Below are 110,997 nucleotides of genomic sequence, written 5' to 3'. Positions count from 1 at the left end.
GGTACGACCTCGGTCCGACTTGTTTAATTACTTCCGCTGCCACCCACCGAGATTGCCTCTCACGTGGTTGTACGTGAACTTGTCTACCTATGTTTATTCGTCCTAGGTCTTGTTTGCCCTTGTCGTATTGCTGTTTGATTTTCTGTTGTCTTTCCTTGATTAACTCTGGAATCCTCGGTTTAACCACGGGCATTAACAACTGATTTGTAACCGGAAGCAGTCCCTGCGTCCGCCGTGCATAAAATTTCTGTACTGGACTCACACCGTCTTGTTGTGGTGTATTTCTCCATTCTAATAATGCCAGTTCCAATTCCTGTTTGCAGTACACCGCCTTTTTTGACCAATCTTTTCGCTACCTTCACAGCCGCTTCAGCTTTCCCGTTCGACTGGCTGTGATATGGGGATGTGGTGATATGCACAAAACCCCATTGTCGAGCAAAGCGATCATACTCCTCACTAACAAAGTTGGGACCATTGTCCGTTATTACTACTTGGGGCACTCCATGCCGGGAAAAATGTTGTCGTGAGACTTGTATTAGCGCCGATGATGTTGTGGAGGTCAATCGATCAAGCTCCCAGTAGAAACTAAAATAGTCGACTGTCACAAGGTAGTTAATTCCATTGATGGTAAATACATCCTGTCCCACCATCTGCCACGGGCGCTGCGGAATTTCATACAGCTGTAAGGTCTCTGGTTTTTGTTTAGCCATGAAGGTGTTGCAGGCACTGCATTTACTGACATATCCTTTGATGTCCGCTGCCATTCCCGGCCAATAAATTACATCCTTGGCTTTCCTTATAGTAGCTTCTGCGCCAACATGACTGAAGTGTATTCGCGCCAATATCTCATGGCGAATTGAGTTTGGTATTATTATTCTTTGTCCTCGGTACAGTAGCCCTTCTTGGAACGTAATATCGCCCCTTTCTGACCAGTACTGCCTGACTTCTTGAGGTACTTCTTGTCTATTTATGGGCCAGCCCTTCAGCACTAACCGCGTCAGTGACTGACAGACTGGGTCTTCCTTTGTTGCTTGCCGCACATATTCTAGAGTTGCTGTGCTGACTGGCAAGTATTGAACTGGATTGATTTCTGATACTTCATTTAAAATCCGTTCGACTGCATAAACTATATCTTGATCTCGTGACTCTGGTGACTCCGGTAGGTAGGCTCTACTCAGCATATCCGCAACAAACAGAGTACTTCCCGGACGATACTGCAGTTCGAGGTGATAATTTTGGAGCTGTAAGATCATCCGTTGCAGTCGTTTTGGCGCACAGCGTAAAGGCTTCTGAAATATGGGTATCAGTGGTTTATGATCGGTGTGTATTGTGACTAATGGCCGTGCTCCGATATAGTGATCAAACCTTAAACACGCAAACAGAATTGCTAAGCACTCTTTTTCTATCTGCGCGTAATTGCGCTCAGTTGGTGTTAGTGCTCTCGAGGCATATGCAATAGGTTTGCCTTCCTGCAGTAACACTGCTCCGAGGCCTGATTCTGAAGCGTCGCATTGAACGGTTGCTTCCTTAGCGATATCGTAATACGCCAATATGGGTGCGCTGCTCAACTGCTCTTTAATGTGATTGAAGGCCGCGGCTTGTGCTTGTTCCCAAGTAAAAATTACGTCCTTTTCCATCAGAATTCTCAGCGGTTCCGTGATTGCAGACATAGATGGTACAAAACGTGCTAAATAGTTAACACTACCCAATAGTCTTTGTACGGCTTTCCGATCCGTCGGTGGTGGCATTTTCATTATCGCTTCCACCTTTGCTGGGTCTGGATAAATGCCTCTGGTGGTAATCACGTGTCCCATGTATTTAACTTCGGCCACGGCCAGTCGTAATTTCTCCTTGTTAAGTATAAGATGTTTTTCTCTGGCACGAACCAATAGCGCGTGAAGATTACGATTGTGATCTTCTATATATTCCTGCGGTGTTTCTCCTCGACCCATTATTAAAATATCATCCGCTATATCTTCTACACCGTCCAGTCCCTCCAGCAGTTCCAATAATCGACGTTGGAACTCTTCCGGAGCGGAGGATATCCCAAATGGTAGTCGACGGTATTTGAAGCGACCAAACGGGGTCCAGAATGCTGTCAGATCGGTACTCTCCTCTGCTAACTCAATTTGGTGGAACCCGTCTTTGGCGTCCACGACTGAAAAAATCTTGGCTCCTTGTAGTCGAGGTAAAATACTATCCAAAGTGGGCATTTGATATTTCGGGCGCCGAATGGCTTTATTCAGATCCTTCGGATCCAGACAGATGCGAATTTTTTCCTTTCGTCGTACAATCATTAGGCTACTGATCCATGCTGTTGGACGTGTGACTCTCTCTATGACCTTTCGCCGTTGTAAATCATCCAGTTTATCTTTCAGAGGCTGCAGGAGTGCTACCGGAACTCTCCTAGGTGCGTGTTGTACCGGTACTACCTGCGGATCCATGTCTATCTGGTACTTCCCCGGAAAACAGCCCAATCCTTCGAAAACGTCGGGAAATTCTTGAATTATCTTTACTGCTTCTGATTGCGCTCGTGCCAAAACTCTGGTTTCTTGGTCATCTTGTTTGATTTGAGGACAGGATGTATTCCATGTACTTGAGGTGCTTGAGACTTGATGAACGGTGAGATAACGTTTATCAAATGTTACGAGACCTAACTCTACTGAGGTTCGGGCTGACAGTAAGGGTGTGACATCTTGTTGCAGTATTTGAAATTGAACGTTGTATTTATTTTCTCCCAAGGAGCACTGCAGAACACACGTTCCTTCTGGCGTAATTATATGACCATCATAAAGACGTAACTGTGAGTACGATACATTTAACGGTGGACTGTCCTGATGTGTGATGGTGCAGTAATCCCTGTAGGAAATAATGTTGCAGGTGGCCCCTGTATCAATTTGACAAGTTAGTGATGCTGGTGGTTGTCTTGGCTGAGAAGAGACTGTTAATGTTACGAAATATTTTGCTGCCCTGTGACTGTGTCCGATGGACTCTAGTGCCTCTATCTGAGTTTCATCTTGTCCGATGGACGCGATTTCTTCAACTACGAAAAGATCTTCCGAATAGTTGCTGTATTCCTGGGTGTATTGCCCCATTCCAGAGGCTACGAAATAACTTGGTCTATATTCTTCACCTTCCACCTGACGAGCGTCATCTAACGTTTTTTGCTTCTTCTGTTTTCCGCACACTTTCTTGAAGTGATTGTAGGATTTACAGTAATCGCATTGCTTTCCCCAAGCTGGACATTCCCTTGGACCATTAATGTGGGCTGTACTGCTACCACAGTACCCACATCCACTGCCTTTATCTGCATAACTGTTCCGCCGAAAATTGCCCCGTGAGTTGCCCCGCTGCTGGACTGTGGAACCGCCTCTTCTTACCGCTGCTGCGCCTCTGCGTTGATACCGCTGTATTTGGTGAATGGTGTCTGTTTCTCCTTCTGTATTGGACGCTTGGTGTGTGGCGGGATCAAGTTTGTTTAGTTCGCTTAACTGTGCTTTGGCTCTTTCACTTATGCGTAGTGCATTCAATGCTTTGTCTATTGTGACAATATCCTCCTCTCGAAATAAAGATTCCTTGGCCTTAGTGTCTTTAGACCCCATCACTAATTTGTCACGGATACACTCTTCGACCACAGCTGCGCTGTAATTACAGTCCTTGGCGAGTTGTCGTAGCCTGATATAATACTGATCTACAGTTTCATTCACTAATTGGTGAGCGTGTAAAAATATGGACCGTTCGTATAGAACATTTGTCTTCGGTTTAAAATGGCTATTCAACGCTATTAAGATTCTGGTGTCATCCTGTAAATCTTCCGCAGAGAGTGGTAGGCTTTGCATTATTTTCTTACATTCGGCTCCCATTAACGATCGAAGCCAGGCCACTTTATACGTCGCTGGTTTTCGATTCAATTCCGTGAATATTAAATAATCTTCGTACGCCTCCTTAAAGTCCGCGAAATTCTGAGCTAAATTCCCGGTCATGCACATGGGTGAGGGCATAGGCCCATGAGCTTCCATGATTCTTGGCGCCGATGGCAAGGCAGAATTGTACTCAATATATTGCACACATCACTGACGAATTTTATCTTAAAAACCAGCCACTTCTGACATCATGTTTGTCGTTTATAATAAAGAGTCGTATTATAACTAACAAAATACTTTAATGATCTAAAAGCGTGTCTTACATGCATAGCGTTCGTCAATCGTCTGCCTGCGTTCTCCGTTGTGTCAGACGCCCCCCTTTGCTCTTTTGGTGGCGCCCTCTGTGGTGATCCCAGCAAACATAAAGATACCCATAAACACTTTTCAAATCTTAACTTGCTCAACAAAATCTCTAGTTTGTTTCTTGAAAACCAATGACTTTCGAGGGAGCATTTAGGAATGGTAAATTGAACTTAAGTCCATGGGTGGTTGGGTCAAGCCCAACCTAACACTCTGACAGGAGGTTAATTGTGCAGCCCCAGCCTTTTAGACGAAGCACAAGATTTTCTTTGCTGAAATATTGGAAAGATCGCTTGTTTCCAGCCTGTGCATACCAAGATACTCAAACCTAGGCTTTGAGCCGGCGTAAAAATCACAGACACGAAGGACATGAGAGGAAGTTTCCTCCTCTACAAGGCATGCCCTGCACATAGGACTCTCACTGATGCTTATCAAATGCAGATGTTTATTTAGCTGGCAGTGACCTAAAAGTATACGTAGGCCCGTAACCACCCTGATACTACTCTTAGAAGGACCAGGGATAAACTCTGGCCTGCCTCTGACCATCCGTCTCAAGCCAAAGCTTGACTGATGGCACATGGCTGTGACCCAGGCCATTTGATATTGGAATAGCAGGTTCAGAACCCTTGAACCTAGCCTCCGCACCCTCCTTGGCTAGAATGTCTGCCCTCTCAATACCATGATGCCCCCTATGACCAGGCACCCAATAGATATGAACCCTATTATGGGTGCCCAGTTCTGAAAGCAGATCCAAACAGCTAAGAACGAGCTTAGAAGTAATACTAAACTGATCAAGAGCCTTAAGCGCAGCCTAGCTGTCCAAGAAAATCTGAACAGTCTTCCCTTACCAAAATCGGAGTCTTACTTTAGTAATCGCCAATTAGTCTCAATGTACGATCAAGGATTTTTAAGTATTACATAAGCATAAAAAACTGAGACTAGAATTGTGGGTCCTAAATAAAATCTATTTTAATCTCACTAAAAGAGTTTTATTATATATTTAAATGAAACTCATTTGGAAGAACCATTTTTAGAGACTTGAAAGAAGCTTAATTGAGATTTGATTATGAGTTACAATATTAGATTAAAATAAGAGTTATTTAAGACCACTTTAGTCTCATATGGGGACTCTAATTTTTGTTGACTTGAAAGAAGCTTAATTGAAATTTTATTATGAGTTACAATTTCGGATTAAAATAAGAGTCATTTAAGTCTCATGGTGAAATTAATTTCTGTAGACTTGACACAGACTTAATTGAGAGTTGATTATGAGTTACAATATTAGAAAAAAATAAGAGTTATTTAAGACTTCACTTTAGTCTCATATGGGGATACTCATTTTTGGGGAATTGAAAGATACATAATTGAGAGTTGCTTAGAGGTTACAATTTCATGTTAAAATAAAAGTAATCGAAAATTTCTTGTTAAACTTTCGACTGGATCCTCTTATCTAGCTATTTTTGTAGTGTTATCTAAAATGAATCGCTCACGTGAGGCGCAAATTATATAAATATATGTAGTTGTGTCCAAACAATACACCAAATATTTCATCTGTTCTACTGTACTATACTTCTAAATTATACTCGTATAATCGTATAATTATATTGTAGTAAAGTCCAAACAACTGAATTCATCTTCATGAGTTCTACTATAATGGCCCCTTAAGATTGATATTAAACAGGTACTGGATTGCAACTTGAATCTAGAAGCTTGGTTACAAAATGGACATACGGGATTGGCTTAATAAAGCGCACTTGGGCTACTAAACACTGTTCGAATAGCAAAAACAGTTTTTTTTATAACTATTAACTTTGTTTACCGGAAATTTATAATACATTTTCATTTAGTGTTTGCTGTGGCATATACTGGGAATTCCATGAACATGTCTTCGACTCGGCCCCTCTCCTGCCGAGGCGGGCCCGCACAATGGAGCCCATCGTGTTCTCTGTGCTGGGTATCCGGAAGCTGCTTAGGGCGGTTAAGCCCTTCAAGGCCCCCGGCCCCGACGACATTCACTCAGTCCTACTATGAAACTGTGCAGACGCTCTTGCTGCTTCCCTGACTGACCTATTTCAAATGTCGTACGATGCGGGCGCTATACCCACCCACTGACTGGAGCACCACGTCACCCCAGTTCCGAAAGGAGGCGACAAGTCAGACCCGAATGAGCACCTATCGCCCTCTTGTCCCAAGTCCTCAAGTTAGACGAACGCGTCAACGCCTCCCAGATCACCACACACCTCATTGCACGCAATGTGCTCAAGCCCTACCAGCACGGGTTCCGTAGTGGGTTCAGCACCGAAACGCAACTTCTCTGTTGTATTGAGAACTGGTCCGCCGGCCTCGAGCTTGCTGGAAGAGTGGATATTATATTCCTAGATTTTCGGAAGGCTTTCGACTCGGTACCTCATGAACTTCTTAAGTCTAAACTTCACTCGTACGGGATCCGCGGTAAACCCCTCTCGGCCTATCTCAGTAACCGGAAATTTCGAGTTGTTCTGCCTGGCTACCTGCATCTTCGGGGGTCCCCCAAGGATCGGTTCTTGGGCCGCTCCTCTTCATAATATACGTAAATGCTATCGGAGACAATGTAGTCTCTACAATCTACATCTTCGCCGATGACGTAGCCCTCTTCCAGAAGTTCATAATAAACCCCTTCGGTGGAAGTATTCCATTTCGGTTTATTCATGATAGATCATTCCGCGGCACTCATGGGCTGTACTTAAACGCGTACTACTCGCGGATGGTAATAAGTGTTGTCCCAGCACTTCTTATGACAGAAGTCTACACAGAAGCAAATGGCAGAAACCTCTGCATGAAAAACAATTTTACCCTTGGTTCCAAAAACTTTGTTGCCAGTCCAGTCTAAGCGACTTGTAAAGTAAACACTAAACAGCTTTCAAATTGTAACTTTGCAGCCATGTTGTCAGAACACATCAATAATATCGGTAAATGACAAGAATATTGTCGAAGCAATTTGTTTTGGCTACATTCCCAATTAGCAGACCTCCATCAACCTTTATGTAGTAACCGATAGGCACTCATAATTTCAACCTCCTCTTCAAAAAGATGGAGCGGTAGAATATTCAGGAGCAACTCCAGAGAAGCGCTTGGGGCTGTTCTCTCTACATGTAGCACCTGTAATGCTGACACAGGCGTAATTCAGCCTGAACTGACTTAAGCACCACCGTCGACCAATAAACCACGGCTGCATATGTCAGCATGGGCCTTATTATCATAAACAACCTTTGGGCTAAGACCCCAAGACTTGCTTATGGTACCCCTTTCTCTCCAGAACAACATTTTAGCCTTCTTGATACAAAGATCAAGATGAGGCTTCGATGTTAGTTTACCTCAGTTGAATTGACCAAAATGGTCCCACTGGGAAATCTGGCTTTGTGTTTCGAGTCTCAGAGGTTGTAAACTGGATTCTGCGAGACATAGATAGCAGCATAAATTTTATCCACAATATCCAGGTCTACACACATCTATCCTAATTTTTCCAAGTCTCTTGGTGTGGCGAAATTTTTCTTGAAATAAAAAAAGATTCAACCATTTCATCAGAGGGACTTCCATATATGTACCTCCATCACATTGTTAAACTTTTAGCAATTTCTACTTGGAAGCCCTAAGAGCGTACCAAAATCGCTCACAAATTCATAGCTCTGGGAGTTTCCCAGTGAAAGACGACAACCCAAACGATTCCTGAGATAAAATTTCATAGTGGAGATCGCCACAAATGAATTTTAAAACCCGTTTCAGATCTGTTGATCGGCGAAATTTTTCAGATCAACTTTCATCTATTCCTTACTGGAGCAATTCCCCAGTGGAGTATTGCTAATCTCATCGTGAGCTGCTCTGAGATGGCCAGTGGAGTGTGAAAACTCATCACAAGCACTCGAGGTCACTCACTGGAATAAGGTATATAACAAGTCATAACATACAGGGTGTTTTGAATTGCTCTGACTGAGCATTTTTTTACAGAAACTGCAAGAGATAGAGTTGCGAAATTTTCAGTGTGGGGACGCTTTAAATCCTAAATTTCAGAAAAATCGGAAATAATTTCGGGTTTTTGTAAAAAATATTTTTTCACCGGTAGGTGCTAGAAAAAACGTTGCAATAAGAAAGTTGCTGAGTGCTGTCGAAATGGTTCATTGAAATTGGTTTCATTGGAAAATAACACTTTTTCAAGAAGATATAAGCTGATGAAAAAAACAAGCTGTCCATAGGGGCCAATAGCCTTCGCATTTTTGTACGTAAATGAAAGAAATGTCTGAAAGATTAAATTCCTTAAAAAAAGTACATGTAATTTACCAAAATGCCAATTCAGGCGTACAGTAGGCCAACTACGCACAAAGGTCAAGTTTTTCAAATAGTCTTTAATGTGAAATCTTTTTGTTTTCCACCATTCTCTAACGTTTATTGAGTCTAATCAACATGCCACTAAATTATTCTCGTGATCAGCGTGCTTTTATGGTCGAATTATATGGTGAAGCCAATTGTAACGCGCATAGGGTTAGTGAATTGTTCACCGTTCGATATCCAGATAGAAGAGCAAGCCAAAACACCGTTCTTAGAGCTGTTCGTGACTTTCAGACTTGTGGAAACGCCAATCCCTGATTTCGTGGATCAGGTCGTCAAAACATCAACATGGAAGACACCGTTCTAGCCTATTTTGTTGCGTATCCTCGAGCAAGCGTCAGAGGTCAAGCGACGATCTCAGATTATCGACGGAACTACGTGTGGACCACTCTTCACAATCACAACTTCCATCCGTATCAAGTGACCCTCCACTAAGCTCTGCACGAAGGAGATATGGAACGTAGATTTGATTTCTGCTACTGGCTAATAACCTTGTCTGATGAGAACGCAAATTTCATCAATCAAATGCTGGTGACCGACGAGTGTTCCTTTGGAAGAGATGGGCCTTTCAACCATCAAAACACCCACATGTGGTGTGACGAAAATCCTCACTGGGGTTTTCCTCACCATCATCAACAACAACTCCGACTGAATATTTTTACGGGTTTGCTCGTGGATCGAGTTATTTCCTCCCAGCTCGTCTTAACGGACAACGCTATACTTGGCGCTTTTGCAGAACGAAATAGCAGACGCTTTAGATATTCCGCTGGAAGCTTACAGACAGGTTTGGTACCAGCATGACACCCCACGTACCTAGATGTGTAGTGGAGCATCTTAATAACGAGTTCCCTCAGCGTTGAGTTGGCAGGAACGGTCACGTTCGATGGCCTCCGAGGTCTCCAGACCTAACTCCAATGGAATTTTTCTTGTGGGGGTTCATCAAAGCACAAGTTTACGTGACGCCTGTTGAGAACATCGAAGATTTGCGTCAACGAATCATGTCCAGCCTTCGAACTTGTCACTCCTGATATGATCAGACGCTCGTTTCAAAACATGCTTCATCGCACCTAAACATGTATCGCGGCAAACGGAGGTATCATAGAGCCTCACTTGTAAAATTATCATGTTTATTTGAATAAAATTTTCAATTAAATCTTTCGGACATTTCTTTCATTTACGAACAAAAATGCAAAGGCTATTGGCCGTTATAGACGGCTTGTTTTTTTTTTTCATCAGCTCATATCATCGTGAAAAAGTGTTATTTTCCAATGAAACCAATTTCATTGAACCATTTCGACAGAACTCTACAACTTTCTGAAATTTAGGATTTAAAGCGCTCCCACACTAGAAATAATACCCTGAAAATTTCGCAACTCTATCTCTTGCAGTTCCTGAAAAAATGCCCAGTCAGAGCAATTCAAACACCCTGTATAATTGATTCCTTATTAATTAGTCTAATTTCTTTATCTTTTTTACTGTAATGGGAAGGAATTTTGATGTTCCCACAGTTTCTCTTTTGATACGTTGAGATATAACTAACAATTGTAAGTACATGTAGTTTATTCTACCAATTTATTTGATTAAATTAAAATTGACCAAACGAAGTAACGGATCCCATTATCATTGGCTGTGGTTTACATCATCTTGTTTCTTTTTGTGGTCTATGAAGTTCGCGATGTTATGGTTAATTTATTATATTATGTTAAGGTCTTTTGCTTGGTAGCTCAATTTCAGCTGAAAAATCGATAATTATGGTGGTTATCTACTGATAGCTAAATTTTGTTTATCGAATTTCGTTTTTCTTTTTCTTTGCTATTTTACATTATGCAGTGGCGCACCCGGGGGGGGGGACCCCGGAAGATGAAAAAACAAATAATGACCGAATTCCTCCCAAAACGTTTTTCGGTTTTAATTACAAGTCTTAATTTCTTAATTATAAGCAAAAAACGTTGACTTAACCTCTATTTTTTCGACTGCAGCTTTAGATAGAGGTTAAGCCAGATCTAAAAAAGGGTAGGGAAAGCTTGTATAACATGTAGATTGGCTTAACCTCTCTAATAACATAATTCTGGCGAATATTTTACGATCGTGATTTGACTTCAACAAATCCATCAGTGTTGTACCTATAGGGGCAACAAACTCAAGGAGAACGCAGTTAGCCTTTAAACACGCGTTGTTGTGTACAAATTTCATTGGACGAACCTTGACGCTGAACGTTTTACGGGCGGGGGAAAGACAATTTCCCAATTTTTCCCTTCCGACGGCAGCAGGCGCTAAAGCATCTAACCTATGAAAAATGTACACCAAAAAAATGCATGACTATTGACGGGTTGCGTTCTCCTTGTGTGCGGTGCTGTGTTTGTTGCTCTAGGTTGCAAGTAGAGTTCAAATTGTGGCATACAAAAATTCGAAAACACTCGCAGTATCTCCTTCCAATAACGCAATAGACGCTTCAATAAAACATCTTCGAGGAAATTGCCCTGAAGTAATATTTCCGAGAGCCAGGACCTGCAAGTTACTGTTTATATAGTGCTTGTTGAAATAATGAAAACTTTTCCCTTGTACCAGAGAGTGTAAAGTCGCTTCGCTATTAGAGGCGTCTCTTCCTATTCCGGTCATGTTAAAATTTGTAAGAGATTTTTGAAGCACGCGCTTCATGGGAGATAGTTCTGGTCCTCAAAACGCGATGGCGCTAGTGAAAACATTTCATACTAGGAAGGATCTGGAAAATGTATTTATTTATTCACAAAGAGGGTACATAATACGCTTAAGCCAATAGAGGCTTCTGTGGCGCCCTCTAAAAATACACTGAAACAAAATTACACAAACAATAAATTATTATTTTGAAAAAAAAATGTATACAATGATAGGAAACATGAGGAATTAGTTAATTATCCTTAATCCAATCTCTTAGTTTGACACGAAAAGAACCCTTTGATTGACTGTTGAGGATATCTTGATTCAGTGAGTTCCAGTCGCTTAGAGCCCGAAATGTGAGGTGATTTTGTCGTACTGCGGAGTTCACACGCGGTTTGAATGACCGCTCATGCGGCTGGTATTATTCAGGGTAATTTTTTTTAAAGTGTAGGGAAACGTTGCCATTCAAAATTTCATTACCCTTATGACGGTCAACTGGGTCAAGAAGATTAAGTGAAGAGTTACGGTCAGTAGTATATAAATGAGAGAACGCTCTATGGGGCATCGGGCATCGTGCCCCATAGAAATAACATGGGGTATTATTTTGACGGTATCTCACCGGGCATCATGCCCCATAGAATTAACAAGGTGTATTATTTTGACGACATCTAGAAAAAAAGTACCGGCTCAACATCGATGCGTTCGCCGACCGTAAATGTACCCCACACAATTTACATGGTGTATTATTTTGACAGTTAGAATTAACATAAATAAAATGCTACATTTGAAACTTTTTTCGTCTATATTCAGATACGATTTCTCATAAGTTATTGATGGGGTATACGCGAAACCACTTACTAATAATCATATCAAATTTATCAACGTACCGGCTCAACATCGATGCGTTCGCCGACCGTAAATCTACCGCGAGCGGACACCGTACCCCGAGAACGCTCTATGGGGCACCGGGTAGTAGGGTACCGTACCCCACAGAATTTACACGAGGTATTATTTTGACGGTATCTCACCGGGCACCATGCCGCATAGAATTAACATGGGAATTATATTGACGGTATTTGATGCGTTCGCCGGTCGTTATTGTACTGCGAGAGAGCTGTGAGCACCGTGTCTCATAGAAAATACACGGAGACAGGGATTTGAATATTGCGCCGATATACCCTTAATTTCCAAAGCCTGCTTAATCTGCTGTTTCGAACGTGGTGGAATAATCCTAATTGATTAAGCCGTGGTACAAAGTACAACAAAGTTTACCATAAAAGCCGGAATTTTTCCTTTAAAATATCATTCGGAATTAGGATCCCCGAGTCCCTTGCTACTTGGAATTCTTATATGGATGTAGCTAGTTATATAAACGGCTTCTAAAAATTTGAAAACGTTTGAGGGAATCGTTTCTTATATTTTATAAATTAAAGGTCGGAAGGAAACTCATGCATTATTGAAGTCAACTTTATGAGGTCCAACGATGAGTACGTCGTTAAAGAACTAGCGTTCTTGGTTGTGGAAACTGGGGATAATGGGGTTTACTCCTTTAAACCACCTTTTCCTTACCACGAGCTAAACGTGAAAGACAAGACTGTGCGGTTGGAGAGGACCGGAGGGTATCGCAGGATATGACTTGGAGGGGTTACAGCAACATAAACGGGGTTTCTTTCTATTACGAATATAATGGGGTTTCGCTTATTGGATGATTAAAGCCAAATGAACGAGGTTTTCTTTCTATTACGAATATAATGGGATTTCGCTTATTGGATGATTAAAGCCAAATGAACGAGGTTTTCTTTCTATTACGAATATAATGGGGTTTCGCTTATTGGATGATTAAAGCCAAATGAACGAGGTTTTCTTTCTATTACGAATATAATGGGATTTCGCTTATTGGATGATTAAAGCCAAATGAACGAGGTTTTCTTTCTATTACGAATATAATGGGGTTTCGCTTATTGGATGATTAAAGCCAAATGAACGAGGTTTTCTTTCTATTACGAATATAATGGGGTTTCGCTTATTGGATGATTAAAGCCAAATGAACGAGGTTTTCTTTCTATTACGAATATAATGGGGTTTCGCTTATTGGATGATTAAAGCCAAATGAACGAGGTTTTCTTTCTATTACGAATATAATGGGATTTCGCTTATTGGATGATTAAAGCCAAATGAACGAGGTTTTCTTTCTATTACGAATATAATGGGGTTTCGCTTATTGGATGATTAAAGCCAAATGAACGAGGTTTTCTTTCTATGAAGAATATAATGGGATTTCGCTTAGTAATTCGAATGGGACCTTAAGTTTTGTAAAACTGAAGTATGATATGATTTCATAACATGTAAGATAATAAAATGTAGAGATGATTTAACAATATTTTTAGCGTGGAAAACCTACGTGGTTAATATATGAACGGGCTTTCGTAGCTTGTGAAATTAGGGTGGTTATGTATGAAATCTTGAGAGTGATAATAAATGACACGTGCAAAGTTCGAAATATACGTATAAAAAGAACGTGTTCCAAGCAACTAAGCCAGCAGTTGATTTTAGCCCTCCACTAGTCCTAAGAATACGTCGGAAAAATGTAAGTAAAACGTTATTTACATGTGACACTGAGTGTTTAAAATACACGAGTCGCGTCTTTTGAATAGGTCAAACGATTTTTTATGCATTATTGAATTTAATTTTCTCAGAGCAAATCAAAATTATATTATTAAAGAACTGGCGTATCTAGTTCTGGAAACTGGTGAAAGTGATGTATTTACGTTTAAACCACCGTATCCGAGTTGAGTGACCAGGATAAGAGGCTCTGCTCGTGGATGTCTCGGAATATTTGCGGTATAGAATGGAATGAAAGGGACTATGGACTCGAAGATTTGCGTAATATACTAGCCCGCATTTCACATAAGGCGGAAACCTTTTTGACCAAAGGACTAGAAAAATTTAAATATTTATCAAAAAGTCTCGGGAAAAATGTTATACACGTAGAAGACTTAGGGTGTCCAAAATTAAATATTATTCTATCTGTCCAGTGTCCATTGTCTTGCAAGTATCATAGCAACTGTGATACGAACTGCACCTTATTCAAAGCCCACAGAATTTTACTATGGAGAAATAATACTTGAATGTATTTATATCTAATATTTCTGTATTATATTGAGAAATAAAATCTATTATCAATAAGTGTTTTGTTTTCTTCAATAGACATTTATTTTATTGTTGAAATAAAATTTAGTGGCTTTAGTTCAAAGATCAATTGCACTTGTTTTTTTTAATTCGTTACAGCCTCAAGATAATCTAAGTATGACTTGTGGGGGGTTTTGCGTATTCTTTGCCATTCATCGATGTAGAGGCATTAAAATGTTTAATATAGTTTCAAGATTTTCGAAAAATCTAATGTTAATGATAAAATGATTAGGGAATTTATGTATTCAAAGTATTCCATAAACATTCAGTAACAATTGAACGATATTTTTTATTTGATTATAAATCATAACACTTGGAAATTATTTAAACTGTATTCAAATTTCATTGAACTACAGACCCTGCAAAACTACTCTATCAAGGGACCTCGTTTAACAGAAATCTGTTAAAACTGTTATTTTAAATAATATACAGTTATTTTATGCATCACAAATTTATTATTTAACAAAAATTACAAAATAAATCTAATTAAACAGAGTAATATATATATATATATATATATCGACTTGGAGCAAAGAGCGTTAGCGATTTGCCAAAAGGCACTTTTGACGTCAAGAACGGTAAAAAGTGCGGCGCCATGGACAGCTGAGAAGATTTCCTGGGCGGTGGGAGATGGTTAAAGGGCAACGCAAGTGACCATGCAGGGGGGTAAATTATCTTATAGATAAAAAGAACGACTGCGCATGCGCTATCTGCCATAGCCTTTCCCTCTGTAAAAAAAGCAGAACCATATTTGCCGAATTTATTTTGTATAAATGCGCCTCTCGCGGTTTTTACGCAAAATCCACGCATTCTTTAGTCGCGAAAATAGCCGAGGAAAGTGAAGTCTCCGTGCTTACCGACAAATCGGATCCTAAACTTCTACAAAATAAATGTAATAAAAAAAGATAAATATTCTGTCGGGGTATAATGATAGGGAAATTGTTAAGGGAGACGGGATATCGGAGTGTGTGTGGTGTTGAATTTTCTTAATCCAATGTGAGGCTAGCGGCAGAGATTTACCGCGTCCAAGGCCTAACGTTTCAACTTCCATTATTAAAAATATTCAATTCACAAATAATTTTATTCCAAAACATTGTTAAATCGAAAATATCAAAGTCCAACTCTCGGAAACTAACCCAGTTCTTTTCTCCATAATAAATAAATTAAGTTAAGCCTAAATTCCTGGGTTCGATGATTGCGAGCTAACTCAGCGAAGAAAATCGAAAAATTCGCGAATGAGAGCGAAATTGCGCCACGTGGCTACACCAAGGAGAATAAGGCTTTCGCGCTGTATAAAATCATCCTTGGAAAACCTACTTACGGCTTGTTGAAGAAAACATAGTTCCCCCCTGCATGACCACTTGCGTTGCCCTTTAAGTTTGGCGTCGAATTACCTTATTTAGTTCGCGCGGGTCGATGCAAAGTCGAACCGAACCGTCTGGTTTGATCCCGACGGGAGAGATGATGCCGTCAGAGACCATGGGTTGCAACTCGTCATGAACTCGGTTATGATAAGCCTGAGGAACGGTGCGTGCAGCTGTGGCGAAAGGTACCACGTTGGACTTGAGGGAGATATGGTGTTGTCCTGGGAGTTTACCAATGCTGTCAAAGCAGTCGTGGAACTCGTCGAATAGCTGCTTCGCAGATTCCCTCAGAAGTGCAGTGGTGTATAATGCGGTAGCGGTTGATGGAGTGGCCGGAAGAGCCATGGTGTGATTTAGTGAGACCTGGGTGAGCGTGTCAGATGGCAAGATTGGATGTAGGGCCGGTCGTTGTTGGGGAAGGAAACGAGCGATAAAGCCAAAGTCAACGGTTGCAGCAGCACTTACGTCGTTAGTATGGGAGTGGTAGTGTTTAGGGTTACGTAGAAACTGCAGGACTTTAAATACTGTTTAAGTTACCTTTTTACGCTGGTTACCTCGATTTGTTTACAAAGTCCTTTTTTACCTCTCACAAGAACTCAAACCCTGATATTCGCATTTCCTTGCTGCTTCGTGTTGTGCTTGTTGCAGCCTACTTCCAGGGGCTAGTAGGCCACACTTTGAAGCTCTCTGGCGCTCTTTGAACTCATCGTAGGAAAATTGAAAAAAAAACAGGCATAATTCTCTACTCACCCCCTACAACTCCTTAAAATTTTTGCATAATCTTTTGAATAATGTCCACCTCTATCGATTCAGTTAACATACTCTAGCGTTGCTGATACAGAGGTGGGCAAAAATAGTGAGCACTCGTTTTTGAAAATCCTGCAGTAATGAGCGAGCGCTTCAAATTCGAATTCCAGCTGCTCTTGTTCAGCGAGAGGGCTAAATTGAGCAGCCTCTGGGCGAGCGCCGAATAGTTCGCTCCGGCGTTGATGGCTGACGGCGCGCTGAGGGAGATTCCCCCCTCGACGGGTTAGTTCCCTTACTTTTAAGCGCTCACCGCGCGCTGAGCGAGATCTCCCGATCGTCGGAATAGCCCCCTCACTTTTAAGCGACGCGTTAGTACCCTCAGTAGAAAGCGCTGACGCAGCGTTGAGGGAAAATTACCGAGAGAAGGAATAGTTCGCTCAGATTTGAGCGCTAGCTACGCGTGGATTTTGATCACGGTGAGCGACGGTAAAGTTCGTTTACGCAAATCGCTCACAGCGCGGCGAGCAAAAATTTCAAAAATCAAACATTAAACTATTACTCGGCTATGGGTTTATTATTTACTTTTTTATTAATAAAATGAAGGGTACTCTAAACGTCGGGAGTTAATGATATCTCCGATTGAATAAAATTCAAAGGTTCTTCCGAATTTATCCAACGATAAACTAGACTGCAAATATTCCGTTTAGTGTTAAAAGAGCTTTATTAAATATTAAAAGCCACAAATTATAACAATAGGCGCTGGTATACATTCTTTTGGTCTTGACAAACTTGGCAGGTGAAATGGGCTACGCGGTACGCGTTTCTTCATTTTTAGGGGATTGTGGCTCGCGCTACTTTAAAGGAAAATATTAGCGCGCTCTCAACTTAAATTAATGATCGGTACCATAAAAACAAGTGGACATTTACTAACCCCTAATCCAACTCATTTGTAAATCTCCAGAATTTAATAGACAGTTTTAGCAACTACCTACAGGGGCGGTGCCAGAAGATTCTTAGGTGTAGGCTAATAATGTTTATCATTTGTGGGCCCCCTGTTCCTCAATATTGGACTTATAATTCAATTTTGCAAATTCAGGTAATTTATTTATTATTTGATATTAGTGCGGTTTTTAAAATTTTACAGTATTAACTATCATCACATATTTTATTTGAATTTAAAAATCGACTTGATGTGGCCCCGTCAGATCGATTTGTGGGCCCCTATTTGAACACAAAAGTAGGCTATAGCTCGTGTTGCCTACCCCTAACGCCGCTCCTGACTACCTACACCGGGATTTTATTCACAGTGAACGACGACAGAGTTCGTTTACGGTAAATCGCGAAGAGCAAACATTTCAAAAATTAAACTTCACATTTGACGGTATGAACAATTTAATAATAAGATTATTTTTAATGTATATGTAAAATATAATACAATATCTTTGCATATAACCATCTTCGATTTTGTCCATTGTTTATGACATCGACAAAAATAACCATATCATCAAATGATCAAGCTAATTGCGAAGATTCACGGTTTTTAAATAATAATTTTTTTCAGAAAAAAAGGGAGGGGTTGGAATTAATATAATGGCCAGCCTGTGCCAATATTAAAACTGTTTTAGTTCCAAATTGAGGTAACTCGATTTACGCGAATTTTCTTTTTTGCCGTTTTTCAAACTTCCTTTACACTAAAAATATAAATATTACAAATAGCGGCCAATGTATAGTTACAAAGTTATCGATTATTTTCCATTTTTAAAAAGCATTACGTTATAATTTTTTTTCCAATTTAAATAATATTTTTTAGATACCTGGTTTTGAAACTAATAGCGTTCTTTTCGTTTTTATTTCACACCGAATTTTAGTAATAATAAAAATGTTTGAATAATTCTAATGTCTAGTTTGTGCGGGTAACAAAAATCAACAGTGAAGAAGCTGTCAACGATCACCGTCAAGCTCAGCATGTGGGGAGTGGGGACCCGCTGGCTGCCGGTGAGTATGAACAAGGAGGAAGGGGGGTGGCATTACCAAGGTAACCTATTTAAAGTTACTATAGACAGTAGGCTATAATCACTGTGTCGCGCGAAAGCGATCCAAATGTAACGACTGACGATTACGATAAAAATTACATCATTCTTCCGAACTTCAAAAGGGCGTTATTTTATTTCTGGGGGGGGGGGGATTTCTATTTGAACTTGTAATAACTTACACACAAATATTTTCTTTACATTTTTCTGTTTTTATTGCTTACGATGTTACACTTTATATACAATATTGGAAGTATTTCAATATTTATTTAAATCTTCGCTCTTGCTTGATACCTACAAAGATTCTCAAAAAAAATTGTGTGGATCGTGTCATTTTCGCCTAATTTGGTTTGCACATGTTTCTTAACAATGAAACGAAACCAAAATTAGTTACAGACATACGCCAAACGAGGAGGCAATGAACACCGCTAATGCCCCACAATGGAACATTTTGAAAAAAAAAGGATCCACCGTGGAACTTCGTATGTCATTAGAAAGTGTTCATCTTGTAAAATACGGAACAATTAAAACAGCGAATATATTTTAGTTTCAATAGTTCAGCATTTTAGAATCACACAGTCTAATGGTCTTTAGACCAAACGAAGGTGGTCCTGAAAAGGACCGTTTTGGTTTTAGCCAATTATTTGGCTTCTTCTGGTTTTTGAATTTTTGAGACCTTTACGCAAGAACAACCAGCTACAGCCACTTAGGGGGCTTTGTTGGCATTGTCCAACTGCTCCTTATACAACTGGAGTTCAAATTCCATTGCCCCGTTCTTTAACTTGGCATTCATCAGCTCGTCTGGCCTTTGGGCGAGTTCTTGTTCGTTACAGAAAATATCAAAATATTTTTCTGTAAATCGTCCTAAGAAATAAAAAAACAAAAATTATCAAAAATTAGTAACAATAATAATAACTATATGTAAAACTAAGTTGCTGTATTTACGTTTTAGCGATCGGCTTTCAACTTGAAGCTTGAAAAGAGGGGAAGGGGGGTGGAACCTCAACCCCTTTCCAAACTATCCCAATCGTTTCAATTTTGGGACCCGCAGGTGGAGTCCAGACACAAAGGCGTCTCTTTCGGCATCTTAACGAAAAGGCAAAGGTTGACCACTCATAGGAAACGTCTCTTAGTCGCAGCGGGACATGACTAACCAAATATTTCCCCGAAATAGGCATTCACTCGCTAATTTAGGCTTGACTTATAATTTATAATATACATATATAAATATACTTTTCGCTAAACTGAACTCCCCCTAAAAATGAGTCGTATAGCTTCATAGATAGACTAGATCAAAACTAGCCCTTCTGAAACCGAAATAAGTATATAGGAAAACGGAGAAAACCATGTATATTCGGGCCGCGTCTACGGAACGTTAGCTCCAAAGTATATTTTTCTGGACTACGGATAGACTAACATGAAAACGTTAATCAATAAAAATAAAAATACTACGTAATATCATAAATCCATAATTTAATGGAAATAATTCACTAAAATCTATTTACAGAGTGACGTCATCACGGTAAAAAATCGCCCCTAGCGAGATGCTGATAAAGGGCACGTCATACACGAGAAGCCCTCTATATAGAGTGTCTCTTGTAGCTAGTTATCAGTAAACGTTTTGCATATAAAGAATAAGACGTGTCATACTTATGTAACAATATTATTAACTAATGGTATTATTAGCTATTTTTACTACATTTATTTACAATATTTGTTTATTCTGTGTTACTATTTACTAAGTTGCGACTAATCGGGCCGATTAGATATTATTGAACCTTGGAATCTATAGCCGACATATTCAGACATTAGAATAATATTAGTTAATTCAAAAGCATTGAATTGGCGGCTTGGCCCGATTCATAAAATCCTATTTGGCTCTGCAAACCTTTTTTCCCACCTTGGGCTTTTTTTTTTCAACACTGCCCATTCCAGACAGCAAGGGCGCCACTTACTCGTTACAGCACCTGACAAAAATATTAAAATAGGGGGACAGTCGATGGAGGGTTTTTTCTATTTAGCATCGAACCCATTTTCTTCATTCTCGCAGTTTTCAATTTCAACAATAGCGTGTACTTCTTAACGTCATATGACGGGGGGTCAACGCCAGAATTCCGAACTGACGCCAATGAGTCGCCCCTCCCTTGGGTCTTAGCCAATGCTAGGGCAATTTCGAAGTTTCCTATACTTATACCTCGCTTCGTAATCCTTTCTACAATAATAGTATAAATAGTAGGTTCCTTTCTCATTTCGTTACAGTTTCTTGTCGACTTTTCTCAAGTCTGCGTCTTTCGATTCGTATTTCGGTCCTTCCTTAGTTTAATTTTTTCGTGTTTTTTGCTTTAGCTGTTCATAATTTTTCTCGCCTTCGAAGTTTAATTTTTTCGAGTCCATAGTTTTGGAGTTATAGTACTTCGACTGTGGCTTGAGTTTTTTTATTCAGTTTCAGGCTTTAAGTTCGCTTCCGTATTTTACAAGATGAACACTTTCTAATGACATACGAAGTTCCACGGTGGATCCTTTTTTTTTCAAAATGTTCCATTGTGGGGCATTAGCGGTGTTCATTGCCTCCTCGTTTGGCGTATGTCTGTAACTAATTTTGGTTTCGTTTCATTGTTAAGAAACATGTGCATACCAAATTAGGCGAAAATGACACGATCCACACAATTTTTTTTGAGAATCTTTGTAGGTATCAAGCAAGAGCGAAGATTTAAATAATTATTGAAATACTTCCAATATTGTATATAAAGTGTAACATCGTAAGCAATAAAAACAGAAAAATGTAAAGAAAATATTTGTGTGTAAGTTATTACAAGTTCAAATAGAAATCCCCCCCCCCCCCCCAGAAATAAAATAACGCCCTTTTGAAGTTCGGAAGAATGATGTAATTGCGGGTCCCCACTCCCCACATGCTGAGCTTGACGGTGATCGTTGACAGCTTCTTCACTGTTGATTTTTGTTACCCGCACAAACTAGACATTAGAATTATTCAAACATTTTTATTATTTCTAAAATTCGGTGTGAAATAAAAACGAAAAGAACGCTATTAGTTTCAAAACAGGTATCTAAAAAATATTATTTAAATTGGAAAAAAAATTATAACGTAATGCTTTTTAAAAATGGAAAATAATCGATAACTTTGTAACTATACATTGGCCGCTATTTGTAATATTTATATTTTTAGTGTAAAGGAAGTTTGAAAAACGGCAAAAAAGAAAATTCGCGTAAATCGAGTTACCTCAATTTGGAACTAAAACAGTTTTAATATTGGCACAGGCTGGCCATTATATTAATTCCAACCCCTCCCTTTTTTTCTGAAAAAAATTATTATTTAAAAACCGTGAATCTTCGCAATTAGCTTGATCATTTGATGATATGGTTATTTTTGTCGATGTCATAAACAATGGACAAAATCGAAGATGGTTATATGCAAAGATATTGTATTATATTTTATATATACATTAAAAATAATCTTATTATTAACTTGTTCATACCGTCAAATGTGAAGTTTAATTTTTGAAATGTTTGCTCTTCGCGATTTACCGTAAACGAACTCTGTCGTCGTTCACTGTGAATAAAATCCCGGTGTAGGTAGTCAGGAGCGGCGTTAGGGGTAGGCAACACGAGCTATAGCCTACTTTTGTGTTCAAATAGGGGCCCACAAATCGATCTGATGGGGCCACATCAAGTCGATTTTTAAATTCAAATAAAATATGTGATGATAGTTAATACTGTAAAATTTTAAAAACCGCACTAATATCAAATAATAAATAAATTACCTGAATTTGCAAAATTTAATTTTAAGTCCAATATTGAGGAACAGGGGGCCCACAAATGATAAACATTATTAGCCTACACCTAAGAATCTTCTGGCACCGCCCCTGTAGGTAGTTGCTAAAACTGTCTATTAAATTCTGGAGATTTACAAATGAGTTGGATTAGGGGTTAGTAAATGTCCACTTGTTTTTATGGTACCGATCATTAATTTAAGTTGAGAGCGCGCTAATATTTTCCTTTAAAGTAGCGCGAGCCACAATCCCCTAAAAATGAAGAAACGCGTACCGCGTTGCCCATTTCACCTGCCAAGTTTGTCAAGACCAAAAGAATGTATACTAACGCCTATTGTTATAATTTGTGGCTTTTAATATTTAATAAAGCTCTTTTAACACTAAACGGAATATTTGCAGTCTAGTTTATCGTTGGATAAATTCGGAAGAACCTTTGAATTTTATTCAATCGGAGATATCATTAACTCCCGACGTTTAGAGTACCCTTCATTTTATTAATAAAAAAAGTAAATAATAAACCCATAGCCGAGTAATAGTTTAATGTTTGATTTTTGAAATTTTTGCTCGCCGCGCTGTGAGCGATTTGCGTAAACGAACTTTACCGTCGCTCACCGTGATCAAAATCCGCGCGTAGCTAGCGCTCAAATCTGAGCGAACTATTCCTTCTCTCGGTAATTTTCCCTCAACGCTGCGTCAGCGCTTTCTACTGTGAGGGGGCTATTCCGACGATCGGGAGATCTCGCTCAGCGCGCGGTGAGCGCTTAAAAGTGAGGGAACTAACCCGTCGAGGGGGGAATCTCCCTCAGCGCGCCGTCAGCCATCAACGCCGGAGCGAACTATTCGGCGCTCGCCCAGAGGCTTCTCAATTAGAGATAGAGAAAATAAACTCGTTTGCCTTGAGTACTCGCTCACTTGAGCAAGCCGTGTTTAAAACTCTATATGCTCATTTTTCCGAACGCTCGCAACTTTTTGCCCACCTCTGTTCTGATAGAAGATTAGTAGTGCAGGAAAGACGGGACCTGAATAGATCAGATAGAAAATTTGATTCCGTGAGAAAGTCTTCTGTCTGGGCTTTAGATATGCGCTCACATACACGACAAATATGGCTGGTTTTGATAATAGGCCTATAGTTTTCCTTCTTAGTTCGTGAGCCATTTTTATGAATAGGGGTGATAGTGGCAATTTTCCAGTCTTCTGGTACTTTCCCTAAGGAAAAACTAAGATTGAACAGCGTAGACAAAGGCGCACAGATAGAGTGGGCAGTTGCTTTTAAAAGAACAGGATGAAGGCCATCTGGACCGGCTTTCTGGGAAGAGTTTAATTTTCGTAGTAAACGAATGGCATCTTAATTGAGGAGTGCAGCTGAAGATATGCAGTGATTGACTAGGAACTGTTAGAGCATCCACGGTAGGAGCTGGAGTATACTTATAAATGAGTTCCAAACAAGGTCAATATTATTTGACGAAAAAGTATCCGACCAGTCGATGGCTAGGAGATAGGAGTTAAATGCCTTGTAGTTCCGCTTGAAGAAATTACGACATAAGTGTTCGGAAACTGTATAACTACATTATCGCTTTGTCCAATAGGAGAGCCATAATTTAAGTCGAACACCAGGTCAGATTCCAAAGTAAGAATTAAATCAAGGGTATTGCTTGTCACACTTGGGCTACCAAACCGAGAAACATCAAGTACATGTTGAAATAGACTATAATCGTTGATGCACTCTAAGTAGGTACGAGCAGCGACAGAACAGTGGCTCCCTTTTAACAATATTAGTCTCTGTAGTAAGTAGCGTCGACAGGTTATCTAAGTTTGTCTTATGAGTTATTTCGAGTTTGTCAAATTTAGATTCAAGACTTGATATAGTTTTGTTAATGTGCATAGTAAGTTTGGATTTACTGGACTGCATGTTACTCTCTAAAGTGTCCAGTCTAGTGGAGACAGCACTATCACTTTGGTGTAGAGTTTTAGTTTCAACTTTCCGGAGTGTTAGCTCAGTTTGAACCGTTGATTGAACCTTAATAATGTCATAGAATTTGCCAGTAAACGGAGTATTGTCATCAATATCTTCAAAGTTAAGGTTACCGTAAAGAGGAGTATTTTCGAAGAGCTCCCACCTATGACAAATCTTGCAACCGACCCAATCAACCGTGGAATCGAGAATATCGCGTCTGATATTGGCCGTAACTACGCTTTTGGCGCCCGAATTGCTTCCGTCTTTCGTCATTACAAAGGGTGTACGAAATTTTAACATTACGGGAATAGGAAGAGACGTCTCTCTATACTATTATAACAGTTTTGAGCTCGTTAAATGTGCAGCCTTAAAGGGACATATATTATTTTTATTGTTGATTAATATGTCAAATTCATTTAAAGTATTAAAAAATATTCCTGTGAACAACAGAATGACGTCATTCCGCCTTTCAAATCACAGTCCACTGCTCCTCCAATTTTTAACACAAAATCTTTGATCCGATTTTGCCCACAAAGGTATCCATATTTATATTTATTTTCTTCCCTACACATTTAACATAAAATTTTTAAAATTTATTCTTATTACTATTTTATTTTTGTTGCAGATTATTGCAATAAATAAATAAAATTTTAGCCTAACTTTTATTTAAATCGATTTAGAATTACCAAATACCGTAAAGTGACAGAACTTAGGTTGAAATGAAAGCCAACTATATTATTTACCTTTTATCATCGAAGATTTGTTCGTTTTAAATTATTATGTTTAAACATGTTAGAATATGAAAATTAACATTTCACGCGGGCGGCGGGCAGGCATGCGGCATTAAAACCGCCGTCAAAACGAAGCCGTCAAGCCGTGTCGACCGGTAAGTTGGCACCTTTTTTCCGACTTCCACCCGTTCCCGTTGCGCATGCGCGCCAATCTGAAACTTAAATGGATGCCTGGAAACCGTAATTTCCTGGCTTCAAAAACTTATAATTTCTCGGCGTTATTGATTAAATTATAAATCGTGAAAAGACGGGCCTATGAAGTGAAACACGCTAATTTTAAATCCGTTTACAAAATTAAAATACGAGAAGTGGTTGAGATTAGAGCGCGACCCAAAAAAGGCCTAAAAGTCACTCAAGCTGAGTTGACATCTTCCACGACCAAACCGGTAAATTGCCAATATACGCGCAGCAGAAGTGAAAATGGGGAAAAAAGATGAGCTCTAAATATACTCCGCGGCCGCGGAGTATAATACACTCTCTGCTATTAGTATATTCTTTGTTTTATGTTCATAAAATATTTGTCAGTGAAATGTTTAGCACATAGCGTGTAGGTATTATGTTGATTTATTTATTAATCACTTTTTACATTTCCAAGCCACAAAATGGAATTAAAATTTTTCAGTAAGAATATTAATATAAATAAAAATATGTCTACGTTTTACAAACGCATATTTGCTGGCCTTTTTTTTCGGAAATTTTAAAAAAGATTAACAAGACTTTATTGTTTTCCCCATAGACATAATAAATAGGATAGACCCCCGATTTTAGAAAAAAAGCTACGCTTACAACTAGGTTGGCGCATAAAGCCCCTTTTCAAACTGGAAAATATAAAATATCGTGAAGGAGAGAAAAGGGGAAAGACATCGATTTACTCCCCGAAAGGAACGTCACTGGATGTCAGACAACAAGTCGTCCCTGTTTCTTTTTTACAAGAATTTGAATCTTTGACTGCGCACGTGCGAGTCAGCCACACTGAGGCTAAAACCTGTTGGCAGGTGGGATTCCTTTACAATGGTGCTCTTGATACTTCTAGCACTGGTCACTTGACAGCGGAATTTAAGAAATGTAAAAGTTCTTTGTCACCGATTTCAATTGATATACATCTGCCTCTATTGTTAGCCCCAAGAAAGTTTTTCAAAAAAGGAACAGTTTCAGTCTTCGTTTCTTCTTCCTTCGTATATTTAATAATTAATAGTGTTTTTTTTTTATAAATTTCACAATTATTAGTGTTTTATTTATATATTTAATTATTAATAGTGTTTTATTTTTATATTTAATAATTATTAGGGTTTTAATTATATATTTAATAATTATTAGTGTTTTAATTATATATTTAATAATTAATAGCAAGAATGTATTTATTTATTTACACCTTAGTACATATGTAACATAATCACTCATAAGTATGGCATAAAAGCATTTTCTTTAATGAAACCTTGTTCACGGGATATGACTTAAATTACGTCATTTACAACTCCGTGACGAAATACGCGACATCAACTCAAAGGTCGTAGGTTCGATTCCTGCCCGAGGTGAAATGATTTTTCTCAGTCACTCTGGTATGGAACAATACGCAGAGGTATTCCTTGATTTGAAATGAAACTTCTATATATATTAATTCCTGCGTAATTATAAATAATACATTCTCATCAACTTTACTGATGGGAAACGGAAGTTAGTGAGAATTCCTCGCGCGTTTCTGGCTTTGCCCATGTCAAGTTTAGTTCGTGCCTAGCGATCACATGATTTCATTTCCATGGTAACCTTTTCAACACATGGTGTTGGCAACATAAAATGTTTTTATTTTTAATTTAAATTTTCCAAACTAATTAAAATAGGTCTCAGAATTTTTACGACGAAGCTAAATATTTTATGTATGCTATGTTTAATCTATTCTAATTAAAAAATTAAACTTTGAAAATTTAACCAAATAACGGTCTAATATTTACGACTGCTACGTGACTACGGAGGTGACAGACAAATACCGGTAAACCCAAAAGGTCCCATTAAATAGAAAGCGACAGCCAGTGACATCACTCACGTCTGCGCAAGAGAAGGAAGGCAAGAACGAGCGTTTTCACCAGAGGAGCAACTTTTTTTCCCGAATGCGCCCCCGTTGGGCAGAACCAGAGGTGGGCAAAAAGTTGCGAGCGTTCGGAAAAATGAGCATATAGAGTTTTAAACACGGCTTGCTCAAGTGAGCGAGTACTCAAGGCAAACGAGTTTATTTTCTCTATCTCTAATTGAGAAGCCTCTGGGCGAGCGCCGAATAGTTCGCTCCGGCGTTGATGGCTGACGGCGCGCTGAGGGAGATTCCCCCCTCGACGGGTTAGTTCCCTCACTTTTAAGCGCTCACCGCGCGCTGAGCGAGATCTCCCGATCGTCGGAATAGCCCCCTCACAGTAGAAAGCGCTGACGCAGCGTTGAGGGAAAATTACCGAGAGAAGGAATAGTTCGCTCAGATTTGAGCGCTAGCTACGCGCGGATTTTGATCACGGTGAGCGACGGTAAAGTTCGTTTACGCAAATCGCTCACAGCGCGGCGAGCAAAAATTTCAAAAATCAAACATTAAACTATTACTCGGCTATGGGTTTATTATTTACTTTTTTTATTAATAAAATGAAGGGTACTCTAAACGTCGGGAGTTAATGATATCTCCGATTGAATAAAATTCAAAGGTTCTTCCGAATTTATCCAACGATAAACTAGACTGCAAATATTCCGTTTAGTGTTAAAAGAGCTTTATTAAATATTAAAAGCCACAAATTATAACAATAGGCGTTAGTATACATTCTTTTGGTCTTGACAAACTTGGCAGGTGAAATGGGCAACGCGGTACGCGTTTCTTCATTTTTAGGGGATTGTGGCTCGCGCTACTTTAAAGGAAAATATTAGCGCGCTCTCAACTTAAATTAATGATCGGTACCATAAAAACAAGTGGACATTTACTAACCCCTAATCCAACTCATTTGTAAATCTCCAGAATTTAATAGACAGTTTTAGCAACTACCTACAGGGGCGGTGCCAGAAGATTCTTAGGTGTAGGCTAATAATGTTTATCATTTGTGGGCCCCCTGTTCCTCAATATTGGACTTAAAATTAAATTTTGCAAATTCAGGTAATTTATTTATTATTTGATATTAGTGCGGTTTTTAAAATTTTACAGTATTAACTATCATCACATATTTTATTTGAATTTAAAAATCGACTTGATGTGGCCCCATCAGATCGATTTGTGGGCCCCTATTTGAACACAAAAGTAGGCTATAGCTCGTGTTGCCTACCCCTAACGCCGCTCCTGACTACCTACACCGGGATTTTATTCACAGTGAACGACGACAGAGTTCGTTTACGGTAAATCGCGAAGAGCAAACATTTCAAAAATTAAACTTCACATTTGACGGTATGAACAAGTTAATAATAAGATTATTTTTAATGTATATATAAAATATAATACAATATCTTTGCATATAACCATCTTCGATTTTGTCCATTGTTTATGACATCGACAAAAATAACCATATCATCAAATGATCAAGCTAATTGCGAAGATTCACGGTTTTTAAATAATAATTTTTTTCAGAAAAAAAGGGAGGGGTTGGAATTAATATAATGGCCAGCCTGTGCCAATATTAAAACTGTTTTAGTTCCAAATTGAGGTAACTCGATTTACGCGAATTTTCTTTTTTGCCGTTTTTCAAACTTCCTTTACACTAAAAATATAAATATTACAAATAGCGGCCAATGTATAGTTACAAAGTTATCGATTATTTTCCATTTTTAAAAAGCATTACGTTATAATTTTTTTTCCAATTTAAATAATATTTTTTAGATACCTGTTTTGAAACTAATAGCGTTCTTTTCGTTTTTATTTCACACCGAATTTTAGAAATAATAAAAATGTTTGAATAATTCTAATGTCTAGTTTGTGCGGGTAACAAAAATCAACAGTGAAGAAGCTGTCAACGATCACCGTCAAGCTCAGCATGTGGGGAGTGGGGACCCGCAATTACATCATTCTTCCGAACTTCAAAAGGGCGTTATTTTATTTCTGGGGGGGGGGGGGGGATTTCTATTTGAACTTGTAATAACTTACACACAAATATTTTCTTTACATTTTTCTGTTTTTATTGCTTACGATGTTACACTTTATATACAATATTGGAAGTATTTCAATAATTATTTAAATCTTCGCTCTTGCTTGATACCTACAAAGATTCTCAAAAAAAATTGTGTGGATCGTGTCATTTTCGCCTAATTTGGTATGCACATGTTTCTTAACAATGAAACGAAACCAAAATTAGTTACAGACATACGCCAAACGAGGAGGCAATGAACACCGCTAATGCCCCACAATGGAACATTTTGAAAAAAAAAGGATCCACCGTGGAACTTCGTATGTCATTAGAAAGTGTTCATCTTGTAAAATACGGAAGCGAACTTAAAGCCTGAAACTGAATAAAAAAACTCAAGCCACAGTCGAAGTACTATAACTCCAAAACTATGGACTCGAAAAAATTAAACTTCGAAGGCGAGAAAAATTATGAACAGCTAAAGCAAAAAACACGAAAAAATTAAACTAAGGAAGGACCGAAATACGAATCGAAAGACGCAGACTTGAGAAAAGTCGACAAGAAACTGTAACGAAATGAGAAAGGAACCTACTATTTATACTATTATTGTAGAAAGGATTACGAAGCGAGGTATAAGTATAGGAAACTTCGAAATTGCCCTAGCATTGGCTAAGACCCAAGGGAGGGGCGACTCATTGGCGTCAGTTCGGAATTCTGGCGTTGACCCCCCGTCATATGACGTTAAGAAGTACACGCTATTGTTGAAATTGAAAACTGCGAGAATGAAGAAAATGGGTTCGATGCTAAATAGAAAAAACCCTCCATCGACTGTCCCCCTATTTTAATATTTTTGTCAGGTGCTGTAACGAGTAAGTGGCGCCCTTGCTGTCTGGAATGGGCAGTGTTGAAAAAAAAAAGCCCAAGGTGGGAAAAAAGGTTTGCAGAGCCAAATAGGATTTTATGAATCGGGCCAAGCCGCCAATTCAATGCTTTTGAATTAACTAATATTATTCTAATGTCTGAATATGTCGGCTATAGATTCCAAGGTTCAATAATATCTAATCGGCCCGATTAGTCGCAACTTAGTAAATAGTAACACAGAATAAACAAATATTGTAAATAAATGTAGTAAAAATAGCTAATAATACCATTAGTTAATAATATTGTTACATAAGTATGACACGTCTTATTCTTTATATGCAAAACGTTTACTGATAACTAGCTACAAGAGACACTCTATATAGAGGGCTTCTCGTGTATGACGTGCCCTTTATCAGCATCTCGCTAGGGGCGATTTTTTACCGTGATGACGTCACTCTGTAAATAGATTTTAGTGAATTATTTCCATTAAATTATGGATTTATGATATTACGTAGTATTTTTATTTTTATTGATTAACGTTTTCATGTTAGTCTATCCGTAGTCCAGAAAAATATACTTTGGAGCTAACGTTCCGTAGACGCGGCCCGAATATACATGGTTTTCTCCGTTTTCCTATATACTTATTTCGGTTTCAGAAGGGCTAGTTTTGATCTAGTCTATCTATGAAGCTATACGACTCATTTTTAGGGGGAGTTCAGTTTAGCGAAAAGTATATTTATATATGTATATTATAAATTATAAGTCAAGCCTAAATTAGCGAGTGAATGCCTATTTCGGGGAAATATTTGGTTAGTCATGTCCCGCTGCGACTAAGAGACGTTTCCTATGAGTGGTCAACCTTTGCCTTTTCGTTAAGATGCCGAAAGAGACGCCTTTGTGTCTGGACTCCACCTGCGGGTCCCAAAATTGAAACGATTGGGATAGTTTGGAAAGGGGTTGAGGTTCCACCCCCCTTCCCCTCTTTTCAAGCTTCAAGTTGAAAGCCGATCGCTAAAACGTAAATACAGCAACTTAGTTTTACATATAGTTATTATTATTGTTACTAATTTTTGATAATTTTTGTTTTTTTATTTCTTAGGACGATTTACAGAAAAATATTTTGATATTTTCTGTAACGAACAAGAACTCGCCCAAAGGCCAGACGAGCTGATGAATGCCAAGTTAAAGAACGGGGCAATGGAATTTGAACTCCAGTTGTATAAGGAGCAGTTGGACAATGCCAACAAAGCCCCCTAAGTGGCTGTAGCTGGTTGTTCTTGCGTAAAGGTCTCAAAAATTCAAAAACCAGAAGAAGCCAAATAATTGGCTAAAACCAAAACGGTCCTTTTCAGGACCACCTTCGTTTGGTCTAAAGACCATTAGACTGTGTGATTCTAAAATGCTGAACTATTGAAACTAAAATATATTCGCTGTTTTAATTGTTCCGTATTTTACAAGATGAACACTTTCTAATGACATACGAAGTTCCACGGTGGATCCTTTTTTTTTCAAAATGTTCCATTGTGGGGCATTAGCGGTGTTCATTGCCTCCTCGTTTGGCGTATGTCTGTAACTAATTTTGGTTTCGTTTCATTGTTAAGAAACATGTGCAAACCAAATTAGGCGAAAATGACACGATCCACACAATTTTTTTTGAGAATCTTTGTAGGTATCAAGCAAGAGCGAAGATTTAAATAAATATTGAAATACTTCCAATATTGTATATAAAGTGTAACATCGTAAGCAATAAAAACAGAAAAATGTAAAGAAAATATTTGTGTGTAAGTTATTACAAGTTCAAATAGAAATCCCCCCCCCCCCAGAAATAAAATAACGCCCTTTTGAAGTTCGGAAGAATGATGTAATTTTTATCGTAATCGTCAGTCGTTACATTTGGATCGCTTTCGCGCGACACAGTGATTATAGCCTACTGTCTATAGTAACTTTAAATAGGTTACCTTGGTAATGCCACCCCCCTTCCTCCTTGTTCATACTCACCGGCAGCCAGCGGGTCCCCACTCCCCACATGCTGAGCTTGACGGTGATCGTTGACAGCTTCTTCACTGTTGATTTTTGTTACCCGCACAAACTAGACATTAGAATTATTCAAACATTTTTATTATTACTAAAATTCGGTGTGAAATAAAAACGAAAAGAACGCTATTAGTTTCAAAACCAGGTATCTAAAAAATATTATTTAAATTGGAAAAAAAATTATAACGTAATGCTTTTTAAAAATGGAAAATAATCGATAACTTTGTAACTATACATTGGCCGCTATTTGTAATATTTATATTTTTAGTGTAAAGGAAGTTTGAAAAACGGCAAAAAAGAAAATTCGCGTAAATCGAGTTACCTCAATTTGGAACTAAAACAGTTTTAATATTGGCACAGGCTGGCCATTATATTAATTCCAACCCCTCCCTTTTTTTCTGAAAAAAATTATTATTTAAAAACCGTGAATCTTCGCAATTAGCTTGATCATTTGATGATATGGTTATTTTTGTCGATGTCATAAACAATGGACAAAATCGAAGATGGTTATATGCAAAGATATTGTATTATATTTTACATATACATTAAAAATAATCTTATTATTAAATTGTTCATACCGTCAAATGTGAAGTTTAATTTTTGAAATGTTTGCTCTTCGCGATTTACCGTAAACGAACTCTGTCGTCGTTCACTGTGAATAAAATCCCGGTGTAGGTAGTCAGGAGCGGCGTTAGGGGTAGGCAACACGAGCTATAGCCTACTTTTGTGTTCAAATAGGGGCCCACAAATCGATCTGACGGGGCCACATCAAGTCGATTTTTAAATTCAAATAAAATATGTGATGATAGTTAATACTGTAAAATTTTAAAAACCGCACTAATATCAAATAATAAATAAATTACCTGAATTTGCAAAATTGAATTATAAGTCCAATATTGAGGAACAGGGGGCCCACAAATGATAAACATTATTAGCCTACACCTAAGAATCTTCTGGCACCGCCCCTGTAGGTAGTTGCTAAAACTGTCTATTAAATTCTGGAGATTTACAAATGAGTTGGATTAGGGGTTAGTAAATGTCCACTTGTTTTTATGGTACCGATCATTAATTTAAGTTGAGAGCGCGCTAATATTTTCCTTTAAAGTAGCGCGAGCCACAATCCCCTAAAAATGAAGAAACGCGTACCGCGTAGCCCATTTCACCTGCCAAGTTTGTCAAGACCAAAAGAATGTATACCAGCGCCTATTGTTATAATTTGTGGCTTTTAATATTTAATAAAGCTCTTTTAACACTAAACGGAATATTTGCAGTCTAGTTTATCGTTGGATAAATTCGGAAGAACCTTTGAATTTTATTCAATCGGAGATATCATTAACTCCCGACGTTTAGAGTACCCTTCATTTTATTAATAAAAAAGTAAATAATAAACCCATAGCCGAGTAATAGTTTAATGTTTGATTTTTGAAATTTTTGCTCGCCGCGCTGTGAGCGATTTGCGTAAACGAACTTTACCGTCGCTCACCGTGATCAAAATCCACGCGTAGCTAGCGCTCAAATCTGAGCGAACTATTCCTTCTCTCGGTAATTTTCCCTCAACGCTGCGTCAGCGCTTTCTACTGAGGGTACTAACGCGTCGCTTAAAAGTGAGGGGGCTATTCCGACGATCGGGAGATCTCGCTCAGCGCGCGGTGAGCGCTTAAAAGTAAGGGAACTAACCCGTCGAGGGGGGAATCTCCCTCAGCGCGCCGTCAGCCATCAACGCCGGAGCGAACTATTCGGCGCTCGCCCAGAGGCTGCTCAATTTAGCCCTCTCGCTGAACAAGAGCAGCTGGAATTCGAATTTGAAGCGCTCGCTCATTACTGCAGGATTTTCAAAAACGAGTGCTCACTATTTTTGCCCACCTCTGGGCAGAACTAGCAGACGCGGGGGAAATCGGCCGGAAAACACCACCTATCGGAAACTAGTAAAACTATAAAATGTCACGTGGCTTAACGAAGTCAACGATGACGTGCCAGGCAGGGTCTAGAATCATATGTTCTTTCGTAAAGAGTATATAACACAAAAAATTTAATTTCAAGTCATGAATAAGTAGATTGATTTAATGGACACTTATACGAAAGGTACGTAGATGTTTAGTTATATGTATATTAATATCTTTGGTTTCAAATAATTCATTTAAAATTGTTGGTTAATAATATTAAGCCAAATAGGCTTAAGTAACATCTATGATATAAAATATAACAGAACTACGAAAATTAAGTAACACGGTGCTGGTCGATATTTAACTATAAGTTGGAAAAAAGGAAGTTATTCATTTTGAAATAATATTTATTTTGAAAATTTATGCCTAATAGCTTTTTCCTTCTGTAGCAAGTTTGTGGAGTCTAACTTTGCTGTAGAAATGAATAATAATTTTAATTAAACTTATTCTGTGATGTTCTATTCCCACTTCGGAATCAAACATGTGTTCGGTAATAATAATAGTTAAAATTTACAGTGGAGAGAACTTATCAAAACATTGTCTTCTTTTGGGTTAGATTGAGATGTTGAGTCCTCCGGAATCAAGAAAATATCATAATTTTTTAAAGTAACCTAACAGAAGTTAAATTGTTTTCTCCGATTGTTTGCTTAAATAAACAATACACATGAAATATACCGGTATTGTATAAAGTTTCCTCAACTGATTGGTTGCTAAAACTAAAACCTGCTTCTTCACGTTCCAGACTTTATTAATACCGCTCGCTTCTGAACCCGACTCGTCTGTCTTTACTACACTACCACTTCTACCGTAACATTTCTGCAACAAATTATGTTTTAACTGTATGTTACTGGAAAAACAATGTTATTCTTATTGGTTAAACCATGGAGCAAAATATCTTTTTTTCCCTAGTAAAATACTAGTAAATGTCCTAAAAACAGGGCTTTCTGCTCCATAGTAATAAATTTTCCCGCTTAAACCTACACGGACAGATTTGTGATCAAAGAATGTGTCACTTATTTCAATTTCATCAACTAAATTCTCAGTTGGAATGGTGTTTTGTAAAAGTTTGTGTTTGCCATTTAAATCTGAATATTTTCGGCCAAAAAATTATAACTACAAACAAAGTCATTGTTGGTTGGGTACAAATCATCACGATTCGCAGCTTTTATCCACTTTGAAAGCGTTTCAGGTTTAGAGAAAGGAAACCCATAGTTTAAAACAATTTAATATAAATAATTCCAAACTGTTACAACCTATGGAAAGAAACATTTGTGCTCGGTGGTTAATTTATAAGTTTGGCAATGAACAAATGCACAACTTTTAACCATTTTGAATAAACAAATAAATTTCGCGTTAAAGTAACCATCAAACTTTTTGCGTCTAGTTAGGCTTAACTTGAACTTCGCGCTTGATATCAATTTCATTAACCAATAGGTGCGCAAAGCTCTTGTGATAATAATATTTTTTGCGACCGGCAGGTAGCGAATTTTCGGCCGTTTCCCCCGCGTCTGCTTTTTCTTACTGGCGTGTAAATAAAGGCTTGCCAACCCAAGCGCCGGGTGTCTATCCTATTTATTATGTCTATGGTTTTCCCTGAACAAACTTGTCCTTGCATATTTAAAACTTCTATAAACTTGTCAAAATATTGAAAGAATAACGCATTTAATTTTTTCGTCGTCAAAAATGCCTAAATATCAATGAAATAAGACGATTAGTTTTTTTGCGCCTTCAAAACGGCGCGAGAAGTCTGGCAGTGCTGGTATCGCCCTCTGTCAACGCCTCAGCTAGTTGTTTGTTTCGATGTGCATTAATTAATCATATAAAGTTATTTGTGGTATTGGTCAAGAACTCGTATCTTTCTCGTCCCAAAAACTATAGTAGAACCACCCCAGCAAGCCCCTCCCCCCTTTTCCCATGCAATAATTTCCGTGGTACCCTTTTTCACCCCCGCAAGACCCCCTACCCCTTTAAACCACTGTATCCAATGGCTGATTTGTCCCTCTCCAAAAACGCCAGAATAAGGGGGAAAATAAAATAACCTATCGAGAGAAGGGATATACCCTATAAACATAAACGTGTACCCCTTTAAAAATATAAGTGCATTCATATAAGAAGCGCCATGAATCTGGATGAACCTCTTTAAACCACATTTAAAAATGTTTAGTGGCGGATCCTTCCAACTTGCCCGTACACCCACGTAAATCCATTTCATCGTTTTATAAAAAAAAAAGACTAATTAAGTTAACCGAGAAACCACCTTGAACTTTATACCGCGCGGTCTTCGTTTGCCCAAGGATTCTTTATTTTTAGAAGGATAGGAAGTGGGGGCGCTTTCGCGCCGGGAAGAAAAGCTCCACGCTCCTCCCGCCAGGCCGTTTATACAGGGTTAGGTTAACTACTTTTGCTCGTTAGCACGGAGTCGGTATGCGTCGTTTTCGGGTGACAGTCGACCTCCCTGGTAAAACTGGGTGGCTGGTGTCCCTAGATGTTGAGGAAAGGCTCGGCAAATAAATGTCTGCCGACGCACTGTATGTTGGTAAAACTGGGTTCAGTGGCGGACTGTGTCTAATATTTTGGGCTGCCAGAAGACAAATGGCCCCAGCTTTAACAACTATAACGCTATCATGGTTGAGGGGCCCAATTCATGAACGGTCCGTGGGGCCCACCTGCCATCGGGCAGGTTCACTCTATGGCCAGTCCGCCACTGACTGGGTTGCTGGTGTCCCTAGATGTTGAGGAAAGGTTCGGCAAAGAATGTTTATTTGCAATATGTTTTAGCCACTTTTGCTCGTTAGCACGGAGTCGATTTGTGTCGTTTTCGGGTGACTTTGCGTCCTCCCCACTTCTTTTCTTTTCTGCATATCCAAGCCACTTTCGCTCGTTGTTGCATCATGTTCTCGTAACTTTTCGTTCTCCTCCCTTTGAGCATAAGCAGGGAGCCCCTGAAAGTGGGCTGACTCTCCAGGCTAACGAAGACGTTTCGTTTCTTCGTTGATAGTACCCGAACTATGTTGCATGGCTGTACCGTGAGCGTTTTAAATTGTTTTAACCGTACGCGTTTCAAAATGTTTTCGTACGTTTTAACGGAAATTTTCTGCTTCTTGCTTCTTCGTCGATAGCACCCGGATGTTGTGGCACGTGGTCGCCCCCCCCCCCCCTTCTTTAACACCATTTTGTGGTGTCCCTCCGTTCTTTAAGAAGAACGGAATAAGGTTGTCCGAAAATCCCCAGTCCGATCCGCAGACCGCACCGTCAGCGGCGCCTCCCTTTTCAGGGGCGAGGGAGAAAATGGTCGGGCGAAAAGGCCTTAAGAGTTTTATTATATAGATTCTTAGTCATTGGCCGAACTATTCCAGGGCAACATTTCAACAAGTTGGGCAAGCGTAAAGACATTTTATAAAATCAACTATTTGGCTGATAAATCCATTCAGTGGAAGCTCTGCAGGTGGAAGTTTTTTTTTAATCCTTTGCACCTGCGCCGTAGATATAACAAATATAAAATCACGCCACGTCTTGTTTAATTTTTCACTAGCGACTAGTGGAAACAAAGACTATGAAAGGTTTCATATGAAACCTTTCATAGTCTTTGATTAAACGTTCTTCGTTAACCGCTGGTTATTTATCAAAAGCAGATATTTTAGCAAGTTATACATTCGTAAATTAGTTGGAGAGACAAATCCGTTTCATATTACCAGTGTTCTAGAAATATACAATATAACTACATCAACACGTTTTTTTAAAGTATATTAATTTCGTGTTTGAATTTACTTACTTTTCACGTTATTAACACCATTTAATCAAGGAAAACCATTATCGTTATTCAATGTACCTAAAAAATGTTATCAACACATGTATTTATTGTAAACTTCACGTCGTGTAGACTTACACCTTTATTCAACGTAAGAAAAACGTTTTCGTTGAGTCAAACACGTATTACACACCAAAATTACCATATTTCGACATTATTTCAACGTGCTTTTGCTACCGGGGTAAAAGCGATTCGTGTAAAATTAAATTAAAACGTACGTTTTTGATACGTCTGTATTAATACTTAATTCATCTCGTGGTATCAAACGGTTTTCAAACCCCAGTTCTGGACGTTTTGAATTCGTTTAAGGAAACGCTATTAATAAGCATTAATTGTCAACGTTTTCAACACATATATGGACCCCAAACGCGATTCGTGTAAAAGTAAATTAAAACGTACGTTTTTGATACGTCTGTATTAACACTTAATTCATCTCGTGGTTTCAAACCCCAGTTCTGGACGTTTTGAATTCGTTTAAGGACACGCTATTAACAAGGAGTGTATAAGCATTAATTGTCAACGTTTTCAACACGTATATATGGACACCAAAAGCGATTCGTGCAAAATTAAACTTAAAAAGGCGCTTTTCACACGTTTATTTCCAGAAAAACAATCGTTTGAGTATACTAAAAAACTACGTTAATAACACGTGTATTTATTGTAAACTTTACTTCGTGTAATATCACACCAAGATTCAACGTATGCAAAACGTTGATATTGGGATGAACACGTATTATATACCACAATTACCATTTTTACACCTTATTTCAACGTACGTTTTTTACCGGGGACATGATGGTTGAGAATGGTCGACTGGAACTGGCTGTTGGCTTGTATCTATGACTCTTGAAGATTCTGGTGCGTGTTGACTGGATGTTCCTGCTGTAGTTGAGTTGACTTTTCATGCCTCTGGTCATGATTCCGACAAGCTGATTCTAGTCGGGTTTGGTGCATGCTGCTCGTCAATGTTGTGGAATTTATAGGGCTACTATAGTTACTCTGATTACACTCTGAATTCCAGACTGACTATTTCTGTTCTGCACTGGTGGTATTTGATGTGCAATTGTAGTTAAAGCTGACCTGTATCCCTGATTTTGGTTTACCTTCATATTTTGATTAATATTGAATCCACCGGGTTTTCTTTCCTCTGTTCGTGTGTTCTTTTCGTACATGTTTGGATTTTCCTCCCTTCATCGTAATTGGTTTTGATGTTTTCTCAGTACTCCTCTACCACTTGCAACTTCGTACATTATATTGCCTAAGATGGTTACTAACGGCTTATGATCCGTAATTAGCACAAATTTTCTTCCAAGTAAATAGTCTTTGAGTTTTACCACTCCAAAAATGATGGCGAGCGCTTCTTTCTCGATCTAAGAATAGTTTTTCTCAGCCGATGTTAATGTCCTACTTGCATAAGCGATTGGTTTTGCTTGACCATTGACATTATGAGACAATACCGCTCCAACTCCCTTTGGTGATGCGTCACATGCAAGATAACGCATTTATTGAAAAATCGTCTGCTTAGCAGATGAAAATCCAGCAGTTCATGAGCTTCTCGAATTTGCCACTACGTGGCTCTACGTAAACTGAAAAGGCTAATTGCAGACGATGCAATCGACAGCCAAGCTCGGGACATTCCCGTAGGATTTCGCTGGGTTTTTTTCGATTTTGAGATCGTAACAGCTTGCGGGTAATAACTTAAATATAATCGTAAAAGCATATGTAACATAATTACTAATAAGTATGCCACTGTACCTTTATTCCAATCAAAAATCTTCACTAACGGTTTGGTTCACCACGAACCAGTAAAAAGGTGGACTAAGTTAGATTTTAACCTTTTTATTCATCCTAGTAATTTTGGGAGTCACACTATTAGCTACTAACATATTTATTTAAGCCAATGGAAAACCTCTAAATTGAGAAGGAATTTTTTGCGTCGGAATTTTAGTCTGCCCAATGTAGCTTTATTGAAATTTATAAACTCGCTCGGTTTGTGCGGATGAAGTTAAATAATGAGTAATTTAGAAAAATAAAAGGTTGGGGAAAATGACCAATAAGTGATCGCTTTCCGAAAATTGAACAAGTCGTCGAAGTGGGATATTCCACCAGCGTTATTAAAACCCTGGAACCCATATCAAGCCTAGAAGAGTTAGGCCTAGGATCAAAAGAATCTGTAGATGCGCCAGAAAAGCTCACCTGAATTTCAACTATTTTTTCAATAAACCTGCTTCTTTTATTTGACAATGCAAATTTATTTTAGAAAATGAGTCTCCGAAAACTTTATTAATTGCATTAACAGCAGTTGACAGTGTATTGTAGTTCATTTAAGCTCCTAAGCCTTGGTTGTTCAAACCGGTTTGTTTACTAAAATAATGGCTAATTATACGACGGCATTATCGGTATTTGAGATTCGATGACGTCAAATATTACGTAGGGTACAGATGACGCAATATCTGTGAAACAAACCGTTAGTGGAGAAATAGAGCTAGTGGCATACTTATGAGTAATTATGTTACATATGGTAAAAGTATTAAATTTAATATTTATTTTCTTAAATATATTTGTAATAAGGAATCTGTAAACCTATTTGGAAGAAGATAGCTCCGTTTCATTTGCAGGTGCGCTTCATAAATATTAAGCCTAAACATCTAAATTTCCCGCCGTTTATTAGCCGAGGACTAATTTTTATTACCTGAAAATTACATATTTTCGCGACCGGAATATCGACGCTTTTTACACGACGGAATAAAACACCACGAAGGCATTTTTGTAAATAAAATATTAAAAATAATTAAAAAAGTTATATCTGCAGAAAACTTGTCGTTCGCAAATTCGGTTTTGGTAACGTAATCATGGACACCGTCCATGACGTAATGAACAATAATGAGCTAGGTGACGTCATTATCTCTGGTGACGTTAAAATCTTGGCAGAACCCGAGGTTCATAAATACGCTAATAAAGGTTGCCTACATAGAAATCTCATAGGTAACTAGAATGCTGCCGCCTACGGCCGAGCTTGTCGCCAGTTCGTTTTGAAGCTTCAGCCAATGAGAGGCCGTAGAGTGGTTCCGCCAAGGAGGATAATAATCCTCCTTGGTTCCGCTACTATCGTGGGAGCTAGGTGACGTCATTCTCTCTGGTGACATTAAATTCTTGGCAGAACCACTCTTTGAGCTCTGATTGGCTGAGATCTGGCTATCGTCTGCCACGGCGTTTGGTCCATTTGCCAGTTACACGGCAGCATTCTAGTTACCTATGAGATTTCTATGGTTGCCTACTTAGCGAGGTTTTCATTTTCCCGTCGTCTGCTCTTCGGTCTTCTACGTCAGTGGCAGCCTTGGAAATAAGGTTTTATTTTAAACTGGTCCTTATGACCAGTGACCCCCTAGCATATGAATTATTAAACTGATCCTTATGACCAGTGACCCCTTAGCTTAGGAATTATTAAACTGGTCTTATATAAAATGTTATAATGTCATTTATAAGCCTAAAAAAACCTATACTACATGTTTAGAAGTTAGATTATGTTGGTAACATGAACTTTACACGTATTCAAAATAGTTAACTTTATTTTATGAGTACCACAAGAATAGTACAATATAGTACTAAGACTACTACCATAGCCTAGAAGACGCTCGTAATTTACCGTATTATCTCTCTTTCTCTAGGCCCCGTAACTCCAGAGTCTCCGGTCCGTTACCGCGTAGCCAGGTAGCCTACCGTACTCCAGGGAAAGCGAGACTAGAGGATTGAGGGTTTGAGGCCAGAGGGGGGTTAGACAGTTCGACTCGTTCGAGAGATGCGAGCGAAGGGACTCTACATAAAACCTCGACGTGCGCCCGCGGCGGTAGTAAGCGGAGTCGCTGTACATATAAATCCAGTGAATATTGAAATCAAAATTGATATAATCCTTAAATTAATAGGTCGTCTCCTATTATTTGGAATTATTAAACTGGTCACCTTCTGTTTTTTGTTATTATTTCGAATTAATAAACTGGACACGGTGACCAGTGACCCCCCAAATTTTGAATAAATAAACTGGTCTGAGCAATTAATTAACTGGTCTTTGACCACCTGACCACCGTTATTTCCAAGGCTGGTCAGTGGGAAGCCTAAAGACTGATGCAACCTTTACTGTGTCGACATTGCTTTCTTAAATGTTTTTTAAAGCATCGTTTTCAATTAAAATTACCTTTACATATGCTAATAAATAAACTGAATAGTCTGTTATATGATTTGCACTATCTAAATTACAAATGCTCTGAAGTTTTCATTATTTAAAGGTGGTTAAAAGAGGAAGGTCTATTTTTGTTTTTGGGAAAAACTCAGTACTAATAATTCAATTCAATGTAAAACGAGCAATATCTTATTTATCAAAGTATTTAATTATAATTGTTTATTAAACTTAAATAAAATATTTCAGTTTTAAGAATATAAAAGGAAAATTTATTCACAAAGTTATTAGAAATCACTTAATTATATAAATATTACAAATAACTTGATCAAACTTCAATTTCAGTAGAGTTGTAACTACTAATTATATGTAGTTAAATATAAAGATTGAGATCAAAACAATAACTAAGTACTTTTTTTCTCAAGAGTCCAGGTGGGGGCTAGGGTCAGAAGACCGAAGAGCCTGAGAGTTAAGATATAAATAGGAAACCACATGGGTGGTTAAATCCAATTACAAAAAGTGACATTTGACAATTTTTTCTTGAAGACATCCAGAGTGCCCGCGCACACAATCTCATCTGGGAAGTATTTCCAGGGAATAATAGCCCGATGAAAAAAGGATAATTTTAACGAGTCACATTTAGAGTGCCGGAGTCATAGCTTACGACTGTTGCCTCTCGTTCTAAAGGTAGAGACCAAATATGAAAAATAAGATTGATTCGGATAATGGAGGAGCTTGTAGAGGGTAACTAGATCAAGATAGAGACGACTATCTTTTACTGGAGACTAATTAAGGGAAGTTAAGTTTACCTGAACGAGAAAAATTCTTAAGCACGAATTTTGAGCTTAAGTACACACTTTTACCATTATTATCTTTATTATATCTGAAATAGAGATTCACAGTAATATTTTAACATGCTTTTGTTTAAAAATCTTGATTAAATTTTCTAATCCGTTTACTGGCTTAATTTACTTTATTCAATTGAGTCAATCACTTAATGATTAACTATTCCTAATTTCTTCAGCTCCTCGAATCGTGAAATCGTCAGTGTTTTGGCCTAGGCTTACTACCGGCTAAGATCTTGAAACCAAATAAAAATATATATTGAATTTTATTTTTTTGGGTTACTTACTTTAGTTTACATAATTTAGTGATTCTAAAGTTCTAAAGTTTATTGAGCTGGCAAAAGGCAAAGCCCATCACGCCAGAAGTAGAGTATTTACAGAAAGAAAATACAGGATAATAGTAACAGCAATAGGTTTAGTAATCTAAGCCTAAATACAGTTTTAGTTCTTTGGAGAATTTTGGCCGAAGCGGGATACACTTTAAGTGATCTGGTAGCGAGTTCCAGTCCTTTACTGAAGATGGCACAAATGAGTTTATCCGGACCAAAGACTGCTCCAGACTGACGTCCTCATGAAAGGGAGGACATAAGAGCCACCAGAACGAGATCCTCGCGGGGGACGCTTCCAAGGCGTTGCGAGACCAATGGGGCTATTTTTAAGAATAGTACCTTTTGTTTTTGTTAGGTGTATTATTTGTCAAGGATTACAGAAATGCCAAAAGTTTTAAGCGCAATTTATTATTTAGAAAGATATGATAAATATAAAATTGTTACTTACCCCCAATATTTACCTCGGAAAATACATAATATTTCGCCATTTTTTACGTATTGGGTGAGGTAGGACTTATGACGAATTAGATTTAACGGCAAGATAATACTAAATTTTAAAAAAAAAAGTGCTAAGTGAAATGTGTTTTTTTTACGGCGAATTCAATTCGCTAGATACTAGGTACGTTTTCACTGGATATGATGTCCGTATGTGGAGTTAATAGAAGGAGGGAAAACTCCTTCGTGTGGGATCTATTCATCTCTCAGTCGCTATCCCTTGTTTAATTCGCACCACAAGAGACTATACTAGGTACTGTCCTCTAGGTTGCGTTATAGATGGCACAGCTTGATTAGCAAGAATGGGGCTGGGGTGGCGCCGCGCGCCCCCAGCGCTCGAGCGAAGTGAGTGCGCGGCGCCGTAAGGCGCCAATACGAGTCCAGTCTCACTTTTAGTTAGGAACTGCGCCCAAAGAATAATTCCCATTTTTCACATTTTCTAATTTTATCCTTCATCAGTCCTACTTTACCCGTACGATAATTATCGTTTTGTACGATAATTTCACCTTCCGTACGATGTACGATATCACAACGTACGATATCGGCAATTGTACGATAATTCAGTAGGATGTACGATATTACAACGTAAGATATTGACAATTGTACGATAATTCAGTAGGAATGAGTTGAAAAATACTAGTTTTGACGCTAAATTATAGTACGCTCTCATAAAAATAGTACCAATTGTAATATTATGAAAAATGGTATTTGTACCATAATTATAGAACGTATGGCAACGCTGCCGGTGATTCTCTATTCCTCTATTTCTAAAACAAAGATAATCTAGACTACGTCTAAAGAGAGAGAAGAACCGTTCCCTCTTTTAAATTCGCCCCCTTTTCTACTCACTAGTCAGACCTCTAGATAATTTTGAAGCGTACGATAAATAGAACTGAAATACGATAATTTTCGGGTGTTGGTACGATAATTCTATTCGATCAGGCTGGCAACGCTGAACTTCTAGTTACCTATGAGATTTTCTATGTTAATGGGGGCAATCTGACTTACAGTACTAGACATATGCGTATTTCTGACTACTTTATTACAAAATTAAAAATTCATCGAAAATTAATATTATTATTTTACTGGACGGAACACTTTTGTAACGGTAATTTGTTTTTAAATTCTACGAAATTTTAAATTAATCTAAAAGGTTATGATTTTATCCGTACAGCTGTCAGCCACTGTAAATAGTACGCTTTCTGTCATTGAGTTAATTTTTGAGATCTGATTTAATTTTCGCATAATAATGGAATTACAAAATCGATTAATGACGGAACAACTTTCTCAAAAAATATCAACACTTAAAAATGTGAGAAATGAATTTTTATGGAACATCCCATTTTACGCAGTAACAATTTAATAGCTACCAGTATATTTTACTGCAAAACTGTCTTTTTAGTTTGTGCATGAAATTGAAATAGAAGCCAAGGAGCACAATAAGCTTCTGGATGATATGGTACATTCGCTTAGCATATTCAAAGCTGCCTGTTTAGAATAAATGTTATTCCCTTTTCATTTTGCAATTTTTATGACCAGGATTCGGATTTTGAAAGTTCTACAGGTTTGCTTTCGGGAACCCTTAATAGAGTTAATAAGATGTTGAAAGGTGGAAGATCTAATAGAAAAGTCATGTGTCATGTCAGTTTGTTTTTGGTAACATTTTTCATTGTAATTTATTTTCTCATAAGTCACATAAAGAGGTGAATCTCGATACCCTTTATGTTCTTGTATATAAAATTTCCATATTTAACGTTAACCTTGTACAATCAATAAAGATAAATATATTTTTATTAATTTATTGACTTTATTTTATTCATCAGCAAGAATAACAGATACATTTTGGCACATGAAAGGCTTTTATAACAAAATATTGAATTAAAAAAGTTATTGTGTCATTTAAAAGGTGTTAAAAAATGATTAAAAATTAGTCAGGCACTAGTAGTGGTTGTAATTATTGTTTGATCCAAATGAAAAAAAACCCAAGTAAGTCACACTGATATATTTATCACTTTCTAATTGACCTGATGCCTGTGAAATATTTTTATGGTGCGAGACAGCCAAAAAAGGCTAGAACATTCCTCCATTTTTGAGATTCTAAAGCTACCACTACCGATACACTTAGAAAAATATTGCTTTGCCAAAGCCTTCTTTAAGTCAGTTTTTTAAATGAACACTCAGCTAGTGCAAAACTATGTAAGAGACTAGAGAAAGGATAGGCTTCCATGTATCTTTAAAATATGGTTACATATTTATCTTTCATTACCATTAAAGAGTAAATTTACAAAAATGCCAACTGGAACAAATACATATCATTTAAGTTTACATTAAAACTAGCTAAAAAAATATATCTTTAATATAAGGATAAAAAATACACCGGTATATAAAAGTTGATAAAATATTAAGCTTCAAAACTGGTTAATTTTCCCACAGCACCCTACATAATATTGCGACTAGATTTGAAAATTATAACAGAAAAAACCGCTTAAAATGTGTGTGATAAGTGAATATTAAAAAATTACTTATAAAAATTGGAATGTCACAATGAAAAATACGTAAAAAAATAGCTGCTATATTGTTACGAATGACTCTGATATTCTTGAGGGCTGTAGTCAAGACTTATCAATCATTATTTCACAAAGTTGTCAAATAAATTGTGACATAACACTTTTGTCACTGCTCGTCTCCTTTCGGATTAAATTTACAAAATTGAAACCCCGTTTTTCTTTCAAAACATAGTTGATCCTTGGAATTAAGCATTATAATTTTTTTGCACAAGAATTTAAACTATACAACAACTTACCATTGGCGAACTCGTCATATTTTGAAGAATAATGACCAACTCTTGAAAAGTTGGACGCTCATCTGGATCAAATTCCCAACATTGAAGCATCAATTGAAATCTGTCATACAGTGTCAAAAGTTCAAAACATTGTGTAGCATTAAAATAATAAACTAAAAAAATTCGGATATGAGCCATCACAATGTAATAACCCAAAGGGCCAAAACGTACTTGGGCTACCACAATGCAATAAACCAAACTAAACAATACATTGAGACTTTACTTACAATTCATCACCAACCCCGTGCGGATGATTTAATCTGAGCCCTCTTACAGTCCTTGGGTAAACTTCCGCTACTGGTATATCATAATACGGTGTCCCTCCTTAAAAACTACACCATTAACTCATTGATTTTTAAACATTTCTATCTACAACAGGGTTGCCACAAAATTTTCAGATTCAAATTCCCTGATCAATTTAATTTTCCCCGACTTTTTAGGGTCAAAATTTTTATTTCGTACTTTATCAAGTTAATAAATTTTAATAGACTGGAAAAAATTAGCCAAACTTTCAAGAAAATAAGTGATAATCATAGAATTTGTCATAGATCTAGAGTAAAATTACCTTCAAAATGTGTCAAGATAAAATTGAATTCCCTGACTTTTCAATGACTTTTTACAAATTCTTAAAATTCCCTGACCTTTGTGGCCCATTTTAAAATTCCCTGACCTTTGAGGCCCATTTTAAAATTCCCTGACGTGTGGCAACCATGTAAAAATTATAGAATTAACTAACCTAAGGTACAGATCTCCCATAGAAGTATACCAAATGACCATCTGTAGTTATAAAGCAAATGTAAGAAAGCAAACTTTCCCAAATTAACAGAAAATAGCATACATATCACTCTTCACATTGTAGCCTTTAGTACGGCCAACTTCTGGAGCATACCAGCGTGTATAATCTAGTTTCTGAATGAGTAAACAAAATTATGATCCATTTATATACCTGCCCGTCTTTTAAATAGAAATTAGAGGCTTTTTAGACTTATTATCTTTGAATATTTTAACAAAGGGTAATAGCTACACTGCTAATTAGGCAATTTACCTTCCCAGAGGGGTGATAGAAAAAAAGACCAAAGTTTGTTATTTTAGGATGGAAACCATCCATAACTGCGATACTCCTCGATGATAAATGTTTGTGCATCACCTTTAATTGTAAAAATTGGGTATTTTAGTATGTACAATAATTCTGTGCAGAATTTTTTTAATTACTCCAAAATCAGAAATGTATTTCATTCCTTTAGCAATTCCCAATGCTATATCAAGAGCTACGGTTTCTGAAAGGCTGCTAAATTTTGGACCAGTTTGTTGGCGGCTTCTCAACAACAAGCCTCTTAAACTGGTATCATAATTCTCAGCAACCAAATGCAAAATACCTTTAAATATATTGTTTTACTAAATATTCTAAATCTGTAAGCAAATAATATTCAAACAGCAACAAAAATGGAACCTCGGTCTTCACATATTCCAATAAACTCTGCAACATTTGGATGAGATGAAAGTCTAAGTTCCGCATCGATTTCCGAATATAGGGTTAATTTTTCTTTATCACCCATGGCAGAATGACCTTACAAATACATACAAAATATATAATATATACACCATTTGGCCAGCAATAGAAGTTTCTCAAAAAAAAATTATTACTTTGAGTCATCTGTATCAGGACTGAAATAGGTTTTCCTCTTCTATGAACAAAACCCTGGCGAACCTCCCCAAAATTTCCATTTCCTAACACTTGCTCACTTATTTCTAAGAGGTTTCGAGGTATGGACCAATAGCGTTCTCTCAAGATTTCCCAAAAATCTCCCAAGTTTGTATCATCGCCCAAACGTAAAATTCCTTGAGCAAAGCCATTCTCTTCCTAAGAATATAAAAAGTGTACATATTTCCTCAATTATGAAATGCATAATAAATAAATCCCAGTGGTTGGTTTCAATAACTTAAGCGTAATTTAAACTCACAGCATCAGTGATCTGATCGTGTAATACCATTTCATCAGACAGTCGTCTTTTCCCATAATGCCGTCTCAAAAGGAAATACAACAAAAATGACACAATTAGCAGAAAGCCAAATATTCCAATCGCAATCCCCAATATATTCGATAAAGCTTGCGATGAAGAATCTATTGCGTAAAAAATATATTATAATTATTTGTATTAATGTTTTGTATGTTACGTAATAATGAATCTAAAGAACAAAAGTTGGACAATTGTTATTTTAATTCTTTGACAGTTGGACTGCAAAAGTGTGAATCTACTTTGAAATGAGTAAAATGGAAAATGATTTGTGGCAGTATCAAACCTTCAAGTCCATTAAAGTACACTTGATCTATTCCACTGTTTGATTGAAGTGGGGAATAGGCGGCTTTGGTTATCCCATTCAAAGAACTGATGGTGCCTTGCAGAACTTCGTAATTTAAGTCAGTTTTTAAAGGGGCATTAAAATAGCCGCCATATGTTTGGCCATCTCCAATTGTAAATATCCCATTCTCTCCAAACTGAGATTCCATCAAAGAAGCAGCTATGTAAAATGGTAATCCACTTTCTTCTGCGGTGCTAAAATTGGAGAGCTGCTCTTCATTAAACGATATTATAGTGGTTTTTTCCAACACAATCACTTGAACTGAACTATATAAATATAACACATTTTTAATAAAAAACTTCTTGTAATGTTCAGCTGATACCAAGCGACGCAAACCTAATGGGTCCTTTATCACTTTCTCCAATATAGAGTTTAACCCTCATTTGTTCACCATTTCTCTCAATTACTTCAATAGGGGGTGGGTTATTGGGTTCTGTACGTAATATATGTGTCAGTTTAATTCTTAATTAGCTTATTATTTAAGTATCAAATATTCATACTTCCAACTTCTGTCCAAAACGTGACAGTGGACGGATCAGAAAAATTAGTAATAGTTGATGCAGTTACAGTAACATTATACTGTGTTCCTGGTTGGAGGGAATTGATCAAAGCACTTGTTTTGGTGTTTGCTGTAGAAATTTCAATTGCCATTGCACTGTGGGACGGCGAATAAGATTTCAAAGGGGATATTTTAACCTGTAAGAAAACCAAATTATTGCAAATTTATAAATCACAAAATTAAGTCAAATAAAGTAGCTTACATGGTATCCAGTTATATCAATGTTATAAAATTCAACAGGAGACCATGATATATTAACTCCAGTTTCACTATATGACAAAATACTGAGATTTGAGGGTCCTTTGAGACATTCAATTTCTAAAATTAAAATAATTAAAATATTTAAATTATAAAATTATTCAGTGGAGAGGTGCCTGACGTTTAGATCAAACGCCAATGTCCCATAATACACCATATCAAGTACCAAAAATAGAAATTATTAAATTAAAAAAAAATACTATTTGGTTGTAAATAGGAGATTCTGAAAAGTATGGATTTATTATGTTTTAGGTTAAGGCTTAGTTCGTTTGTAAGTACAATATGCGTTAGTAATTATGAGATAAAAAAAACTTCGTTATATTTGCATATTTAATTTATTGAATATGCAAATATAACTAAGTTTTTTAATCTCATAATTATGTTTTATGTGTAATAAATATTTATTTTTATTCAAATAGAAACTGCTTAAGTGCTACCATAAGTCTATAATATTGTTCCAAAAGATTGTCACTTTGAGCTAGGAGCAACAAATACAGCACCCCACACAAGGAGAACGCAACCCGTCAAAAGTCGTCTATTTTCTTGTGCACAATTTTAATTGGCTAGATGCTTTAGCGCCTGCTGCCGTCGGAAGGGAAAAGTTGACTTCCCCCTTTCCGTAAAACGTGCAGCTTAAAGGCTCGTCCAATGAAATTTGTACACATCGCTGTATTAGCGTGTTTTAAGTCTAGCTCGGTTCTACTTCATCACAAGAAACTCTCCTCCTAGCGACGCGCAGTCAAAGGCGTGAGACACAGGAGCGAGCGGACGCAAAACAGCGACGAAGCCCGACTTAGCTCGTAGGGTGTCTTGTGAATAGATGTCAGTAAAACTTTTGCATGGGAAGAATAGGAAGTGTAACACTTATGTTATAATATTATACACTTATGGTCCTACTAATTAAGTCGCTCAAGTGTTACCAAAAGGCTATCTTATGCCAGCCCCATTGCAAATACTGGAAACTATCGTAAAAAGTTGCTAATAATGGGAAATTAATTAATTATGCATTTAATAAGCTAAAACCCCAAAAATTTTATAGAATTTTATATCAATTAATTTTAAAATAAACCACTTTTTCTTATTTAATGTTTCGGGTAAAAATAAGGCAGTGACTATTGTCCAGGCTGGCATTTTTCATACTTTTTCCCACCTGGAACACTGATGTTACTTATAAATATAATCTATAGTGTTCTCTCAAAATTGTTGATTCTTTTTATTTCTTCATGTCTTATAACGTTTAAATTTTTCAAACCACCAGCTTGGTACTTTTTTGCTTTAAAACATAGTGTAGTTCATTATACACCTATCACGCCAGGACAAAAGTAAAAGATTAATCGTAAAGTTCGAGAAAGACAATTCCTTTCGAAACTGAGCACTACTAATTATTGTACCACTCTTTAAGAAATGGCATTCATTTTACATTTAATACCGGTACCGCTAATTATAAAAATATATATATTTAATAAATAGGGATTTTTTTAAATATAGTTTTTAAAACTCGCTACCAGATGGCCTAGAAAACCTAACTTACTCAACATTGTGCAATCAAATGTTTTAATTCCCCTTTTCATAGCTGCTGAAATTTCCTGACCGAGACTGCCTAATGTTCTCGTAGACAGGTAGTTGTATAAGAAGATAAGCTTTATAGTTTAGGAGTAGCCTAACATTTCAAAAGTATAGTTATCAGCAGAGGCTTAGATCTTTTAGACGTAATTTTAGAATATTCCTCATATATTAACTTTACATAATACGATCCAAAGTCTTATAAAATGTCATCTTCAGATTCATCTGAAAATGAACATTACTCTGATGATGAAATTAGCTCTCCAGGACAGTATGATTTTTTTAATGGTGCATTTAATACGCCATTTTTCAAAAGCATAACAACTGGTACTGCAAGAAACCCCCCACAGAAACCATATCAAAAGTCCAATGATGGTCAAACAAAACAAGTAAATATAAACGCCGAGGGCTCAGTCAGTTTGTTCAATAACACTTATATACATAATCACGGCCCTGGTTTACATTCTGAGGACGCAACGCCAATAAGCCAAACCAATCACAATGTACCACCAAGGAGCAAAGTTAAAGAATCTGTTTTGGAGTCACAAGAGATCATTGAAGACGAGCATATGTACAAAGTGGGTGATCTTATTGGATCGAAATGGAAAAGATTGGCTAAATTTCTTCCAAGTGACCCAAAGTTCACAGAGCCAGATTTAGAAGTCATAAAGTTTGATAAAGAACGGGATGGCCTAGTAGAAATAGTAGTGTGTGTTTTAAATAAATGGGTTGAGAGAAACGGTGAAAATGCAACTGTAGGTGCCTTAGCTAAAACCTTGCAAAAAATTGGCTGTTCTGATATTGCCAATGAACTAGACTTAGTTAAGACTGATTAATTGCGAGTACACTACTGTAAGAGTGTTCTTAATGTTTATGTTATATAAAATAATTTACAATAAAATGATTGGATATATTTACACCATTTTCTATTTTGAAATCAACAGTTCTCTATCTATAAAATATAGTTCTGGTACGTAACTAGTCTTGCCAAAAATTAAACCTCATTAAGCAATTCCACTTCCAACACTTTTATATGGTTCCTGTGTTTCAGCCCCAAAAAATAAATCTGTTTACAAGTGACAAATAATGGAAAATAACAACCTGGTCAATAAATGTCGCTAAATATCAGTGGTCTATTGACTTTGAGAACTAAGAGTATACTTTTATTTAAGACTATGGGGGGTAAAACCAACACAGTTTTAAATATGTTTTACTAAAAAAATTTGATTATCAGATTTTGACTACTTTTTCTTATGTTAGACTGTTGCAACCGAAATGTAATCTAGTATTATATTTTAAGTATAACAGTTACAAAATTCAATTTAAATCATTGTTTTATCATATCAATTCCTTCGTTTGTCATATTTATCATTATTGAATGGTATTTGACATTTTCATGGGCTTTCTTTTTTTAAAGAAAGTGGCTCCTTTTGGTAACACTGTTTTCCTTCAGAATTGAAACCAAACTATCGTAAAATAGTTTAAAATGACTAATTTCCCAAGGAAAATTTAAGATTCCATCATGAATATCAAACCGACGCTTTAGTAACGTGGGCATAATACCCAAATGGTCCCACTTTTCACCAATTCATGTAGAGGAGGGGGTGCTTTCAAAACATTCTTAATCAATTCAATTTGTCCTTTAGACTTAATCCCGCCAACTGACAATTTCTTTTCAATTCAGCGCTAAAAACAATTTTTACTATGTTATTATTCCTTTTATAACTATGTACAGTTTCATACTGTATCATTGCAGAAGACATTTCAAGGGGGCTTATTTTCTTATCTCCAAATACCATGACTGAAAGTACATTACAAATAATAGCAACCTTTGTTAGCTTTATTGCCCCATCAATCAAGAAGAAATATTTAATAATGCTTTACCCAATTCCATGTCAATAACGGTAAAATACCAGTAGGGTGGGGAATTGAGGAGGTATAGCATCCCTGGCATTCAAAATCAAGTCCTAGGCTTACCATTAATTTTCATTGCAATAATTGACAGAAGTATAGTATGGAGCAGGTTCATTTCAAATATGTTCAATTTTACGTTAAAAGTATATATTTAAGTATGTAATTCATCTAGAGTTCTAGACGCATTTACGCTCGTTGCTTTCTTCTTTCTTATCAACTTAAGCCTAGGCTACAACTTTTTTTTTTTTTTTTTTGAGATACACACACATCGGTGTCGACCCGAGGCCTTAGACACCAGCACACACACAATAACTGATTAATCAGGGCGAGATATGTGTAACGGCCACGACAACGGGGGGATACGTGGGGACAGGGGTGGGGACACCCTTGGCGGAAGTATTCCGACCACCCATTAGGGGAGTGGTGGTCGTCCTCACACGGCCATCCACAAACTCTGCCTCCCGGACGCCTGGGATTACAGGAGTGAGCCACTACTCCCGGCTCCTAGGCTACAACTGGTCTTTATTTTTTAAATTTAACCATGACCATTGAATTGTGAATAATACTGCTAGAATTACAATTACGATTTCGGTTTCCATGATTACGTGGGACCTGTTCTGAGAAGACTGTACGAAATTCATCGTTATAATTTGGCGGTAGCGCCATCTATATTTTGTAAAGTTATTTGGCTAAAAATAAATAAACATTTTGTCAGCCTTGAGGCTTCCCCGTTGGAAGGACTCTCTCCTGGCCAGACTGAACTGTGATCGCTTACCTACCAATGAAAGACTATTCCTTATCAACTTAAAGCAGTCGAATGCTTGTACTAGTTGTAACACTCAGGAGGTCCAGACAGTGGAGCATATTCTGCTCTCCTGTGTTCGTGGTCAACCAGTTAGGCCAAGACTTTTTCATGCCCTAAACACAGGCAGATATGATACAACTCTACAAGGGGTGAAAACCGCGGTCCAAAGCGGAGACATGGCAATCATTTCTGATATCTGTGCTATTTTTCGCGCGGCCAGTATTTTTTAAAAGCGCAAGTAGAATACAAAGCAGACATAAATAGTCATTTTTTTTGTTTTTTTTTGTTAAAAACACAGAAGAGAGAACAGTCGAAAGGACTGCCAACTTTTATCTTTCTGTATATATATTTTTTCTTTTTCTTTTGTTTTGTTTTTGAGTATCTGTATCAGGGTGTGTATGGTGCGAAGGCCTAGTTGTCATGTGCACCAAAATAAAGTTTATTATTTTAGAAAAAAAAAATATTATTAGCTAACTCACCGTAACTTTTCAAATGAGCGGGTTATTTTTGGTGCGGAAGGACGTGTCTTTTTTGTCTTCGTCTTTCTTTTACCTTCCCTAGTTCTCTTTTTTTCTAAGCCTTTTCGGCCTAGCTTCTTTTGTTTTAGCTTTCCCAGTCCCTATCCTGCCTAGTTTTTTAGCTTCCCCGTCCTGTTTTAGTCACCCGCTTTTGGGACTATGGGTTCTTCCTCGGAATTTGCCGGCGTTTCTCAAGGTATGGAGTTGGCCGAAGATGACTCTTCCGGCTACATCACCGTGGATCGCCGCGGCCGGCCGATCAACCGCGCCAAGCGTTCGCGTTCGCCGAGCGTTGGGGAACATTCCTACGTACGTGCCCCCCCCCCCGCACCGCGAATTCCAGGACGTTTTGGCACCCGGGACTCCCCCTCGCCGTGGTCTCCCCCCCTCCGCCTGAAGCCGTCTTTAGAAGGGGAGAAATTCTCAAGCCTGCGTACAAAACAACTTCACGTGTATACCGTTGGTGCTTTCGGCGAAGGGGTCACTTTTCAGCCCCTCCCACAGGGGGACCTGCTGGTCTTCCCGAAAACAGAGGAGCAGGCTGTGGCTATCAAATCAGCGGCCGCTTTCGGAGATTTCAAATTTGGAGTGGCGGGATCCCAGACGGCATCGGAAGTGGCTCTACGGCGGATTATTCATGTCCCGACGGACATTACCAAAGCGGATATTGATGAGGCCTTACACTCCAGGCAGCAAGCGGTCAAGTCGGTCCGCCGTCTAGGTGGCCGTTCCAATACGTTTCTCATCGGCTTTCCCAAGGAATCCGTTCCGAGGAAAATCTTCGTGTATGGCATGGCTTTTGGGGTTCTAGATTACACCCCTCGTCCACTACAGTGTTACAAGTGCCGGCACTACGGGCATATTGCTTCAGCTTGCAGAACCCAGGTGGCTCACGAGATCTGCGCCACATGCGGAAAGGATCATGTCTATGATCCTACTCAGAGGTGTGAACCGACGGCATGTTGTGTCAACTGTAAAGGCGCCCACAGCTCTAAGTCTTCAGAGTGTCCTTCTCTGAAACGGGAGCAGAAAGTACTACAAGTCCGCCGCACAGAGGATGTCTCCTTCAGAGAGGCACGAGCAATCGTCCGTCAAAAGTCATACGCCCACGTAGTGTCACGCCCCAGGAGTAAAACCCCACGCAGGCCACCACCGACGGCTGCGTCTGCTCCAGCGCTACAGAAGCCTGCGCCTCTGGGTCTTTTTTCGGCTGCTGATATTTCTCTGATGGTGGCGCACATAGTGGCCGCCGTTGTGGAAACCTACGAAAAGATCCAGGGCACCCAGGACAAACGGTCGGTCTTGAAATCCCTTGCGGCTTCTCTTACCGCCGGATTTGTGGACAAGTTCAACAGCAAATTGCCCCCTCATGGTCAGGGCACTACCACTCAGGATGCCTTCACTTCACATCCTACTGGAGATGATTAGCGTCCTCCAGTGGAACGTCAACGGCGTTCGTTCTCGATTACCGGATCTCATTGACCTTCTCGGTGACTTACACCCCACTATTATCGCGCTTCAAGAAACTTTTCTATCTCCAACGGATACAGTCAATCTTCATTTCGGCTGTTATGAACCCTTTCGTGCGGACAGGGTTGTCCATCACCCTTCGCCTTCCGGAGTTCGTGGTGGTGTTGCGACTCTCGTCGACAAGTCTCTTCCGGTAGTCCGTCTACCCTCTCCAGCCTGTGTCGGTGTAGAATCTCTAGCCTTGAAGATTCACTCCTCCGTTGGATGGTTCACCCTCTTCAACATCTATGATCCTCATAGTAAAGCCACTAAGGCGTTTTTCGACCTTCTCCTTCGGGATGTAACCACTCCCGTCTTAATCTTAGGCGATTTCAATGCCCATAACATTATCTGGGGCAGCTACAAGACAGACGCACAGGGCCGCCTCGTCCAGACTTGGCTGGAAGACCACGACAATCTGGTCCTCCTCAACAGCGGTGAGTCGACTCGTCGCCCAACTAAGGGTCCTGATGGTGCACTAGATCTTGCTTTTGCGAGTACCGACCTGGCTATCCATCTCCCTTGGTCAGTCATACTTGCAGGCACCAGTGACCACCTTCCTATTCACATGGGTGTTCAAGCTCAAGCAAATAGCGGTCATACTGGCCCAGCTCACTGGCACTACCCTGCGGCTGACTGGAAACGCTTTCGCATTCTTTTGGATGACTCCCTATCAACTGGCCCCTTGACAATTCAGTCGGCTGAAACTATTATATTTCAAGCGGCCCTGGCAACGATTACGGTTAAGCGGGGAAGTGGTTCCGCAGCCCCCCGCCAGCCTCCTTGGTGGGATGCCGCATGCTCGAAGCAAGCCAAGACTGTCAAAGCGGCTCGACGCAGGGCCCAACGCTCGAGTCATTCATTGGATCAGGTCGCTTACAAACGTGAAAGGGCCCTTTTCAAAAAACTAACTAGAGAGACGAAGCGTACCAGTTGGAGAACTTATTGCAACAAACTACATGCTCACACTCTTTTGACCCAGGTCTGGTCTCAAGTTCGGTGGTTCAAGACCGGCACGCGTCCACGGAAGCTAATTACGTTGAACACGGCAGACAAGGTGGAAACGGATCAAGCCCAAGTCGCAGAGTGCCTCGCGCAGTCTGTTAGAGCGGATATCCATCCTCAGCCAACGCTCGGCCCGGAACAAAAATACCAGCCTGAACCACTTTTGGAGCAGCCACCGGCGAGATACAATGTCCCTTTCTCGGAAGCGGAGTTATACGAGGTCCTCTCCGGCCTTCGCAACACCTCCCCTGGGAAGGACAACGTCTCCAACCTCATTATAAAGAACTCGACTCCGGCTTTTCGAACGGCACTCCTAGAGCTCTATAATAGCCTTTGGGCGGAGGGCATCATGCCTTCTCGTTGGAAACATGCTGTCTTGCACCCCATTCTGAAACCTGGGAAGCCCTCCCTCGATGCCGCGCTATCTCTCTGCTTCCTAATCTCGGCAAAATTTACGAGAAGCTGGTTTTAGGACGACTGGTCTGGTTCCTAGACCAGAACGCTGTTCTGCCTGCAGAGCAATCGGGTTTTCGACGTGGGCGTCGAGCGACCGACAATGCGATCCGCCTTGCTATGGCAGCCCAAGGCGCTCTCGCTACGAACGATCACTGCCTTGCGGTATTCTTAGATCTGAAATACGCTTTTGGCAGTGTTCACCACCAGGCGCTGCTCTACAAACTCCAACACCGGGGTCTTACCGGCAATCTTCTTCGTTGGGTGGAACACTTCCTCAAGGATAGGACCTATCAGGTCAGGGTCAATGGTACGCTCTCAGCCACTTACCTCGTCACGAGAGGCGTTCCTCAGGGCAGCTCGATCAGCCCCATCCTCTTCACTGTAATGTTGGACGGGATTCCCCAACTATGCCAGAGACATGTTTCCCAAGGGGAACACGCCGACGATATTGCGGCCTGGGTCTGTCGCCAAGCCCTTCGCTCCTTATACGGCTCCATGCAGCAATCGCTTGATCACATCGCGGAGTACGGTGCACGCTGGGGGCTCAACTTTCAGCGACTCAAGTGCCAGTTTATGCTTTTCTCCAAGGAGACTACCATCCCAGGTGATATCACTCTCAGTCTCGATGGCACTCCCTTAACCAAAGTCCACTCGTATAGGTACCTCGGTGGTATTTTCGACGACCGACTCACATGGAAGCCTCACGTCGAGGCTCTAGCCTCCTCTTCTCTCAAGCGCCTCAATCTTCTGCGTACTGTCTCAGCAACCGGTTGGGGTGCCAGTAGAGGCGTGCTAAGGCTTTTGTACACCCACCTCATTCGCTCCCGGTTGGATTATTCCAGCCCTATCTATGCGTCCGCAGCCGCTCCTCTGCTCGCCTCTTTGGACAAAGTCCAAAACGCTGCTCTACGGGTCAGCCTTGGTGTGCCACGGTCTACACCCATTGTCCTAATGGAAGCTGAGGCCGCAATTCCACCGCTGAGTTTTCGTCGCACTCTTTTGGACCTCCATGTGGCGCAGCGGATACCCCGACGTTTTATCCCGCTCTTCTGCGGGACAACCAGGCTCAACTGGAGGTCATTGAACATCGCTTCACCCCGGATCGGCTTCCTTTTCTGCTCCGGGCGTGGAACTTGGCTAGGGAACACAATCTCTCCTGGCTCTTTCATTCCTCCAGGGGTCATCTTCCTCCCACGTCCACTCCTCCCTGGGAACCTCCCAAGGTGACGGTCATCTCCCGTTGGCTAACTACTCGCAAAGGTGACCTCTGCTCGGACGCGCTACGACAGTTGTTCCACGCGACGCTCGACATCTACGCCAAAGACGCGACGGTTATTTACACTGATGGGTCTCTCGCCCCGGACTCGGGAGTCGGGGGTGCCGCCTTCGCCATTCCTTCTCTTGGGGTCGGTGCTCGGTCTCTGGTGGATCCCGGCCATCCCATAAACAGGATAGAGCTGTTGGCCATTCAATTGGCACTTTCATACGCTTCCGCTCATCTTGAAAGTTCAATAGTCCTCTGCTCCGACTCCAAAAGCGCGCTCACGATGTTACATTCGCGTTCAAATGATCCGGTAATCACCGCTATTCATGACTTATGCGACGGGTACTCCTACCCAGTGACTCTTTTGTGGTGTCCGGCTCACGTCGGCGTAGTGGGAAATGAAACGGCGGACGGTCTCGCGGACGTCACCAGTCTTCCGCGTCCCTCCAAGGTGGACTTTTTCCTCCCGGCTACGCTCTCCGAATTGAAATCCGCGTGTAGTAAAGTGGTTACCAGTGCTTAGTGGGATTCCTGGCAGACCCGCGCCACCTCCTACGCGCTCAGGGAAGCGAAGCCTAATCCGGGCTCTCGCGAGATTATGCGGCGTCAGCTCCCCAGGCGGGGTGACACTCTTTTGGCGCGTCTCGTCTGCGGACGCCCTCCCACGAAAGCAACTCTCTTCCACTTTAATTTGAGTAGCTCGGATTGTTGCTCGAAGTGCGGGGTGGTAGATACCGCGGAGCACATTCTCTTCGCCTGTCCATCCCAAGTTGCAGCACGGCGAGGTCTCCTTAGTAGTCTCCATAAGAGGGCTATACTTCGCAACGCTGTTCGAACTTCATAACTTTCTGCGGACTATTATTATCGCGTTTCTTTTTTTTGTTTGTTTTGTTCTTCGATTTGTCACGTATTTTAATTTTTGTTTTGTGTGTTCATTTTATTGCATTGTTCGCTTTGAGTGATTGTTAATTTTTCCATTTGTTTTATTACGAATCTGGTGCGCTTGGTGTGAAGGCTCATTGCTATATACACCAATATTCATTCTCGTTATTCTGCCCCCCCCCCTCACCGTAACTTGTTTTAAAAATGATCGTGTTGACAGAATAAAATTATTTTTAAACAACTTCAAAGGTTTGTTTGTTAGGAGAAATCATACATTTCAATTTCGCGTCAGATTCACGCAAAAATTCAATTGCCATATAGTGGCCACCACTAGAGACAGATGCCGCCACGGTAGAACGATAAAGTTGATAAAGTTTCATTATTGAAAGAAATTGGTCCCGCGCCAGCCAGATTTAGTTGTACCTCTATTTATTCCCAACTCAATGACCATGACAATGAATCATTGGCTGCGTTCAGAAAGAGTAATCGGACCTGCAGCGGTTCTGAACCTTGGCATATCGTTTTGCAGCGTTACGTCAAGAGCTACTGAACGCTTTTCTGTACTCACGCAATCGGTTAAACGCCATTACTTTCCTTAACTTTGTGACGTCACGCTGCAAATAAACCGGCTCGCCCAGACGATTGAAATGGTTTCAATCGGTTGAGCAGCGTAACGGCATACCGGAAGTTTAAAAAATCGTACAGTAAAAAACCGGTTTCCAAATCTTGAACTGTTGAATTTGTTGCAAGTTACTGAACGTACCCAATGTCTATCGTTATCCTCGATAATTATCGACGTGTACTATAACTTTTATATGTATGGTTCGATATTGGGCTTGCGGTTTTCTCAGACTCGAACAGCCCTTGTCTATTTTGTTGATTAAAAAAAATTATTTCCTTGGCTGCGAAGCAAAAATAGTTTTTCCTTCTAACAGACCAAGGATAATTAACATTTATTTGAAAACATTATTTAGATACATATTTTAATGATTTTTAATTGCCTCTCAGACTCAAAGGTTCGAGATTAAAGCTACTCTTACCTTATTCATTAAAATCAAGTAATTCGCCATCATAGAAATAGATTGAATGACAGTACCATTGTTCTATTCGTTCGCGACGATTCTGGAATTTTCATGGGAGTCATAATTACTTTGACAAGGAACTGGAAGTTTTTCACTCGAACTTATTCAATCGATTGGAGTAGTTGGCTAAGGAACAAGACAGTTGTTTCTTTTCGCTTGTTCCGGGATTTCGCGGTAGGGTAAGAAGAGTAACGCTATGACGTCATTTTACTCCGATTCTGTGGTGGCGAATAGTTTGAGTCGGAGTAAAAACATTTTTCCCAAATGGCTGCCTGTGACCTTTTTAGGCTTTTAAGCAGATAAATTCTGTCTAGCAAACGACAAAATCCGATTTACTCTCTTTACACCTCCTTTTCAGAAGGAATAATAAGAGTAGCCGTAATACTGCGGAACAAGCGAATCGTTTATGCGGCAGAGTAATTCTTATCTCCGGAACAGGTGAATAAAACGTTTTAGGTTAAAAATAGTACACTTTTAGTCCGAGAACAGGCGAAAAGAAACCACCTACTGAATTGCAGGGGTGTAACGAAAGCACTTAGGTTTGGGTGGGGGAGAAGATCAATTTTCGCCAACTCAAAGCCTAAAAATTGCCAACTTCATGGAATATATTTTTCAATATCAACTGTCTAATGAAATTAATAGTAAATGGCTTTAATTTAATAATTTCATTGAAAATAAAAAAATATTGGGTATAAACCCAGTTTTAACGCCTATGGTTTAAAAAGCTACGCTAAGAGTGTTTGGGGCTCGGGTTGGCGAGTAGTTACGAACTTCCGACGGATAGAGCATTCTCTAGGTATTTTTGCGCTAAACCGGTTGAGCGGTATGGGGCGCCAAACCGGAAAAAACTAAATAACATTTCTAGAAATATTTTAACATTTCTAGGAATATTTTAACATTTCTAGGAATATTTTAACATTTCTAGGAATATTTTAACATTTCTAGGAATATTTTAACATTTCTAGGAATATTTTAACATTTCTAGGAATATTTTAACATTTCTAGGAATATTTTAACATTTCTAGGAATATTTTACGGACATAGAATATTTTTCGGCAAAACGCGAGAGAGAAAGCAGCGCTCGTAGGTTCCAATTGAACGCGTCGTAGAGTTGAGTGTGAACACTGTAATGGCGAACTCTGATGGCACTTGTACCGTTGATGATGGTACTTGTACTGTTGATTATGTGATAGTACTTGTACCGTTGATTATATGATAGTACTTGTACCGTTGATTATATGATAGTACTTGTACCATTGATGATATGATTGTACTTGTACCGTTGATGATATGATAGTACTTGTACCGTTGATGATAGTACTTGTACCGTTGATGATAGTACTTGTACCGTTGATGATAGTACTTGTACCGTTGATGATAGTACTTGTACCGTTGATGATAGTACTTGTACCGTTGATGATAGTACTTGTACCGTTGATGATAGTACTTGTACCGTTGATGATAGTACTTGTACCGTTGATGATAGTACTTGTACCGTTGATGATAGTACTTGTACCGTTGATGATAGTACTTGTACCATTGATGATAGTACTTGTACCGTTGATGATATGATGGTACTTGTCCCGTTGATGATATTACCATCATCAACGGTTCAAGTGCCATCAGAGTTCGCCATTACAGTGTTCACACTCAACTCTACGACGCGTTCAATTCTAAACTTTCTGCTTTCTCGTCCGTAAAATATTCCTAGAGTTTAAAAATATATTCGTAGAAATGATAAAATATTTCTAGAAATGTAAAAATATTTTTAGAAATGTAAAAATATTTTTAGAAATGTAAAAATATTTCTAGAAACGTTTAAAATATTTCTAGAAACGTTAAAATATTTCTAGAAACGTTAAAATATTTCTACCGGACTGTCTCGAGCGATTCACTTAGGGTCCTTGAGCACTGATATACAGGTCCTTCTCTTTTAGAGAAGACAGCAAGCACTGTGAGGTGGAGTTACGAGGTGGTAACTACCTCTACCCAGGTGACCCATGGGAGGACCACCCAGCGGTCAGGGGTATCATAAAGAATGGTAATGGGGTAGATGTGTTTACTGACGGTTCGTTGTCCAGTAGAGGTGCCGGGGTGGCATTTGCTGTGTACAGGGATGGTGTAGAAGTGTATAACGAGGTCACTCCAGTGGCGTAAATAGCGCCCCCGCAGACCCCAAACGTTTATGATTAAAATCGGTGCTATTTAAAAGAGCCCCGAGTTGTTTTTCGCGGGGGGCCCAGGAGTTACGCCACTGCGGGCAACGTCACCTCGACCGCCAACCGCGCGTCCCTTCACCGTCTACTTCACTGTCGCTTCACTCGCGCGCTGTTGGACGTGATTTGCGATTTATTCGTTCCTGATATGTGTGGACCGCCCCCCCCCTAGCTACGCCACTGGACATGGATCATTTAATCGCCAAAATAACCTGATGTGGAATTATGTAAATACACCAAGTGCAATTTAGACTGGGATTTTAACATAGTGAAATATATAGCCACTGAGTCCCCTCATCGATGGATTGGAAGGAATAGTTCCGTTCATACAGCGGCGGTGATCGGAAAATGCTGTGGGGGGCCGGGTCATCATTTTTTATTCAAAAACTTATAATACTTAAAACTAAAGAAAAAAAATATTAGTTGAACAGACACTTGGATAAAGTACTACGAAGTGAAGGATTCAAGCGCTCTCGCGCGGATCCGTGTGTCTATTACCAAGCTGGTAGAGATGAAGGAGTTACCCTTGAGTTTCGAGCTAAAAAATGCGTTTTCATTTTGATCTCTAGTTCCACAAAAGAAACTCTTTGCTACGCCTCAGCATGGAAAAAAAATATAGTTTTCGCGAGGTGCGTGCTAAGCTATAGATTATGAGAAAACACGAGTGTCGAGTTTACATGGGTCAAGCATTCAAGGCTAGATCGTTAAGAATTTCTTGGCTACATGGATTACGAAGGTATTTTAGGATATTTAGAATGACTAAAGATAATTGGGATAAACAGGGTACACGACGACGCGATTTTCTGTTTGGACGAATCTATTGAAATAAACATATAAATGCTTATTTCATCCTCCTGCATCTTCAATATCAAAATAACTTCTGTTAAAAGATTGAATTCGGACCAAAACAAAGGCAGTGATTATCGAAATTTTTCCATGGTGGTTATTTATACTCAACTTTATTTCTGTGGGGGCTCAGCTACCGAATGTGTTTTTTCCCTGTGGGTCGCGGGATCACCGCCACTGCTGTTCAATGGCCATCAAGTACTCCAAACCAATTCCGGAGGGTATACATAATTTCTTAACAGATAGGGTGAAAATGGTAAATGATGCATCAAACGATAGGAAATTATATGGCCTTGTTACAGTGGCGAAGCAGCCCTGGGGAAGAGGGAAGCAATGCCCTTTCAAAATAAATAAATTACTGGGAGGAACAACTATAATGGATTTGCTCCCTCCTACTTTTTGGTCGGTTTAAATTGGAAAGTTAAAAGTATTAACGGCTTAATGAAGCCAAAATTAAAGGTTAGCCCCGTACGATAAAAGTGAATATTTTAATATTTGATGATCCTCAAACAAAGCGTCACCAGCAATAGGCACAGGTAGGCACATGCCTAAGATGAAATATTTTGGGCCCCAAAATTTCAAAAACTTTCCAATAGGGCCCTCAAAATGTGTTTATAATGTGCCTATTTAAAGCATGGGTCTTAAATGTTTTTGGAAAATAACATGGTTTTTTTTTAAGAAAAGGAAGGTTTACTGTGTGTTTAGAGTGAAAAATATGGCGAAAAAATTTGTAAGAGCATTTTAGTTCACGTAAATCTTTTCACCAACAATCCTATACACTCTTTTACCTAGGAGCAACAAACACAAGGAGAACGCAGCTAGCCTTTAAACACGCTAACGAAGGGTTGTGTACGAATTTCATTGGACGAGCGTCACGAGCCTTTACGATGAACGTTTTACGGGCGGGGGCAAGACAATTTCAGAATTTTCCCCTTCCGACGGCAGCAGGCGCTAAAGCGTCTAGCCAATGAAAAACGTACACAAGAAAATCGTTCTCCTTGTGTGGGGTGCTGTGTTTGTTGCTCCTAGCTTTTACGAAGTCGGCCATTTCATTACAGGCCTAATTTAAAATAGTATAGGTAAGGGCGCCTGCACGTGCTCATCAGCTCGAGACGTCGCGTGCACTTGACCGCGTGAAGCGGCCTTGCATGCACTATTAGAAACAGAGATGTGTTATCTGCACACGTGGAAATCATAATTCTTTGTTTAGGGGTCTTACACCTAACGAAGAAAATGGAAATAGGTGGAACTTCGCTGAAATTTTAGATCTGATCTACTAAAAATAAAGCCAAGTGCGATAGCATGCCCAACAATGCCAAATATACTCATGGCCAAATTCAAAATGAACTGATCAATGTAAGTGGAAATTAGTGAGGAGGATGATTGTACAAGAGGTCAATGAATCTGGTGGGTTTTATTCAGTAACTGCAGATGAAACTAGAGACAATTCAGGGGTGTAACAATTAAGTGTTTGTATAAGGTATACTAGAAAAGAAAAAGGCGCGGTAGAAAGATTTTTAGGATATACAGATTTGCATAAGTTTGATTCTGAAACCATTAGTTTGGCCATAATTAGTCTTCTAAGGGAGAGCGGTTGGAAAATTTAAAATTGTGTTGCGCAGACGTATGATGGGGCTAGCGTAATGAGTGGAGTCAGGGTGAAAATAGAAGCGGCGGTGGGCGGCGATTGTCCATACGTGCACTGCTACGCTCACCGTGTAAATTAAGTTGCTCCAACATATTGCCAGTTCGAGAATTGCTAGGTTTAGTTCTAGCCATCTACAATTCAGTTATTAGATGTGAATATTTTGAGAACTCCCAGAAAGATCTGGATTATGACGTCGTTCTTAAAATGCCGCAAAGCTGCAACACAAGGTGGTGGAGCAAAAAAAGGGCCTCCATTATTTTAGAGATAGGTTGAATTCGGTAGTTTAGGCATTAGAGAATTTGGTTGAAAACGGGAAATCTGAGGAGGCAGCTGAAAGTCATGGGTATATTTCTCAATTACAAAACTTTAGCAACTTGATTTTGATTGTGGCTCTAGATGAAGTATTAGGTGCTACCAATTCTCTTTTGGAATATTTGCAAAGTTTAAAAGTAATTTTCACGGAAGCGGTTGCTATTTGTGAAGCTAAACAGTAGCTAGGTTAGAAAATGTAAGAAACTGAACGATTTAAAAACACTTGGGAAGAAACTTCAAAGATGGCAGAATCCGCCCTTATCGCCGTGCCTGATCGCAACAGCGAACCTTTAAGTTTACGAAAGCGGAAGATAATTCCTAACAAGAGGCTAAATCATAGTGTCATTACGTGCCCTACAGGGAGTCGACAAATGGAAGCCAAAACCTTAATATGAGATCTACCTACTACGAGTTAATTGATAAATTTATATCAGAAATGAAATCTAGATTTTTTGAAAACACTGGCCTTTTCAAAGGAATAATCGCGTCTGATCCTTAGTCGCAAACCTTCCTTGACGAAAATGATGTTATATCTCATTGTAAAACATACAAGCGGTTCAATTTTGATATACATGCTTTAAAAGAGCAGATCGGAGTAGCCAGAAATTTTATTAAATCCAAAAACCTGAGCACCGTTACCGACTGCTTTCTGCATTTAATAACGTTGGAAGATGGCTTTCCAGCAAAGACTATATAACGCTTCGCTTACTAGACAGGCGTGTTCTATGGCTCAACTTGCATACCGATTGTGGCTCCATCTCGACGCTGGCCCAAAATTTCCCCTAGCTTAAGCTGTGTTACTAGTGGCGCCTCTAGCCGCGGGTCCAAATATTACCCCAGCTTTTACAGTGCTACAGAGGTGTTAACAGGTTTTTCCTAGGAACACGCCTGTCTAGTAAGCGAAGCGTTATATAGTCTTTGCTTTCCAGATTTAGTCAAGTACTATAAAATTGTCCCGCGCATTCCCGTGGCAAATACAATTTCAGAAAGAAGTTTTAGTACTCTCAACAGAATTGAAACGCGTCTACGGACAACAATGGGCGAGGACAGACTTTCAAATCTGGCCATACTTTCGATTAATCGCAACTTATCTAACTGCATAAAAGAAAACCCTATGTTAAATGAAAAACATCTAACCGTAGAATATTGTTTTTTGATTAAGAAACGTATAATCCAAAAAATGTTATTTTACTCTTGCCAATAAGAGTATAAAGAATGAATACAGAATATTTTGTGAGGAGGTAAAAATGAGGGGGGGGGGGGTGTATTTATGTGACGCAAAATTTTATTTCCTATATATATCATAACACTTAAAACCAGAAGTACTTAGTATCCTATAATGATATGTGATTGCAAGGAAAAAATTAAGTTAGATGGGGCCTCCAAATTATGACGTGCCTACTGGCGAAAAAATCCTGTCCGCAAATACGTGGTTAGACACCAGAGTTGCCAGATGGGCGGTTTTCCGCCCAAATTGGGCTGCTTTGCGGAGGCTGTTGCGGGGGAAAAAACCTCTGGGCGGGAGGCGGTTTTTTGGGCTGGTGCCAAAAATTCGAGGCGAAGTAACGGGGTACCGGTTTTCCCCCTTCATAACGGGAATCAACGTTCCTAGAAAATATAAGCTGGAGCCAGCTTTGCAAACTGTGATGTTTTCAATAATTTTCCAAAATTATTTTCAAATAACGCGCCAATTCCCGTTCTATAGCAGAAATCGGTAATTTTTCTTGGGCGGGAATTTGGGCTCTTTTGGGGTTAATCCGAGGGTTAATCAGATTTTGGCTTGTGCGGGAATTTGGGCTAGTTTTAAAGTTGGTTTGTGCGAGATCTAAAATATTATTCTGGCAACTCTGTTAGACACTTGAAATTTCTTAAATCTAGCCTATGCTTTTGCTAATACCTTAAATCAGCCTAAAACTTTCCAAAGTCAAAAAATATTCAATCTGTTCCGTTCATACAACCGAGGGCAGTGTCTATTTTTATGATTTCGTCGAACTCTCGATAACTCTCCAACCAATAGTTAGAAAAAAATATATATTTTTTTTAGGTAAGCTCCGTACCCAACAAAAAATCAGCCTGAAATTTTATTGGTTCCCTAAAACTGACGTTATCAGACGTGATTGAAGCTCGCTCCGGTGACGTGTTTCCTTCCCCCCTCTCGTGCAAAGGGGCAAAAACCAGAGAATGATGTTCGCAGATCTTCTCAACATAGCCATTCTCCCTAAATATAAATACATGTATTATCTATAAAGTATATGCTGTACATGTATTATCTATAAAGTATATGCTGTACATGTATTATCTATAAAGTATATGCTGTACATGTATTATCTATAAAGTATATGCTGTACATGTATTATCTATAAAGTATATGCTGTACATGTATTATCTATAAAGTATATGCTGTACATGTATTATCTATAAAGTATATGCTATACATGTATACTTTGTGCCTTAAGCACTGGTTTATTTTGTTGCATGTACTAAAATGTATGTGGCATTGTTTATTATTAATTTGTGTATTATTTAGCCATTCGCACAACAGTTTTTGTCATTTTAAGAAGCGTAATTTCTTTAAAAATAAAAATAGCACTATGGTGGAAAATCGAGCTTAGTGTCATCTCCAATTTGTATGTCCCGTTTATTCCTTCGCGTTTTAAAGGTTAAGATTTTTACGTCATACACAAATAACTATAACAAAAGCTTCGTAGATTATGTAACAATTTAATTAGGCGCCTTTCTCTTGGTAGTAAATTTTATCTACAGAAATACAATATAATACACAAACATTTCTCATTCAAACGTATCACCCGCAACGGATGTTTACTGGACGAGGCTTATACGTATTTTATACACGCAGACTTAGATACACAACGGTAAAACAATGTTTGTACACAATAAATAATGTTAAGACGAAAAGAATACACTATTTTAAATTTACATATTAGCGCTACTTATTTACGGGCCTATATATTTTTTTCGCGGAAACAATCGTGGTCTTCGCGATGAAACTCTTTGGAAATATTAAAGTTTTAGATAGGATAATTGGTTTTGTACTGTAACGCGAAATTGTGACAGCCTCGCTCTTTTCTTCGAATAAATGTCAGACAGTTATCGTGTCGAAATATTATACTAAGATCCGCGGACAGTCGCCTCAGCTGCGGAGAAGCTTGAAGGAAACAACGACGCGTTTCGCGCGTAGGCTACTCTCATTGAAGACTTCGTAAGCAGGCTGGCCGAACAAATGGCACGGATCTTCGTATAATAAATAACGAAGCGGGTAACTGGTACTTTTCGTGACGGTGATTAAGCAATTAATCGACAGAAAAGAAGAGCGAGTGCCGAAGTACTGCCTAGTTGTCTCGCGAGTTTCGTGATGTCACTCGATTCCCCGCCAAACTTAACCAACGATCCTTGAAAGTATTTATGAGCAAATGGAAAATACTGTATTTCATAAACAAATTATGTTATTTTAATCTAAATAAAGATTTTTCTTTTAACACTCAACATACATACACGCGCAATAGTTAAAAATCACCCGTAATTGAATTCCTCCTCGAAAGAGGAATTGGTCTGTATAAAAAATTCTTGAACATTGCCGTTTTAATCTCAAGGGTAATGCAATGAAGATTTAAATATATTTCAGAAAAAATAACAATGTAACTTTATTTGGCGTCCCGCGTAGAGTCTCGTCAAAAGTTTGTGGAGTACGGTCCCCACGTGGACGCGTCTCGCGAGCGTCGTACCTGGCTTTAGCCTTTTCGGGCGTCGTTCGGTTTTGGACTAAACAGAAACTTGAAGATTCAAGTTCTTTCCTAAATAAACCGTCAATTATTCTCAATACATTTGTTATATAAACGTAAATGATACAAACGCGAAATTGGCGTTTGAACGAACCTTCTGTCATCTGTAACTGGAGTTTCGTCTGCCTTCGCTGGAAGATCTCCCGTTACTGCTTCCGCTGCTGCAACTGTCTCTTCGATGTCGCGATCGGTAAGTAGAGTCTAAAGAACTGAACATTGGCGTGTGAACTTCCACTTTCACTTTGGCTGTGGCCGTCACTTTGGTGGTGACGGCAGTGGTTTGCATCGGACCGGCTAACGTGCTCGTCGAACTAGACGTAGAAGTGGAAGATTCGCAACGTTCTTTATCCGAATAAACCGGCGTCGAGGAGTTGCTGCCGTCGGATGAGCCCTGGTCGGGCTAAAATCGAACCAAAAATATTCCACAAATTAATCCCGAAAGTGTTTTGGTTAAGGCTGGTTTTCAATAGGGCGAAACTACAAAGACGCGAAATAATTTATTAAGCTTAGTTTCCACTAGCGCATCACTTAACTTTGGAACGTACGAACGATTGACCGGCGTAAATAAAATACATTTTGACGCGCGTTAGTGGAAACTAAGCTCATCGGAGATTTTATAAGTCGACGCTCGCCGTCGTGGCGTTTTGACCCTAGTGAAAACCGGTCTCTAGCGCAGTCGTTTCCTAAACAAACACCTACCGCGGTTGTGGTGGTATTAACGTTCGTGACGCCATTTCCGGTGTTGGTAATGGTGGTAGTTTCCAATACCAGTTCGGGAGAAACGACGATCTCGTGCGACGAATTGTAGGACGCTGGTTCCTCCGAAATGGTCGAGAGTGATATCTCGGAATTGACTCTGGGGAAGACCTTTTTGGAGAATCCACCGCTCGAGTGTTGGTGATGGCGAGGACGCTCCGAAGACGAGCAACTGTCGCGATCTCTGTAGCGAGCGCACTCGCGGGACCTGTGACGGACGGGAGATGGCCGGGGCGACGGAGTTGATATCCGATCTGGGTGGTCTCGAGGTATTACCTAATACGAACACGATCCCAGTTAATGCGGCCCATTAATCAAAATTTACAACCGTGAAATATTTTTTACCTCCGCTGGAGGTCCAAGTAGCGAGAGCAGGACGGGCAACAACAGGAGTCCATTCAACAGACCAATGATCACGAAAGCCAATAACACGTGGAAAAAATACCTGCAATGAAGACCCAGTTTCAGAGAGTGCTCGAATACTCAATCAGTAAAAGTTGATAATATAATCATTTATCCAGTCAATATACGTTTCGGACGACGAGGCTGATATTATACTCTGGGCAAGTTGCTTTACTTTTTACACAAAATCCCTATGGGATGGCGATGCCGCCGTATTCCTCATAACTCTACCAGAATTAGGCTATTAAGGGCCAGGGTCATTTGCCCATTTTAGTGATTTTTGGCGATTTTAAACTTTAAATGTACATTTTTTTTTAAATTAAAACCGACTTGGTTGTAAATTATCTTTTTAGTTAGTACTGATCATTTCTGAACTACGTTTTTGGTTGCATTCAGAAATTTTCATTTTAAGTGAGATTTCTGGCCAATTCGCGGGACCTCACAAGTCACAACCCGCGTACGCACTATTGTGATATTTGAATTTCGGACCAATTGATACAGGCGCCATCTAACTCTAAATTTGGTTTGTCTAGAAAATAATTTAGATTAACGTGTTCACGTTTCGCAACCTTATTTCTAAAACCAGGTAACTCGAAAAATACGGTTCAATGTATAAAAATTAATTTAAGTTAACGTTTTTGCATTCGCTACCTTATTTCCAAAACCAGGTAACTCGAAATATTCGGTTTGACTAAAAATTAATTTGAATTAAGGTGTTCGTGTTTTGCTATCTTATTTCTAAAACCAGGTAACTCGAAAAATACGGTTAAATGTATAAAAATTAATTTAAGTTAACGTGTTTGCATTCGCTACCTTATTTCTGAAACCAATTAACTCGAAAAATTAATTCCCGATCAATATCCGCTTGGGTTTATTAAGTTAATGTATAAGTTGATTTAAATTTAATATTTTAAATATATTTAATACATCCAGGGGATTGTGTGTACGTAAATGTCCGTGACATCTTGTTATACCCAAGATGTTACCAAAAACGGTAACATTTCTAACTCGCGAATTTAGTAGTTTTTCTAAGGGGGCATTATGTTCCTGTATTACTCGTTGGTTTTACGTAGCAAGTCGTTTAAGACTACTCTCCGACCAACAAAACAGACGTTATTTCTACATTCTGACCACCATTTTCCAAAATGGCGGCGAAAGTACAACTATGGGAGTGTGAGACACTTCGTGTTAAAGAGCGCTCAAATTAAAAATTATCTCTACATTTGTGGTAGGTGACTCTAAAACTTTACGTAAATTGATTAAATAGGCCAACTCAAACGGCCAGATTAGCTAGGCTAATACCCAAGGCACCACCTTAGGCCCAAGTCATCTAGCGTTTCCAGCACTCATATTCCATCAGGTTTTCAGTGATATTTAATTTAAATGCACCCTAAATGGCAGCGCAACGCCCAACTTAAGAGTACCAACTCGTACTCCTTTAGATACAACTTTGCGGTTTTAGTTGGGAATGTTGAACGTGCGAGTACTAATTTTGACGTGGAAATAACGATCATCAGAACTTCAGAAGTAAAAGAAATATAATTATTTCCGGAAAGAGCGTAAATTGTAGCGGCGCTATCCGCGTTAAACCAGGGGGGGGGGAGCTAGAATTTGATACCGTTGAATATTAACCGTCTCGAGAGTGTCATTTCTTAGATGTAAGATATCCTTTTGGGAAGGGAGCCTTACAACGCGGGACCAGTGAAAATCGGACGTATCCTTTTGGGAAAAAGCGCTGTTCGGTAGGAAAATCTACAGCTGGGCGATATAAATCATCGCCATCGTGGCATGTCGGTATTCGAGGAGACTGAAATGTTAGATAAGGAGAGAGAGAGAGAGAGAGAGAGGGAGAAGAATGACCCGGCGAGAAAGAGAGCGCCGACAAGAAGTTATTTCGCACTTTCGCGTACTTCGCCCAAGTATTTCCGGTATGAACGGTCCTGACTCTATCCACGGTCTAATGAGATTACAAAGACTAAAAATAGCGTCGAAAACAAATTCTCCGGGTTCCGAGCTCGGAAATGAGACTTATCCCGCGCTCTTTAAGCGACGAAATGAATTTCCTCTTCGCGATGACCCGCGCAATACCGTCGCTATTTTCCTCGGTTCAACCGGCGACGCGTTCTACGAGATAACAGACGCGTTGACAGTCCCTTTCGATCGCCTCTTCTCCGAAAATAGCCTTTTCTCGAATACGTGAAAATATGTAAAAAAGAAACTCACCGAATGATGAAGTCAAATTCGGAAAACGCCAGCATAAGAACGCCGAGTAGAGTTGACAAGGAGCCGTGGACTATCGGGGTAAATGTATGTTCTAACGTCATCGCCATTCGATGGTTTCTGCTACCGATACTCGTCAGAAACCCCTGCGAAATCCGGCGTACCAACGTTAAACCGAGTCGAAATAATAATTGAAAATGTTCGAAGATACTTACAATCGTGATATGCACGGTGAATTCCACTCCGATTCCCACAACCGTGATAAGAATAACCGCCGGAACCGCGCTCAGTTTGATCCCCAAAAAGCCCATCACACCGAAAAGTTGAATTACCATCATGGACAATACAATGACCTTAATAAAGCGAAGATTTAGTTTTTTGTTATTGAAGTCCATAGAGACCTCAAGTGCCGGCATACTCACTATAATTAAGGCTGACCAAGGGTTGAGAAGAACGATAGTGATGACTAGAAAAATAACGGCTAGGACGCAAACGAGGGCTAACATCAGGTAAAAGCGCAGACCGACGTACTGCTCCCAAAATACGAATGGTATTCCGGACGGGAAGTTCGGCAAGCCACGTTCCTCGAACTTGGAGCAGATAGCTCTGACATCGGCGATGGTTTTCGTGATGTCTTCGGTCTTGCCCATGTTATTGAGGTAAAAGGGCAACTGGGCGTAAGTCAAGGGTTGCGATTTGGGAATTTTGAGCTCCACGTCCTGCGCCACGTGCGTCCATTGGCGAGGTTCCGGGTGGAAGTTGGCTTGCGAGGCCGAGTAGGCGAGGGCGTCGTTAGAGACCCAGGCCGTGAGGTAGTTGTAAAAAGCTTTCGCTTTGATAATACCGTCTGAATCCACGAGACGCACCACGCTAATCTGAAACGCGGAAAATCATGTTCTTTGATTCTTCCAAAGTAAACTAACTGACATTTAGATAAGGGACACCTATCTAGGGGAACTTACCAACGATTTATCGATGGGGTTATCGACTCTTCCCGTTTGGACCATCAGTTTGTAGGCCAAGATTCCTTCGTCCGACGCATTGGGGTACCAATGCTCGCGAGTAATACAGCCCTTGGCGTAGTCGTGATCGAAGGCTTTCTGTAACCCTGCGAAGTTTCGATGCAAACTGTTACGATACCGATTTGGGGATTCTCTTCACAGTAGGAAGAAGGGTGAAAGCGGCACTCACCTAGAAGCCAGTCCCGGAAAAGAGAGAGCCAAAAATCCGGGGTTCCACCGTTGTCGTTCTTGATGATCTTGTCGATTCTCGTGAAAGCTTCGTGGTATTCGTAGAGGAGCTTCTGGTTGGTCGGGTACTCGAAATTGCCTTGCGTAATGGCGAACATATTGAAGAAACCAAAATAACGGCTCTGCGCCCGCAGGAACTTGTACTCGTTCGTACCCCTGGGTACGATGTCAGTCAGGTCCAGCCCATCGTTCACTCGTAACAAGCCGTACACGCTCGCGATCATGATGAAGAGGAACGATAAAATCGTCAACACCTACACGAAGATTAAATTAATCGATTCTACTAGGAAGTTCTAGTTGGACAGCAAGTTTTTAATTACCTTGACTGATTTTTGCTGTAGCAAGGGGGCGTAGTAATACGTCGCTAACCACGTAAGCGAAAACTTCAAGAACTTCTCCTTAGGGTGGTAGCAATTGTCCGGGAAATCGTCCCGTTGCGCGTCCCCCTCCGCGTTTCTATCTATTAAATCAAACACGTCATTAGCTTACGTGATCTATTTACAATTTCGTCAACCATTTCGAACGAAACTTACTTCCGGCGTCCACCCAACATTCGTTCCTGATGGAAGGAGGCGCGAGAACAGTGACCACTTGACTAAGGTCAGGAGGCAAAGCGTGAGTCACGGTCTGTTTCTTCGGCGCCTCGTGGCCTTTTCGTCGTCCCGACTCGACGTCCAAAAGCGGATAACACGTGCTGCGTGGATGGCGCCTGATCAGTTTAACGCACCCGAGGAATTGATTGAAAAAAGAGAGATCATACCCGTGGAAGCAACAGAAGATATCCATTCTGTGAGCGTGATGCCTTCGTAAGTCCAGACTCACGACGGCGGGGAATATAAGTAGCATGACTACAATGTGGAAGAGAAGCAAGATGGCCACTTGGAGGACAAATGCCCGTAGAGCTGGAATGGGAATGATGGCGGCTGCGAAGAACGCGCACACATTGCTCGCGGAAGTCAACAAAATACTGACTCCTATCCTTTTCAAACATTCACCCGTTTGTTCCTGCCAGGATAATACCATCGTGTTAAAGAACATATTCTCGGTTGCTTCCGAATCGAACACTTACTTCCAGAGGAATATTGGAGTGTGCGTTTTTCGCGTACGTATACGCTAGTAGGAACATATCATCTACGCCCAAGCCTAGTGCCAAGAACGGTACTATCTGCAAGTCGAATAAAGGTCGTCAGGAAATAGAGCAAAATAGGCGCGGCAGTCGAAAATACCTGCGTAGTCGACGCGTTGAAAGAAATGCCAATAATGGCGCAAAATCCCAGACCAGCGCCAATTGATAAAGTCACTAGAATTACTCCCGCGATGCCGATTCCACTTTGCGACTGGACGCAGTCGGCCCAGTGTCTCAGAGATAAGAAGGAGTAGGCTAACTGTAGAAAAACACACGCTCGGGGTGAAATCAGCGCCTCATTTTCGAATCAATTCGGAACTTACCATTAAAATAGCTCCTAATATCACCCGACTTAAGCTAATTTCGGAAAACTCTTTCATCACATCGGTCAAAGATGAGGTAGAAAATACATTGATATTGTGATTCTTTGTTAAATTACTATAAGAGGACGTCACTTTTAAAATCTCCTGTTCAAACAAAAAGATAGCGGTTTTAGAAATACGTAAACCGAGTAATCCCCGTTAAGCGTCGAACCAATAAAATGATAAAAGGAATTAGCCCAGTTTATTTTGGCAATAAGGGTTGTTAAACTACAAAGATTGAATTACCTTTCGAGTTATAAAGGTTAAAGTGGCATGCATCCCGCGGAAGAACAGCGTGCGTAATGTTAAGTTCGAGCTGCGGTTAAGCGGAAATATATATAGACAGAGTTGGCTTTAGATGTTATTCGAAAAAAAGGCGAGGAACCGTAAAAATAAATTACCTGGGTAAACTTTCTTTGCCAAGCTTCTAAAATCATTCGGGATTTTTCAACGCTCCAGTCCATGTTGTGAACCCGATACGTGTCCAGGTGCATTTCGTACATTTCTTTCTCGGCCATCAACTGGACCACAGACTGAAGGGCTTCAGCTCTGCGGGGAGTGGTTATTTAGAGCGCGACGCGAAACAAACCAAGATCGACTTATAATTGTAACGTTCATACTTGACTATGTGGCCAGTCTTGTTTTTCTTGACTCCACCGACGATCAGATCCTCGGGCCAATGCATGTAGTTAGTGGCGAAGCCGTAGCAGCCGCCCGTTAATTCCGCTCCCACATTTGGCAACTGCACGCGAGAGACGAGAGTTAATTCCAAGCTGCTCGGTATCGCGATTGCGAGACATTGATATTCACCTTCCCAGACGCCTTGTTCGGGGCGCTCGAAGGGCACTGTTCGTCTTTTGGATTTAGACAGGGCCGTTCCTGATACGCGCTCGTTATACCAGCCTAAAATTATTCGCAAATGTTCGTAATAAGGAAACGATTTACTTTTACAATTCGTGTTTGCCTAATTCTTTAATCAAATCCCCCCCCCCCCTTATATATTAACTGTTCTACAAAGACCTCTTCCAGAGGAGTAGCCGGTCGGCTATCACGCCGGCCGAGAGGGGAGGTTTCGGTTCAAATTAACAGGGCCACGCGCAGTTTTGGGGACCCGGGTTGAAACAAGCACGTGATCTCCGTAAACAACGGCTCTCTGGGGGCCCCGATTTACGGTTTTATCGTGGCCAGAGTCCCCTCCCGTGTCGCGATTCCCTGGATAGACGGAATCTCTACCAAAAGAGTTTGCTATTTTTTGTCAATTGTGAAAGATTTCGTCCGGTGCTCCCGCCTCGACTTGGAAAAACACAATTTCGCGCCTCCCAAAATGCGTTAAGCCCCTGAGAATGAGACATAATTTACAGTAGTAAATGCGTTTTCTTAAAGATAAGTGTTCTACGCCGCCATTTTCGTTGTCAGTGGGCGCAGCCATTTTGTATTGAAAGATAGCGTCGGAGTTCGTAAAGGAAGTATACAATGGTTAGTTCGCTTCCCACGAGATCGTTGGCCAGCCGACAGAAATACTTCGAAGCCGCGCTGGAAGCCGAAGTAGCGTACTACAATTCCCTCTTTCATTCATCTACCGTAATTAAAAAATAAAAGTCGGAGAAGAGAGTCGCGCGCGCGCGCGTAGGCATTCGTCGGCCGAAAAAACTCTTTTTCTTTCGCCCCCCTCTCTCTCGGCCACCCGCTTGACGAAACAAAACTGCGGGACGCGTTAAATGATATTGAGACTACAAAAAGGGAACCGAACGCGGTGAAAAGGAAGATAAGCCTATGGCCTCATTCTACAATTCAAATTGTCAGTTTTATCTCGTACCCCGGGCCAAAATATCTAGCCTCCCCGTTTCTAGGAAACCAGGTAAAGTTTGAGAGGAACTCGCGACCACACAGAGAGATGAGACGAGCTTCGCGGAGAAGCCGGCCACCGCGAAATCCCCTCCGGTTCAGTGAGACGCCATTGCCACTTGTTTATATCGGAAGGTTTTTCCGGGAATGCAATTTTCAATTGAGACCGCGCCAGCCAGATCCACGCGCTCAATATGCCCAACAACGCGAAGATCTTTTAGGAACTTTTGTTAGATACGCCCAAAAAGCTAAATTTAATCGAACTGTCATTTAACTGAATTATATGATTTATTTTCGATCCACGGAAATCGGATCACGGTTAGAAGTTTAACTCCAATATGTCCAAATATTAAAAATGTGGCCAACGAACTAATTGTTTATTTACGCTATTTAATTTCTGAATTCGTACGAGTTCGGTGAAAGCGAATAATTTGGTCAAGAGTAGAAGCGGGTATATAGTAAAAACTGGACTTACTCGTTTCAGGAAGTCCTCTAGCGTGGAAAAAGGAAACGAAGAAGCGTAGTTTTTCATAGATTTCATTGTATTGACCAGAGTTTTTGGATTCAAATCCGTCCACTGCACAGCTATGTTTAGTCCTCTGAACATTATTACAAATATATTTATAATTAAAACACTCGTTAAAACGTTCATTTATAAATAGCCCTAAATTAAGTAATTGGGCACTTCTAACAATGCACCAATTAAAAGGTTTAGTGTCGAACTCGTTTACCAATTTACTTAATTAACGCGTCACTTTCTCCTCTATCAACTATAATTAAGTGTTAATTGAATAATTAAATAATTTAATGTCAATATTTCTTCGAAGATAATACTCTTTAAGATTTCTACAAACGTGTTTTCTCGGTTATTGAATTTTACTATTAAAATAGGACCTAATTTTCCCCTTCCCTATATATAGAACAAACCACAAAATTAACTAATTCGTATAATGGTATTTAGGCCTGGTACCGTGGTACGTCAATTTATTTGACATAAAAAAGAACCGCTTCGAATCTATTTCGCTTCCACTCGTGAAAAATAAATTCAATTAATCGGGAATTTTGTAAAACGCTCCGATATGATTGTAAATTTATATTGAAAAAGAGAGAGAAAAATCAATAAATTTCATTCACGAAAGGCAAGAGCGTTTTAAGAAACGTCCCTTCAATGAAAAGAAGGTGATGTAGAACTAGCGAACTGCAGCGCGCGGGAGGAGGCCGGATGGCTCTAGTTATAAGAGGGCATAGTTGGACGCATCACATAAACAGCGGATTTGGCTTTTACTACACCCAGCGCTAGCGTTCCTCGCTAGAGGGCATTGAGATTCGCGAAAAGACTTCCCTCCACCCCTATTTTCTTTTTTCACTACGAAGCGGCGACCTCCCAAGTGGTTAACTTCTCCAATTTATCTTGAAAGAGTCTGGATGGAGCCTTTAGTACAAGCTATCACTATCCTATCACAATGAAGATAATATGTCTTACGAAACTCGAAAGTAAGATGTCAGATGTTTAAAAAGACTTCTAATATATTTTGGTTTTTTTTATATATATATATAATATATATATTTTTTTAAATCGGGGGATCCTTACCTAGTGAAGTCAAACGCTTTGTGCCCGGTTCGTGTATAGTTCTATCAATACTGTAGCGTCTATTGCGCCATAAAGCACTTCGACGAACTAATTATTATTACTTTTTTAAACGGTTTTAGCGATGCTGAAAATTTATTTTCCTATATTTAATTATTCGTAACGAACTGGGAAAAAAACCTTTATTAAATTTACGGAAAATGAAACGAATAATAGGCGAGACATTATTAAAATCGGATTACGAGCAAAATGAAATAAAAATGGCGGGCCACACACGAAGAAAAGTTCGCCTATCGAATATGTTTCTTTTAAACTGAGATAAAGAAGTCGCGTATATCTATATCTCTCTCTCTATATATATACCTAAAAATTAATGTTATCCAAAACAATAATAACTCACGGTATATAAACTGGAAATTCGGGTCCCAGCAGTTTGGCCCCTTCCCAAAAACAGTCCAACGGCGTTATAATGGCGCATGGAAATATTCTCTCGAATAGCTGCAGAGGCGGATTAAATTCAATTACAACATTGCCCTTTTTTTCTTTGATCCCAAAAAATATCACTTTTATCGGCGTGATTGGTATTGCCACTTACGGAATCTATGTAATGAGCGTCGAAACTAGGAAACGTTGGCGAGTAGCAAATATCCTTCAATCTCCACGTGCTGCCAGGAAACAAAAGAAAAGGCGGTTAGTCAGATATCATTTGAAATAAATTTAAATTATTTAAACGAAGATTTTTTTATCCGACTATGCTGAAGATGGCGCTACGTTAGATTTAAAAAATGCGCGATACGCGATCGCGGCGGCACGTATTAATTTCAACGGGCCAGTGAGCGTGCGTCGCGCCGTTATTAATTACAAGCGGGAAAGTCCCCCAAAGTTAGCGCCATCTATAGCATAGACGGAGAATGAGTAAGACTTTGTCAGTGTCGGTTGGCAGCTGGGAAACGTCGTGCCGTATCTAACGCTTCGCTAATTGGCTTCATTCAAGAAATTCCCGCTACCGTTTTTAGAAAACTAAATTTTACGCGAATATCAGCGGGTGATCCCGCGGCTAAAATACCGACTAGCCGAAAAACCTGGGCTCAGAGTGGCAAATGTTACGTTGCCTTTTTTTTACAATATCATTCCGTAGATTTGGCAATGGTCGCCATTTTAGGGGAAATTTATTTTCCGTAATGAAGTCGCGTTAGTTATTTAACCAACAAATCGAGAATGAGAGAAAAACGGAAGGTCTACACGTACACGTCAAACATTTCGACAGTGACTTGAGTGGCGGCTTGAACGGCCTTCGCGTGAACCAGGAGCGCGTCCACGTGAAGCAAATTGTTCCCTGGCCCTCGTGGCGTTTGGATCAAAATCTGGTTCGTGCTTCCCGCACCTTCTCCGAGCGTTGATTTCACGTATTTCAATTCCTTCTCCAAACGACCGCCTTCTGTTAGATAAAGAAACAAAAAAATCGACGCTCAATCATCAAAATAAACACTTCCATTTGTATGTAACTCCATTTAAAAAACAAAACATAAAATGTTGCTAAATTTAGCAGCCACAATTCAATAAACTTTAAGCTATTAAAATTCTAACAAAGTATAAAGTATGATTATTTTACTCCTCGTTTTGTTGAAAATAAAATAATTTCAAAGTGAATTAAATTTCCGAAATTCCGAATGGGTTGACTGTTTTAGTCCAAAACGTCATAATCGTCTTGATATTTGTACGAGCATATATTCGAATGTTTTATTTCGTGACATTCAAATTTCCGGCGAGGTTCGAATTCGTGCCGAGATCCGACTTCATGTTTGGTCGCTCGGGAAAAAAAGAATAACGAAAAAGCTCAGACCGGAAAAATGTTGCGTACACAAACGCGTGTGTATGGAATCGTTACGCTCCTAGCGGCGAAAAAAGGCAAGCGCTAATAGCATCTGCTTTAGCAGGGAGGTCGAAGTAGGCCGGCCGACATCAGAAAAAAGAAAGAGAGAGAGAGAAAGCGCGGAACGTTGAATAAAACATAGTGGGTTATTAGCGGCAAAGCCGAGGGCTGGAATCGCTAAATCCCCAGAGAGAGAGATAAGTTAATAAAGACATTAAAACTTAAAAAGCCCTTTGCCGAATTCTTTATTACACGCGTTAATTAAAGGAATAGAGACATTAAAAATAGCGCGAGGGAGAAAGATAGCCCTCTAGCGAAGTTTTCCCCTGGCCTTTTTATTTACCAAATATGTGCGGATTGAAATGACGATCTATTCCGCGGATCGTTTGACGGGGGGGTGCTAATCTGCGGAGGGGGGGATCATTCTAGGAAGTAGAAATAAAAAAGTTTATTTTGAGGTTAAACACGATTTCTTTTTACCAATGGGAAATTAAGGGGATATTTAAGATTTAATTATTATTATTTAATTACATAAATAAGAATTATCGTAATATAACCGTTTTTCTATTAAAATTGCGTATTTCGCCTTAGACGAGTATTAAAAATAAAAAAAAACGGAATCTAAACTCATATGATGATATGAGACGCGAAATTAGAATCCTAGTTTCTCGTTAGTGCGCGAACTTGGTTTTTGAAACTAGGCTCAAAATTCGCTCTTGTGGAGCCTGCTTTAGTGATCAGCGCGCTTGGCTCGAGTTCTGTTGGTCATTGTCATTTCAAAAGAGAAAAAATCCAAATAGGTCAGAGTGACCAGTATATTTGTGGTCAATCTTACTTCGAAATGATGATAAACTCCCTCTGACGTACTTACAGTGAATAACGTTAATGTAAATCGACGCGAAAATTGGTGTAGAATGAAAGGGAACGCTCATTATAAGAATATTTCGTCGGAAGAAATAATAAATATTTGGGAAAATAAAACAAGCTAGGCTTTATATCCACACAAATATCAAATATAAGAAGCGCGCTCTATTCTCGTTCCTCGCGACTACTTTGGACTTTTGAAAAAATGAGAGGTAAAAAAAGCAGTAGGGCCAAGCCCCTAGAGTTCAAAGAGATAAGCCGCCACGCTATTTAGGCTGACACGGATGGTTTTGGAATGGAATACGAAGAGCACGATATTTTCTAGATAGAGTTATTTCGTATAATGACTTTATAAGAGCAGCGTAACGTAAAAAGCGTATCGTCCTGGCTCTTTGTAAATCATCAAAGCGTATACTACGAAAATTACAGACGACAGGTTTTGATGCTTTTTTTTTTGGCCTACGTATACGCTCTTTCGGATACGATTCCTCCGCGCGGCATTTCCTAATGGACGCCGAAATCCAGAATGACCCTAAATGGTCCGCGCAATTAATATAAATTTAAGTGTCTGACGTCTCGAGAAAACTTAATACCACGCGCGATTTAACGTACAGATATCGAACGACTTTAAGACCAGAAGTAAATGAAGCAAAGGTTATTGAATTCCGGTTTTAAAATTCGCGCCATCGTCTTTACCAGGTAAAATGTCAGCCGCTGTAACTGGATTTGTTAATATTGGAATGCATTTGGTTTCTGTAGAATGGAAGGTTGCACTTTGGGTTTTAATTCACTAGCTTCTAATAAGATTGTCGAGATAATAGAGGTTAAGCTAACGCCCGAAAATGGCTGGAAAACGTGTAGGAAAACTTGTAGAAGAAGGTGCAGGCTGTACACACAAAGGTACGTCTATAAGTCTACCATATCTGTAACTTCGTAAAATAAGCTATCGGGAAAGCCCTCGAGCCTCAATTACCGTAAGTAAATGAAAACTTAATAACGCGTTTCTTATTGCGTTTGATAAGTACTCGCGATGTGGTAATAACGCGGTCACTATGGCCAAAATACGAATATTTATACGCCTCTATTAAAAGGTGGGTAAAAATGTCGACCCACCCTGCGAATTTAGAATTTATACGGAGACCAATTTCCTTTCTCGCGTTCGCGTTTTCGGTTTAAATTCGTCCGCGTTTCAGTCGACGTGTAACGAAATATCAGTTTCTTATTGGTCTTTTATATAAATTAAGTTACGCTGGGTGGGTCGGCATTTTTACCCACCTTTTTATATAGGCGTACTGTACGGAAAGAAATCCTTCTCTATTAGGTAACCGACGCGTTTGAAAATAGAACATTATAATGGTAATACGAAATAGGGCGTGTTCGCCAAAGAAAACTAGAAGGGCGTTATCCGAATGGTAAACATTGCTCTAAAGACTCAGTGATCTATATTTCTGTGGCGGGACAGAATCAGTGAAAGAAGCGCCGGGCCTCGACCCCAAAGCGAGCCCCCGAAATCCAACTTCCTCTCGCAATCAGCGGGTTTTAGCAATTAGCATACGCATGCCGGCCGCGTATGCTTCGGATATTCGAATCGATATCGGCCGAGTGAGAGAAAGTGGAGGATGAAGCAGCCGGCGGCCTTGCGGGGGGTCGGCCCTCGAAGGTTTCCCCGCTTTCATTTCCGTTCGCCACCAGAAACCAAATACTGTCTACGCGCTGTTCCGCCAGTAGTAGTTTATACCCGTTTACTTATCTTTATGCCATTGAGAATCTGCGGAATGTACGGACTCAAAGAAGACACGCTTTACTAATTTAAACACCCGCGAGTTCGCGACCAAATACATTTTGATTTTTTTTACCCAAAAAATTCCCACACAAATCGCGAAATATTTGATACGCATTGAAGCATATTTTTGACTTATTTTTCATATTATAATTTGTAGTAGCTTAAAAGAAGCTGATATCCGGTCCTGTTCACGACGTAGCGCGCGAAATTTGAAAACGGTAGCGAAAGGAAGAAAAATTGCACTTTTACTTGACACGATGTCACCGATGAATACAAAAATTGTCACCAAAATGTCGGCTACGGCTAAAGCTACGAATTCGTTTTAGTCTATGGAAAAATAAACTTTCCGGTAACCAAATGCAAACACGCGTATATTCGCGAATATTTTTCAATAGTTATTTCTGTAAAGTAACATGGCCTTCTTGTTTTTATGTAGCTCTTACGTCACTATATTTACCTTTTCCAACACTGCGAGCGCGCGCTCGAATCACGAGGAGCTTCCTATTTTCCAACGCTCGTGCAAATCGCGCGTGCTAAGATAATTCTACCAAAGCTCAGTTTTGTGACGTAAGTAAATGTTATACGTCAGACTTGGAATTAGCGGGAGTCTTGGGGCCAATGGCTCTTAATAAAAATCAGTGGGCTCTTAAAATAAATCATTCGAACGGGGGTTGCGGGCCACCGGGGCTCTCAATTTAATTAAAAAATATTTATTAAACATTTTTCGGAAATTTCTGGAACATATTGATTTGTACGCCGTTTTTGAAACTCTGTTTTCCTACCCTATACGAGAGCGGGATCTAGCGTTACAAATGATTATGTGTGATATTATAATATACTTGCTTGTTTTAAAGTTAATAAATGTTATGTAAGTAACGTTACCAATTTTTATTTTCCTATTTTCCCTACCTAATTTTAAATTTTTTTCCCTAATCCCCCCCCCCCCGCTTGGGCCAGTGGCTCTCAATAAAAATAAATTTAAAGGGGGTCGCTGCGGGCCCCCGTAAAAAATATCACTATTTCCAAGTCTGTTATACGTCTACTTTTAACAAGTTGGATAAGCGTAAAAAATGTATAGAAAGAACTATTCGAAATGGATATTGGTTTCGCAATGTCGTGTTTCTTTTTTGTTTTCGTCTCCGGATGAAGTAGACGAAATGGTTTCGCGCGCCAGATGGGAACGTATCGTGAAATCGCCACACATCGTGAAAGGTTCTTATTCACGGGCGCTACGAAAAATGGACAGGAAGTAATGGCGCACAAAGCAGCGGCAGAAACGACCTGGGATCTAGAAGTTTCGTCCCCTAAAGGGATTGGCCTTTCGGTCTAGGGATCACAGGCGCTGCGGTATCTTCGGCGAACTGAGAGAGGAAAGGAGGGACCCTCCCGAAGTCACGATAGCCCGCCACCTACGATGAAATGTCTCAATCTATATCGCGAGCGACAAAGGGCACCGGGGGAAAAGTCACAAAACGAAATTTGTTTGGTCGGTTGGCCGGTCCTGCCGGGACATTAAAGACTAAATCCCCTCTTTACAACCCTCCCCCATTTTGAAAAAAGGGGGATTGTACCCCATTATTTTGAAAAATATCGGCGACCCGAGAGTCGCGGTGCAAATAACAAGGAACGTTAAAAAGCTCACGCATGCCGCGGAATAAGGCAGGTGTCTGACGTGCCGGATAGATGGCGCCATATATTATCGAGGAGCTCTTCATTAGAAGTGGCCGCGACGGGGAAGCGCGAGGCCTAACAACGCGCCGTTATTGACAGCTTTCGAAAACGCGTCTAGGTGCTAGAAAGCGTCGCCGATCGCATTAATTGCCGATTGGATTTTCTCCATATTCCCCCCCCTCCCTCCCCCCAAAAGGAAAAGAGCATCGTTAAAATACAATTTAAGTTTAAGGCTTTTTTATAAAAATAAATCCATTCGTTAAAAATTATTCAACGCGTTACATTTTTTTTGTACGACGCGCGCACGAGCGGTCGGTTCAAAGAATTCTGACCGCTGGAAAAAATGAGAAGGGACTCGATTGTATTCGCTTAATGGTGGCAGCGTGCCTCGGTGATTTAATCATGTCAACTTCCTCGGTTTAAAACACGCGATTGTGCTCTCGACGCAAAAATTCTTCAATAAAAAAAGTAAGCTGCGGAATGAAACAAAAAAAATACGGGAGCAATCTAGGAAATAAAACTTTGAAATAGGGCTGTTACATAAAGGTGCGTATGAGAAGCGAGTTACCTTTCAAGAAAACATTCCCGGGACCGGTATTCAAATTACGCGGCGCATATCGCGGCAAGTAGGGCAATATTAAAATAAATACAAGGTGAAACGAAGAATTTTGGAAAAGTAACAAATTATCAAATCTACCATTCAAATAAGTTTGGCCTAATAAAATTAGAAAATTTTTAGTTTGGCCATTTACACCAATGGGGTTTTCCCCCAAAATCTAACTAAGCCATTTTAGACATTCTACTTACTTCAAAACCTTTAGCATTAATCTTTCCGAAAATTTATTACTTAAACCAAGAATTTTCTATTAAAGTTCTTAATATTTTAATTAATTATCTATCGCCTTCTATAGCGCGTTAATTTAGCATAGCCTTCTATACGAAATCAAAAACTTTAAAACTTGAGAACTCGCGAATCCATTTTTCTAGCTTAAAATTAAATAAACGCAATTTTTATTGGATTGTAACTAATATTGAAATAATATACGATATACCGCAAAAATACTAAATCCGTTTCCTTATTAAAATAGGTTAATTAGTCTTTACCTAAATAAGATTGTTCATCTAATATCATCTCCTTATTATTTGGGGCCAATGGCCGCTATCGTTAACTAATTGAATTCTGGTATAGCGATGGGTCACCATCTGAACCATCCCTTTTTTTGCAGCAAAACTAAGCTCGATCCCTGTAGTGGGGCATTTTATGAATAGCCCCCGACTGATTCAAGGGAACGACTTTGACGTCTTCATTCGGAATTCTATGGAAATAGTTGAGGACAAAGGGGGGATGGTGTATAAAGTATTATTCTGTCGCGTCCAATTGAGAAATATTTGAACTCGTACGTACAAATTAGGTATAAATATACCGCGATAAATTCGTGAGAACAGATATGGGTCTGATTTAAGTTTTTTTTATCAACGACACTAATTTTCGATAATCGACGTGTTGTTGCAGTTCCAACTTATATTCCTATAATGTATTTGAGTCAATTTGCGCTGTAATTTCGCGAAAGAAAAGTGGAATATAGTACGTAAGGATTATAAAAACAAGGAGTAAATGTTCGTTGACGAATAATTTGAATCGTTTTTTGTCGGTCTTGGTTTTGCATCGGAAATAAAACGAACGTAAACACTTTGGAACGATGGTTTACGGATCAGGGGAATAAAAGGGGAACGAACATAGCGGTATGCGCGCGTGTGTGGTCCCAACAAAAGCTACTCGTTAGACCTAATAAAACTGGTTTTATACGGTTGGATAAAATGGCAGATAGAAGCGGAGATTCCTCGTAATGTTTTACCAAATTTCACCGACTCGTTCCTCGAAAAATAATTACGGATCTAATTATACCGAAACATATTTCTACGATAATTCCAGAACCTCCAAATTTAAAGCGCGTATAGTCGAACGTTCGCGAATTCGCAAACAAACGCGAAACAATTTTTCCGAAATCTAACGAGATTGACGAAAGTTCGCTTACCTTCGACCCAAAGTTTCTCCACGTCCGTTTGCATTGTGGCAGATTTTAATCCAACACAAAACGTGGAAAGCACGAGTAGTCCGACAAACAAAACTTTGCCTGCGTGTCTTTGCACGAAACAACCGAGCTGATATAAATGTATTTGCAGTTTCGTCCTTAACCATAGCGACCCTGAGTTTCCGGACGCTTTGCCCTGGATAAAAGAAAAAATAAGAAACGAACCCGATTAAGGATTTAACAAAAAAACTAAAATAATTTAGTAGGTGACCGGTTTGTTTACATTTCGCGAAAAGCGTTCGAGCCGAGGCACGAGCATAAGCCTCGGTAGTTGGACGAGCGATCACGTACCTTTCGAATTTGAATAAGCGCGGTTTCGGCGTCCACCCAGCTCGTCCTAGTTAAGAGATCAGCGTCGACGCTCGCGCGTGTCCGTTTATGGGGGACCGTCGTGCCCTGGAATGATTGGAAAATCGGTTTCATTTGATTCATTGTGGAAACCGCGCCGTCCTGGGAGCCATCTTTGCGGTAAGCGAGTCGATGCCGCGGCCGCAAAACACGGAACGGGACCAGCGAGGCCCGTCCTATCTCGGCCTGTAAGTTCGTCGAGGCACCAACTGAATCTTTAAGCGTTTGTCCGACCGACTCGATAGTATCCTTAATAGTTTCGTTCGCTTCATGAAGATCAACCGCGCACACACCTTCAAACCGTTAGACAACACCGCTCGCGGAGAGCGCCAACGGATCTCGCGGGATGAGCGCCGAGCGATAACGTGCGAAATACTCTCGGAGTGCGCCGCTCTAACCAAGAGTCGCGCGACATAGTACTCTCTGGTCGTCTAATAAGAAGCGGCCAAACGTTCCCCGACTTAGAGGAGCGTCGGAAAACTTTGCATGCGAAGCGCCGCCTTCCGAGATGATGGATGACAAGTCTTTTCCGGCGCTCCCATTGGCCAGGAAACTCACCATTCTAACCAGATCTAAGATACACCGCGCATCCGCAACGGTACATCTTGCCGAGTTCGCTCTGGCTTCCAATTGAACGCTTTCCGAGTCCGAGCCGATTACTAAAGTATTAAAATAAACTATAATGGTAAACTGAAATTTTGCCGAGAAATAGCCCTCTGTAATTTTGTCGCTTCCCGGGATCGGAGATAAGCAAATTATTCAATAATAATATCGCGTCGTTGTACTTCAGATAGAGAATTCTAGAAGAAAATAGTGTCGGTTGTTGAATGAGGGTGGTTTTAACGTTCCTTCTATATCTTGCCATTAAGTTTCCCCAGCTAGGTTTCCCTGAAAGAGGAGAGATATTGAAGACCACACACGATGTGCTAGAGATCGACAGAAAAACGCACCGAAAAATTTTACATGTAGGAAAGGTTTTTTTCTCTCGAGCCACCCTCTGTGGTCTCCGAAATGTAATGGCAGCTGAGACACTGTAAAGCGGAAACTCAACATTACTTCACTTTCTTCGGCTCGAAACTGCGGCTAGTAATATGCCCGCTTCCAGAAATAAAGGTTTTTAAAGTTCTCGTTGAACACGATAGGGTCACTTCGCGAGAACACTCTCCGAAATGTTTCTTAATCATTCATTCTAGAAAACGGTGTCAATCCTTGAAATAAAAAATTTGAGATTCCAGAAATTACACTTTAAAATTGGCGCCAAATTATTCTCGCTCTCCCCACCCAGACTGTAACTATAAGCCCGCGACATCTGTTAAGAAAATAGAGCACTAGGCTGAATATATCGCTAATTGTTTCTCCGGAAGATAAACGGGTATTTATTATAGGTGTATATGGCATACTCTCGAATGTCTAAAACGTTAATGCCAAAAATAATAATTCAAAAATTTTCTCTAAAATAGTGCATTTTATTATAACTTTCGAATTACTTTTATATACTTAATTACTCGAATTAGTGAGTTGATATAGCCTTCATTTTTAATTTAGCGTGGAAAAAACTACGAAGAAAATTTTAAACTTTTATAGTTAAGAAACGTTTTATTTTTCGGTCGATAGATGTCGTGAAAAATAGGAAATGGCGCTTATTTCAGTTTGAAAGATACCGCTTCGAGAAAACTTTGTCTAGGTAGACGAATTTTGACGCGTTTTATCAAAGGTGAAAGTTCTTTTTAGCTTCTCTAGTGTAATACTTGGAAGCTTTTGCTTTTATTAAGAAAAGTTTCATTGACGCGATAGTCGAAATTTTAACCGTAAACGGGGAAACGCAATTCCAGGACTCAACCCGAGTTTAGGTTCTAAATGAAATTTATTGGTCGTTCGATGTAAACCTACATTTTAAAAGCAGCCAGAGCGATACAAAAGCACCGACTTTCCTCAAATGGTAGAATCGTAGGCTTACAATTTAGCAATTTTAAAAGAATCTTCGGCGCTGCGCCGGCGGCTAGTTCCGTCAGTGGCGACATTCGCCACGGTCGGCCGATTGCAGACCTCCTGCCGACAATCTCGCGAGTCTTCCGCGGACGGAGGCGCTGCTATCGTACAAAGCCGACCGACTGGAAGACCGTAACGAATCTAATGGCGGTTTTCGAAGGAGTTACCATAGAGCATTCGCGGAGTTACTTGGCCTTTGCGTTGAAGTTTACCGCCAACTAGAAATCTCTTAATAAGCGAAAACGTTTTCTATCTCCGCGATGGCGCTTTTGAAAGGGAGCGGCTTTCCGTTCTTTAGGGACAATTGAGATATCCAAAATTAAATTCCAATCCTACAGCCAACCGAGTTTCGATTAGCCTAAATACATTTAGTTTCAGTTTCAAATCTAAAAATTAAAATTCATCTGATCATTTGATTTGACTTTGAAAATTTAAAATTATAATTAATATAATACAATCATTATTACCGCAATAACGTTAAGCTTAAGTTTGATGTTAACAGCGATTTTGAATAGTGTAATAAGGAATTTGTATTTTGCACGTTGCCTTACATCTTTAAAACTGGAATCTGGAATGACAAATATTGCCCAATTAAAAGTTAAAACATTTTCTATCGACACGGTCAGGGAAACCGGACAATCTATTTTGGGTCTGTCTAGCTTGTTTCATTTATTTCGTCTCCAGATAACGCGAATCGTTACAAAGCTATACGCCGATTTTTTCCGTCAAAATTAATAAAGCGACGCGTTAAGCCTAGTTCCCACTTAGTGAAAAATTGACGCTCGCGAATAAAATTTTTGAATTTTTTCAAATTCGCCGCTAAAGTCGCGTCTCCGCGGTATCTAGCGAATGTTCTAATTTTTGACGTCCACACCTCGGCGATAAAAAGCTTCAGCCAATCAGAAAACGCGTTCCCTCGATCTATTCCGCTCCCGTCCGTGGCGTCCGTCACTTATTAAGCCTAGGTCTTTAGAAAAGCGGCTCAGCCAACTTGACCAAGATACTGAAGTAAAGGTAATTATCTCACGAATAAAATCGTTTATTTATTGAAATTATCAACAGGAACATCCATTTGCTTAATTTTGAACTGATGTTTTATGTTAGGCCTAAAACATTACTAAAAACCCGCGCGAGTTGTTTTCAGCGTTTTTAAATATTCGCGCTAAAGTGAGAACCGCTTCCCCAGCGACCGAAAAACCACGTCTTTTTTCATTGCGCGAAAATTTTATTCGTCTCGAAAATTCGCCAAGTGGGAACTAGCCTTTAATCGGAGTAACGAATGGTTTTTCGGAAAAATATTTTTATTAATTGAACGAACATTGATTTAAATTTCGATTTATAAAGAATACCATAGCTACTGATCACCTTCAACCAAATAGATTTCCTCCGTATAGTTCGGTCCAGTGGCGTAACTAGGAACTCCCTCACCCTCTCATCGCTCAGTTTTGAATTGTAATTATGGGTGAAATATAGTTCATTCGTTTTCTTTAATTCCTTGGTTACTTGAGATTCAGCCACTGCCCAAAAGAAGGACGAAAATACTTTTACAAAAATCGATCATTAATATAAAAAACTGATAGTTCCTCGCTGACTCCGTCTATACGTCAGGATAAGTATTTCAAAGTAAGAATAACGAGTGTCTATCAATCGGGAATTAGGATGGTAATATGACAAAGACTAGCTACTTTGGTCCGCGGTGGGTCGCTGAAAGCGCGCGTAGATCAGGATTAATTTCGGTTTTCTTGGCGTATAGTCGTTTTAACAAAAATTATGACACGTCTCCTACCCCCGCCTTTGATGGCGGAGGAATATCTTTCGTGACACGCAAAATACCTATATAAGCCTAGTTTATGGCCGAGGGACTATGGACAAAGCCAACGGGACGAAATTTATTCTAAATGCTTAATGTTATTTAATGGGTTGCCCTGGCGCATTGCGAATGTGGTCGGTGTCGTGCCAGCTATTATTATAACCGAACCCCGAGCAGAATATTTCTATAGCCAGTTCGAGTCATTTTAATCTCTCGATTTTAATTTGTCACGTACATAAATTCGCGTTAGTTTTTATAAATGGCGGTAATTGAAATCTCCGAAATTACGAGTGAGAGGCTAAGCAGAGGAGAGATTAAGCGGTGGAGAGGTTAAGCAGAAGCGAGATTAAGCAGAGGAGAGATTAAGCGGTGGAGAGGTTAAGCAGAGGAGAGATTAAGCGGTGGAGAGGTTAAGCAGAAGCGAGATTAAGCAGAGGAGAGATTAAGCGGTGGAGAGGTTAAGCAGAAGCGAGATTAAGCGGTGAAGAGGTTACGCAGTGGAGAGATTAAGCGGTGGAGAGGTTAAGCAGAAGATATATTAAGCATAGGAGAAATTAAGCATAGGAGAGGTTAAACAGAGGAGAGCCCTTGGATGTTTTAGCGGAAACTTATTTCAGAACGGTTTGACTTATCAAGCGTCGCGACTAGACGTTTACGTTTGTTTAATATACACGTTAAGCCATAGCTAGAAAACGTGTATGAGAAACTTGTAGCTGAGTGTAGATTGTACATAATAACGCTATGTCTTAACTCCTACAAGTTTACCAGTTCACGTTTACGAGGAATGGCTGAACCCCGTTTATTATCTCTAGTGATATACAATAATACACGGCAATCAAACAATTTCCATACTTTTGAAATATTTCGTGGAACCAGAAGTTTATAAGATACCTCTTACCAGAGAGATGTGTTCATTTTCCTATCCCGCTCGAAACACGTACCTTCGCGGGTTCCTGATGATTTTCTAAAATTTATTTCGGAAGGGACCGAACAGCGTGAGGGAAGTACGTAATATATTGCAGACTAAAATATGGTTTAAAAATAAATAAATATCCATTTGAAGCATAATTTTTATATACACGGGATGGTCATGGTGCGCTGTACCCGGGATTTATCTAAACTCAATCTTAAAATGAAATTTTGGATTATGGTGAGTGAGGGTAAGAATGGACATGGCGAAGTTTGGACACTTTTGAAAAATATTTAATTGAAAATTTATTCTTTGATGCCAAAGCGCAAAATTGGTCTCATTTTGAAGCCTTAAACATACCCTAAAACATGCAATTTATTACTAAATATTTACACCGCGACAGATTATTCAGCAAGTCTTGAAATAAAACAACTAAAATTATCGAAAAAAATGTCTTGAAATTTCATTGGAAATTTCGTTTTGTGGCTTAGGAAATAAGATATAGCATGCAAACATGAAATGGTGAGATAAAAATAAATTGTTTAAGTATTATTTTAAGCAATTTGGCGTTTTTCTAGTACACGAAATTTATAATTTAATGAAGGTTTTGCCTTTTTTATAAGCATTTAAATTAACTAGTGCAAAGTTTAAGATTGGACAGCCTACTTTGTGATCAATCACATGTCGATTGTATTCAATTTTAAACGAGGTAGGATTTAATTTAAAGTCTTTCCTTGAAAGGAAACTTTAAAAACAAGTTTTCATATTCAAATTTCCCGGGAAAGCAGACGGCTGACTGCGTACAGCTGTGAGGTTGGAGCTCTACGAAACACGTAGCTATGAGGCTGCCTCGCTTACATTGCTAGTGAAGGAGAGTCGAGGGGTACGACACTTTTCAAATTTCGTACACGCCAGTGATTTGAAAAATTCCAAATTTCAAATTACGTATTAAATTTTAGAAAATCTTTTCAAATTTCTCAAATGTTTTGGAAAATTTTAATTTTTTTATCGATTCCAACAAATTTCTCAAATTTAATAAATCTTATGAAATTTGATGGTTTTCCGCAAATTTTTATGAAATTTGAATTGAAATTTTAGAAAATCTTGAGAAAATTCAGAAATTTCTACGGGAAATTTAAGAAATCTTCAAAATTTACAAATTTACAAAAAAAACCCCGAAGGAGAAATTTCCAAAGATACCGTAAACTAATTCTGTGATAACTGGACACCAGAAGTATAATATGTAATATATTAATATTTTTATATTACAATATCTACCCTTCTTGTCCATAGTTTTCCTAATCGTGTCCAAAGTTAGCACCCCCCCAGGCTAATTCAAAACTATTTTGTCCAATGTTTGACTTACTCATTTCATTTCTTAAAATAATTATTGTTTTAAAAATTCACAAATTTAAATACCAAAAACCAGAATATATTAAAAATGAACATTCATTATTTGTATTTCAAATCGTTTTAAAATGGTCTACTCTCAATTTGTGTTTTTAAATCGAATTTTACAAAAAGTGTCCATTCTTACCCTCACTCACCCTAGTCGCGATTATTTTTTTGAACGTAATAACGACTTTTATCCTCGCTAATCGAAACACGAGTATTAATATGAATTAATTTCTCCGTTCGACAATAAGAATGCTTGAAAGCAATTACCCCCATATAGAACGGCAATGTCTATTTTTGTCAGTAGAGAAAAGAATGGAAATAAATGTATGTCGGGAGACGAGGATGGTATACGTTACAGCGGGGGGTCGCGATGTTGCGTCAATTGGGGAAGACCACCCAGAAGCAGATATGAAGATGACAGATCTATCAAACTCGAGCAACTTATCTCGTGTTTTCCCCGTTTTCCATTCGCGACGAATTCGAGCGCGCCAGAAGACGCTGCCCATTACCCCCCAGTTTACCGTTCCAAAGATTAGTCGCGCTCTTATTTTTATTTCATCCATCACCAATTTGTCAAGAGAAATACGTGATTAATTAAACGAAGTAATCAATTATAACCATTACCATTTCTCGAGAAACGTACGAAGCGGGTAACCCGTCTATACTACCCGCAAAATTGGGGGGTTTTTCGGAGAATAAAAAAGCCAAATGACTTAATAAACGTAAGATTGTCAAATGATCGTTTATAGAATCTAAATAGTTGGAAAGAAGGCTCGAACAAAAAGCCTCGGCCAGGCGGGACCGAAACCATTTCCGAAAATTGTCGACGAGGGCCGAAGCGGGTGGTTGCTATTGGCGTAAAAACTATAAAAATGGAACTCTCTATTTGGAGGCGCGTTGTAAAAAGCGTAAAGCGTTTCGAAGCCGGAGACCACACAGAGTGTCTAGTTCCGAGATTAGCCATAATTATAGTTGAGCAAAAACAACACGCATTTTCAAGTTTTTTCTTCTTCTTTTAAAGAGAGAACAGAAGGTAGCCCCGGGGAAGCCGCGAATATAAATGCTAGCAAAATTACAACGTCTCAATTCATCGCGTCCGACGGCCGGATCCAGCGTGTACTCTGAACTTACTCGGGGTCGAGATACGGCGAACCGCCGATATACGCGCCAAAGGACCCTGTGACTTAGATCAAAATTATAAAGCCTTAAATGAATGTAATTTGCTTCAATTAGAGAATTCAATTTAATATAGCGTCTTCTAATACGATTTTACTGACGATAATATTAAGATATTAAGCCCAAGGTTTTGTACCCTTTAGAGTAAATATTGTATTTAATCTCGAAAGCGAAGGCGATTCGCGTTGCCATCCCGATGAAAACTAATTGCTGGTGGAACCAGAAGTATATCATATATTCATCTTACGAGGAGAAATTGAAACATGTGCCTTCGCAGGCTCGAGGCATAGACTAAGGAAGGTGTTCCACAAGGATATTTCGCTTTGGGCCTGCAGTTTAATCGGTGGCTCGAGACCCCCCGACTTCGTTAATGGCGCCAACGGCCGCGCGCCTAGCGGATTATTAAGGAAGTGATGATCACGTGCCATTATTTTCATTTAAATTTTAAAAGAATTTCGTCCGCGTGAGTTTTATTTTTAAAATGGTTATATTTTCTAGAAATATTTAATAATTTTAAGTAATTTTTACTGAACCATAAACCGAAAAGGTAAAATACATTTTTCTCAAGTTTTGGAATTTGGTATTATTTCTAGTTCTTTTTCCTTCGTTTTCAAAACCAAATAATACCTCACGTGTATCGCATCTCATTTCTAAAACGCGTGCTAAAACGACAAATATTTAAATCCCTCGAGACGGTCGGTGTTTGGGACCTCGAATAAGTAATTGGAGAATACTCGTCGATTACCGAGTACCAAAAAATTGCATATTCGGGTACCCGATTACTCGAATAAGCTGCTCTCTAAACTCGTCAAATATTTGTTTTTTCTATCCTCGTGGCTTCAAAGTTCAAAGAAGGGTTTTTACAACTTTTTGGGGGGCAATAAACCGAGGGGCTAACCACTCTTAGAAAGTCTGTACACCGGATTACGCTTAGATTAGCACTGCCAAAGGCAGGGACTTCAAAGATTACGCGGGGTGATCAGCCCCTCGCAATAAACGGTACTTACAAAGTTGTGTAAACCCTGGTTCATTTAAATTAAAGGAACATTTTTCAGCATTGAAAGTTACTTTATACTCCTTTTAAATTTAATTTCATAATTTCTTGAATAAAACCAGCTCCTAATCAAGTACTCGATAACCCGACTCGTTAAAATTATTACTCGAGGTTTTTTTTAGTTACTCGACTCGAATAAGTGAAATTTTCCCCTTAAACAAGTAATCGATTACTCGAATCGACTTCACTATTACTCGACTCGAATACTCGATGAAAAAAATTGATACTCGATAACCGACTCGATTGCCTAAAACCACTAATCGCACAGCCCTAGGTGACACCCGACAGTGAAAAAAATAAAAACTTACACAAATTAGAGAAATTCGAAAAACCTTTTTTACACGTTTTGACAAGTAAGTAGCACACCATGATATCCGCACCGAGTGCTACCCATGCTAGCTACGCCACTGCTGAGATTTTACACAGCTTTAAATTTGCACGCGAAATGTCCTTGTGGAACACCTTCCTTTGTCTATGATCGAGACAATTTTAATTTTTTTTTAAATAACAAAAGGGATATCCGTACGAATATTTACTTATTTATTCACTATATTTTCCTTTAGTTGTAGAAAAACACAACCGACATATTTCACCCCGCACTATTCTTTTCGAGTACATAACATTAATAGTATATGAAGATCAATACTTATCTCAAAATATATTATATACTTCTGGTAGAACAATTTAACACCAGCCGAATAAAGAGTCTCAAAAGGCATCCATAATTGAATTTAGACCAATAACTGATTGGAATTCATGACGACTACTAGGAGCTCTAGCGGGATGAAACTTTATGGGAGGGTGTAACGGAGAAACGGATTTTGGTTTCCTCCGCAGCACGGTTGTGACTTTCCCTCTCTGTGTTAGTGAACAGCGAGAGCGATAAAAATATACAAAAACAAAGAAGTTCCAATTTTTAATCGTTGGAGATCTGGCCATTCCTAGTAGAAGGTATGAACTATATAGTGTTGTTAATTTTCCGGAAAAATAAAACGAGGGGTAAGACACTCTGCGAACTCGGTGTACACTGCCGTACCTTTGACAGTGCTAAATGGAACTCGCGACCTCTTGAAAATATGTAGCTTTAACAGTGCTAAATACACGAACTCGGTGTACAGATTATCTGAGACTGTCTTACCCCTCAAAATAAAATGCGGAAAAATTTCATGAAAAATTTCCGCAAATCGGAAAAATAAAAAATTGAAACATAAATTACTTTTTAAGGGTTTTTAATATCAGTAAACATACTCCGAAACAATAATAGTGTGACATTGTTAATCAGTTTAATAGCTAGTCTAGAGGTTTAATTTTACTTTTAGATTTGAAAAAATTAGGCGAAAATGCCGCTTTATTTAAATTTGCAAATAATATTAGACTAATCATGGAATGAAAACTTGTTTTTTTTTTGGAAAAATACGGAAAATTATCCGGAAAAATGGCCTCCGTCATTTTCCGCGGAACATTTTCCGACTTACAACAATATGAACTCTCGCTATTACGGAGATAATTTTGGCCGCCCCAAAATGTTTGCAAAGCCACCCCCAAAACGTATGCCGTAGTTCCCCCAACTGCAAAAGAATGTATAGACTACTATAAGATAACACTTTCGTATCGATCTACCAGCACATCTTCAGTGGCGTACCTAGACCCTTTGACGCTCGGGGCGGATCACGAATTTGCCGCCCCTCCGAATTTCCAGAAGAGCAATCGTTTAATAGTTAAAAGCAGTAAAAACTATGATACTATTTTAAACTATTTACTGGCTTACTTGTGCATAGTACTCAATTAACAAATAATCACACCACTGTTGCGCAATAATACGTTTATTTCGAAATGCTACAGCTGTTTCGGGACGACTCGCACGTCCCGAAACAGCTGTAGCGTTTCGAAATAAACGTATTATTGTGCAACGTAAACATGACTAAAATCGCAATTTTTGGTAATTGAATGAACAATGCCGTCCATAGAAAATGTCGTCCGGGGCGGACCGCCCCTCTAGGTACGCCACTGCTTATCTTAAGTGTGTTTTGTAAAACCGAAGGGTAAAATATATATTCAGCATTTCATCCTATCTAAGATCTACTAGAAATAGTTGGCCCAGATTGGCCCCCCCAAAATGAAATCCCTGGCGAATAATTGTGGGACAATAATTGAAATCCGCCTGTCACACTCGGCTAAATCTACTCTCTGGTATAATACAAAGCGTTTTAAGCAAGTTTAACCCGTGAGTTGTGTAGTAGAATATTCCTCGAACGAATAATCGGTAAGAATAATGATCCCTACCATAACCTCAATCAACGGCGCTCCTATAGTGTCAAAAACAAGAACCATAGAACATCCTACTTTATACTCCTTTTAAGCTATCTAATTTGGCAGAGTGAAACCAAGATTAGACCATTTCAAACAACTTTCGCATTGCGGTTCCTTTTTCTTAAAGGGAATATAACGTCTATAGTATATCTGCCCCCCCCCCCCCCCTATGGCCTTTCACGTTTTCGGCGCTGCTTGGGTTAATGGTAAAAGTAAGTGTAGGGAGATGTTGGCTCGCGTGTCATGAAGGGCTTGCCACCACCTCGTGCGCATTGTAACCCGGCCACCTGTTTAAAAGGCATTATAAATCGGTTGGGTTTAAGGTGGTGCCAAGCTGATTATTATTATTATTATTATTTCTCGAGGAGGTAACCCCTGAAAGAATATTCCCTTTAAACGAGATTATAAACAGCGCATCCCTCATTCCCTCTCCATCGTTGCTTATGGTAAAAACGAAATCAAGGTAAATATTTGTAATGAAAATGCTAATTTACCGTCGTTTTGGTATACGCAATGTTAAGTTAAAAGGAACCACCTATCGACTGCATTCGGTGTTATAGTCGCGAGCCAGATTTCCCGCACGGTACGGATGAGTCCCAAATAGGACGAAACCGGTCTACCGTTGGAATTTCTGGCTATTTTATTTAATTTAATTTAGTTTTTCACTCGAAGATCTATTTGGTCCGAGTTTCGCGCCTTTTTGTTTACTCGAAGACCTATCGGTACGAATTATTAGTAAGTTTTTAAATTTCTTCAAATTTGTTTAGAGTTTAGCTTTATTATCCCTTTTCTTAATGGACTCATCCTTGGTATACGCAGACGCGGATACGGGATTCAAAGTTCAACATCTGATAATACGGCTAACCATTATATACAATGATTACGACGATAAAAATAACTTAATATATGATGAAAAAGATGGAATCCCGCGTGTTTGGGAAGAAGCGATATAATTCTCTATTATAGGGACAGTATTCCGACGAATCCATCTCGAGGCTAATGACGAGAGCGCGGGGTGCCTCAAATCATTGTTTGCAGTTCCGCGAAGCGTAAAGAGCCGAATGAATCAAATCGGCGGACTAAAGCGAGCCTCGATGGCGAGTGTATCGAATTGTCTTAAAAAGGAGCCTCGGCTAAAACATGATCGAAGCCTATATAAGCGTGTTAAACGTGGCTTCTTTGCCGAGAACACTTCAAAGAAATAAGCCGACATTCGTTAGAGCCGAGCTGCCGATCCACTACGTACAGACGGTAACAAATCGTACGTTTTTATAGCCCAGACAATGTCTTCGAGGGGGCTTCGTCTTTTATGAAGAAAAAAAAACACGACCCTCAAACAATGGTGACATTGTTTTATCGTATACTGTTATATAAATATTCGGAGGCCTCCTTCGGCGCGACTGCGTTATTGATCTACTTATCTGATGAGAAATCGCGAGGAAACATTCTTTGATATATTCCGAAATAGTGGAGATTCTGGAAGTAAGCGTTCGTACGAGAAAGATAACCGCTTTAGCGTGAAAATCAGCAATTTCAGCCGTGCCAAATTTAAAATTCCGTTCTCATTAACCACGAGTAAATAAAACGAAGACATTGACATTGGCCCATAAAATTGAGAGGCATTTTCCTTGTGGGAAACTAAGGGAATATAACCTCTTTTATCGCTGTTGCCCCAAAGAATTCCAATATTGAAGTTTTTAGCGCTGCTTAGTGGTTTGTTGCGGATGTCATCCTAAAAAAAGGTTGGGATCTTCCGTAAACAACGCGTTGGAAGTGATATTCGACCCCTTAAGTCAAAGATTTATTTTCCAGTGAAACATTTAAAATTACGACTTGTACACCTACGGCAAAAATATCAAACCCCCAGTAAATTTCGTACCACTTATATTACAGTAAGAAATAATGTATATCAAAATCAAAAACGTAATTATTTCGAACTGTAATAAATGACATTTATTGGCTTTTTGCACGCGAAATAATCACGAAAACTAAAATTTATCAGACTGTTCAAAGCGTGTTTAATAAATATGAAATGGTTTGCGCAAACGCACCATTTCGCTAGTCTGAATGGTCAATGTTAACTAATTTTGTAAGGCATCAATGCCGATTGGAAAGCAAAAATAATATATTCAATCAGAAGTTTGTAAGAAAAAGGTGTCAATCTAGACTCTTCAAATAAAACGTATGACTTCGCAGCCTCGAAGATTTTAAGTGAATAACACGAGACGTTATAGGAAGATAAACCCTTATCTCGTTATTTTATTTTGAGAATATTAAACTCTTGACGAATTTAACGTAATATCATTTACAGCTGCTTTTCATTTGGACATAAAAAAGGTGCCAACAGATTGCATTAAGCCTAATGCTTGTTTCCACTGGCGCGCGCAACGACGCGTTTCTCAGCTTTGAAACGTTCAAACGTTTTTACGCGCGTAAAGAAAATAACGTTATGACGCGCGCTAGTTTAAAACCACCTTTAAGTTTCCAGTAGCGCGCGTCATAATGTTATTGTAAAAACCTTGTATGTGTCGAAATTCAGAAATACCCCTTACGCGTGCTAGTGGAAACCAAGGCTAATGCTTAGTTTCCACTAGCGGGCGTAACGTCGCGAATGTCGTTTTCAGGCGCGTAAAGAAAAATTCATTAAGCTGAATCCTTAGTTTCCATTAGCGTCAGGGCCGCAATTGAGTAGGGCCCACACTTTCGAAGGGCCCAGATTCGAAAGGTAAGTTTCCTTACTATATTTTAGGGGGGGGGGGGAATACCACATTGTCTAGGGCCCGGAAAACTGATATCGCGGCTTAATAAGGGGTTTTCAAAATGATAGGCTTTACCTTTTCCATTGCGACAAAACACCAATTTATATTCAAACCTTTTAAATTATTGAAATTGTGTTATCACCTTTTCTTAAATTCTAAAAATTGAACGTTTTAAAGAAGCTAAAAAAGTAAATAGCACCCCAAATTGGTTCTCACGTAACACTTTGCGGCTTCATATTTGTTTTGACTATTGAAAGAAAAAACCTTACTGTTGTCTAGGCTACGGGGTCCAGATACGAGATAGCCTAGTGGCCAGAAAGGTGAAATTAAAATGCGAGAAATTATTTGAAGAAATTCCCCTGCACGGGCCTTCATACTAACGTAGGCATTATGAGGAGCGCTAGGGGAAACTAAACGTAACAGTGATTTTCTCGCGTCGCGGCTTGTTCGACCTTGCGAGAAGCAGCCTGTAGGGAATAAAATCCCGGTAAAAGCCTCGGCAAATTTAGTTTCTGAAGTTGAAAGTCGTATATTTGGGTATATCTCGGCGTGTGGGTGCGCTGGCCGTGCCGTGGTTTACGCGAACCTCGACAATCCGATAAGAGGGCCACTCCCTTTCTTGGCACGTGTCACTGGGACGAGTCGCGATGCCGAAGAAGCGAGCGCATTTCGCTCAACCCTCATTATCAGGTGTAGCGGATGAGGCCTTACAGCGCGTAAAATTTCACAAAAAAAATGCGCTGAACCTAGGTTTATAGACGGCTCAAAATAGGTATAGGCGATAGCGAATTCGATAAAGTCGTTGTGGGGGTTCCGAGACCAACCCCCGAGGGATATACAACCCTCCCTCTTGCAAAAAATTTATATACATTTCGGAATTTACCAGACAGCTTATATTTTAATTATAAATCCGTTGGTTTGCCAAGAATGCCAGCGCTTTATGTCGCCACACCGAGAGTTATTTCAGATTTTAAGCGATTTCGGTGTTTGCGCTTGAAGCCGGGTTTTTAGCTGATGGCGAAACTACCAATAAATAGGTGAGTTTTTTTCGCCTGTTCTGGGTTTTTTGAGCAGGTTAAAAAGTGTAGCCATATGACGTCATTTTACTCCAATTCTATCTTGACGACAAAAACGAGTTGGAGTAAGAAGGGAGTAGTTAAAGGTTAAAGGTTATTTACAAAAAGCTTGCCTCGTGTGGGGAGGTCTAAACGAGTCATGTTTTCGTTTAAGCAGACGACAAAGCTAGATTACTCCATCTACACCTCCTTTCGAGGAGGAGTAAAAAAGTGCAACCTTAGAGCTCTGGAACAAGCGAACAAAATTCGGGACAGGGTAAATCTTAAACCGAGAACAGGCGAATAAAACGTTTCAGGGTAAAAAGTTTACACTTTTTGTCCTCGGACAAGCGAAAAAAAACCACCTAATAGCCAAAAGGAACGGTGGTTCAGTACGCGTTACGATACAGCCAATTCCCTTCCGAACATTTAAAACGAAAAACAACTAATTCGTGCAGAAACGAAGACGAGATATAAAATGTTCCGGACCATATACGATATAAGAAGTAGGAGGGGTGGATCGAAGAGCCGGGTGGCCCGCGGCCAGAATTGCGCCGTGGTTAGAAATGTTTACAATAAAAATGAGGGAAGTTTAAGAATCTGAGCTATTTTTGGACGATTCGAAGTGACAGCTTATAAACAAAATGAGGGATGAGCCGGCGGGACCTAACTCTTCGAGAATAGGACGCGGAACGAGAATTGACAAACCTAGCACTCCTCGGGCCCGAAACGACAATGACGGCTTACGGATTGCCCAATTATCCAAACCCAAATAACCTCACGCGAGGGCAGACCGAACACGGCGCGAGTTGTGCCACCATTTCGTCACCCATATTTAAGCTATAGCCATTCGCCCTAGTAGGCGAGTTTAAGCCTAATTAACTTCTGGTAAAACAGATAATTATCAAATTTCTGGCCAAGGGTGGGCTAGAGGTAAAAATCGCAAATAGTTTTAACTCGCAAATTGATGCTAAAATCTATAGACGCGTTTTCACAGCATAAACGCGAATTAAAGGGGAACGGCCAAGCTTTTCAAAATATGGCCTTATTTCCGTATCAAAAGATTAACAAGACGTTCGATATACTAACACGTACCTTTTTTGGTCTTGAAAAAATAGCTTTTGGCCCAAAAAGTTGAAACGAAAAATAACGCCTGGTGTTTGGGTTGGAAATTTCGCCGCCATCTTAGGGGCTGCCGACAGCGCCCCTAACCCCGTATGAGCGATTTGCGAACTATCCTAACTTTTAAAATCGCGCAATTTAGGCTTAAGTCTCTTATATCTGGAACGCGCCGCGCGTGCGAAACAAATTTTTCGCGTCTTCAGCAGCGCGCGCTTTTACGTTGTTTTTCTGTCTCACCAGGTGTCGCGGTGGACGCGCGCTTTTCGATTTCCCGAAATTTCTTTACTTTATTAAAAATTAACCACTCAATATTTTTTGATGCGGTTTTCGCCATAAATTTTAGTATTTAAAGGGCTATAGGGCTATCTAACTGGTTAAAGCATGACCGTTCCCCTTTAACGCTGCGATCGAAAAGAGTTTTCCACCAAAAGCGTTGTGCCCTATGAAACGCGTCACCGAAAATGACGAGACGTTTAATTGCCCGGTACGTAAACCCAGAGGAACTTACAAAATCTAGTAAAACAAGATGTCACGGACATTTAAGTACACACAATCCCCCCCATTGTATTAACTATATTTTAAATATTAAATTTAAAGTTGAACAAATTTCCAATCATCTTGTACGTTCACTTAAAGTGGAATGGTCAAGCTTTAACCAGTTAGATAGCCCTATAGCCCATTAAAAACTAAAATTTATGGCGAAAACCGCATCAAAAATATTGAGTGGTTAATTTTTAATATAATAAAGAAATTTCGGGAAATCGAAAAGCGCGCGTCCAACGCGACACCTGGCGAGAAGTCGGTGAGACAGAAAAACAACGTAAAAGCGCGCGCTGCTGAAGACGCGAAAAATTTGTTTCGCACGCGCGGCGCGTTCCATTTATAAGAGACCTAAGCCTAAATTGCGCAATTTTAAAAGTTAGGATAGTTCGCAAATCGCTCATACGGGGTTAGGGGCGCTGGCGGCAGCCCCTAAGATGGCGGCGAAAATTCAAACCCAAACACCTGGCGTTATTTTTTGGGCCAAAAGCTATTTCTTCAAGACAAAAAAAGGTACGTGTTAGTATATTGAACTTCTTGTTAATCTTTTGATACGGAAATTAGGCCATATTTGGAAAAGCTTGGCCGTTCCCCTTTAACAAACCCAAGAGGAATTTTATCGAAAAATAATTTTTTTGAGTTACCTGGTGTTGAAAATAAGGTAACGACACACGAACTAATTTTTTTGGAGTTAGATGGCTCCTGTATCAATTGGTACGAAATTCAAATATCACAATAGCGGTTGGTTCCCGCGAATTGACCAGAAATGTCACTTAAAATTAAAATTTGTTAATGCAATCTAAATCGTAGTTCACAAATAATCAGTACTAACTAAAAATATAATATACCTATCTCACCAATGAAGATACTTATAGCTATAATTTTTATTACGTTAATTATGATAACACTTAGTTTGACTATTTTTAACGACACCCTATTGCGAAAATTATCATACTTATAACATTAAGTTACTTATGGTGACACTCAATTTGGCATTTTAAACGATACGCTGCTATGTTACTTATGATAAGGACAAGCGAAACAATGTTTCGGCTTTTGGTGGCTGGGATGGATTGCGGCAGAGGGAGACATTATTTCGCCAATGATCATACTTATAATACATTACGTTACTTATGGTAACACTCAATTTATATGCGGGGGTTCGTATACGCTGTCCAGAAAATTTAACTAGAAATAAAAATTAAGTTACGCAATTCCAAATCTTGATTAAATTTAGCCCCAGCTATTCAAAAATATAACTTTCATTAAAATTGGACTTAATTTAAGAGATTTCACGGAAAACAATATACCCCAAAACTTTACTTAAAATTAATATTTACCGATATAACCGAAGATATAAGTAAAAATGGTTCTGACCTAACCAAAAATATATTTTTTAACGTTATCGGACTTAATTTTGAATAAAATATCTAATGCACAAAGTGAAAACAGTAAATTGGGCAAAAAAAAACCCATTACATTGGGATACCGAGGCCGGTAAATGTAGCGTCGAACGAAATATCGTTGAAATTTCTAACCCTAACTGGTAGTAATCCCAGGCGTCCGGGAGGCAGAGTTTGTGAATGGCCGTGTGACGACGACCACCGATCCCCCAACGGGTGGTCGGAATACTTCCGCCACGGTTGTCCCCACCCCTGTCCCGACGTATCCCCCCGTTGGCGTGGCCGTTACACATATCTCGCCCTGATTAATCAGATGGTGTCTTCGCCGGGCTCGCGGTCTTCTCAGGCTCAATCAGCCCTTTCTTCTTTGAATAATAAAAAAAACCCTGACTGGTAAAGAGTTACGTACGACAACTACGACACGACGACATCGGCCGACATTGTACGTGAAACCAATACACACAAATAGAGCATAGCGCCGATTTGATTTGGGTCGGCGGCGGCGTTGAATATATTCGGCAGCGGAAAATGTTTTTGAAGATAAATAAAATAAAGTTACTTAGATGGTCTTAAAAAATTTCAACTAAAATTCGGCGGCGGGATCAAAATTTATCGGCGGCGGCGTCAGCGGCGGGCTGAAAAGCAAACGACTCGGCGGCGGCGGTTCGGTGCCAGAGAAAATATCGGCGACGGCGGCGTTGGATCGGCGGCACTAGGCTCTACCCACAAATCCCTCGGATTGCGAGTAAAAAAGCGAGTTTGCGAGGGAGGAGGGGTAGGGACTGTCTAATCACGTGACCAAGACGGAAATCAAAACGTAAAGAAGACGGGCAGGTCGGAGTTTGGGCAGTACGGCTGAAGCGGAGATTTTATTTTTGGAATCCATTGGCGTCCCCCATTTCCCTTAAATGAGAGATTTGGGGTGGTTAGAACACGGACAGCAGTGGCTAGCCCAGCCTATTAGGCCCGGTACATCTTCTTGGGTGGTCCCGCTCCTATCAAGGTTAGTAGAGAAAAGCGCGATCCTACGACTTCTTCAGACTCTTTCTTTGTGGTAAGAGAGAAGCAGCGAGGCGAAACGGCGCAGCCCCCTCTCGCGGCTTCTTCCACGGCTGGAATCATCTTCCTCTTCCATCTTCCGACAAAAAGGAACTCGCCTACCCGGGCTTACCGCTTCAATTTCCTTCAATTTAGCGCAACCAAAGCTCCCAATTGGCGCCATCTATATTCGCGCGCTTCTTTGTAGTTTAATGAAGATATCCCCACTGACACGTAGGTGTGAGAGCGGCGGCCGCGCTTTGCGGGCCAGACCGCCGCCGCCAACGATGGACGCCAACGATGGACGCGACGACGGTGCTGGTAGAAAACGCGCTGACGTTGTTACTTAAAGGGACACACCGGCGTTTGAATTTAACCAGTTTCACGCGCTTGTTTCCAGAATATAAATAATTTATAAATAATCAGCTAGGCTAAACACCCAAGGCACCACCTTTGGCGTAAGTCATCAAGCGACTTTTAAAGCCCTTAATTCAGGTGGCCGGGTTACAATGCGTATGATTGGTCGTATCTGTTACCACGTGCTAAATCCGGGCCGAATTAATAAAAAAAATAACGAGGAAGGCAGTTTCCACTTTGGTGTAACTCATTTTAGCATTCTGCGAGGGAATATTAAATTAATAAATTTTTCTGTCGTAAAATTCGTCGTTCCAAATTCGGTTCGAGAGTCATCTTCCCCACTAAAATCAATTTAAGATCTGAAATTCATTTTTTATATTGACTCAAAACCGTGAAATTATGTTTCCTTGGTTTCAGTGGCGGACTGGGCCTAGAGTGAACCTGCCCGATGGCAGGTGGGCCTAACGGAACGTTCATGAAGTGGGCCCCTCAAACATGATAGAGTTATAGTTGTTAAAGCTGGGGCCGTTTTTCTTCTGGCAGCCCAAAATATTAGACGCAGTCCGCCACTGCGTATGAGCTGTCCAATTAGGGCCATGTTGGAAATCAATATTTAAGATTCAGGTGCCAACAAAAAGGTACATTGGCCGGCGTACAAGTTACAACGCTATAGTTCCCAAACAAAACTTACTTTCGCCCAAATTATTGATCTTTTTTACTTCGTCTGGTTTTGTTCTCATTCTCGAATTCAAGGGTCGTTCTCGTTAATTCAAAAATTTATTTCTTCTAACTTTTATTTCGTACACTAAATTGAGGGTAAATATATGGGGAATAGAGCTTTATAATGTAAAAACAATTACCTATCTTATAAAGCGGGTGAAAGTTTATTGCCCTTTCTCCTTCTTTTCTATGGAGCCATAAGGATCGTGACCTTTCACCCGCTTTCCCATAGAGTAGTAGCACTCCGTAGCTTTGGCCATGGCCGCCATTTTGTTCGTACTAGTCACAATGCCATTACTCTATTGGTGGAAATAGCTAATGTCCGTATAAGTTTCTAAAATGGGAAATTAATATACATTTATCAATGGGGAAAGTAGATCATGTTAAATGTTTTACGTTCGACACCAAAATTATCTAATTCGTTTTATACTTTGAATTGTACTTAGCGATGTTTCAAAATTAGTTTAATGCGCCCTTCATATAGGTTATCAGATAAAAAGTAGTACGCTGAACCACTGGTTTAATCGGGTACACGGCCGAAGGGAAGGTCACTTCGTAATTAAATGCCCTATTAATCATTATTAAAATTTCATAGTTTAATCACGATTTATTTTGGCGCAGTCAAAAGCTACAGATTTGATTTTAATGACATTTAATTCAATCATTTCAGGGTGTCCTAATAATCGTCGGGGTGAGCCGCCACTCACAAGTCAGTAAAATAGCTTTACTTAGGGACGATTTCATTCTCCACGTAGCGGGTAAAAATGTTCTCATGGACATTGGTGCCACAAGCACGAGTGACTAAACGTTTACACGATTTCCAATTTTTATTGCTCAAAAATCCTTTCACCCAAAGCAATTTTTCAAGTAGAAGAAATATTATAGTAACTTTATTTAAACTAACCCGAATAATCTTCCCGAAATTTACTAAAACGCAGTAAAACAATTCGAAAAACTGGAAGACCTCGGAAAAGAAATCTGATGACGTAATCCACATCCATTGAAATTGGGAACCGTTGTTACGCTTAGTCGCTTCTGTACAAAACGAAATCACGTGTCAACATTTGGCGATCAGGATTGAAAATTATCTAATAGAAGTATCTGAAACAAGTTCATTTTTACGGCGATAGTAATGGAGCTAAGCAGATTTGGATTGAGATCTACCATCCTAGGACACCAGGATGACTTTCGCGACATCCGAGGAAGATACAACATACTGTCACAGCGTGTTCATGTTTTGAGGCGATTCCTTCTTTGGGCTCAAAAAAGTTCTTCATTTCGAAATGAATAATTTCGCTCGTGAACAGGGCCGGCGTTAGGGGGGGGGGGGTAAGCGGGGCAAAAGTACCCCGGGTGCCTAACTAAAACTATCTGACTATTTCCAAAAAAAAACAAATTTTGGAGTAAAAATTACATGGGGCCCGAAAATCCTAGCGCCAGCCCTGCTCGTGAAATATTGTAGGCCCTAGGCAAAAATTTCATTTCCTAATTTAGGTCCTATAATTTCTCTTAAAAGTTTCGTAGGCCCTAGGCACTTTGCCTATTCTGCCTTATGGATAAGGCGGGCCGGATTGTGGGCCTTTCATATAAAGGGCGGTGAAGAACAAGGTTGTGGAACAGTGTTCTTTTATGAAACCTTGTACTCTGCCGCGGTAAAAAGCAGTGGCTGCGCCAGGAATTTTCAACAGGGTAGGCAAACCAAATAAATCGGCCCCGTACCCCCCCTTTTAATATACTTGGGTTCCTGGAATAAATTTTACAATGAAAGACTCAAATATCACTTTTTCATTATACATTTTAAATTAGGAATTAATGAGATTCGCCTATTGCTTCTTTTAGCGAATTTTATCTCTTGGGAGAATTTTGAGGCCCTTTCTAGATCAATTTATAGGATGATTTTGGGGCCCCCTTGAAATTTGAAGGTAGGCAGTGGCCTACCTGGCCTACCCCCTAGCGCCGCCGCTGGTAAAAAGTATATAGTTTGTTTTTATACAGGGATTTATAAGGCAAAACTAAAACTAGTATTTAATAAAATTACGTTCTACAGATTTTGACGCAGTTTTTCATTTCCAACGCTATAATAATGGTTTTTAATAACACTAATCGAAGTGAAATTATAATTTGTCATTGTCAAAACAGGCTTGAAATTCTTCGCGGAGCTCTCTAGAGAAACAAAATTGATGAAAAAAGAATGGCGCGGGCTGGTCGCGATTCTATTGACTCTTTGAATCACGTGTTCCGAAGCTCATTTAAAAACATGTCAACCACAGTGGAAGCTATTATAAAATACGCGAATAGCTTGAATAGTCTATAATAAAAAGCGACAAAAAAGATAAACCCTAAACAAATTTTTAAAGACCTATTGGCACAGGTTCTTTGTTAAGGGTTTAGCTTTTTGTCCCTTTTCCTTATAGACTATTCTACCTATTGGCGTATTTTATTACTCTTTGCGATGCAGTCCATAGCCGTGGTTCTTATTAACTTAACAACTTAGTTTCTCCTCCAATTTCTAAAAAATCCACCAAACTCATTTTCTTCAATAACGTAAAAGATTTTCCCGGGCAAAGTTAAAGGGCAAATGAAACGTATTCGAAATCACTACAAATTAAATATCAATAAATCAATGGCGCTTTTACTCGGACACGATGTCGAAGCGTTTCTAAGAAATGTTCGAGAAAGAAACGCAGCTCGTTTCAAAGCGAGGGCGTCCACACGAGGAATGATAGCCGAGACCCTGGCGGTGTACGGTAATGATCCGGGACCACACAAGAAGCGTCCACGTGCCGATAACACCAGAAAGCGTGTGTCAAAGGGACCCCCTCCATCGAAACACTGTAGCTCGAGTCGCCGCTCTCGCCTTAAAAGAACCAAGATGCTTTTTTTTTCTTTTTCTTCTTGAAGTCAAAAGAGGCGAGTTTGAGCTATAGACTCGGTATCTTTTACTTCATCTAAAACGCGATGGAAGGGCTAGTTCTCAACGAAAGACCTTGGTCAGCTTAGTCGTGGTGATCTTGACAATCGGGCTTTAACCATTCGTAGGTCATCTGACTACGTAAAACGTGTAGTGAAATATCGAATATATAAACCACGAATCAGTTGTGAAACGTAATTAGGAATTACTGATGGAATTTAGCGTTAACCTAAAAATTTAAACATTCCAAATTTCCATATTATCATTAATTTGTATAATAGCTCTGGGAGACTATACATAGTTTGCATCCCTACGTCATCAATGACGCAGTTCCAAGTATAGATATAAGAACCAAGAATAAATATTTAATTTGAGCAAGAATGAACGGTTCTATGCCGCCATTTTGCCGGTGTAGATTTCTTAGTAAAACGGGAGGGTTAACAGTTTCAATCGTCTGTTTGCGGATTTTAATTATTTTCAAATGATTAAGAAATTAGTTTCACTTTAAAAATGGTTATCTGCCTGGTTAAAAATTGTTCGAGTAGTTCAATTACCAAGGGAGATCGAAAATTGTTTATTTTATTCGATAGCGAAGGTAATTGTAAAAAGGATGACCGCAAAGGCCTAATTTTGATAAGCTTTGTCAACTTCTTTTCGTAGATATTTCTGTCGTAATTTGATATTTTATTTAAATAACCCGGCCTTAGAATCTTATCAAGCTTTGTTTAGGGCCCATTTAAAATTTTAAAGCATAAATCTAATACGTTTTGTAGCTTT

The 110,997-nt window shown here is 39.5% G+C and overlaps 5 protein-coding genes and 1 long non-coding RNA gene across 8 annotated transcripts; 2 read left to right on the top strand and 4 right to left on the bottom strand.

The window, feature by feature from the left end:
- Positions 1–4,728: 4,728 nt before the first annotated feature.
- On the bottom strand, positions 4,729–6,912 carry LOC149947550 (uncharacterized). The gene is made up of 2 exons (XM_090170906.1): positions 6,734–6,912; positions 4,729–4,981 (listed from the first exon to the last, which is right to left on the bottom strand). The coding sequence occupies exons 1-2, from the start codon at positions 6,910–6,912 to the stop codon at positions 4,729–4,731; spliced, it is 432 nt and encodes a 143-aa protein (XP_090027032.1).
- A 35,367-nt stretch (positions 6,913–42,279) lies between these two features.
- On the bottom strand, positions 42,280–43,681 carry LOC149947549 (uncharacterized). 3 transcript variants are annotated; one of them, XR_016480418.1, is made up of 4 exons: positions 43,601–43,681; positions 42,951–43,472; positions 42,788–42,861; positions 42,280–42,659 (listed from the first exon to the last, which is right to left on the bottom strand). It is a non-coding gene; the product is annotated as an uncharacterized LOC149947549 (long non-coding RNA). The 3 variants fall into 3 exon arrangements; XR_016480417.1 differs by having other exon boundaries at positions 42,280–42,861; XR_016480419.1 differs by having other exon boundaries at positions 42,280–42,861; positions 42,951–43,491; positions 43,601–43,648.
- An 887-nt stretch (positions 43,682–44,568) lies between these two features.
- LOC149947548 (BET1-like protein) lies at positions 44,569–45,424 on the top strand. Its single transcript, XM_090172458.1, has 4 exons — positions 44,569–44,755; positions 44,822–44,959; positions 45,050–45,106; positions 45,187–45,424. Exons 2-4 carry the CDS (start codon positions 44,897–44,899, stop codon positions 45,352–45,354), a joined length of 288 nt encoding a protein of 95 aa, XP_090028584.1. The 5' UTR covers positions 44,569–44,755; positions 44,822–44,896; the 3' UTR covers positions 45,355–45,424.
- A 30-nt stretch (positions 45,425–45,454) lies between these two features.
- Wsck (tyrosine-protein kinase Wsck) lies at positions 45,455–53,460 on the bottom strand. The gene is made up of 15 exons (XM_090172457.1): positions 53,208–53,460; positions 49,612–49,727; positions 49,351–49,546; positions 49,187–49,283; positions 48,791–49,116; positions 48,451–48,611; positions 48,134–48,350; positions 47,940–48,056; positions 47,702–47,865; positions 47,535–47,636; positions 47,328–47,398; positions 47,226–47,266; positions 46,717–46,813; positions 46,451–46,550; positions 45,455–46,392 (listed from the first exon to the last, which is right to left on the bottom strand). Exons 1-15 carry the CDS (start codon positions 53,257–53,259, stop codon positions 46,321–46,323), a joined length of 1,929 nt encoding a protein of 642 aa, XP_090028583.1. The 5' UTR covers positions 53,260–53,460; the 3' UTR covers positions 45,455–46,320.
- LOC149947547 (receptor-interacting serine/threonine-protein kinase 1-like) lies at positions 51,072–52,240 on the top strand. Its single transcript, XM_090173126.1, has 3 exons — positions 51,072–51,098; positions 51,316–51,376; positions 51,450–52,240. The coding sequence occupies exons 1-3, from the start codon at positions 51,072–51,074 to the stop codon at positions 52,064–52,066; spliced, it is 705 nt and encodes a 234-aa protein (XP_090029252.1). The 3' UTR covers positions 52,067–52,240.
- Positions 53,461–68,421: 14,961 nt separating the features above from the next.
- Positions 68,422–88,082, bottom strand: ptc (protein patched). The gene is made up of 24 exons (XM_090171834.1): positions 87,612–88,082; positions 87,264–87,456; positions 80,285–80,474; positions 79,632–79,701; positions 79,437–79,534; positions 77,924–78,047; positions 76,414–76,506; positions 76,224–76,345; positions 76,005–76,152; positions 75,565–75,708; positions 75,342–75,500; positions 75,185–75,280; positions 74,876–75,120; positions 74,649–74,809; positions 74,436–74,575; positions 74,057–74,369; positions 73,828–73,973; positions 73,288–73,740; positions 73,081–73,218; positions 72,869–73,011; positions 70,589–70,688; positions 70,187–70,519; positions 69,582–69,887; positions 68,422–69,499 (listed from the first exon to the last, which is right to left on the bottom strand). Exons 1-23 carry the CDS (start codon positions 87,750–87,752, stop codon positions 69,588–69,590), a joined length of 4,050 nt encoding a protein of 1,349 aa, XP_090027960.1. The 5' UTR covers positions 87,753–88,082; the 3' UTR covers positions 68,422–69,499; positions 69,582–69,587.
- Between the last annotated feature and the right edge of the window lie 22,915 nt (positions 88,083–110,997).

This window comes from Leiobunum rupestre, chromosome 4, assembly GCF_980474605.1.
Source record: "Leiobunum rupestre chromosome 4, qqLeiRupe1.1.hap1, whole genome shotgun sequence".
In the NCBI taxonomy this organism is placed as follows: Eukaryota; Metazoa; Arthropoda; class Arachnida; order Opiliones; family Sclerosomatidae; genus Leiobunum; species Leiobunum rupestre.
This window is presented reverse-complemented; position numbering and strand designations above follow the sequence as displayed.

Coding starts and splice junctions, on each gene's coding strand:
- LOC149947547 (XM_090173126.1), top strand. CDS start 51,072: ATGGCATTCATTTTACATTTAATACCG. Junction 51,099..51,315: donor TCATTTTACATTTAATACCG/GTACCGCTAATT, acceptor TAAGCTTTATAG/TTTAGGAGTAGCCTAACATT. Junction 51,377..51,449: donor GAGGCTTAGATCTTTTAGAC/GTAATTTTAGAA, acceptor TGTCATCTTCAG/ATTCATCTGAAAATGAACAT.
- ptc (XM_090171834.1), bottom strand. CDS start 87,752: ATGAATCAAATGAAACCGATTTTCCAATCATTCCAGGGCACGACGGTC. Junction 76,507..77,923: donor TAGAGGACTTCCTGAAACGA/GTAAGTCCAGTT, acceptor GAATAATTTTAG/GCTGGTATAACGAGCGCGTA. Junction 74,810..74,875: donor ATCTTCTGTTGCTTCCACGG/GTATGATCTCTC, acceptor CCATCCACGCAG/CACGTGTTATCCGCTTTTGG.
- Wsck (XM_090172457.1), bottom strand. CDS start 53,259: ATGAACCTGCTCCATACTATACTTCTGTCAATTATTGCAATGAAAATT. Junction 49,117..49,186: donor AGTGATAAAGGACCCATTAG/GTTTGCGTCGCT, acceptor ATATTTATATAG/TTCAGTTCAAGTGATTGTGT. Junction 47,637..47,701: donor AATACATTTCTGATTTTGGA/GTAATTAAAAAA, acceptor TTACAATTAAAG/GTGATGCACAAACATTTATC.
- LOC149947548 (XM_090172458.1), top strand. CDS start 44,897: ATGGAATTACAAAATCGATTAATGACGGAACAACTTTCTCAAAAAATA. Junction 44,960..45,049: donor AAATATCAACACTTAAAAAT/GTGAGAAATGAA, acceptor CTGTCTTTTTAG/TTTGTGCATGAAATTGAAAT. Junction 45,107..45,186: donor ATAAGCTTCTGGATGATATG/GTACATTCGCTT, acceptor TTTTATGACCAG/GATTCGGATTTTGAAAGTTC.
- LOC149947550 (XM_090170906.1), bottom strand. CDS start 6,912: ATGAATAAACCGAAATGGAATACTTCCACCGAAGGGGTTTATTATGAA. Junction 4,982..6,733: donor GGGGACCCCCGAAGATGCAG/GTAGCCAGGCAG, acceptor GCTCGTTCTTAG/CTGTTTGGATCTGCTTTCAG.